General features: G+C 35.6%; 1 protein-coding gene across 1 annotated transcript; it reads right to left on the bottom strand.

Moving 5' to 3' along the window:
- Positions 1-4,368: 4,368 nt before the first annotated feature.
- DMBT1 (deleted in malignant brain tumors 1) lies at positions 4,369-105,724 on the bottom strand. Its single transcript, XM_087932481.1, has 63 exons — positions 105,609-105,724; positions 102,532-102,546; positions 100,377-100,412; positions 99,426-99,573; positions 99,092-99,273; positions 96,409-96,447; positions 95,456-95,476; positions 93,839-93,856; positions 93,298-93,366; positions 85,592-85,678; positions 81,873-82,184; positions 80,346-80,393; positions 79,018-79,329; positions 77,484-77,540; positions 76,156-76,467; positions 75,457-75,498; positions 73,890-74,034; positions 72,755-72,951; positions 71,619-71,660; positions 70,084-70,262; positions 69,196-69,584; positions 68,241-68,506; positions 55,320-55,634; positions 54,335-54,355; positions 54,127-54,171; positions 52,198-52,446; positions 50,761-51,072; positions 50,124-50,150; positions 49,716-49,760; positions 48,766-49,077; positions 45,908-45,934; positions 45,300-45,344; positions 43,576-43,887; positions 42,903-42,929; positions 42,301-42,345; positions 40,970-41,281; positions 40,297-40,323; positions 39,696-39,740; positions 38,370-38,681; positions 37,521-37,547; positions 36,837-36,881; positions 36,308-36,619; positions 35,629-35,655; positions 35,027-35,071; positions 33,698-34,009; positions 32,850-32,876; positions 30,361-30,405; positions 28,768-29,079; positions 27,774-27,800; positions 26,793-26,837; positions 24,525-24,836; positions 23,279-23,305; positions 22,572-22,616; positions 20,644-20,688; positions 20,124-20,435; positions 19,053-19,079; positions 15,407-15,557; positions 13,132-13,352; positions 11,135-11,188; positions 9,675-9,701; positions 8,521-8,696; positions 6,880-7,244; positions 4,369-4,832 (listed from the first exon to the last, which is right to left on the bottom strand). The coding sequence occupies exons 1-63, from the start codon at positions 105,655-105,657 to the stop codon at positions 4,640-4,642; spliced, it is 8,622 nt and encodes a 2,873-aa protein (XP_087788607.1). The 5' UTR covers positions 105,658-105,724; the 3' UTR covers positions 4,369-4,639.
- Positions 105,725-111,803: the final 6,079 nt, after the last annotated feature.

Here is a 111,803-nt window from a genome sequence, read left to right on the forward strand (position 1 = left end):
TAATGCTGCCTGCGTTGATCCCAATACGAAGTGCCCCACCAACGTCAACATCCAAGCCATTGCTGCCCACCAGCCCAAAGATGCAAGGGGGGGAATTAAGTCACCCCCAAAAAGACAGCCTAGCCATTTTTTCGGGGTTCAAAAAAAAATAAGACCCGGCCTTATTATATGAGAAACACGGTACATACATACATACATACATACATACATACATACATATCACCAGAGCCGTGGTTGTACAGTTGTTAGAATGCAGTATTGCAGGCTAACTCTACTAATGGCCAGCAGTTCAATTCTCACTGGCTCAAGGTTGATTCAGCCTTCCATCTTTCCAAGGTTGGTAAAATGAGCACCCAGATTGTTGGTGGCAATATGGTGATTCTGTAAACCGCTTTGAGAGGGCTGTAAAGCACAATGAAGCGGTATATAAGTCTAAGTGCTATTGTTATTGCTATTCCTGGAATGCCTGCAATGCCTGTCTCTTGAACTGGCCTATCTCAATGAGCTGATGCTACTTTAAAAAAAAAAAAATCTAGGTCTTTAATTCCCACAATGTCCTAGCTTTAACTATTCTAGCTTTATGCAATAATAAGAATAACTAACAAGAAAAACTGGGAGGAAAATTCAGCCTCAAATAGTATTATTATGGCTTGTCACACAATAGGCCAGATGATGAGACTGAATTTGGCCTTTTTATCCATCTATCCAGCCCAAGGACCTGAAATAGGTTAATGTTACTGCTTGAGGAAGTTAAAGGTGAGAAGTCCTTTGTGCTCTCTGTTCTTGCTTGTTTTCTTGCAAATGTTTTATTACACAAACTAAATAACTTATGATGTTGCCTAGTTTGGGTAATGAAACATTTGCAAGAAAACAAGCAAGCTCAGAGACAGCCAAGGACCCCACATTTCAAACCTGAACTATTAATGTTACAGGTAACATTTGACCCCCATTTCCTAATAACATTGGGCAACTGACATTAAAAACCTCTCCAATGCAGATTTTTTTTTAAAGGAAAAAAATATGAGAAAGCCACCTGTTGCATCAAGTGCTCTGCTTTTTGAACAAATAAACCAAAGGAAATGCAAAAAAAAAAACATTATCAAAGGAAATGTTGAGATTTGGAGGAAAAGATAAAACAGAATTATATTGATAGGAAAAGTTATTGTTGATTATTTATTTTTCACATTTCTGAGCCACTCATCTCCCTTAAAGAGAGATCCTGGGCGGTATACAATAAAATGTTAAGATGTAAAAGAGTATATATAAAAGTAAAAAATTTAGGAGGAGGGAAGAATCTTTGAATACTTTTAAAATTAGTTAAAATGTGAGGGGAGGGCTTTCAGGGGACTAACCATCCCCATACGAGACCCCAGAGTCACGTTTTAACTCCTTTTTCCTTCACAGATTTTTTTATTAGTTTATCAAAGCATAAAATACAGAAATACAAGGAAAAATGCAAATAAAGATAAGACAGGAGGAAAAGGGAAAGAGAGAAAAATTAGGGTATAGAGGGGGAAAAAAGCATTGACTTCAGGTTTGTTTTGGTGCTGTAGAATAAGGTAATAAACACGAAATCTCAGTTTTTTACTTCTATACGTGGGTGTCAAACTCGATCGCTTCATGTGATGTGTCACGGCATTTTTTGCCTTTGCAGAGCCAGGGTGGGCGTGGCCTGTGTGTGATGCATCTGGCCAGCTGGCCACCAGTTTTGACACCTTGCTTTTATATAATAATATATACAAGCCATTTCTATAACGCCAAACCTATCTAATGAGCAAAACCCAAAATCAAAGTTTCATTTTTTCCACTTCAAGCATAAAACCCAAAAGCAGTTTCCAATGAGAAACAAAATCAATGGGTTCTTTTCTTTAAGCAAAGCAGTCACTTTAGCTATCTCTGCTAACTCCATCAATTTTTGCAGCCATTCGTCCTTCCATTTTTGTTCATAAAATAATCTTGCTGCTGTCAGCATATATAAGGTCAGTTATGATGTTTTAGCTTCCTTTTTGAAAGGCTAGGACAATGAGGGCCTGCCTCACCTCTGTGGAATGAATATCACGCAGGGCAGGAGCAATGGCAGAGAAGGAGCTAGTCAAGAGTTCATGACTGATGGGTCTATAACGTATCTTTCTTGCCTGACTGGGTGGGAAATGCTGAGACAAGGATTCTTATAGATTTTTCCATGTACCTGGCAATGACCTAGATCCACAGGTGTGATGTTTCTCAACCTCAAACCATGCTGAGGCAGTACTTATATCTGCAAATGGGCACATGTGGGATTATTTTTTAAAAATATTCTTGATAGTGTGATACGAGACATTTTCTGATTAGCAAGTTATATGCACCTGTGTAGATAAAAGGTCTGCTCTGGAAAATTGGCATTCACCTCATTCTCTAAATGTATCCCTAATACATTCTTATGGGGGAGGTGCTCACATGGTTCAAGTGAATCTCCCTAAGCTTTAAAGGTATTCTGTTCAAGTAGCGCTCTCTGTAGTTTTCTTCCAGTAATTTGTTGTTCCATGTTTAGGGACATGGAAACAAAATTACCCCCATTGTTTTACAGACTCTATAGGATCTCATTCCCATTCTGACTTTTGCATAGCAAACCTCCCTTTCTTATTCATTTTAGTGAGAAGTTGTTTTCCATACCAATAAAAATAGCTAGCATCATCCCTCCAATCCAGTTTTGGGCTAAAGCTGAAATGAGGATTAAAATCTTCGTTTTCTTCATGTTAAGCTCCAAACGTGGAGTGACACTGGCGATTTGCAAGAAAAAGCAATCTACACCCAAGACAAAACTGTTAGAGAACTATTGTATGCAAGTTTGGCATTGGAGTATCTATATTATATACACTAAACTTCTCTTGTGATACTTAGATTATAAAACTTCTACTTAGGGCAAATTGTTAAAGAGTCTTTTCTTTGTTGAGAAGATATTGTTTAGGTTGTTTTCTTTCCCCCATTTGCAATAATAATTTCTTTTGAGCCATGCTTATTAATTTTTATATATTAATATATAATTTTTATATATTGTTAATTTTTAGCATTATTGTATTTATTTCTTATAAATGATTGGGTATAAATGAACAAAGAAATAGCAAAAGAAATATGAAATTGCAGAATGGGCTATATGTAAAAGCTATACTATATATTTGTCCGTTGTCTACTTCACAGAAGAGCAGAACTTAATAGTAGGGGATTTTTTTTACTACTTGAATTAGCATAAGAATTTGACTATGCATGAATCTCCATTAAACCAAAGCCCTTTCTAAATAACACAACATGTAGTAAAAGAGTCCAAGGATACCTTTTTTCTCAAGAGAAAAAGACCAAAAGTCTGTTCAAATATAGTCTTCTGGTAGTTGTAGTTGTGAGAGAAATAAAGAGTGCAATACTTTATACTGATACAATATAGATTAATTTGTCCTGAAGGACACAGCCAAAATTCTTCATTGGGGCAAATCAAAACAATGCACCATTATAATACAATACTATTCATAACCCAGAACATAATTGATTTTCTATTATTTATTCTGACATGGAATTAAAGTGACAGACCTGACATTTTAAGTCAAGGGTAAACTTAGCAAGTTTAAGACTTGTGGACTTCAACTCCCAGAATCCTGAACTAACATGACTGGAGGAGGAATTCTGGGATTTGAAGTCCACAAGTCTTAAAGCTGTCAAGTTTGAAGACCCTTGATTTCAGTTATTTAAACAAAATTGACAATCCATTACTGCATTATAACATCACCTACTGTTATTCTATTGTCATTTAGACAAAGGTCCCTACAGTCCATTAGTTTCAATCTGATTTTATATTTAATTATTTTCTTTAGAGCAATTTGTCCTATGATGGATTACAATCTTGGATCAGAGTAGAATGTACCATGTACATATCTGAATCATAATGATAGAGCAGAAAAGATCAATATTTAGCTATTGTAATGGGTAAAGGCTTTTCTTTTAGTTCATACTATTGAATCTGAGATTGCTGCACTCTTTTTAAAAATCTAAAATGCATTCTTTGACTCTTAACAAAATTATTTGATATGGCTTCTCTTTCTAAATTCAACAGTCCAAGTTCCATTAGTTCTCCACTTGTGATGCAAATTTAGCAAAACTTGTGCATTAAATAATATCCAAATTATTATGCATTTTATTGTTCTAAATGCTGAGTGACATTTGAGTCAATTGAATAAAACCTAGATATAGTAGCCTATAGCTTCACAGAATAGAAATATAGTCTCAGTGTATTACCAAATGATAAGAATAACATTTCACTTTGGAATAATGATGGATAAAAACCAATTACTCTGACAATTTTCCCAATGTGATTAAATACAAAAAACCAGAATGTTTCTCTTTATTTATTTTGCTAGGTTGTTAAACTAATTAAGTATGATGAAAACGTCCCCACATCAAATCAAAGTGTACCAGATGGCAGGAATGAGGACGATAGATAAAAGCACAACAGTGAGAACATTTAAACATTGAATAGTTCAATTCTGCAATGCAGTCATGTGAAAAATTGTCATTATTGAGAAAGATTTGCAGGATAAGACAAAATTGTGCATTTGATTACATTCAAGCTGCTATTCGTTTGGTAAGCATGATAAATCTAGAAAAATTAGTTTCATGCTATTCTATTGTTTTTATAGCAGCCTTGGTAGCAACGAGAGGAATAATCCTGTGCATTGCACACAAAAATCTTGCAGCGAATATATACTGTGGAATAGCTGTTGTTCAATGTGAAAGATTTAAATCTGAAGCTAATGGTTCTCCTGTTCCTTGAAGAAAAAAGTTGGTAAGTTCTATCCATTAAGCATCTGAAAGAGATGGAACACAGACATGTCATTTTTTATTAGAACTTGCACGAATACAATTTCACTGAATTAAACTAGCCATGGTAATATCATGCTTAAGAGAGAGTATTTGTTCATAGATTGCATGCATAGTTGCATAATTGCAAATCGGTTGCTAGTCAACCCATTCCAATAATAAAATACACAAGAACAATAAAAAAGGAAGATTTTAAATTTTTTTTTTTTGAAAAACCATAAATACATAGGCATCTTATAGGACAAAAGACAATATGCTGAGCGCAGAAAAAGGGTAAGAAACACGAAGCCAAAGAAACTAGGGGCCCAAGATAGTGGAATGAATCAGAAATAGGACTAATTCTGATTTGTACCAGCACTATTCAGAATATGTTTCTGTACTGTTTGGTCCTTGCAAACCATCCTTCTTTCCACTCAGCACATGCAACACTCCATAAATTTGTTCTTTGAACTTCATCCTAGTTTTGAAAATTTGATCAACTATATACATTCCTTATTTTCTCAATCATTACCCTCAAACTGTTTTGCGATTCAATCCCAGTCATTTGCTCCATATGAACAACAACCTTCACATAGAGATAATCCTTGATTTGCAACAGTTCATTTAGTGCCCATTCAAAGTTACAATGGCTCTGGAAAAAAAGTGACTTAAGACTCTTTTTCACACTTATGACCATTGCAGCATCCCCATGATGATGTGATCAAAATTCAGACACTTGGCAACTGACTCATATTGATGACGGTTGTAGTGTCCTGGGGTCATGTGATCTCATTTTGACACTTTCTTACAAGCGAAGTCAGTGGAGAATCCAAATTCACTTAACAACTGCAGTGATTCACTTAACAACTGTGGCCAGAAAGGTCATAAAATGGGGCAAAACTCACTAACAACACAAACTTTGAGCTCAATTGTCATTATAAGTCGAGGACCACCTGTATTTCTTTCATACAGGACACTTACTTTTGTATTTATCTGCTTTCATTCAGCATCCATTCATTATCTCATTTTATTTTACCTCATATTTTTTAAATCAGGGGTCTCCAACCTTGGAAACTTCAGCCTGGAGGACTTCAACTCCCAGAATTCCCCAGCCAGCTTTGCTGGAGAATTCTGCTGGCTGGGGAATTCTGGGAGTTGAAGTCCTCCAGGCTGAAAGTTGCCAAGGTTGGGGACCCCTTTTATAAATAATCCATTAATACTGTCTTCAATTTATTTTCATGTTTCCCCTGACATATCAACTCTCATTTATAAACACCCTTGCACATGGCCAGTTTATTTTATTTTGACAAGCTTTAATTTCCCACAATGCACCATACACTATACTATCCATTCACTTTTCTAAAATATTTACTTGAAAAACATAAGCATAGAGGGCACGGATAATTCACTCTCCTCTGTGTTTATTCTACTGAGATTCTTAGGTTGTTCCTAGCAAATGAATGAACTATAATATCTATCTTGTATATTTGTTTGTGTTGATCAGTTGTTTTCAATTTATTCTGCATTATTTAGCAATTATAATTATCTACTTGTCAAAATTGGGAAATTTAGGATGCATTTGATGAATCAGGAAAGGTTTTCACAGGACAGAGTTGGAAACAGGATTAGAGACTAAAGATAACTGCAGAAAGTTCAAAAGCATATTGACAAAAATAATGGGAGGTTGGGTGGTATCCAATAATAGATTGTCAAATGAACTAATCAAATCTAAGTAGAAATTACAATATTCGGTGAAGTTACATTTGGTGTTAAGAAACTGCACTTTTCAACATCATGTTTTGATCCAGTTGTGCTGGACTATAACTTATCTAACCTCTAGTTATCATGATCATTGGCTGGCTGGCTATAGTTATGGGAGCTGAAGTTTCACACATTTGGAAAACATCAGGTTGACACATTTAGAAGCATTACAGGGAAGCTTCCAGAAGAATATTCTGGAGATGCAGATAAAGTGATGACAAAATGTATCTAGATACGATAGAGAGACAAAAAACGTAATGATTATGTGAAGAAATACTAATTTGTTAGCCTTACCCTCTATTTATCATGCTATAAGTTTCAGTGTTGAAGTCGTAACGATTAGGGGATGCCACACAAGAGTCTATGAATAATATCTGATTTATATTAAAGCTGTAGAGTGTGGCTTGGATGTATACATTCTGGTTCACGTTCATAAAGTAACCCATGTTATTGATTGGCTGCTTAAAGAAAGGTGACTCATAAAATAAAAATTCCATATGAAATTTTGGCCCTTGCTTTGTCTGTTCAAATTCATCAATGTTGTGGGTGACTTCCATATTTTTTCTGGGCTCCATTTTACAGATGAATCGAAACTGAGGATTTACGCCATTCCCAGTGCTGTTGACAATATTGGTGAAAGTGCTTATCTTCCCATAATTCTGTTAAAACATCAAGCAAAATATATAAATCCGATCGTTTTTAAAACATTTGATCTTCACCCATGATTTAATAGAAAGAATTGCTGCCTGGAAGGAGCTAAAGAATTATGGTAAAGAACTTCAACGGTTTTACAATACAGTTTTGAAACATTTTCCTCCCTATAGTTCTTTTAAGGTAAAAATAGCAGAAATGAGAGTAAAAAAGCATAGTAATCTTCAAATTGTACAGCAAAGTACCTGCATAGGAGCTATAGTAAACTAAAAAGTCTTTACTCACATTTTAAAAAATGAAAAAAACTGTAAAAACTAAGGTCTTAGGAAAGACTGAAGTATCCCCCACCCTCTATCGCTTGCTTTTTTGCAAGTGCATTGACTCGTTCTTTTGAGAAAGACAGGCCAAAAAACCGCTTGTACATTTTTTTGAAAGACTGACAAATGGTGTATTATCATTTCTGCATTTATAGTACACCTGTAAGAAATATAACAGCAACCCACTTTCTTTGGCATTTTCATGCAATGATATGGCTTTCTTTCTAGGTAAAAAAATAACAAGCTTTCAAATGTAACCAGGATTTAGGAAATGCTAAAATTCATTGGCTTATATTAATATTACAGAATACATCACATCCTTTATCTCCCTAGTCACCATTAGCTATATATGGGAAGAAACCATGACAATGCCTAATATCAGGTAGCCAGAAAGTCCATCATGTCTTGGAATTGCTTTTGAATTTGTTTAAAGCAGGACTAAATGCTACATATCTTAAACTTGCCAAATTTGAAAAAAAAAACACTGCTCTAAAGCAATTCAAAGGCACATGATTAAATCCAATGCCTTGAACTTATTGGATATCAAATCTTTTTGGATCGTGTGAATAGCCATATATACATATATTCAGAAAGGGGTGCTGAATACTGTATTGCTTTTCTGCTATCAACTAGGAGGAGAAACTTTCTGATAGTGAGAACAATCAACCAATGGAACAGATTGCCCTCAGAAGTTGTGGGAGCGCCATCACTTGAATTTTCATTTAAACTGAAAAGTAGGAAGTCTCACTCATCTAAAGACTTTTATCATATCATTTAGGCTATCCACTAATTTAGATGATCAAATATTGGTTAACATCTTCAAATAAGAATTAGTTACAGCACCTCCTTAAGCACAATTTATTTGCAAGAAAAAAAATGACACTGTATTTTTGAGATTTTCAGCCTTAAACTTTCCAAAATAACAACCATTCCATTATAGTGACCAGTCACATTATCAGATACTTACCTCTCTTTTGGTTCCACAACCATCATATGGTATATAGAATGTAAATTTATCTTTTGAAATATCAGGTGTACAGGTGGTTTCGCTTATGTACAAATTACAGTCAAGGCAGCCCTTTGAAATGAGATATTGTTTCCCAATAACTGCCTTCATGTATTCCGTATAGCAAGAAAGTGTTACTGCACAGTGAGAAAGGAAATGTCATGTCAGTAAGAAGAAAATATATAAAATTGTAGCAAGGTTACCATGTAAATGCAGATATAATTGATTTACCATTAGTTAAAATAACCATACTTAATGGTACTTAAGAGTTTTCACTCTCCGTTTCCAAACTGATCAGCAATCAGTTCATGTTGTTTTACATTTATAGCTATTTATTAGTTCATTTCAAAATTGTTTGGTATAATTGCACACATTAATATCAGGGCCTTATTAGCTATAATATTCCTAGTACTGTGAAAGCCACTATGCAATTGTTCCATCTTTTATTCTTAACAAGCTTCCTATGAAAAAGTAAAAGATGGACGAAGAAGTCAGGAGTTAAAAATAAAAGGCAAGGGCATCTGAATGTTTTGTAAAGTTCAGTGAATCAGACAGGTGATTCACACAGCTGTGGCATCCTAAGTAACAAGAACTCTGGCTTTGCTTCCTCCTCCATTCCCATCAGTGATGTTTTTGCCATGATCACTTTAATCACTAACTAAATCTTTGAAATCATGTCCACCCTTCACCATGACCTTAAGCAGCAGGGAGGTGAAGGGGACACTTCTGTCCAGTACACCCACCTACCCTTGTTGACACTGATATTTGTGGTGGTTTTCAAAAACTTTCACCCTTTGTGTGGGTGGCAATTTGCTACTGAACTTTCTTTTTACAACCCTGTGGTCTCTACTTGGTAAAGTTGGGGCAAGTGGGTGGAGCTGAGCATTGACTGACCGGGTGCCCTTCCTGATGCCTATGTGAACTTCACAGGGTTTTTTAAAAAATTTGCGCCCGAGGAGAAAAACATCTCCTACTATCTAGGATTGAACTCTCAACTTTCTGAGAGGCCACTCATTTTGCTACTGAACAAAGAAATATAATTATCTGAATTCATGCTGAATGCCATAGACCCATGAAAATGTTTAATGAAGTGATTGAACAACAATAAATATTACCAGAATCTGTGGTATCATCCGGAAGAGCTATGAAAGAAAAAATAATATGATTAAGACATCTTTTACAAATTAGCTTGTAGAAGTAACTTATGGAGTGATTACTGGATCTGTGACTTAGGAACTATTCTTCAGATATAAGCCAGCTAACTCTTGGAAAATACCAGGCTTACTTGATCCTGGCTGAAGAAATCATGGCAGGTAGGAAATGTATGTTTGGCTATTATTCCAACCAGATTTTGCAATGAAAGCTAATGGTGTAACAAATGGGTTTATAACCTTACAGCCTGCTTACTGCTGGACTGAGAGAAGGAGTATGAGCAATATCATCTGAGGTATCCATATTCAGTTACCGCATTGCTAGTTCAAACATTATATAATGCGAATGAAGTAGCATTAGCTGATTCATTATGAATATTAAACAAAACAGGCATGTGTAGAGGAAGCAAGATTGCCGCTGGAAAGAAAACTGAATATATTAGAAGTCTAAGAAGTATATGGCATATGCTACATAGAAGAGAACTGGAGGTTCAAATGAGGGACATACAAAATCTTGAAATTTAAAGTCTTAGAGTTTATCTTTGCAAAAAGAAAAAAGTTTAATTGTTTTTAAAACAGCGATCCCCAAACTTTGCCAGCTGGAGAGGGAGAGAGGGGAACCAGGCTGTGTGAGCAGTAGGCTGGCATGAAGGCACACAGCTCAGACTGCATGAGCTCGACTTGTAAAAGTTGAGTTACACACTTGTGTGCACTGCTGGCCCGCCACTCGTCCAAATTGGGCTGCGTGTGTGTACGTGCACATCAGTCCCCTGCATGTGTAGCCCAGTTCCGAATAGGCCATGGCCCGGTAATCAGCTGTGGCCTGGGGGTTGGGGACCCCTGCTTTAAATGTTATCATGAAAATGACAGTTTATAGGATGTGATTTCATTTTTTGTCAACATTATGGCCAAAATAGCTTAGCTTTCTACAACCAGTCTAAGGATACTGATTATGAAAATTCAAATTTCTTTAACAATGAATGTTACTAATTTCTTAAGGTATATCTTGCAAAATCAACAATGATAAGGTTTCTTCATGGATATTCACGGTTGTTTTGTAATATACCTTTCCCGTGATTTTATTTATTCATTTAACATGGGAATGGATTTTGTACATTATGAGACAGAGAGTGAATTGTCCTCTTTGGTTTGGAGACATTCCCAAATTGGGGAAGGAACCAGAAGCAATCAGGAAAAGAAAACAGTACATAGTTAAAATACATTTTAAGGGATACTTCGTAAGTGCATCAACTTTAAAACATGTTTAAAATAAAGCTATTTTGATCCTGAGCTCTGATCTATCAACAGATACAGATTTATTTGATGTATACTAATTTATGGAACAAGGTACAAAATGCTGAACAAGCTGAACAATAATCACATGCATATATGAATGTTTTACGTATCATAGAAATATTACTTACTGGCTATAGTGGCCATTGTGGTAGTTGGTGGTGGTGGTGGTGGTGGTGGCAAGGCTGTTGAAAGAAATGTTTGCAATACTATTATTCCATATCTTAGCTTATATAGTTTTATTACCATGTTTTGCTACATTGTTCTCATCCGCAATGTAATCATTAAGCTATCCCAGAGAATGGTGAGATGCTATGTTTGAACATATATAATTTGTTGCTTTAAAATATAATGTTTTATGTGTTATAGTTTTATAAAATATAAAAGTTGAGCTGGAGGGAAAATCAAATGCAAACTGATGACTAGAGGCAAAAGCAATTGTCTTCTTCCATGACAAATCTACAGTTAAGACATATCAATGCTAAACTCCATGTAGGAGGATGAACTGCTGTGAAATTATCAAGGCTGCAGTGTTTTTTTCTCTCTCTCTCTGCAATGATCTGACTGTCAGTTGTCAATCTAGGTGCATACGTATCTGCAGAGAAAGGAAGAAAAAGGAGTTTAAATGTCCTTAGAAGTACTTGCAAGCTGTCAAGCAGGGTCCAGAAGAAAGAAGTATAAAAGAAGCCAGAGCAGTAGAGACAAGGAGGGAGTTTTCTTTTCAGTTTGGTAAGAGATGCTGTTGGAGTGAGTGGTGACATGACAACTTATGGAGCAGATGAGGCAATGGCTGCGAGAGCCCAAATTCCATTCATTTCATTTAAGCAATTCAGCTAGCTAGTCATTGAAAAAATAGCTAATGTTTGTGACAGTGGGCAACTAGAGCCTCTTCACAGGAAGTGGCCATTTTGGGCCAAAAAAGTATTGAAAATACCTTGATCATGCCCAAAGCAAGTTCTTATGACAGGGGTATCAAACTCAAGGCCCAAAGGCTGGATCCAGCCTGTGGGGTGCTCAGATCTGGCCCATGGGGATGACCTGGAAACAGCAAAGGACCAGACCACGGTGCCTCTGCCAGCGAAAATAGACCATGGTGGGGGGGCATGCATGCCCTCCCACATCCCATTTTTGTCCATGATGGTCTCCTGCAGCCCTCTGCGAGCTCCATTTTCATTGGCAGAGCGCTGTACGAGGTCATTGCAATTGAAAATGGGGCATGGGGGGGGAGCTGCACATGACCTTTCCGAGCTCCATTTTTGCTGGCAGAGGGCTATCAATACTAAAAACAAAACAAAAGGAGAAATGTTTTGCATTTCAGCATGCAAGAAGGGAATAGGAAAGAAGATAGGGAAAGAGTAAAGAAAAAGAAAAAGAAGGGAAGATGGGAAGAGAGCAAAGAAGGAAAAATAAGGGAAGATGGAAAGGAAGAAGGAAAGGAGAAGAGGAAAGGAAAAAGAAGAAAATGAAAGAAGGAAAGGAAGGAAGGACGCAAGCAAGCAAGCAGATTATAATGAGAATGTGGGAGGGTCTCAGGGAAGTCCTGCCTTAGCACCATGGCCACCCCCACCCCCAACTTTCTGAGGTCAGACACAACCCTGATGTGGCCCTCAATGAAATTGAATTTGACACCCCTGTCTTAGGATATTCTGGAATCCTTTGCCAAAATCAAATCTGGAAGTCTGAAGGGCGTGCTGTAGGTCCCACTCCTTGTGAAATGCATTCAGTTTGTATGTTGCCTGCTTCCCAACTATTGGAGCTCAGAAGAAAGCAGAACTACCAAATAATAAAAACAACATGGCAATGACCTACCACTTCCCCCCCAAAAAACCAAAGATGGAAAATTTGGGCAGCAACAAATGCTCATCCACTTTGCAGCTTTCTTTTTATTTCTACACTCTCAACAACCTTAGTTTTATATTTGTAGGTATATAGAAAACCAGTTCACCAAAGGGGCCCTTTGTATATTCAAGGGACTAAAATAGTCAATAAAATAAAATAAAAATAAATAAAATAAAATAGTCTGAGAAATATAAGGGTTCTTTTAGGACGGAAGGAAAAGAAGTGGAGCAATACCCAAGTTACTGGTAATAAATTGGACAAGAGAATGATAATTGTGAAGCAGCCTTACTTGTAATCACAGTTTTTCTTGGAGGCACTTCTCGGTAGTGTGCAAGAAAGCCTTTTTCACTTATGCTAGAATCACTTATAAATACAATTCTCATTTTATTTGTTGAGGATAAGTATCTCTTTCGTGGATTCCAACAAATTTTTCCAAACGAAGTGGATGTTGAAAATGGGCCATCAAAGATCTCCACATAATCAAGTGTGCAGAACCTGGTAATTTCCACTCTGTGGAGAAAAATATGACTATTTTTAAAAATATGTTAAAGCTATCTTTCCCAAATATTCCCACAGAATTTGTTCCATTAAAGCAGAGGTGGGCAACCAGGCATCCAACAATACCCAGAAACATCTGAATTCCTTCCTTGTCCTTCTTCCAAACCAACTACAACTGTGCTTCAGTTCTGAGGCACAAAACGTGCAAAAAGTATTTCTGTGAGCCCTAAGACAATATAGCAGAATTTCAAAAGAGTGATAAATCTAAACTTCTCAGATGGAGGAAGAAGAAAAAAAAAATGGTCCACCCACGTTATATCAATTATCTTGCCTTCTTCAAAAAGTTAAGCTCCCAGAATGGAAAAGTTGCTCACCACAATATTAAATCTAAAGAAAATATACTTTATTTTATTATTTTATTTCTAGTTGTAGGGGAACTCTAGGTGATTAACCATAACCATATGCCAATAAACAATACAACTTATTTATATTTTATAAACTTGGTTATATACATTTTAAAGTAGTAAAATAAAATGGTATTGTTTTATCTTGCATAAGTTGTCTCTAACAATTCAGTTTTTAAAAACCAAAAAATGTGAGATCAATCTTATTTCTAGTGGGAGGCTATATCATGATATATGCATCCTTCTACAATACTATAAATACAAAGCAGAGTCACTTATAAATTTTAAGCATGTACTATTATGCAAAAATGCATAATACTCCATCACATCAAATGCTAAAATTTGATTAGAGTTAGTGAGGTTATAGACAATTTGAGATCCTGTGTTTTGAAGATTAGAATTCCTGGTATAAAGAAGTACAGTTAAATTGCCATTACACTCTGCTTTCAAAAAGAGGCATCTGTCAGGTCATAAACAAACAAACAAAAAATTACTTCAAATCAGTTATTATTTTAAGAATTCTCAGCTACAACTGAAATTTTCTTGCCTAATACATACTGTAATTCCTTTGCTATTCTCCAAGGTGCCATTGGTTAATGCCTCATATATTGAGAACAAAAATAGTGAAGCAGAAATTGGACAGAAGGAAAAAAGTAATGAAGTCCTTTCCATATGTTTTAAAGTAGTAAAATAAAATCATGCTATAACATATATATGTGTGTGTGTGTGTGCACGCATGCATGTATGTATGTATATGTATATATTATTGTGATGACCTAGAGTGTCCCACAAATGTAACAAAAACGTAAATAAATGTTCTTTAATGCCTTCAACTTGGCTTCACAGTTCAATTGTTCACCGTTGGAGATTAAACTCTTTCCAAAATAACATTCCAAACAAAAGAAATACAATCCAGCTCAAAGAGCAGATAACGAAGCAATAAAAAACCAAAAACAAACCACACTGGAGAAAATTCCCCGACAGACCAGGATAATTAATTACAAACTTTAAGAAGATAACCAGGTATAGTCCATTGGAAGAATGCCAACCAAGATAAACCTCATCCAGGAATAAAGCACTCTTTGTTTCCAGCGTTTGCTAGCACGCAGGTCCAAACTCTTATGCAGTTCTCACAGCTGCATACCATGAAGAGGATCAAGGCCCTCTCCTCCTGAGTAGACCACGTCTTTCCCTTATCCTCTCCTCCCTGTGTGCCCTAGAATGGATAGGGGATGGGCGCTGGGTCCTCCTCTGCCTGCTCAGCTGGCCTCTGCCCTTCCCGAGCCTCCTCCACAACCTCTGGAGCCACCCTTCCACTTCTTGTTGGCTGTTCCTCCTCTCCCTCAGAATCAGTCTCCACCAGGGGCATGACAATTATTCTTACGTCTTTGTATTCTTGCAGTCTTAGGATACATACAGTCGATAATAATGGTATTATTAAAATCATAAATACATATTCTAGTTTATAGATCACTCTATTACAGGATAGAAGGATTGAGAAAATGCCCTGCATTCTGTGGGATAGTTCCCATAAAACTTTTCAAATATAATCTATGAAATATGTTTAGTTACAAAAGTTTGTAACTAAAGCAAGAGTTTGTGGCAGATTAATAAAAAGATTCAACAGTATTTTCATTGTTGAACTAGCAGATCCTTTATTACCTGAAATCTTCAAATCGCAGTTCTACATGACGTCTTTCCTCTACCTCTATCTCCCAAACACAGTAAGAATTCTTTGGGTAGTTTGAAGGATAGAATGGGCTTGAAAATGAACCTGAAGGACCTGTGAGTTTGCAGCCATAGAGACATTTGCCTAGAGAGAAACAAATTAATAAAGGCCCATGAAGGACTTTATTTGTATAGGATGCTTGTGTTGGTACATACATGTGTATAATTTTAATGAAATAAATATACAAAAAAATCCAGAAAACAACACTTGCTTACACATGTCAAATAAAGCCATTTATAAAAGCATTATGGGAAAAAGAAAATAACAACTTGAAAGGAAGCAGCCTATGTTCCCTGCATCTGGGTCAATAAAAACTCAAAAGAAAGAAGAAGAAAAAAGCAGAATGTTAAAACAATCGTGTGGTTTTTAAGCTACCTGAGAATGGGTATGCAAAAAAACCCCACAAGAATATGCAAAGTGAAGACATTGCTTAAATATCCCAGAGGTTGGAAATATCCTTGCCTATGTGACTCTTATTACTTCCATTTATAACAATATTTGGGATACATAAAATTTAAAACTGAAAATAGTACTACCCAATACATACTGCACATTATTGTGAAACATATTGTGAAACAGAGAAATTGTTAAGCTAGGAACTGAACTAGGAAAAACAGGATAAATTAAACATGGGATGTATTATTTTAGATTTATGAGAAGGAAACTTCTATTACGAGCCACGGTGGTGCAGTGGTTAGAGTGCAATACTGCAGCTACTTCTGCTGACTGCCTGTAATTTCGCAGTTCAAATCTCACCAGGCTCAAGGTTGACTCAGCCTTCCATCCTTTTGAGGTGGGTAAAATGATCCAAAGTGCTGAAGGCAATATGCTGACTCTATAAACTACTTAGAGAGTAAAGCGCTGTAAAGCGGTATATAAGTCTAAGTGCTATTGCTACTAATTTTGTAGCTAAGTATTCTGTATTTCAAATTTGGTGATAATTCCTTTTCAGCCTTTGACATACTAAGGTGGCAGTGTGAGTGCCAGATAATAGTAGGCTTACTATATGTTATCTTCTTTTTTTGTATTTATTATTATTATATGAACAAAAAACGATAGTGTACACAGCAAACAAGATAACTATGCTGGTTTTCATATCACAAATCATAGTCGAACACTTCCCAAGCATTTAGGACTGCATGATGTATTGGCAGATACACAAGCCTGATGATGACAGATGAGATTCTGCCAAAACACCGCTACAACTTTAAAAGCACAACTATAATGACGTGGGAAAATACGCGAACAGAGCTGAATACCATATATATATAAATTTATATATAAATTTAAATATAAATTTATTGAAGGCTTTAATACATTTAGCATAGTATCTAGATAGACCAAATAAAAATGATAGATGGAGGATATGCTGCAAAAAATAATGAAGTGGAAAAGAAATAAATACCCCATAGAATTTTCTATATTTGCATTTTTGCAGGCAATATTTTGCTTGTTTTGCTTAAGGCAAAGAAGTCATCACAGAATGTTATTCAACATTTAATTACACCTGCTCAAGTCCATTAATCAGGATACTGTCCTGGAATAATTGGATATGGTGTGGTTACTGCAGGAACAGGTCTAGTACTTGGATTCTGAGTAGTTAGTGTCTGAACTGGTAATAAATAGAGCAAATATAATTTAACATTAGGAAGGACTGAAAATAATCTTAAATGCAAAAAAAGAAGGGAGATTATTTTAGGGAGTACACCAGAAAAACTCTTAAAATAAAAAAAGCTTTGAAAAATGCATTTGCTCAAATAAAACATATTGAAGGTTCTACAATGCAACATATTAAAGACACAAAATAATATGTGCATGTATAATGTTTGCACTAAAAATGCATAGATCAAATTTATTAAAAAAATGATCCAAATGTAAATACCTTGCACTTTTGATGTATTTTTTGTGGGACCTGTAGAAATCAAAAGAAAAGAAATAGTTGAGTTTGATAAATGAAGAAAGGAAAGGAAAACAGACACAAGACTCTGATAGTTTAATGTTTCTCTACAGAGTAATTTTAATTATTCTCAGGAATATTTTGCAAGTCTATTAAAATCAGAAAGTATAGTTTATAATATCCAGTTTGGGTTTTGATTATCATTTTTGAATGCATATGACTAATTGTTCTTATTTTATCACTATTTATTTACAACGCAGACAGAGCTTTCACAGAGAAACTCTAGTATGCTAATTTTCACAGACCAGCAGGAATTTAAAAAGTAATGATTCAGTGTTCAGTGAAAATCAGCATAACACATCAGTTTCACAGAACAGGTATCACTGGCATTTTTTATGTCACTAAATAACATTATTCAGGAATTTTAGTATTCCCCAATTATTATTTTATGATATGTTCTTCTATGCAAAATGAGATCACTTCTCAAATACTCTATTTACTGTTTGTAAAGACAACGATACTTACTAAGTATAATGGGATTCTTTGTTGTAAGGGAAACTGTTTCTGTGAAAAAAAAATACAGAAAGTAAGCTCTTTCTCTGAGGGATACGGAAGCATTCATAATATTTTGCTACAAAGGATCCTATGAAATCATTTTATACTAACAACAGTGGCGATGGTTACCTGAACAAATGATACCAGCATCTTCCTTGTGGTTACAGTGATGAATTCCCCAGCCTGAATTGGAGCATTCATCTATAGATGATTCATTCCCTTTGCACTGAACATTTTCTAAGAGGATGTTGCCAGTGCCTTGACCAAAATAGGCTTCATTGGTGGCTTCTATAACTTCTCCACAGGCAAGTTGCCTGCATACAACCTTTGCATCTGGTAAGTCCCAACCATCATCACAGACCGTTCCCCAGTTCCCATTGTGAAAGATTTCAAGGCGACCCTGGCATCTGTTTTTTCCATTCATCCACCTTACAGTCAATGAGGTGGTTGTTGTTACCAATGCCCTTTCTGCAGTTGCCAAAAGAATATAAACAGCCTTTTCGCCCAATGACACGTTTCATTCACATTGTGAAGGTTCATTTTAAAAAGGCATATCAGTGTTTCCTGATTTTTTTTGTCAGATAACATTCTTACTTTGTGTATCGATGGGCATGCATGTGCGTGTGTACAGTACAACTCTAGATATTGTGACCAGTGCTCCCCTTTAGATGAATGGGGTTGAATGGATTTGGATCATTTACAAATTATTTTGTATATTTGAGAAATACCTTTCTGGTTTCTTTTCCCGGAATATCCGAGATGAAAAACTTGTTACTCTTTTACATCATCATGTAAACAAAAATGAACATTTAGAGGGCTCTACCTCTTTTTGAATTGAGTTGTCTTGGTTAAATTAAAATCAATGGCCTGGTCTTTGGTTAGAAGCTGTGCCAGTTTATGAGAATAACTTTGGGAGGCAGAAGGAAGAGCCAAAGCAAGAAAACATCTGATAAGAGAATCAAAGTCCAAAAAAGGAATGAGTGAAGAGAAAGCACCTCAGAAGGGTCCATGCTGAATTCTGTACAGGTTTTGGAAAGAAAGTTGGATGAATAGTTTGCTAGTTCTATTTCCCTTTAAATTGTTATACAATGTTGTAAGTAAAAATAGTAATTTAAGAAAATACATACTAGGTGCTGATGTGGTGACAACAGGACCTAAAAATAGAAGAAATAATTTCTATGAATGGAGATAATATAATAATGATGATGGATTAATTATGGGTTATATTATATTGCCAATGTTATCATTTTTTTCTTGTATATTTTTGTATTCTTCTTTAATTTGATATAAAGAAGTAAAAGTGTCCCTCTTGTGAAATGTAATAAATAAATCTATAATAAACTTCTTCCTGCCTTTCCCATTGACTTTATTGGAAGCTGGCTATGAAGATTACAAATGGCAATCACCTAACTGCAGGATGCTGTGATTGTGGTAAATGCTTACTAGTTGCCAAGGGCCCAAATCATGATCACAGGGATTCTGCAAAAACCATACCTTTAAGGACCTGTCAAAAGTCTCATTTTCAGTGCTATTATAATTTGGTTGGTAAGCAAGCACTACCCATAAACAAATCTACTCAAGATGGTCAAGGCCATGTAGCATTCTGAACAAAAAATAAATTAGCAGACATTTACTTCTTAAAATAAACATAAAGCTCTAGCCACATTGTAACTATGTTCCTTTGATGAAATTTGATTTCTATAGCTTTGCATCATTGAATTTTTCAGAGACATTTCAGAAGACTATGTGACCTCTGAATGTAAAAGCTATATGGGTAAACAGGCAAAAAGCATTTGGCTTACAATAATAGCAGTAGCACTTAAACATATATGTTTCACAGTGCTTTACAGCCTTCTCTAAGCAGTTTACAGAGTCAGCATATTGCCCCCAACAATAGGGGTCTCATTTTACCGACTTTGGAAGGATGGAAGGCTGAGTCAACCTTGAGCAAGTGAGAATTGATCTGCTGAACTGCTGGCAGCTGGCAGCTAGCTGGAAGCAGAAGTAGCCTGCAGTACTGCATTCTAACCACTGCACCACAACGGCTCTTGATCCTTCCATATTGTTGTTGAATCAACTAAGTAGTTGATTCTACTTAGCCAGAGATTGTTATTCCATTGTCTACCAGGTCTAACTTTAAATGAATTTACTGAAATATACTGTAATATCTTTATTAAAAATTAAGCAGCTCAAATTACCTGAGCAAATGACCCCAGCATCTTCCTTGTGGCGACAGTTATGAATGCCCCAAGGGTTATGGGAGCATTCTTCAAGAGAGTATTCATTTCCTTGGCACTTCAGCTCATCCAGGAAGATGCTGCCAGTTCCTTCCCCAAACGCAGCATTAGGTAGAGCTTGGACAGCCTCTCCACAGGCAAGCTGCTTACACACAACTTGTGCGTCATTCATGTCCCAGCCATCATCACAAATTGTTCCCCAGCTTCCTTTGTAAAAGACCTCAATGCGACCACGACATTTGTCTTCTCCATTCACCAGTCTCAGAGATTTTTCTTCAAAGGAAAACAAATACAGATTGTACTTATGCATCAAATATCTAATTTCTAGAATTCTTTATTTCTAAAGAGTGAGGAATCAACTCTGCAGTTCTGTTTTGGAACCCTTGGTTGGCAGCATCCCTTGCGATCAGCTGGAAGTGCTGTAGGTTTATTGTTACAATATTTATTATTATTACAATCCACTTAACCATATAATAAATACCTCTTATTCCCTGCGTAGTCAGATCCATGGAGGTTGTAGAAAGATCTGAAAAAAACAGAAATTTATAGTTACACGATTCAGGAATTTTGCTGAATATTGTTGCTACCATAGATGTATAAAGATAAAAATAATGTTGGGAAAAAAACAGCTATTTTCTTGGTTTTCCACTTCCTCTCTATCCATTCTCTCTTCCTACATATATTAATTAGTTTTCAAACATCAGATCAGAGGTTCTATAATGCAACATATATAATGCACATATTAAATATGTGCATGTATGTTTATACTAAAATACAGAGATTGAGTTAATTTTAAAAATGATCCAAATCAGAGGTGTATTCAGCAGGTTCTGACCAGTTCTAGAGAACCGACAGTGGAAATTTTGAGTAGTTCGGAGAACCAGCCAATACCAGGTCTGGAGATTTTACAGTATCCTTCTCCAGGCACGCCCACCAAGCCATGCCCACACAACCGGTAGTAAAAAATTTTGAATCCCATCACTGATCCAAATGTAAAATACTTAGCACTTCTGATGCACTTTTTGTGGGAGCTACAGAAACCAAAAGGAAAAAAAAAGTTTAATTTGATACATGAAGAAAAAAAAAGGAAAACAGACACAAGAATCTGATAGTTTAATGTTTCTCTACAGAATAATTTTAATTATTCTCAGGAATATTTTGTAAGTCTTTCTATTAAAATCAGAAAGAATAGTTTATGTAATATTTATTTACAGCATTGACAGTGCTTTCACAGTGAAACTAGTATGCTTAATTCCCCAGTTCCCATTGTAAAAAAAAATTAAGGCGACCCTGGCATCTGTTTTTCCCATTCATCAACCTTATAGTCAATGAGTTTGTCATTACCAATGCACTTTCTGCAATTGTTAAAAGAACACAGTCATCATTTTTTCCCAATTGCATTGACTTTTGAGGGTTCATTTTAAAAAGGCATTTCAGTATTCCCAACCTGGGTTTTTTGGGGGGGTCAGATAAATGCCTTTGTGTATCTGTGGGCATGCATGTGTATTTGTGTGTACAACTAGATATTGTGACCTGTGATCCCCTTTAGATGAATGGGGCTTAATGGATTTAAGAAGATATGTGTTTAGGGCTGGCCACAGTTGCTGCCTAATCTACAAATCTTTGGTCATTCTCTTGGATCATTCACAATTTTTTTGTGTATATGAGAGGTAACTTTGAACTTTATTTCATTTCAATAAACTTTGGTCCAGTTGCTATGACCTCTTAGATAAATCGAGAGGAATCACCTCTGCTATTCTGTTTTACCAATGTAACATATTAATATAATACATTAATGTTAGTCAATTTTATTCAAGTCTGATTAATTTTCTGTGAGGATAGAAGTGGTTCCATGGTATGGTGGAAAATCACATGATCTCTTTGGATATTTCAGTTCTATAACTGAATTCAGTTAATATAATTGGATTTATATGTGCTTTGCAGAATTCCAACCGCCTTCATCTCACCATACCATAAAATGGGTGTGAGATTAGAAAGAAGGAGGTATAAAGTGGCTCATTGATATGACATTTCTTTTTTCACCAACATCATCAAGTATATGACTTGGTAATGTTGATGACCATGAGTTTGATGGTTCAAACACTGGATTGACCTACAGATGAAGCACACCCCTCCTTTTATCTTAAAATCATGTGAATAAGGTAAAGAGGAAATGATTGGGTCAAAGTTACCCCACGAGTTCTCATGGTGGGCCTGAACTGGGATCTCCCCAGATCTAGTTGACATCTTCACGTGTATACTATTTCCAATGTGGTACAATAAACAATTTGCAACCAGTATTTAAGCAACCATTGTGAACAACTGGAAATGATATAGGTTTATTGTTTCAATATTCATTGCATTCTTCATTATAAGAATGCAAATCCACTTCAGGCATATAATAAATACCTCTTGTTTCCATTGTAGTCGTATCTGTGGGAGTTGTAGAAAGGTCTGACAAAAACAGAAATTGTATAGTTATATGACTCAGAGACTGAAGAAGTTCTTATCTATCATAGCTGTATAAGTTCTTATCTATCATAGCTGTATAGTGATAAAAATAATGCTGAAAAAAACCAGTATTCTCTTGGTTTTCCACTTTCTCTCCATCTGTTCTTCCTACATATATTTGTTTTCTAATTCAATTCTTGTTCATTCTCTTTGATCAAACCACTTCATGATACTGCTTTTCTACTAGTTAACCTAATTAATTTGGATTCCAATTATTAACCATACTAGCAGTAGTGTTTAAACACAATTTTAAGTACTCCATAAATACTTATTTACTTATTTATTTATTATGTTATCTCACAAAACATTTCATAATTCAATGCTTTCGCTTTATTTAAATCAAGAACATACGGTAATCTTTTTTCTTACATTCACTTTCTTTGAATGATTTGTTGAAAGACAAAAGTCCCATCTTTGCACCACATACATAGCATAATACTCATTTTATTTCACAAATTGTGCTTTCATTGAAAAGAAAGAAAAGAAAGTTAGATGAATTTTATTTCTCTCTGTTTCTGGTAAAGACTTTAGTGGTTCTATTTCCCCTTAAATTATGGGGTAAAATTTGATTTTAAGTAATAATAGGAATTTAAGCAAATACCTACCAGGTGGTGGTTTGGTGACAGCAGGACCTGAAAATAGAAGAAATAACTTATGTTGATGATTTAGGGGAATAGAGTATATCGCCATTGTTGTTATTATTTCTTTTATATATTTTTTACTCTTCTTTAGTTTGATACAATAAAGTAAAATAAAAAAGAGCATAGCAAAACTGGCTGAAAGTATCAGAACTGATGCCTGTTGCTTTTTAGTATTGAGATTATGGCTAGTCCTCTTTTACTGGCTGCAATTAAATTTGCCAACTCCATCATAAGTTCTGTGGTTGTTTGTTAAGCACGTTAATTCAATTTACTTAAAGATAATATTATAACTTATAACTTACTGAAACATACATAACAAGAGCCAATCTTTAAAGCCTTGTACCATAATAATTTTTTTTTCTACAGATACACATTATCAATGAAGATTGATAGAAAACTTTACACATAATAGTGATTAGGATCCACTGCGATCCCATATGGACCATATAGTTCAGGAGTGTCAAACTCATATCGTCATGGTTGTGTCACGTGATGTATCGGAACTTTTTTCCACTTTGCTAAAATAGATGTGGGCGAGACCAGCCCATCATGCATCTGGCCCACGGGCCGGGAGTTTGACAGTCCTATCTAGTTAAATTATGACATACTTTGCTTTCTGATAACAATCTTCTATCAGGGAGAAGCCATGTTATATTGATATCTGATTGTTTAATTATTCTTTCAGTGTGTTTCATAATGTATTGATTTATTTAGCTTATGATACAATTAACCAGGAGACCACAATGTTAGTGCGTAATAGTTATTTGGCTGCTAAAGAGGGCAAGTATGTTTAGTTCGCACTCATGTGCAATCCATGATACGCCACAGAGGACAACTAGGTTTGCATGAAGAAAGAAAAATGGCAACTTATGGCATCATCTGAAGTCTTCTCTCAAACAATTTTGCCTCGCAATTTGGCATTGCATCCAGGCAGGTCCATCTCTGGTCTGGGTCTGACTGTCTACACAAAAAGCTGCCATGTTTCCCACTGAAGTAGTACCTATTTATCTAGTAACACGTAGCATGTTTTTTAACTGCTAGGTGGGCAGAAGCTGAGGCAAGTGATGGGAGCTCACTCTGCCACATGGTGCTAGGACTTGAACCATGAGAGCAGAGACCATGTCCAGCATTTTTAAGCCATTGCACTTATTGGATAATGTAAACCACATAAAAGCATCACATCACTTGAAAATTGAGCAGTTCACATTACCTGAGCAAATGACTCCAGCATCTTCCTTGTGGCGACAGTTATGAACGCCCCAAGGTTTATGGGAGCATTCTTTAAGAGAGGATTCGTTCCCGTTACACTTGACCTGATCCAGTAAGATGCTGCCAGTTCCTTCCCCAAATGCAGCATTAGATAGAGCTTGGACAGCCTCTCCACAGGCAAGCTGCTTACACACAACTTGTGCGTCATTCATGTCCCAGCCATCATCACAAATTGTTCCCCAGCGTCCATTGTAAAAGACCTCAATGCGACCACGACATTTGTCTTCTCCATCCACCAGTCTCAGAGATTTTTCTTCAAAGGAAAACATATACAAATTAGACATTTACCTCAACTATCTAATTTCTATAATTCTTTATTTCTAAATAGGGAGGAACAATCTTGCTGTTCTATTTTGCCATTATAACACATTAGTATCAGACTATCAGAATGGAAATGATTCCATAGTATGGTTTGAAACCATATGCTTTTTCTCTATAGTTCAGTTCTATCCTATGACTATCTGAACCTCTATGAAAGCAGCATAATAATTCTGGTAGTTAAACACATGACTTTGGAATATATGACTACCCATGAATACCTATTATTTCATATATGATACAATAAAGCATCCATTTGGTAAGCATCATGTAAGCACTCCTTGGGATAAGCTAGTTCGATGTTACAATATTTATTTGATTGTTTGGTTGTTCAGTCGTTCATTCATTCATTGGGATGTGCCTTGGGAAAAGGAGTTGAACCAGCACAATAATGTGGCACTCAGCACCATCCCCATAGCCACTCCAAAATGCTACCATGGGTGATTATATTGAAATCCCCAGAGAGATCAAGAAGCATAAGAATGGATGCACTACGCCCATCCTGCTTTCACTAGAGATTTTCCACAAGCATAATCAATGACATTTCCATCCCACAACCTAGTCTGAGACTGACTGAAAGGGATCCAGATAATACGTTTTATCCAGGACTCTCTGAAGCTGCAAGGCAACCACTTGTTCCATCACCTTCCCTAGAAAATGGATGTGGGACACTGGGTGAAAGATGTCAAGGGAACGTGGGTCCAGTGATGATTTCTTGAGGAGGAGGCACATCATGGCCTCCTTGAACAATGCAGGAATACTTTCTCCTGCATCAATGCATGAATTACCAATTGCACCTGCAGGTCACAATCCTGGGGACTTTCACCAACCAGGAGGAGCAGGGATCTAATAAGCAGGTACTTGTTTTAACAGCCCCAAGGATTTTCTCTACTTCCTCAGTTCCAACAGGGTTAAACCATTCTCAGATAATCTACCTAATCCATTCCTCAGGCATCTCAAACAGACTTGCTCCACACTTGGATTCAAACTGAGAATGAAACTGAGCAATTTTATCTATCAGGTGTTCAAATTCCTCTGCATGGCTGTGCAAATGATCATCTGAGCCCCCCTTCCCACGGGACCAGGTGACCTTGAACTCTCTGCCAATGCAATAAGACTAGAGAAACAGTGACATTTCACCACTTTTAGCACCAGAAAGTAGGCCTTAATTGTGGCTCTTACCTGTATTGGGTGGACTTCGTTCTTTACTCCAGTAGTGTTCTAGCTGTCTGTTGAACCTTTTTAGTACCCTCATCTCCTCCATAAATCACGGGAGTTTTGGGACCGATGGGCCTCTAGAGGGCACATGAATGTGATCCTGTCCAGAGCCTCGGCCACTTTCAGATTCCAAGTTGTAGCCAAGGCTTCCATAGGACTGTGCAGCAGAACTCCCAGAATATCCTTCTAAAGTCCTTCTAAAACCCAAGTGGGACCATTAGTTGCCAAGGGCAACTTGAATAGGTCCTGCCTCTCTGTGGACAGGACAGCATTGGAAAATCTCACAGCCACCAGGGTGTGGTCTGAACATGTCATGGCAATAATGACTGATTCCCCACCATGATGTTGCCACTGCTCCAACAGGAAAATCATATCCAATGTGACTTCTATCCTGAGTTGGACCTTGGATGAACTAGGATAAGCCCAGGGCCGCCAAGGTGGCCATGAACTCCTGGGATGCCTCTGAAGCCAAGCTCATGGATGGCAGATTGAAGTCCTCTTGGACCATAAACATGGCGAATTCCCGTGCAAGCCTCAAGATGGCTTCCAGCAATTCATACAGGGAGGTTGATATCAACAAAGAGGCTGCTACACCAGCTCCCAACTGATCTCATATGTCCAATTGTTATTATTCTTATAAAGATACAAATCTATTTCAGTATATATTAAATACCTCTAATTTTCTGTGTAGTCAAGTCTGTGGAGGTTGTAGAAAGCTCTGACAAAAAAAAGGAAAATTTATAATTATTTCAGAAACTTTGCCAGAACTTCTTTCTAACATAGGTATATGAAGATAAAAATAATGTTGGGGGAAAACAGTCATCCTCTTTCACCAAACCACTTCACAGCCAAATTAATTTGGCTCCCAGTCATTCAGGACCCTATCACTACTGGTTAAAAGGTAAAAGTAAAGGTTGCCCTCACACATATGTGCTAGTCATTTCCGGCTCTAGGGGTCGGTGTTTATCTCCGTTACAAAGCCAAAGAGCCAGCACTATTAGAAGACGTCTCTATGGTCATGTGGCCAGGATGACTACATGCTGAAGGCGCATGGAACGTTGTTACCTTCCCACCAAAGTGGTCTCTATTTTTCTACTTGCATTTTTACATGCTTTCAAACTGCTAGGTTGGGAGAAGCTGGGACAAATAATGGGAGCTCATTCCATTACACGGTGCTAGGGATTCGGATTGCTGAACTGCCAACCTTTCTGATCAACAAGCTTAACCACTGTATCCCCCACTACTGGTTAAGCACTACTGGTTAAGCACAAACAACTTCCTTCCTTTCCTTCCCTTCCTCCCTCCCCTCCTCTCTCTCTCCCTCTCTGTCATCTCACTATCCAGAGCAACATATTCCATAATTCAATTTTATTTTACACCTTATTTAAATCAACAACAAAGGCTAGTCATTCTTTCTTAAATCCTTACATTATTCAATGACTTGTTGAAAAGCAAAAACTCCAGTTTTCATAGTACACGCCTAGCTTAAAGACTAATTTATTTCATGAACTGTCCTTTCAGTGAACAGAAAGAAAATAAAGTTGGATGAATTTTATTTTTGTTTGCTGGTAAACACTTTACTTGTTCTATTTCTCCTTAAATTATGATGCAAGATTTGGTTTAAGTAACCATAGAGATTTAAGCAAATACCTACCAGGTGGAGGTGTGGTGACAGCAGGACCTGAAAATAGAAGAAATAACTGGTCTGAGTGAAGACCATAGCATACTGATGTTGATGAACAAAAGTACTATAGGCCATTCTTACTGGGCCATATGGAATGGCCATTTGAAACCTGACCTGGACTTGGCAAAGTAGCATTTCCCCCTGTCTCTGCATCACCTCTTTCACTCACCACAGCATAATGAGGCAAAGTTTTTGCTTTGCAATTCCAAATATTGCCTGGGTGAAAAAGCACATTTTAAACCGAAGCTGGAGAAACAGGACTCTGCTGACATGGTGAACAGACAATGAAGGGTTAAGACTTAAAAAGGCAATGCGAAGACAAGGGAAAATGCTGCTTTGCTGAGTCCAGATCGGGTCACTCCATGTGGCCCCCATAAGAATGGCCTGCAGTACTTCCCTTCCCACACCTCCTTAGTTCTGCAGCTCTACTGAAGTAAGCAAGGGATTGTGAGGGATAGAGATTGCTTTGGGGAACAGAAGAGTCAGAAGCAGATCATGGGGGTATTTCAAAGGGTGGTGGAAGCCCTAGGAGGCCCAATGCAGGCATCCCTGAAGCTCCTCGTGCACATTTAAAGACCCCTGCAATCAGTCCTGCATTCATTTAATGTATGCATTGGGGTGATCAACAATGAGGGCTCTTTCACTTAATGACTTTCAATTAATATCATCCCGCCTTATGATCGAACTGGGCAGGCTCTATTATGGTAGGTCAAGGACTACTTGTACATTATCAATGAAGATTCTCTGAAAATTTTATGCATAACAGCAATTAGGATTCTTTGCGATTCCATTCAAGATCTCCTACTTAGACGGTATCATACTTTGGCTTTCTAATGATAATATTCTACCTGGCAACAGTCACGTTAGATTGACACCTGATTGTTAAATTATTCTTTGAGTACATTTTTATAATACAAACCAAGTCAAACATCACAACACTTGAAAACTGAGCAGTTCAGGTTACCTGAGCAAATAACTCCAGCGTCTTCCTTGTGGCGACAGTCATGAACGCCCCAAGGTTTATGGGAGCAGTCTTCAAGAGAGGATTCATTCCCTTGGCACTGGATTTGATCCAGAAAGATGCTGCCAGTTCCTTCCCCAAATGCAGCATTAGGGAGGGCTTGGACGGCCTCTCCACAGGCAAGTTGCTTACACACAACTTGTGCGTCATTCATGTCCCAGCCATCATCACAAATTGTTCCCCAGCTTCCTTTGTAAAAGACCTCAATGCGACCACGACATTTGTCTTCTCCATTCACCAGCCTCAGAGATTTTTCTGCAAAGGAAAACAAATGCAGATGGGACTTTCATCTCAGCTTTCTAATTTCTAGAATTTTTGTACTAAATAGTGTTAGATTGCGGGAAAGATACTCGAGACCAGTGTGACTTTTCAGCTCTTTATTCAATGTATAGACCTGTGTAGGACCTCGGAGCCGCGGCAGCCCTTCAATGACGGCTCTTTGAATCTCCCACGATCGGCCCGGCCAATTGCGGTTGATTCATAGTGAGCCAATCACAGTCATTTAGTGAACCAATCACTGTGCAGTATTTCTGAACCAATCAGACAAGGGTATTACAAGTATGCTAATACAGAACAAATAGAGAGGAATCATCTGTACTGTTCTGTTTTGTACACCTTGTGATCAGCTGGAAGTGCTGTAGGCTTATTCATACATAGTTTATTACTATTATAAGAATGCAAATCCATTTCAGCATATGATACATGCCTCTTACTTGATGTGTAGTCAGATCTGTGGAGGTTGTAGAAAACTCTGACAAAAACAATTAATTTTATAGTTATAAGTTTCAGAAACCTGGCCAGAATTTCTTTGCTATCATAGGTGTTTAGAGATAAAAATAATGCTGGGGAAAAAAGCAGCCATGCTCTTGGTTTTAAATGTCCTCTCAGTCAATTTTCTTTTCCTACGTAGATTTGTTTACAAATTCAATCCTTGTTCATTCTCTTTGACCAAACCATTTTATAGCCTAATTAATTTGGCTCCCAATTGTTCAGGACCCAACCCCTATTGGTTAACCAAAAACAATTTTTAAGTATCATAGTCACCAATTTATTCAGTCAGTCAGTCAATCAGTCAGTCCGTTATCTTGTTATCATATCATATTTTAACAAACATTATCAAGCACATCATGAGTTTGAGAGTTCAAACAATGGATTGAGTTACATATTGGTCCATGGCAGAGAGAGTAAAAAAAATCTTGTTAGATTTATAGACCATCTGCAAGACTTCACAAGAATTTGAATGAAGAACTCCCCCCCCCAAACCTTTATTTTATCTTCATGTGAATCTTGTTAATTAGGTTAAGCTGAGGGAATGATTGCGGCTTAAAGTTATCCCATGAGTTCTCATGGTAGACCTGAATTTGAATCTCTACAATCTAGTCCACATCTTTACATGAACTATTATTTCAGATGTGGACTCATTTGGAACCAGCATGTAAGAAGTCATTATAATCACCTGGAAGTACTGTTGGCTTATTCTTACAATATTTATTATCATTATAAGAATGCAAGTCCACTTCAGCATATAATAAATACCTCTTGTTTTCTGTGTAGTCAGATCTGCGGAGGTTGTAGAAAGTTCTGACAAATACAGAAATTGTATAGTTATATGTTTCAGAAACTTGCCAAAACTTCTTTGCTAACATAGATGTATAGAGATAAAAATAATATTGGGAAAAACCCAGCCATCCTTTATAAAATCACTTTATAGCCTAATTAATTTGGCTTCCAATCAGTCAGGACCCAATCCCTACTGATTAACCCAAAACAATTCTTAAGTGCCCTGTAGTCATCAAATCATTTATTTATTCATCTCACTTTCCAGAGAAATATATTCTATAATTCAATGATTTCACTATCTTTTACACCTTATTTGAATCAAACAACATTTAATAGTCATTCTCCGTTATATTCATACATTAGTTGCTAAAAAGAAAAACTTCAGTCTTCATAGCACATGCCTAGCATAAACACTAATTTTATTTCACAAATTGTTCTTCTAGTGAAAAGAAAGAACAGAAAGTGGTAATATCTTATTTATCACTTTGCTGCTGAAGACTTTACTGGCTCTATTTCCCCTGAAATTATGATGCAAGATTGGATTTTACCTAATCAAAGAAATTTAAGAGAACACTTACCAGGTGGTGGTGTGGTAACAGTAGGACCTGAAAATCAAAGAAATAACTTTGGTCTTGGTAAAGATGACAACAGGGTGATGTTGAAGAATTAGGAGGTTGTACTGTATTGCCATTATCATTATCATCATTACTTCTTTTATATTTTTACTTTTCTTTAGCTTGATATAAAATAAAAAAGTGTATTGTAAACCTAGCTTAAAATATTGGAATTAATGCCTGTTGCCTTTTATTATTGAGACTACATGTACTATAGTCCTCAAGTACTGATTGCAATTGAATCTTCCAACTCCATCATTAAGTCATGTGGTAAGCATGTTAAGCCCCTTGAACAAATGTCCTTAAAGATAATGTAATAACCTATTGAAACTTGCATAGTTTAACAAATCAATAAGTAAATCTTTGTGTTTTCAATAATAAATACGCCTTCTCTACTGCAACATATTATCAATGAGGACTGAAAGCTTTATACATAATGGCAATTAAGATATTTTTCAATCCCATTTAAGACCTGCTAGTAAGATGGTGCCTTGCTTTGGCTGTATGTTGATAGCATTCGACCTGGCAATAGTCACTTTGCATTGACACCTGAGTTTTAAATTATTCTTTGACTATGTTTCATAATATAAACCAAGTAAAATATCACATCACTTGAAAATTGAGCAGTTCAGGTTACCTGAGCAGATAACTCCGGCATCTTCCTTGTGGCGACAGTCATGAACGCCCCAAGGTTTATGGGAGCATTCTTCAAGAGAGGATTCGTTCCCTTTACACTTGATCTGATCCAGGAAGATGCTGCCAGTTCCTTCCCCAAAGCGCAGCATTAGGGAGGGCTTGGACGGCCTCTCCACAGGCAAGTTGCTTACACACAACTTGTGCGTCATTCATGTCCCAGCCATCATCGCAAATTGTTCCCAGTTGCCATTGTAAAAGACCTCAATGCGACCACGACATTTGTCTTCTCCATTCACCAGTCGCAGAGATTTTTCTTCAAAGGAAAACAAATGCAGGTGGGACTTTCATCTCAGCTTTCTAATTTCTAGAATTTTTAACTAGTAAATAGAGAGGAATCACCTCTGCTGTTCTGTTTTGCACCACTTGGGTGAAAAGAAAACTTGTGATCAGCTGGAAGTATTGTAGATTTATTGTTACAGTATTTATTACTATTATAAGAATACAAATACATTTTAGCATATAATAAATACCTCTTATTTCCTGTGTAGTCAGATCTGTGGAGGTTGTAGAGACGTCTGACAAAAACAATAAATTTTATATGTTTCAAAAACTTTGCCAGAATTTATTTGCTAATCATAGGTGTATAGAGATAAAAATAATGCTGAAAATAACCAGTCACTCTTGGGTTTAGACTTCCTCTCAATCTACTTGCTCTTCCCACATACATATTTGTTTACAAATTCAATTCTTGTTCATTCTCTTTCACTAAACTACTTTATAGCCTAATTGATTTGGCTCTTAATCTTTCAGGACACAATCTCTACTGGTTAGCCATTTTTTTTTAAATAGTCACAAAATCATTCATTCATTCTTTCATTTGTTCATTCTGTCATCTTTCTATTGAGAGCAAAATATTCCATAATTCAATGATTTCACTTTATTCTACAAATTATTTAAATTGAACAACAAATGATAGTCATTCTTTCATAGATCCATACATTTTTCAATGATCTGCTGCAAAACAAAACTCTAGGCTTTACAGTACATGCCTAGCATAAAGACTGCTTTTATTTCACAAACAGTGAAAGAAAGAGAAGAAAGTTAAATTAATCTTATTTCTTTCTTTGCTGCTAAAGAGTTTACTGGCTATTTCCCCTGAAATCATGATGCAAGATTTGGTTTTAAGTAACCACAGAAATTTCAGAAAATACCTACCAGGTGGTAGTGTGGTGACAGCAGGACCTGAAAATTGAAGAAATAACTTTGGTCTGCGTGAAGATGACAACATGATGATGTTGATGAATTAGGACATTACACAACATGCCATTATTATCACCGTTCTTTCTTTCACATTTTAATTCTTCTTTAGTTTAATATAATAAAGAAAAGTAATATAGGATATTGCAAACCTGGCTTAAAGTATTGGAACTGATGCTTGTTGCCTTTTATTATTAAGTCTACACGTTGTCCTCACTTAGTGACTGCAACTGAATCTCCCAACTCTATAATTAATTCCTATACATGTTAAGCATCTCAAACAAATTTACATAAACATAATGTAATAACTTACAGAAACCTGCATAAAAAACAAATTCTTAAATCTTCGTATGTTCAATAATAAAAAATACTGAAATATTTAAAAATACTGAATGAAGATTGTCTGGAAGTTTTAGACATAATAGAAAGTAGGATCCTTTGTGATCCCATTTAAGACCACCTAGTTGAATGATAACATACTTTGGCTTTCTAATATATCGTTTTTCCTGGGAAGAGTCACATTGCATTCACCTCTGATTTTCATATTATTCTTTTACTGTGTTTGGGTAAAATAAACCAAGCAAAACAATTGAAAATTGAGCAGTTTAGATTACTTGAGCAAATGACAAAAGTTAAGACTAGTTAGATGGTGACATACTGAACCTTGGCTTTCTGAGGAGAATATAGTACCTGGCAATAGTCACATTGCATTGACACCTGAGTTTTAAATTATCCGTTTACTGTGTTTGAATGATATAAACCAAGTAAAACATCACAACACTTGAAAACTGAGGAGTTCAGATTACCTGAACAAATAACCCCAGCATCTTCCTTGTGGCGACAGTCATGAACACCCCAAGGTTTATGGGAGCAGTCTTCAAGAGAGGATTCATTCCCTTGGCACTGGATTTGATCCAGGAAGATGCTTCCAGTTCCTTCCCCAAACGCAGCATTAGGTAGGGCTTGGACAGCCTCTCCACAGGCAAGTTGCTTACACACAACTTGTGCGTCATTCATGTCCCAGCCATCATCGCAAATTGTTCCCCAGCTGCCATTGTAAAAGACTTCAATGCGACCACGACATTTGTCTTCTCCATTCACCAGTCTCAGAGAGTTTTCTTGAAAAGAAAACAAATGTAGATTGGACTTTTGTGTTCGATATCTAATTTCTAGAATTTTTATACTAAATAGAGAGGAATCATCTGTACTGTTCTGTTTTGTACCCTTGTGATCAGCTGGAAGTGCTGTAGGCTTATTCATACATAGTTTATAAGAATGCAAATCCATTTCAGCATATGATACATGCCTCTTACTTGATGTGTAGTCAGATCTGTGGAGGTTGTAGAAAACTCTGACAAAAACAATTAATTTTATAGTTATAAGTTTCAGAAACCTGGCCAGAATTTCTTTGCTATCATAGGTGTTTAGAGATAAAAATAAAGCTGGGGAAAAAGCAGCCATGCTCTTGGTTTTAAATGTCCTCTCAGTCAATTTTCTTTTCCTACGTAGATTTGTTTACAAATTCAATCCTTGTTCATTCTCTTTGACCAAACCATTTTATAGCCTAATTAATTTGGCTCCCAATTGTTCAGGACCCAACCCCTATTGGTTAACCAAAAGCAATTTTTAAGTATCATAGTCACCAATTTATTCAGTCAGTCAGTCAATCAGTCAGTCTGTTATCTTGTTATCATATCATGTTTTAACAAACATTATCAAGCACATCATGAGTTTGAGAGTTCAAACAATGGATTGAGTTACATATTGGTCCATGGCAGAGAGAGTAAAAAAATCTTGTTAGATTTATAGACCATCTGCAAGACTTCACAAGAATTTGAATGAAGAACTCCCCCCCCCAAACCTTTATTTTATCTTCATGTGAATCTTGTTAATTAGGTTAAGCTGAGGGAATGATTGCGGCTTAAAGTTATCCCACGAGTTCTCATGGTAGACCTGAATTTGGATCTCCACAAATCTAGTCCACATTTTTACATGAACTATTATTTCAGATGTGGACTCATTTGGAACCAGCATGTAAGAAATCATTATAATCACCTGGAAGTACTGTTGGCTTATTCTTACAATATTTATTATCATTATAAGAATGCAAGTCCACTTCAGCATATAATAAATACCTCTTGTTTTCTGTGTAGTCAGATCTGCGGAGGTTGTAGAAAGTTCTGACAAATACAGAAATTGTATAGTTATATGTTTCAGAAACTTGCCAAAACTTCTTTGCTAACATAGATGTATAGAGATAAAAATAATATTGGGAAAAACCCAGCCATCCTTTATAAAATCACTTTATAGCCTAATTAATTTGGCTTCCAATCAGTCAGGACCCAATCCCTACTGATTAACCCAAAACAATTCTTAAGTGCCCTGTAGTCATCAAATCATTTATTTATTCATCTCACTTTCCAGAGGAATATATTCTATAATTCAATGATTTCACTATCTTTTACACCTTATTTGAATCAAACAACATTTAATAGTCATTCTCCGTTATATTCATACATTAGTTGCTGAAAAGAAAAACTTCAGTCTTCATAGCACATGCCTAGCATAAACACTAATTTTATTTCACAAATTGTTCTTCCAGTGAAAAGAAAGAACAGAAAGTGGTAATATCTTATATATCTCTTTGCTGCTGAAGACTTTACTGGCTCTATTTCCCCTGAAATTATGATGCAAGATTGGATTTTACCTAATCAAAGAAATTTAAGAGAACACTTACCAGGTGGTGGTGTGGTAACAGTAGGACCTGAAAATCAAAGAAATAACTTTGGTCTTGGTAAAGATGACAACAGGGTGATGTTGAAGAATTAGGAGGTTGTACTGTATTGCCATTATCATTATCATTATCATCATTACTTCTTTTATATTTTTACTTTTCTTTAGCTTGATATAAAATAAAAAAGTGTATTGTAAACCTAGCTTAAAATATTGGAATTAATGCCTGTTGCCTTTTATTATTGAGACTACATGTACTATAGTCCTCACGTACTGATTGCAATTGAATCTTCCAACTCCATCATTAAGTCATGTGGTAAGCATGTTAAGCCCCTTGAACAAATGTCCTTAAAGATAATGTAATAACCTATTGAAACTTGCATAGTTTAACAAATCAATAAGTAAATCTTTGTGTTTTCAATAATAAATACGCCTTCTCTACTGCAACATATTATCAATGAGGACTGAAAGCTTTATACATAATGGCAATTAAGATATTTTTCAATCCCATTTAAGACCTGCTAGTAAGATGGTGCCTTGCTTTGGCTGTATGTTGATAGCATTCGACCTGGCAATAGTCACTTTGCATTGACACCTGAGTTTTAAATTATTCTTTGACTATGTTTCATAATATAAACCAAGTAAAATATCACATCACTTGAAAATTGAGCAGTTCAGGTTACCTGAGCAGATAACTCCGGCATCTTCCTTGTGGCGACAGTCATGAACGCCCCAAGGTTTATGGGAGCATTCTTCAAGAGAGGATTCGTTCCCTTTACACTTGATCTGATCCAGGAAGATGCTGCCAGTTCCTTCCCCAAACGCAGCATTAGGGAGGGCTTGGACGGCCTCTCCACAGGCAAGTTGCTTACACACAACTTGTGCGTCATTCATGTCCCAGCCATCATCGCAAATTGTTCCCCAGTTGCCATTGTAAAAGACCTCAATGCGACCACGACATTTGTCTTCTCCATTCACCAGTCGCAGAGATTTTTCTTCAAAGGAAAACAAATGCAGGTGGGACTTTCATCTCAGCTTTCTAATTTCTAGAATTTTTAACTAGTAAATAGAGAGGAATCACCTCTGCTGTTCTGTTTTGCACCACTTGGGTGAAAAGAAAACTTGTGATCAGCTGGAAGTATTGTAGATTTATTGTTACAGTATTTATTACTATTATAAGAATACAAATACATTTTAGCATATAATAAATACCTCTTATTTCCTGTGTAGTCAGATCTGTGGAGGTTGTAGAGACGTCTGACAAAAACAATAAATTTTATATGTTTCAAAAACTTTGCCAGAATTTATTTGCTAATCATAGGTGTATAGAGATAAAAATAATGCTGAAAATAACCAGTCACTCTTGGGTTTAGACTTCCTCTCAATCTACTTGCTCTTCCCACATACATATTTGTTTACAAATTCAATTCTTGTTCATTCTCTTTCACTAAACTACTTTATAGCCTAATTGATTTGGCTCTTAATCTTTCAGGACACAATCTCTACTGGTTAGCCATTTTTTTTTAAATAGTCACAAAATCATTCATTCATTCTTTCATTTGTTCATTCTGTCATCTTTCTATTGAGAGCAAAATATTCCATAATTCAATGATTTCACTTTATTCTACAAATTATTTAAATTGAACAACAAATGATAGTCATTCTTTCATAGATCCATACATTTTTCAATGATCTGCTGCAAAACAAAACTCTAGGCTTTACAGTACATGCCTAGCATAAAGACTGCTTTTATTTCACAAACAGTGAAAGAAAGAGAAGAAAGTTAAATTAATCTTATTTCTTTCTTTGCTGCTAAAGAGTTTACTGGCTATTTCCCTGAAATCATGATGCAAGATTTGGTTTTAAGTAACCACAGAAATTTCAGAAAATACCTACCAGGTGGTAGTGTGGTGACAGCAGGACCTGAAAATTGAAGAAATAACTTTGGTCTGCGTGAAGATGACAACATGATGATGTTGATGAATTAGGACATTACACAACATGCCATTATTATCACCGTTCTTTCTTTCACATTTTAATTCTTCTTTAGTTTAATATAATAAAGAAAAGTAATATAGGATATTGCAAACCTGGCTTAAAGTATTGGAACTGATGCTTGTTGCCTTTTATTATTAAGTCTACACGTTGTCCTCACTTAGTGACTGCAACTGAATCTCCCAACTCTATAATTAATTCCTATACATGTTAAGCATCTCAAACAAATTTACATAAACATAATGTAATAACTTACAGAAACCTGCATAAAAAACAAATTCTTAAATCTTCGTATGTTCAATAATAAAAAATACTGAAATATTTAAAAAATACTGAATGAAGATTGTCTGGAAGTTTTAGACATAATAGAAAGTAGGATCCTTTGTGATCCCATTTAAGACCACCTAGTTGAATGATAACATACTTTGGCTTTCTAATATATCGTTTTTCCTGGGAAGAGTCACATTGCATTCACCTCTGATTTTCATATTATTCTTTTACTGTGTTTGGGTAAAATAAACCAAGCAAAACAATTGAAAATTGAGCAGTTTAGATTACTTGAGCAAATGACAAAAGTTAAGACTAGTTAGATGGTGACATACTGAACCTTGGCTTTCTGAGGAGAATATAGTACCTGGCAATAGTCACATTGCATTGACACCTGAGTTTTAAATTATCCGTTTACTGTGTTTGAATGATATAAACCAAGTAAAACATCACAACACTTGAAAACTGAGGAGTTCAGATTACCTGAACAAATAACCCCAGCATCTTCCTTGTGGCGACAGTCATGAACACCCCAAGGTTTATGGGAGCAGTCTTCAAGAGAGGATTCATTCCCTTGGCACTGGATTTGATCCAGGAAGATGCTTCCAGTTCCTTCCCCAAACGCAGCATTAGGTAGGGCTTGGACAGCCTCTCCACAGGCAAGTTGCTTACACACAACTTGTGCGTCATTCATGTCCCAGCCATCATCGCAAATTGTTCCCCAGCTGCCATTGTAAAAGACTTCAATGCGACCACGACATTTGTCTTCTCCATTCACCAGTCTCAGAGAGTTTTCTTGAAAAGAAAACAAATGTAGATGGACTTTTGTGTTCGATATCTAATTTCTAGAATTTTTATACTAAATAGAGAGGAATCATCTGTACTGTTCTGTTTTGTACCCCTTGTGATCAGCTGGAAGTGCTGTAGGCTTATTCATACATAGTTTATAAGAATGCAAATCCATTTCAGCATATGATACATGCCTCTTACTTGATGTGTAGTCAGATCTGTGGAGGTTGTAGAAAACTCTGACAAAAACAATTAATTTTATAGTTATAAGTTTCAGAAACCTGGCCAGAATTTCTTTGCTATCATAGGTGTTTAGAGATAAAAATAAAGCTGGGGAAAAAAGCAGCCATGCTCTTGGTTTTAAATGTCCTCTCAGTCAATTTTCTTTTCCTACGTAGATTTGTTTACAAATTCAATCCTTGTTCATTCTCTTTGACCAAACCATTTTATAGCCTAATTAATTTGGCTCCCAATTGTTCAGGACCCAACCCCTATTGGTTAACCAAAAGCAATTTTTAAGTATCATAGTCACCAATTTATTCAGTCAGTCAGTCAATCAGTCAGTCTGTTATCTTGTTATCATATCATGTTTTAACAAACATTATCAAGCACATCATGAGTTTGAGAGTTCAAACAATGGATTGAGTTACATATTGGTCCATGGCAGAGAGAGTAAAAAAATCTTGTTAGATTTATAGACCATCTGCAAGACTTCACAAGAATTTGAATGAAGAACTCCCCCAAACCTTTATTTTATCTTCATGTGAATCTTGTTAATTAGGTTAAGCTGAGGGAATGATTGCGGCTTAAAGTTATCCCACGAGTTCTCATGGTAGACCTGAATTTGGATCTCCACAAATCTAGTCCACATTTTTACATGAACTATTATTTCAGATGTGGACTCATTTGGAACCAGCATGTAAGAAATCATTATAATCACCTGGAAGTACTGTTGGCTTATTCTTACAATATTTATTATCATTATAAGAATGCAAGTCCACTTCAGCATATAATAAATACCTCTTGTTTTCTGTGTAGTCAGATCTGCGGAGGTTGTAGAAAGTTCTGACAAATACAGAAATTGTATAGTTATATGTTTCAGAAACTTGCCAAAACTTCTTTGCTAACATAGATGTATAGAGATAAAAATAATATTGGGAAAAACCCAGCCATCCTTTATAAAATCACTTTATAGCCTAATTAATTTGGCTTCCAATCAGTCAGGACCCAATCCCTACTGATTAACCCAAAACAATTCTTAAGTGCCCTGTAGTCATCAAATCATTTATTTATTCATCTCACTTTCCAGAGAAATATATTCTATAATTCAATGATTTCACTATCTTTTACACCTTATTTGAATCAAACAACATTTAATAGTCATTCTCCGTTATATTCATACATTAGTTGCTAAAAAGAAAAACTTCAGTCTTCATAGCACATGCCTAGCATAAACACTAATTTTATTTCACAAATTGTTCTTCTAGTGAAAAGAAAGAACAGAAAGTGGTAATATCTTATTTATCACTTTGCTGCTGAAGACTTTACTGGCTCTATTTCCCTGAAATTATGATGCAAGATTGGATTTTACCTAATCAAAGAAATTTAAGAGAACACTTACCAGGTGGTGGTGTGGTAACAGTAGGACCTGAAAATCAAAGAAATAACTTTGGTCTTGGTAAAGATGACAACAGGGTGATGTTGAAGAATTAGGAGGTTATACTGTATTGCCATTATCATTATCATCATTACTTCTTTTATATTTTTACTTTTCTTTAGCTTGATATAAAATAAAAATGTGTATTGTAAACCTAGCTTAAAATATTGGAATTAATGCCTGTTGCCTTTTATTATTGAGACTACATGTACTATAGTCCTCACGTACTGATTGCAATTGAATCTTCCAACTCCATCATTAAGTCATGTGGTAAGCATGTTAAGCCCCTTGAACAAATGTCCTTAAAGATAATGTAATAACCTATTGAAACTTGCATAGTTTAACAAATCAATAAGTAAATCTTTGTGTTTTCAATAATAAATACGCCTTCTCTACTGCAACATATTATCAATGAGGACTGAAAGCTTTATACATAATGGCAATTAAGATATTTTTCAATCCCATTTAAGACCTGCTAGTAAGATGGTGCCTTGCTTTGGCTGTATGTTGATAGCATTCGACCTGGCAATAGTCACTTTGCATTGACACCTGAGTTTTAAATTATTCTTTGACTATGTTTCATAATATAAACCAAGTAAAATATCACATCACTTGAAAATTGAGCAGTTCAGGTTACCTGAGCAAATAACTCCGGCATCTTCCTTGTGGCGACAGTCATGAACGCCCCAAGGTTTATGGGAGCATTCTTCAAGAGAGGATTCGTTCCCTTTACACTTGATCTGATCCAGGAAGATGCTGCCAGTTCCTTCCCCAAACGCAGCATTAGTGAGGGCTTGGACGGCCTCTCCACAGGCAAGTTGCTTACACACAACTTGTGCGTCATTCATGTCCCAGCCATCATCGCAAATTGTTCCCCAGCTGCCATTGTAAAAGACTTCAATGCGACCACGACATTTGTCTTCTCCATTCACCAGTCTCAGAGAGTTTTCTTGAAAAGAAAACAAATGTAGATTGGACTTTTGTGTTCGATATCTAATTTCTAGAATTTTTATACTAAATAGAGAGGAATCATCTGTACTGTTCTGTTTTGTACCCCTTGTGATCAGCTGGAAGTGCTGTAGGCTTATTCATACATAGTTTATAAGAATGCAAATCCATTTCAGCATATGATACATGCCTCTTACTTGATGTGTAGTCAGATCTGTGGAGGTTGTAGAAAACTCTGACAAAAACAATTAATTTTATAGTTATAAGTTTCAGAAACCTGGCCAGAATTTCTTTGCTATCATAGGTGTTTAGAGATAAAAATAAAGCTGGGGAAAAAAGCAGCCATGCTCTTGGTTTTAAATGTCCTCTCAGTCAATTTTCTTTTCCTACGTAGATTTGTTTACAAATTCAATCCTTGTTCATTCTCTTTGACCAAACCATTTTATAGCCTAATTAATTTGGCTCCCAATTGTTCAGGACCCAACCCCTATTGGTTAACCAAAAGCAATTTTTAAGTATCATAGTCACCAATTTATTCAGTCAGTCAGTCAATCAGTCAGTCTGTTATCTTGTTATCATATCATGTTTTAACAAACATTATCAAGCACATCATGAGTTTGAGAGTTCAAACAATGGATTGAGTTACATATTGGTCCATGGCAGAGAGAGTAAAAAAAATCTTGTTAGATTTATAGACCATCTGCAAGACTTCACAAGAATTTGAATGAAGAACTCCCCCCCCAAACCTTTATTTTATCTTCATGTGAATCTTGTTAATTAGGTTAAGCTGAGGGAATGATTGCGGCTTAAAGTTATCCCACGAGTTCTCATGGTAGACCTGAATTTGGATCTCCACAAATCTAGTCCACATTTTTACATGAACTATTATTTCAGATGTGGACTCATTTGGAACCAGCATGTAAGAAATCATTATAATCACCTGGAAGTACTGTTGGCTTATTCTTACAATATTTATTATCATTATAAGAATGCAAGTCCACTTCAGCATATAATAAATACCTCTTGTTTTCTGTGTAGTCAGATCTGCGGAGGTTGTAGAAAGTTCTGACAAATACAGAAATTGTATAGTTATATGTTTCAGAAACTTGCCAAAACTTCTTTGCTAACATAGATGTATAGAGATAAAAATAATATTGGGAAAAACCCAGCCATCCTTTATAAAATCACTTTATAGCCTAATTAATTTGGCTTCCAATCAGTCAGGACCCAATCCCTACTGATTAACCCAAAACAATTCTTAAGTGCCCTGTAGTCATCAAATCATTTATTTATTCATCTCACTTTCCAGAGAAATATATTCTATAATTCAATGATTTCACTATCTTTTACACCTTATTTGAATCAAACAACATTTAATAGTCATTCTCCGTTATATTCATACATTAGTTGCTAAAAAGAAAAACTTCAGTCTTCATAGCACATGCCTAGCATAAACACTAATTTTATTTCACAAATTGTTCTTCTAGTGAAAAGAAAGAACAGAAAGTGGTAATATCTTATTTATCACTTTGCTGCTGAAGACTTTACTGGCTCTATTTCCCCTGAAATTATGATGCAAGATTGGATTTTACCTAATCAAAGAAATTTAAGAGAACACTTACCAGGTGGTGGTGTGGTAACAGTAGGACCTGAAAATCAAAGAAATAACTTTGGTCTTGGTAAAGATGACAACAGGGTGATGTTGAAGAATTAGGAGGTTATACTGTATTGCCATTATCATTATCATCATTACTTCTTTTATATTTTTACTTTTCTTTAGCTTGATATAAAATAAAAATGTGTATTGTAAACCTAGCTTAAAATATTGGAATTAATGCCTGTTGCCTTTTATTATTGAGACTACATGTACTATAGTCCTCACGTACTGATTGCAATTGAATCTTCCAACTCCATCATTAAGTCATGTGGTAAGCATGTTAAGCCCCTTGAACAAATGTCCTTAAAGATAATGTAATAACCTATTGAAACTTGCATAGTTTAACAAATCAATAAGTAAATCTTTGTGTTTTCAATAATAAATACGCCTTCTCTACTGCAACATATTATCAATGAGGACTGAAAGCTTTATACATAATGGCAATTAAGATATTTTTCAATCCCATTTAAGACCTGCTAGTAAGATGGTGCCTTGCTTTGGCTGTATGTTGATAGCATTCGACCTGGCAATAGTCACTTTGCATTGACACCTGAGTTTTAAATTATTCTTTGACTATGTTTCATAATATAAACCAAGTAAAATATCACATCACTTGAAAATTGAGCAGTTCAGGTTACCTGAGCAAATAACTCCGGCATCTTCCTTGTGGCGACAGTCATGAACGCCCCAAGGTTTATGGGAGCATTCTTCAAGAGAGGATTCGTTCCCTTTACACTTGATCTGATCCAGGAAGATGCTGCCAGTTCCTTCCCCAAACGCAGCATTAGTGAGGGCTTGGACGGCCTCTCCACAGGCAAGTTGCTTACACACAACTTGTGCGTCATTCATGTCCCAGCCATCATCGCAAATTGTTCCCCAGCTGCCATTGTAAAAGACCTCAATACGACCACGACATTTGTCTTCTCCATTCACCAGTCGCAGAGATTTTTCTTCAAAGGGAAATATATATAAATTGGACATTCACCTCAGATATCTAATTTGTATAATTCTTTATCACTAAACAGAGATGAATCAACTTTGTTGTTCTATTTTGTTCAAAGAATACATTAACATTAGTCAATTTTATTCAAGTCAGATTATTGTTTGATTTAGTCTTGGTCTAACAGAAGAAAATAATTCCGTAGTAAGGGATGAAATAATATGTTCTCTCTATAAGTTCAATTCTATCCCTTCGCAGTTCCAACCAGCATGACCACAGGATTCTCCTTTGTGTAAAGTATTAGAACTGATATTAACTCATAACTTATTCTTGGAATACTGTGAAATCAGGGTAATAATTTTAATTTAATTTAATATGAAGCTACGTTATTGTTTTAATACATGATTCAGGACAATAGGATGATTATGTTTTTTAGAACGTATAGTATATAGATAGTACATATTCATATACTTGGACCTAGATTAAGTAAAATTATTTCCCATTTATTTCTGTAAGATCCTAGTTAAATCATGCGTTACTTTCCCAACTGATTTTAGTGAGCTTTAATTTTAGGAAAAATACTATGCATTTACTCATTCACAGAATTTTGCATAGATCTCAACAACAAAGTCAATCTTTATTCTAAGCAGAAACCAGCATAAAATAACTTCAGTCAGAATTGCAGACACTTCAGTAATAATAATGAAAACCATGAAATATAAAAATTAGCTGGGAGAGTACCAATTAATTGCACATGCTTGATTTAGTGAAATATAGGGTACTTTCAAAGAATATGCTATTTAATACAAAATCCTCTCCATATTTTATTGAAATATGGTTCTGTATGTGCTGAAGCATTCAGGATCACCTGTTTTGCAGACTTCCAACAACCTTCATTTCCCATACTCTAAAATGGTTGCATGTTTAGAAAATAGGACATATACTGGTATTTTTTTATGCCTGACGTGACATTCATATTTTAACAAACATTTCAAATACATCATGAACTTTAGAATTCAAACAATGGATTTACTTACATATTAATTGGTCCATGGCAGATAGAGTAAAAAAAATCTTGTTAGATTTATAGACCATCTGCAAGACTTCACAAGAACTTGAATGAAGAGTTTCCCCCCCCCCCTTTATTTTATCTTCATGTGAATCTTGTTAATTAGGTTAAGCTGAGGGAATGATTGCGGCTTAAAGTTACCCCATGAGTTCTCAGGTGGACCTGAATCTGGATCTCCACAGATCTAGTCCACATCTTCACACGAACTGCTATTTCAGAAATGGTACAACAAAGGAACCATTTTGAACTAGCATGTAAGCAATCATCTGGAAGTGCTGTTGGTTTACAATAATTATTCCAATATTTATTGTTGTTATTATTATTATGCAAATCCACTGGCATATAATAAATACCTCTTATTTTCTGTGTAGTCAATTCTGCGGAGGTTGTAGAAAGTTCTGACAAATACAGAAATTGTATAGTTATATGTTTCAGAAACTTGCCAGAACTTCTTTGCTAACATAGGTATATAGATATAAAAATAATATTGGGAAAAAACCCAGCCATCCTTTATAGAATTACTTTATAGCCTAATTAATTTGGTTCCCAATCAATCAGGATCCAATCCCTACTGGTTAACCAAAAACAATTTTTAAATTCTCAGATCAGTCAGTCAGTCAGTCATTCAATCAGCTCACTTTCCAGAATAATGTATTCCATAATTTATTTTATTATACACCTTATTTAAATCAAATAACAAATGGCAGCTACTTTAAAAAAAAAAATCTATACATTATTCAACGACTTGCTGAAAAGTAAAACTCCAGTCTTCATAGTACATGCCTATTTTAAAGACTAATTTTATTTCACGAAGTCTGCTTTCAGTGAACAGAAAGAAAGGAAAGTTAAATGAATTTTATTTCTCTCTCTTCTGCAAAATATTTTACTGGATCTATTTCCCCTGAAATTATGATGCAAGATTTGGTTTTAAATACCCATAGAAATTTCAGAAAATACCTACCAGGTGATGGTGTGGTGACAGCAGGACCTGAAAATCGAAGAAACAACTTTGGTCTGGATGAAGATGACAACATACTTATGTTGATGAATTAGGAGGTTGCATTAATGATAATTATTATCATTATTTCTTTTATATGTTTCACTCTTCTTTAGTTTGATATAATAAAATAAAAACTAGCACTCCAAACTTAAAGTATTGGAAATAATACTTCTTGTCCTTTACATTGAGATTATAGGTAGTCTTTATTTACTGATTGAGTTTGTTAATTGAGTCTGCCAACTCAATTAACATTATTAAGTGCTGTGGTTATTAAGTATATTAAGTACTTTAATCAAATTTACTTAAAAATAATGTATTAATTTATCATAACCTGTATAACAAGAACAAATTATCCAATCCTTGTAAGTTCAATAATAAATGCACTTTTTTTCCCACTGAAACACGTTATCAATGAAGATTGTCTGAAAGCTTTACACCGAATAGCGAATAGGAGCCTTTGCAATCCCATTCAAGATTTACTGATTAGAAAACTTCCGACTGATGTTGCAGCACTATCGGACGTGAAGAGCAGATCTCCATGCTCCCATGGCAAGTTTTCCCTGTTGGAGAGCTCCAAAAGAAGCTAAAGCCACCCTATCGGGGTGGTGAAGAAAAGTGGGGCTCCCTGCAGTTCGGGGAGCAGCAACTCTCCTGCTGGACTCAGGGTTTTTTCCCTCTCCTCAATGAGAAGAGGCAGCCATCGTGGCTGCCATGAAACTAGGACAGCCAAGGCAACAAAGAAATGTGTAGGAGCCATGCAGATGAACAGTGATTGGAGCTGGGTGAGAAGGTTCCTTTTTATTTAGACCCTAATTTTAAAGAAAAAAAGAAAGAAAAAAATCCAGGAAAAGAGACTCTTAGAACTATTTTTTAAAGCAGTGAACTACCATAGAGAGAAAAATCCTAGACCTGAAAGAAAGGAACTAAGGGGAGAAAAGCTAAAGACCTTTTAAAACATAGAAAACTTTAAAATTGGGCAGGCATTATTTTGGAAAGGCATTATAAAATGCTGGACTATCTATTTGAATCTACTTGAATAGTTGCTTCCCTAAATTGAACTAAATTTGGATTAATTAAATCTATAAGATTTGAAACAAAGTTGAAACCTAAGCTGAGGGCACCATCTACTGGTGAATGGAATATACCAGACCCCTACAAGTTTAGAAAAACCTTTTGATGAGAGAAATAAACAACATTCATCTGGAAGACTGTGTTGACACTTACTGTTCTATAGCTAGTTACTTTATGATTACTGGAGACTCTATTATGAGAATAAGGAAAACTTTTAAATAAAACAAAGTGATTTTTGACTTATGGAAGGTTCTTGGACTACTTAAATGGAATTGATTAATAAACCTGAGATGTAAAGGACTATGATTATTGAACTTTCTGAGGAGTAACATTGGACTTGAGTAAGAGTGGGACTTATTAAATTAAGACATGATGCTCCATCAGGGGAAAAGGAGTGAGATTTCAAGAGAAATGGCATTGATATTTCAAACCATTAGAGATGTGATGGCGAACCTATAGCACTTGTGCCAGAGGTGGCATGCAGAGCCCCCTCTCTGGGCACACAAGCTGTCGCACCAGCTCAGCTCTACTGTGCATGCACGTGTGTTCCTCCCACTAGCCAGCTGGTCTTCAAGTCTCTGCTGTGCATGAGGGGCGGGTTGCGCGCAGGGGTCATGCATGTGCAGCGGGCAGGGTGCACATGCAGGGGGAGTGCATGCATTCACAGGGGTGGGGTGCATGTGGGGGTCTTGAATGCATGCATGGAGAGCATGAGGGGGTCATGCACACATGTGCAGGGCCCTAGGGGTCACACATGCATCCACAGGGCGCATGTGTGGGGCCACAGCATAAATGCATGTTGCATTTTGGGGATGCACGTGCAACGCTTTGGGCGCTTGGTGTTGAAAAGATTAGCCATCACCGCATTAAGGGCACCATGGAAAAGAATCAGAGAAAGATAAAGTATCTAATGCAAGGCATATATGGGAAAATAGAAAATATGCTACAACTGATTATGAATGTTCAAAGAGTCCAGGAAAGAGAGGAGATAGCTGAAAGAACCGGAAGAAAAGACTATATTTATGGCCTGATTAGAAATTTGAATAGAGATAGAAATAAGAATATTCACCTTTATATGAAGCAATAGTTAGATGGAAAGATTGGAGCTTGTAAAAGGATATTATAAGGTATGTTTAAATAATAGGAAGACTGGTATTTGGATAGTGTATTGTGACTTTGAACAACTAAATAATGAAGGGCTATGACTTATATAAACATGTATATCAATATTAGCATTAGCAATGATGACCTGATTAGAAGTTTGAATAGAGGTAGAAGTAAGAAATAGCGGGAATATTAGCAGATATTTTTTATATAAGTAATAATTTGGTGGAAAAGATTAGAGGGAGAAATATGGTATTACCATGTATCTTATAACATCATTGGCATTAAAATGGAATATTGAAATATTGAATAACTACTTAAAAAAACCCATGTATATTAAGACTTGGATAATACAACTTTAATATAACAACTATTATAATTATCATTATTGATGTTTGTATCAAAAAGAATTATACCATTGTTCATGTATTGATATTGATGTATATTTAAAAATAAAATTCTAATAAAACATTAAAAAGCAACTTCCTGTTAGAGGGTACTATATATTAGCTTTCTGATCATAATATTCTGCCAGGAACAGACATGTTACATTGATACCTGATTTTTATATTATTCTTTTAGGTATTTTTTGCATAAAATAAAGCAAGTAAAACATCACAACACTTGATGCAGTTTAAAAGTACCTGAGCAAATAACACCAGCATCTTCCTTGTGGCGACAGTCATGAACGCCCCAAGGTTTATGGGAGCATTCTTCAAGAGCGGATTCATTCCCTTGGCACTTGATCTGATCCAGGAAGATGCTGCCAGTTCCTTCCCCAAACGCAGCATTAGGGAGAGCTTGGACGGCCTCTCCACAGGCAAGTTGCTTACACACAACTTGTGCGTCATTCATGTCCCAGCCATCATCACAAATTGTTCCCCAGCGTCCATTATAAAAGACCTCAATGCGACCACGACATTTGTCTTCTCCATCCACCAGTCTCAGAGATTTTTCTTCAAAGGAAAACGTGTAAATTATACTTTTGCCTCAGAAATCTAATTTTTAAATTCTTCATCACTAAACAGAGATGAATCATCTTTGTTGTTCTATTTTGTCCAAAGAATACATTAATGTTAGTCAATTTTATTCAAGTCAGATTATTGTTTGATTTAGTCTTGGTCTAACAGAAGAAAATAATTCTGTAGTAACGTACGAAACAATATGTTCTCTCTGTAAGTTCAATTCTATCCCTTGGCAGCTTTCCATTGTAAAAGACCTCAATACAACCACATTTGTCTTCTCTGTTCACCAGTCTCATAGATTTGTTATTGAAATGAAAACATATGTAGATTGGACTCATCCAGTGGTGGGATTCGAATAATTTAATAACTGGTTCTCTGCCCTAATAATTTCTTCTAACAACCAGTTCGCTAAACTGCAGAAAGTTAACAACCAGTTCTTCCAAAGTGGTGCAAACTGGCTGAATCCCACCACTGGACTTATCTAATTTTTAGAATTCTTTATTACTAAATAGAGATGAATAACTTCTGCTGCTCTACTTTGCCCCTCCCATGATCATGGAAGTGCTGTAGGTTTATTGTTATAATAGTTTTACTGTTATGAGAATGACAATTCAGCATATAATAAATACCTCTTATTCCCTGAGTAGTCAGCTTATCAGAGGGTGTTGAAAGGTCTGACAAAAACAAAAAAAATTATAGTTATATGACTCTGAAACTTTTATAGAAGTTCTTTTTTATCATGGATGTGTAGAGATAAAAAAAAATAATGGTGGGAAAACAACAACAACTATTCTCTTGGTTTTAAACTCAATCCATGTGCTCTTCCTACAAATATTGGTTTACAAATTCAATTGTTGCACATTCTCTTTGACCAAACCACCTTATAGCCTAATTAATTTGGCTTCCAATAATTCAGAATCCAATCACTACTGGTTAACCACAAGCAATAGTAATCAATTTAGTTATTTACATACCATTGCCTCCTAAATTAGGACCCAAGATTTTAAGTAACAATAGAAATTTAAACAAATACCTACCAGGTGGTGATGTGGTGGTAGCAGGACCTGAAAATTGAAGAAATAACTTTGGTCTGGTTGAAGAAGACAACATACTGATGTTGATGAATTTGGGAGATATAGTATATTTTCCATTGTTATTATTTCTTTTATATTTGTTACTGTTCAGTTCAACACAATAAAGTAAAATAAAAAAGGGTATAGCAAGTCTGACTAAAAGTATTGGTAATGATGCCTATTGCCTTTTAATATTGAGACTAATATAGTCCTCATTTAGTGATTGCAGTTGAATCTGTCATCTCCTGTGGCTGTTAAATGTTTTAAGAACCTTAAACAAATTTACTTAAAGATAATATAATAACTTATTGAAACCTGAATAATAAGATCCAGTCCTTAAACATTGTATGTTTGATAATAAATGCATTTTTGTATTAAATGAAAATTGTCTGAAAGCTTTACACATAATAGCAATTATGATCCATTGAGATACAATTTTAGACCACCTAGTTGAATGAAGACAAACTTCAGTTTCTAAGCATAAAAGTCTACCTGGCAAGTCACATTACACTGACACCTGAGTTTTAAATTATTCTTTGACTATGTTTTCATAATATAAGCCAAGTAAAACATCACAACACTTGATGCAGTTTAAAATTACCTGAGCAAATGACCCCAGCATCTTCCTTGTGACGACAGTCATGAACGCCCCAAGGTTTATGGGAGCATTCTTCAAGAGAGGATTCGTTCCCTTTACACTTGATCTGATCCAGGAAGATGCTGCCAGTTCCTTCTCCAAACGCAGCATTAGGGAGGGCTTGGACGGCCTCTCCACAGGCAAGTTGCTTACACACAACTTGTGCGTCATTCATGTCCCAGCCATCATCACAAATTGTTCCCCAGCGTCCATTATAAAAGACCTCAATGCGACCACGACATTTGTCTTCTCCATTCACCAGTCTCAGAGATTTTTCTTCAAAGGAAAACAAGTGCATTTTGGATTTTTGCCTACACTATCTAATTTCAAGAATTCTTTATTACTAAATAGAGAGGAATCACCTCTGGTGTTCTGTTGTGCACTCCTTGGGTGGAAAGCACCTCTGAAGGTGCTATAGGTTTATTGTTACAATGTTTATTATTATTATTATAAGAATGTAAATCCATTTCCACGTATAATAAATACTGTATTTTTTGGACTATAAAACGCTCCAGATTATAAGACGTACATTAGCTTTAGAGGAGGAAAACAAGAATTTTTTTTTTTTTGCCTCCCAGCATCCATCCAGTTTTCATCTGGCTACCATCCTTGCAGCAAACAGCAAACAGCCTGATCAGCTTCAGCACATATCACAGCCCCAGCACGTGGCTCATCACGGCTCCATTCCGTTGCGCCCATCACTGGTCAACTGACCTGAGCTGGCTGCTGCCGCCAGGGAACGTTGCAGCCGTTGCTGCCATGCAGCTGATTGGTGATTGGATTTGCCTCCTGGAATACAGCCGATCAGTTGTTCTAAGTAGGAGGGATAGCCACAGCCCATTCACCACCCTGGCCTGTTTGCCACCCATTTGCCATCTCTACTGTTCTCCGCTGCCTAGAACAGCTGATCGGTAACACACCAACCCCCCTTTCAATATTCGCTCTATAAGACGCACAGACATTTCCACTCACTTTGGGGAGGGGGAGTACATCTTCTAGTTCAAAAAATACAGTACCTTTTATTTCTTGCATAGTCAAATATGCAGAGGGTGCAGAAAGGTCTAACAAAAAGAGAATTTTTATAGTTATATGTTTTAGAAACTTGGCCAGATCTTGTTTGCTATCATAGATGTATAGAGATAAAAATCATGCTTTGAAAAAAACCCAAAGCATACTCTTCTTCTCAATCCATGTGCTCTTCCTACATATATTCGTTTTCAAATTCAAAGCTTGTTCATTTTCTTTGACCAAACCACTTTATCATATTGCTTTTGTAATTGCTAGCTTAATTAATTTGGCTCCCAATCATTCAAGTCACTATCACTATTTTACGTATAGACCACAGTCAACAAATGTTTTCTTTATCAAATTTATATGCTATCTCACTATTCAGAGCAATACCTGGATTACTAATGGTAGTACCAATCACGGAAGTAGGAGAAGATGTTTTCAACTCTTCTACAGTTCCCTGGGAAGAGGCTGCCAAGCCTGGCGTGACTGTTTCTTCCTTCTGGGTTATTGAATGGGTAGTCTTAGATGAAGTTGTAGTTCCATATGACATTTCTGTGGTTCTCATAGTAGGTGTTATTTCTTTCTCAGTTGTTGGCTGGGTGGTTTCAAAAGGTGTTTCAGTTGGGAAATATGTGGAATCTACCAAGAAATAGGAATCAAAATAATTTTGTGTTACATAATAATAAGCTTCAGAAGAATCAATTTCCAGGCTATACCTATTCATGAGTGAGTTTTTTTGATGCTAGCCTGCCATACCACTCTTATCTGATGTAAAACCAAAAGCACTGAGAACTTGAACAATTTACTTATTTATTTAGTTTATAGTGCCATCCATCTCACCTAAGTGACTCTAGGAGGTCTACAAAAATAAAAAATAACAATTAGAAATAAAAACAAAATAAAAGCCATTGGAACCATTTTTGAAATCCTGGAAAATAATACGTTTATTCACAGCACCATTGAAAATGCGATATTATTTGTGTGAGGCAATCTGAATATCCAAAAGAATATTATATTTTTTCTTTTCTTTCTTCTTTAAAAATTCAAACCATTATTTATGCTGTTTTCTTTTCAGAAGCAAAAAGTCTCATTATTAGATATCCACCTGTGATCTCAATAAGGATTTGTTTTATTTCACTAAATAAATTTCAGTTTGGGTAACCAACTTGCCATGTGTACAATTTAAGTACAACAGGAAATAAAGTAAAAGAAAAAAAGGGCTCAGTATAATCAGCCATTTTTAAAGATCATGCTTGTGCAAGTGATAATGGCCACAGTTTTAATAGAACTGTATCTGTTGACACCTTCAGCTTTTTAACTGTTTTTATTTTTTCAATCCTTTTAAAATATCTTCTTAAGATTCAAGGGAACTCAATTAATATAAAAACCACAACATTAACGCTATTCAGCAAATAGTTACATAAGAGTTTTTTCAAACTCTTGTCTCTGGGTGCTTATGCAATGAAAGAACAGATCAGTTTTATTATGCTGGGTTGAATACAGAAGACAGTTGAATTTTGCCCAACAGACTGTGTATATTATTTAGAAATTGGAACCCAGAAATGCTTCAGGTGAAAGCCCAAGATGAATAATAAATATGATTTCACATTGTTTATTGGCTTAATTTAAATTCAATTAGCGCAAGCATTTTGCAAGTATTGAATAATGTTCTCCTTATGTCACATTAAGAATTGCAAAGAGCCCAAGCTCACAGCCAAATTTTTAGGAAACTGCATGTGACCTTGATCTTGTTTTCCTCATCCAAAACCCACATGATAATCTGAAGCAACAGAATATATCTGGACAAAATTGGAAGTTGGGTGCAGACTCACACGGTTTCCAAATGGTCTCTCACGATCCTGTTATATAGTTCTGCTTTCTGAATAGCAGTTAACAAATTTAACAGTGGTATATTGGGAACAAAACTATTATTTTTCCTAAAAGTTAAAAACAAACCTTGTTTATGCCAAAAACACCCCTAAAGCAATGGAGCAAACTCCTGGTAAAGATTGCTGACAGACCTACCTTTCCTCACCTCACCTACCCTCACCCACGTTTGGTATCTTTATACTCCTTATGCAATAGTGGATAAGTTGCTGGCCTAAAAGCCAGGAGACCGAGTTCGAGTCTCGCTTTAGGCATGAAAGCTGACTGGATGACCTGGGCACCCTTTCTCAGGTCAGCTCAGCTGAGGGGTGGGGTTGTGGGAAAGATCGAAAAAGAAAGGAGTATTGGGTATGTTTGCCACCATGAATTATTTGTAAAATAATAAAGGTGGGATGAAAATCTAATAAATGAATAATGTTTTGAGATGCTTACCTTTAGATGTAGCAAATGGAGTTGGGGTTGATATTTTTGTAGTGCCTGTCATCAGAAAAAAAAAAACATTTCAGAGAAGCCACATTTTCAATCTGTAAACTATAGAATCAATGAACAAAATCAAGACTATGACTCCCCAGAATGGTTATGGATTTAAGAAAGATCAACCCGCTCTCATTTTTAACCAAGTGTAAATAAAGAGACTTACCTGTTGGTAGTAATTCAGCATCTTTTAACAAAGAAGCAGAAAATGTTGATAATGTTATTCAATTTTATTGCTGCATAAATTACAATATTGTCACATTTGATTTTTATGAAAATCTAGACATTCAGTTAAAAGAAATCATTTGCATTTTCATCTCTCACTGATGCTTATAATGGTTATGATCCAATCGGATTAACCAAAACTGCAAGTAGCTTCATAATTTATGCTCTATAAAAGGACTATAAAATTACTAATCAATACAGGATGATGGCATAATATGTTCTTTATTCTTTTGCTTAAGCCACTACATTCCAATTTGTAAATAACAAATAACTTGTAATTAATGGTCAATTAGAAAGACTATAATAGCCCATTTGGAGATGTCATGGATTGTTTCATCTTGATTAGATATTTGTTTCCTTGCCATTTATAAACTTTTGGTTTAGGAAACAATTGCATATATATTACTTAACAGGCATTGATCAAATAGAGACCAGCACTTAACTCACATGGTTGATCTCAGAAAAACTAAACAGGGCTTGACTTATTTAATATTTGTATGCAAGGCCATAGAGTTTTAGGTTAGGCTGGGAAATTTTAAAATATATGGCCCACAGAAAACAATAGTAAAGTCCTTCATCAGGCCAATATGTTAATTTAGTTATACAAGAAGCTGAGTTTAATCTGAGGGAGCTGTTACCTTTTCTTATAGAACACAGTTTTCTTAGCTAATAAGAATAAGAATGACGATTCACTAATTTCATTAGTGCTGCATTTCAGATAAACCCTATGTATACTGTAGTCCTGTTTCTTCAGCTTTTGAATTGGTACTAACTGATTCAGATTACTTGACCACATGAAATTAGTCTGTACATTGACTAAATGTTTTACTATTAGTCATTCTCCTATTAACTTTTTAGTTGAGATATCTGGCTTAGCTTCATTTCTAAAGATCTACATCATATATAAATATTCAGAGAGATGTTACCTGAGCAAATGACACCGACATCCTCATTGTGTCCACAATCGTGATTGAACCACCCAGCATGAACACAATCCCAGATGGTGGGCTCATTGCCTGTGCATTTTACATCATCCAGACTGATGTTTCCTGATCCTTGGCCAAAGTACGCCCATCCTACCACCTTAGTTGCATTTCCACATGCAAGTTGATTACACGCTACATGTGCATTTATTGGATTAAAGTAGTCATCACAAACCGTCCCCCAAATTCCTCTATAATAAACCTCTAATCTTCCGACACATCGGTTCCATCCATTTACTAAGCGTAGTTCTTGTGTCCCTTTCAAAAACAAAAATGATATTATTGTAAGCAGTTGTGTAAAATAAAATTAGATCAGCATAATACTGTTCTGAATTTTTTAAAAAACATAACTTTACAATATAATCTGCAAAATAATAACTTTAGGTCAACATGGTAGATGATGGATTCATTGTATTTATAATGCCATAATTCCTGAGTGAATTCATTTTATTCATAGAAGGCACCAAAAAGGGTACTCTGGGAACAGTTTTGAGAGCACTTCTTGAGGAATGATTGCTAGCACCACCAAAAGACAAGTTACGCAGCTATTTCATAATTCTCATGAAAACCATCTTTGGATTAGCACAAAAGTATTAAAATATGTACACACTTGGCTTGCCCTTTTTGTACAAGATGTCTACATTGATACTTTTGCTTCTGTGCATCCAAATTCATAGAATCAAGAGGTAACATTAATCCAAGGATAGCTGATTCATGCTTTATAATATTGCTGAGTGTTTTCTGAATACTGTGAGCAGCAACAATTTATCAGTTTACTGAGGTTTAACAACTACCTATCTTCTCAGATCCAAGAAAATATATAATATAGACTATAGAACTAATATATAATATAATATAATATAATATAATATAATATAATATAATATAATATAATATAATATAATTAATATAACATAACATAACATAACATAACATAACATAACAATATCCACAATACCTGATTCTTGTAGAAGTGCAGCATGTATTAGCAGCATCCAACGGAAGAGTTTCTGGGGGCCCATATTTCAAGTTGTGTTTTGCTCTTCTAAAGAAACAGGAAACTTGAGAATTTATAAATGTTCTAATCCAAACAGGAAAAAAATTAGTATGCAATTAGATCTTCTATCTTCCTCTCCTAAGTCTGTATCAAGGAAGTTAATAATATTTTCATTTCACAATATTTAGTCCAGGAAACACAGAGTTATTACTTAGAAGAAGTGAGGAAGAAGCGAAGTTTCCAATATTCATGGAAAAGCTTGGTAATCACATACAAAAACAACTAATGCAATTGCTCCAGGAAATGTTCGTTTTTAAAGTTAATGGCAAAGTTTATGCATATCCAAGCTATCCAATTATACACTGCTCAAAAAAATAAAGGGAACACAAAAATAAGACATCCTAGATCTGAATGAATGAAATATTCTTATTAAATACTTTGTTCATTACATAGTTGAATGTGCTGACAACAAAATCACACAAAAATTATCAATGGAAATCGAATTTAGCAACCCATGGAGGTCTGGATTTGGAGTTACATTCAAAATTTAAGTGGAAAAAACCACTACAGGCTGATCCAACTTTGATGTAATATCCTTAAAACAAATCAAAATGAGGCTCAGTAGTGTGTATGGCCTCCACGTGCCTTTATGACCTTCCTACAATGCCTGGGCATGCTCCTGATGAGGTGGCGGATGGTCTCCTGAGGGATCTCCTCCCACACCTGGACTAAAGCATCCCCCAACTCCTGGACAGTCTGTGATGCAATGTAGCGTTGGTGGATGGAGTGAGACATGATGTCCCAAATGTGCTCAATTGGATGCAGGTCTGGGGAACAAGCGGGCCAGTCCATAGCATCAATGCCTTCATCTTGCAGAAACTGCTGACACACTCCAGCCACATGAGGTCTAGCACTGTCTTGCATTAGGAGGAACCCAGGGCCAACCACATCAGCATATGGTCTCACAAGGAGTCTGAGGATCTCATCTCGGTACCTAATGGCAGTCAGGCTACCTCTGGTGAGCACATGGAGGACTGTGCAGCCCCCTAAAAAAATGCCACCCCACACCATTACTGACCCACTGCCAAACCGGTCATGCTGGAGGCTGTTGCAGGCAGCAGAACATTCTCCACGCCGTCTCCAGACCCTGTCACATCTGTCACATGTGCTCAGTGTGAACCTGCTTTCATCTGTGAAGAGCACAGGGCGCCAGTGGCGAATTTGCCAATCTTGGTGTTCTCTGGCAAATGCCAAACGTCCTGCACAGTTTTGGGCTGTAAGCACAACCCCCACCTGTGGATGTTGGGCCCTCATACCACCCTCATGGAGTCTGTTTCTGACCATTTGAGCAGCCACATGCACATTTATGGCCCGCTGGAGGTCATTCTGCAGGGCTCTGGCAGTGCTCCTCCTGTCCCTCCTTGCACAAAAGCGGAGGTAGCGGTCCTGATGCAAGGTTGTTGCCCTCCTACGGCCTTCTCCATGTCTCCTGATGTACTGGCCTGTCTCCTGGTAGTGCCTCTATGCTCTGGACACTACGCTGACAGACACAGCAAACCTTCTTGCCACAACTCACATTGATGTGCCATCCTGGATGAGCTGCACTACCTGAGCCACTTGTGTGGGTTGTAGACTCCGTTTCATGCTACCACTAGAGTGAAAGCACTGCCAGTATTCAAGTGACCAAACCATCAGCCAGAAAGCATAGGAACTGAGGAGTGGTCTGTGGTCACCATCTGCAGAACCAGTCCTTTATTGGGGATGTCTTGCAACTGCCTCCGCTTTCCACCTGTTGTCCATTCCATTTGCACAACAGCATGTGAAATTGATTGTCAATCAGTGTTGCTACCTAAGTGGACAGTTTGATTTCACAGAAGTGTGATTGACTTGGAGTTACATTGTGATATTGTGCTTTATGATCCTGTCACTTTAGCAATGGAAATTCTGGTCCCAATTACTATCATTAAATGAATACTAGTTATAATGCATTTGAAAAAGCATACTATTTTCTCTGCTGTTGACCTGAGTATCTACAGTACGTCTCCTCTTTAAGAGGAATTACAATGAACTATGATTGTTTAAATATTTTCTTCAGAAAGGCAACCAAAAAATGTGTAATTTGTGGTTTTGCTTTTTGTGGTTTGTGTTTTTTCTCTAAGGATAAAGCCAGATGCAACTGTCAAATTCTTTAGAATTGTATATATTATAATTTTCATATGTTTCTAACCTCGAAGCAATAGGAAAAAAAAACAAATTTTGCTGCAGGTCACTGAACTCCAAAAGGCTTCAGTATTCACATGTAATCTACAGCAGGGGTCGCCAACCTTTTGGACCTCCTGGACCACCAAACTCATAATTTTAAATCCCGCAGACCACTAATATGAATTTTTGACTGACGGTGGCTTGCTGATGTTTTCCCAGGGTCTCTGCAGAAAGCAGCAGAGACCCTGGGGAAATCCCCCCAAAAGTCTGTAGGAAAATTCCCCACCCTGTTTTCCTACCGATCAATCATTTTTTATTTGAGATCGCAGGCTACTGTCTCCAGCTCCATTCTCAAAGGGAGAGAGAGACTTTTGGCTTCATGCAAGGGAAGCAGCAGAAGTCTTTGCTGGTGCAGCCTCTTGGAGCAGGATGCCTTGCAGCATACCAAGGACTCATTTCTGGCGGAGTTTGGGGGAGAGAAAGAAAGACTTTTGCTGCTTTCGTTGCATGCATGCAGCCAAAAGCAGAAGAAAGAAGCGGAAAGAAGCAGCCCAGTGGCCAGGCCAGGCACATGGAGTGAGTAGGGCAAGTTCACCCCCTCTGGCCTTTCCCCCCTCCCCTCACTACCTCGTGTTGTTCACAATGCAAGTGACACAAGCCTTGTGTTTCCATGGGCCATGTGGGTGGCACAGCCTTGTGTTCCCACACAGCCTGGGTAATTGCTTTGGGGGTGCTTTGGAGGTAACATTTCTCTGTGGACCCCCTAAATTTTCTCGCGGACCACCAGTGTCCATTTTTCAGCAGACCACATTTCAAATGTATTAATCAATTCAATTAATTATAGAAACTGATATTAATCTTTCTATTACAATCCTCATAATTCATTTTAATTGTATTCTTCATTTTATTAAGTATGATTAATATTCTTATCCTAAGTTCCCATTTTCATATTTATTCCAGTTGTATCTATATATGATTTAACAGTAATCCTTAAATATCAAATAAAAAAGAAATATCAGTTCCATTCTTTTCAATTTTAAAATCTATATTCTTTTATATCATAATGCATTACCTTGCAGAATCCCCTTTCCTACTCTTTATCTACCCATTATCTCTAGTTCTCCTAACTGTATAATTTCTTTTCATTTTTGTTTGCTTTCTACATCCCCTTATTTTCTGGTCCTTTCTCTTATTCCCCCTTTTTTCCTTTATTTTTTCCCTGCATTTCTTCCTCAGTTTTTATCCCCTCCCTCTCTTGAGCTTCCTTCTGTAATTCCGTTTTCTGCTGTTTCCTTTTTCTTTGTTTGATTTTCCAAACAATTTCCTCTTTAGTTATCCCCTCAAATCTCCAAATTTTCATTTTCATTCTCCCCCACCCCCCTGTTTCAATGTTCATTGTTCCATTTGTTCATTAAGGCTGGCTTCTTCTTTGTTTAACATCTCCCCTTCTGGTTCTTTTTGTTCTTCAGTGTCAGAATTTCTAATTTTTGTAATATAATACTGCACATTTCTGTTCTTTAATGTATCATTTCCTTTATGCTTCTTAATTCAAATTTTATTTCCACACCAAGTCCTGCCATTTTTGTGCGCTTCCTTTAATTTTTAATTTTCCCTTTCTTTAATGTTTATGTCCAATCCAATTGTCTAGTAATTTATTTCAACCAACGTCTTTGATATTTATTTCCAACAATCAATGTCCATAAATCTTTATTTCCAGGTTTCTTCTGTTGATTCCTCTTTCAATTTTTTCCAAAGTCACCAAATAATCCCAGTGTAATTTCTTCACACTTCTTTTTTATCTTTATAATATTCTGTTTTTTTTCACTTTTCAGGGTTTCTGTATTATTATAACAAAGTTCCTCTTGTTTTATATCAAATTCCAGTTTAAAAAGGACCAAGCACTTTTCAAAGAGTCACTGAAATTTTTCCTTTACCATTAGGTGGTACTCTCTGTTATGTCCAAGTTCCACCCTTTCTTTTCACTTTCTTTCCCTTTTTAGGCTTTTAGATTCCAATAATTCAATAATTCCAATTTTTAACTATTATTTCTCTTTCAGCATTTAGTTATGCCTGTTTAGTACCAAAATCATATATTTATCCAGTTTAATTTCCAATTCTTTTATAATGAATTTTTTTTCTACTAACTTCCTCTTTCAATTTAGTTCTTTTCAAAGTTCTAAGCCACTTTCACCTGTTTCAAATTTTCTTCTCTCTCTCTCTCTGGTTGCCAATTTTACAATTTTTCCTAACGATTTCTTTATTTCTTAATTCCGGGGTACCCTAATGTCCATAAATTACTCCTGGTTCACACTTCATTCATGACTTCTCTGCTCCAGCACAGTCTTATTTTCCTGGACTGCCTCCTGTCTTCATGGTGGCCATTTTTGACCACTGCTGCAGCTCATCTTTGGAGGGGGTTTTCCTTGTCGAGGAGAGGAGATGCGGCTCCCCTCAACCCTCCAATGGATTCCCCTTTCTTCACCCCCCCCCCCCTTCCAGGTTGGTTCCGGTCCCTCCAATGAGGGAGCACGGAGCAAAACTGCGCACAATCACATATTTTGCTCTGACACAACAGGAAGACACTGGAAGTCCAAGCCAGAGGCAGCTTGAAGAATGCTACAGGTAGTCCTTGACTTACAACAGTTCCTTTAGTGACCATTCAAAGTTAGAACAGCAGTGAAAAAAAGTGACGTATGACCATTTTTCACACTGAAGACCAGCATCCCCATGGTCACATGATCAAAATTGAGATACTTGGCAAGTGATTCATATTTATGACAGTTGCAGTGTCCTGGAGTCATGTTACTTTTGGCTGCCTTCTGAAAGCAAAGTCAATGGGGAACTCAGATTAACAACCGTGTAACTAACTTAACAACTGTAGTGATTCACTTAACAACAAGAAAAGTCATAAAACAAAGCAAGAAAGGTTGTAAAATGAGGCAAATTTACTTAACAAAAGTTTAACTTAGCAACAGAAATTTTGGGCTCAATTGTGGTGCTAAGTCGAAGACTACCTGTAGTTAGGCATTTGCTAAAAGTTAACACTAACTTCATGGTATATAATCAAATCAAAATAAACCTCACTGTAAGACTGATCATCTGCTTAGAATACACACATACGACAATTTCTTAGGATGGTGGAGTTCTATTTACTAAGCTTCCATATGCACTATTGTTATGCATGGAATAACTTTCTGATAAAAAGATCAGAGAAGAACTAGATATGAAATTCCACGAGTAGAATTTATCTTGCATTCCTCAAATCACACGGCCAAATTAAAAAGGTGTCATCCATCCAGTAAGCAGTTCCCTTTATGAAAAGTTAGTGGCACACTTAGAGAAAATTGAATTACCTTTGGAATGTGGGAAGTGAAGATCTTTCAGTTTTCGGCCCTACTGTTCTTAGAAATTCTATAGCAGCCATTTATTTTAAAACTTTTTTCTTTTGATTAATTTTTATGCAAGGACGAGTTTCTTCAATTGGGGGATCAAAGTCAGACCTACCTTTCATGTGAACTGAGGTCTTGATAAAATTCACCTTTCTCTTCTATATTACGTTTGATTGGAAAGAGGTTTGATTCTTTATTGCACAACTTAAAATGAAGGTCAGCAATAGTCAGGGTGGTTTTCCATGGGTTGATGAACTACAATTCCCAGCAGCCCTTTCAATGAGCTTCCCAGAACCTTCTGGGAATTGTCATTCAGTGACATCTAAAGGGCCATCCATATTTTGGCCCTAGAACTGGTTCATTCAGTCATAATATACACAGAAAAGTGCTGTTCACTAGGAACAGATACACCTATTTTGAAAACCATACTCCCATCATACTATTCTGAATTTCATTTGCAACATGTCCTCATGGTTTCTTTAGATCAAAATAAACAAAACACTGAGCTGATATACATTCCCAGATGTTTTGAGTTTGAGAATTAAGATCTAAATCCTCTTCATTTCTTTCTTTTTTGCTGTAACTCTTTTGCAAACAAATATACAGAAAATGATGTGCTATTTTTGAATAATTGTGGTGTCAACTTAACGAATAGCAACCATAACAAATAGCAAATTTTGTTTTCTTCCACAGGTAGTAAATTTTGTAAAAGAACAAATGAATGGTTAGTCACTAATCTGAAATATATGATTTTAAAGGGCAAAAATAGAAAAATGTACTCCGAGGGTGACCTTTGTGGATTTGGCATGCTTATGAAGTTGTTTATTATAACAATACCTAGTTTTAAAAACTCAATCTAACTTCTAAGTAAAACAAAGAGCCTATGTAAAAGTTGAAGGCCATGTGTATATCTCTGACAGGTAGAATGAGACTTTTGGGAACTTATTGTTCTTTTCTTAAATGCTTCTTTCTTTCCGCATTTCAATTACTATAAATACACTTAATGCTTCTGAAGAGGTATTTCCTTTTCTCTTTCTGTTTGGATCATCATCACAAGCTGAACAAATTAAATATATATGACAAGCTGAATGATCACCCTGTGTAACCCTAATTAACTAGCAGCATAAACTATGCAATATTTAAATCATTGTAGCTAACAAAGAACACACTTTTTAAATCTCAGTAATATTCTATTAGTTCTAACCAATTAGTTTATGTCAGAAAAATAATTTGGGGTTCCAACTCAATCTGGAGTTATGCAAGAATAAAAATGAGATCCAGACAGCTGTGAGGAAAGGAGAAATATTTATTCCTAAAAGCAAACAGTTTGCCTTTAGAGGCAGCTGCAGAGAAACGGGGTACAGCAGCAGACTTATATAGGGGGAATTTGTCCAGGGTGTGGAAGTGTCTATGTGCTGATTCGAAAGTGACCCTTGCAGTGTGTGTGTGTGTGTGTGTGTGTGTGTGTGTGTGTGTGTGTGTATGTATTTTTGTAAACATGCAGTTCCGATGGGAGACCTAATTTAATTAACTCTGTTTGTTTTTGCAGTTTTCCTTTGCTATGAGGATTAAGTCTGGGTAACTAATCTGGAAGTTTGAGGAAATTTGGGTGAAGGATGTTTCCCTTTTTGCTATTTTTTACTTGATTAATTTAATTTCAGCTTGACTGTCAATTATCTAGTGGAGATGCTGAATCTCAGAACACTGTGGATTCAATTAATGTTTAAAGGGAGATAGAAAGAACAAAATATATTTTTATATAAAATTTCTCACATTAAGTAGCAGAGAAGTGACCAACTTAACTCTATATTTCTTGTGTCTGGTCAGATAAATATACTTCTAGTCTTATTCAATTTATAGTCTACTGACAAAGGGCTATAGATTAGATATTAGATGTAGATATCCCAAAGACATTTGATTGCCTATTATAGAAAACAGGATGTATCATAGAAAGCAGGTGTTTGGCCTAATCAGAAATGTTCTTCATTATAAAAATGTTCTTTATACAGAAATTTCCTATCTGTTGCCATTTTCTCAAATCCAGCGTTGTATGCATTTGCTCTTAAGCCTTGGTCTTGTCATCCAGAATTAGCCCCTCTGTTGATTTCTTCAACATTCCTGTTCTTAGCTACTGCCTGATCTGTTTGATATCTACTTTGCCTGGTAGATTTTTTTTAATGTACTGACTGTAAACATTTGTCTTGCCATGTCTCTTTCTTGTAGGCAAGCATAGTCTCTCCAGTACTCGGTAATCCTTGATGGAACACTAGCTTCACTGTGTCTATTTTACATTCCTAGTATATAGGAAAACCTAAATATATATCATGTCAGGATTCACACTTTTCAAATACAGCAAACTTATTTTAAAAAAGATCTTTTAGAGACAGATGGTTGGTCTATATATTTAATAAACAAATAAACTTGCTGTCAACTATTATTTTAAAAGCTGTTTAACACACAGGGAGAGTGCAGGATTACAGGAGAAGGTCAGTAGAAAATCCTCTGCACGTACGCAAAGCACGCCCACCAAGCTGCACCCACAGAACCAGTGGTAAAAAATTTTTTGAATACCACCACTGTTGCTAACCAGTGCCAGGGTGCAGTTTTCCTTCTGGTGGTTCCTTGATTAGGATTTAGTTTTGTGCTTGATTGTTTATGTGATGTTAATTCCTAATTATATGGGTTTTATTTGCTATAGAGGATGTGTTCTGGACTCTTTGCTTGGTTCCTTTCTTCCTTCCTTCCTTCTTTCTTTCTTTCTTTCTTTCTTTCTTTCTTTCTTTCTTTCTTTCTTTCTTTCTTTCTTTCTTTCTTTCTTTCTTTCTTTCTTTCTTTCTATTTCTTATATCTCTTTTGAATATTGCAAATATTGCAAATATATTGCAGTATATCTCTATGTGTCTCTATGTGTCTATTGATAGTTGACTTCAGGACTTCCAGGACTTCCAGGACTTCCCTAGCAACTTTGGATTTAGTTTGGTCTCATGTTCATTACTTTGATAATATGCAGTATGTTTTTCTTGCTGAAGAAAAGTGTTTTTAATTGATAAATAATAGCTACTTAGAGCCACTTACCTTGTGTAACATACTTCTCTAGCCAATTCAAGTAATTTCGGGGGGGCGGGGATTACTTATATTATAACATCTGATGGAATGATTTGGTTTGAAACTAGGGATGTAAATTTCCTAGAATTAGCTGACATTGCAGACATTAATTTTAAAACTTGTTAAAATACAAATTATGCCCCCCCCCAAAAATAATCTTCTAAATTCCAACATTGACATCTACTGGAACTTAAAACTCAAGATAAATACATCTTGGTAACATTTTTTGTTATTCTCTTGTAGCAACAAAAAACTGAATAAAACCGGGCACTTAAATTCTGTTCTTCTACTTTCCCGATGTGCCTGCAGGGCCGGTGCTTTGAACATGGATGGATGGATGCTCGAATGCTCCCCTGCCACCTCTTAGCGTTCCCCAAGGGGACTGGCACAGGGGCGCTAAGAGGTGGCAGGGGGGCATTCGAGGAGCCAGCTCTGGAGCATACAACAGTCAATGGGTGACCCTGCGAGGCCGGCACCTCGAATGCCCCCCTGCCACCTCTTAGCGCTCCCCTGCCAGCTCCCTTGCCTCTTAGCGCTCCCTAAGGTATCCCACTGCCCCCCAGGGGGCGGTACCACCCACTTTGGGAACCACTGCTCTATATGCTTTGTTAATACCAGTATAATATGAAATTTCTATCTTTTTTCCTTTTTACCACTTTCTATAATATAGTTATTATGAATAATGCAAAAATGTACACATTTTGATCATAAACCCTATGATGTAGTATATACATTTATGAAGATAACCATAATTAGGATATGATACCCATCTGAAATTTGGATCAGTTTCCTTTTTCAACCTCCCCTGGCATCTCCTTTCAGGTTTTCTCCCAACCTGTTGAGTAGCCTGATTTGCAATGTTGATTTGAACCAAGATAAAAGCTTGACTGAACTAAACTAACAGCTTGACTACTTCAAATAGGTTTGGAAATTCTGAAAGACTGTGAAATTGTGGTGAAATGTTCTTTTTTTTTTATAAGGGAAGTATTACTAATAAAATCTGACAGAAAATCTGACAGAATATTTATTTTCCCCACCCATTTCATATGACCATCTGTGTGTAAATGAATGTATGCGTGTACATATCTAAATAGTGTTGTGTGTTGCTGTACATCAGCTTCAGAAAATAACATACTTCTAACTGAATAATTCTAACTAAACGAAACAAGGAGACTGATAGCATTAAAAGTTGGACAGGAGTGCAGAAACAGAGCTATTCCTCAGGTTGCAGTCTTTGTCATCAAATCAACCTACCAGTTGTCTAATGATTCTGTTACTGAATGTTGGGTATGCTTAATTTATCATTTAATTAGGTGAAAGAGCCATCTTGGCATATTTAATGAAATTTTATTTGAGTGGGTGAGCTTGTATATAATTGGCTAGACTTAGCTCTGCCTATTTGATGCGGTATCAGCCCAGACTGGAGGAATTGAGAAGAATGGTTGTGGTTTATTAGTCTTATCTGGAGACTCTTCTGCTTCATTGAGGGATCTGAGTTTGCATTTCTTAAGTTAGGTTACAACAGCAGCATGAAGACTTGTTGTTAAACTGACCAGCCCATTGCCCAATATCTTTTTTGTGCACATAATAGCATTTTATTATTTTAAAGATGTGAATATTCTTAGGTTTCCCAAAATAAGGGTTCTTCTGGTTTTTACAGCTTGGTGAAAATATTTTTATTTTAAATTATTTTAATTTCTTATAAAATTTAACATATGTTGTATCTTTCTCTGGGACTGTTTCATGAAATAAAAATGGGAAAGAAATTTTCAAATAAAAATAAATATAGTAATTCATAGGTTCGATTTTTCTACAGAAGTAGTTTTCCTTGTACCAAAATGAGCCTTGGTAGCTCAGTGGTTAGAATGCAGTACTGCAGGCTACTTCTGCTGACTGTCGGGTGCCTGCAATTTGGCAGTTCAAATCTCACCAAGCTCAAGGTTGACTCAACCTTCCATCCTTCTGAGGTTGGTAAAATGAGGACCCAGATTGTTCGGGGCAATATGCTGACTCTGTAACCACTTAGAGAGTGCTGTAAAGCACTGTAAAGCAGTATATAAGTCTAAGTGTTATTGCTAAAATAATAAGCTCACTCTTAGTTTGCAAAGTTAGCAGTTTTATTGCAATGCATTGGAAGAAAAATACAATTTCCAATAATTTGAAATTAATTTAGCGACAACGTTTTTGTATTCATATATACAGCATGGAATCCTAAAACTTTTCATTTTTGTAGCTCATTCATCTTTAGGGGTTCTTCAAAAATTATCCTTTTTCTCATTAGTTTAGCAGTCCCCATGTTGGTCTATATTGACCCCTTTAGTCTTAAACAAATTATTCAATTTATTAAAAGTCTGACCAAGTCTTAATATATCATGTAACTTCTCAGACAGCAGATGCTACCTAAGTACCATTGGTGTGGGAGAAAGAATAATAATCCCCAATCATTCTCAGAAATAGTTGAAGTAATTTGCTTTTCAAAGCAAGAAGGGATGCTACAATAACGTGGTTTATTTATACAATTTAGATATTAAATACAGCTAGTATGTTCCTTCCTGTATGAAATACAGGTACACATTTTTCTGTGTAGGTTGACTGTTAAAATTGGTATATCTTCTATGTCAGACTTTAATAAAATAAGAACGACAAAACATACAAAGAACGTTTTAAAAATTGTTTTCTAGTGTCAGATAGTAACTTTGTTTAGATACAACTAATGGTTTTAATAAGAGTATATTATTGATGGACTCTCAAATATTTTCATAAGGCTAACAATCATCATGAAGAACACAAACCTCAAGTGGACTTTGGCATTTTTGTATAAAGTGCTTAACAAAATTAAACAGTCTGTTTATATCATGATGTACTGTGTCAGCAAATTGCATAGCCATTTAGGAAAATACCTTGTCTATGTAAAATGCTGTTCACTAATTTTCCTTTCCCTCATCCCCTAATATTGCCTGATGAAGAGCTCTGAAGATCTTAAAAAGTTGTTTTGATATTTAATATCACTTTTAGTGCTTGTATAAAGAATAGTATTCAGCTGTGGATTTGAAACATTTTCTCCATGGAGTAACATGGGTATGATTACTTTTTTTTAAGGTATCTATCTAGCTTTCATCATTTTAACCAGAAAACATAGTTAAATTGCAGGGAAGCGGGGAAATCCCTATTTTTGAACTTCATTTTCATCCTTCAGAAGTTTGAGTGGTCCCACAACAACATTAACCTTCTCCTGAGATTCATCCACGCTTCTCTTGCTTCTCCTTAAACATCCCTGGTGGCATCGAGATGAACGATCACCTGCTCTACACACTACCAATTTACATTGTATGTAAACTGAATTGTGCTTGTTAAGGAACTTAAAGGAGTTGAACTGGAAACGAACTATATTGTTTGCTGGAGAGGACAGGCTTCTATAAGTAAAGTCTCGTGGGCATCTGAAAAATAAAAGGAAATATTGTTGTATCAGGTATGCCTAGAAGTTTACTTCAAATATTTCATTACAGTGTAATGATGTATGTAATTCCTAAATTTCTGCAGTAGATTGACTCTGATGATTATGAGATACAGTAAAGAAAATTGGTAAAGCAAATAATATTGGAATATCAAAATGATAAATAAAACCCAAATTTGGGGCTTGTAAAAGTGCTTCAAGATATGTACTTGGGAGGAAAGTAATATGTTGCTAGTACAGAGGACTGTATAGTAAGAACAAGGCAATGGCTCTGCAGTAATAGCTATTTTTGTACAAAGTATGTGAAATTGACCATAATGAAAACAAAGTTTGGTCATTAGTATACATTTTGTGACCTATCCATTCAGCCCAAAATATACTTTTATTCACCTTAGTTTTGTATATGTGATTTAATTACTTGATATTAACATTTAATTTAATAATTTGATATTAATATTTGATAATTTAACTGAAATATTAACACAACATAGTACTGTTTTGTTGGAAAATGAGTCATTATAGTTTGCAGATAAACCCTGTAGTTCTTTCCATTCTGTCTTAAGAAATATGACATAAGCAGAAAATATAATTCAGAATCTATGTGTCTGACACAACAGCAATTTCTTTGTGGCAACTTGGATTATGGTTCTTACGTATTTAATACACACTTACCCATTTCGGATTAAGTCATAGGTCAAGGTTCTAAAATCATTACTATCTGGAGATGCAATACATGTGTCTAAGAAGAGTACAATATTTGTATCAGCAGTGTGCAGAGTAGCTTGGAGATATAAATTCTGGTTGAGTGAAACGTAGTAAGGTGATCCCACAATTTTATGGGTGAAGGATAATGATGAATAGAATGCCAGAGACACATTGTAATGGCCAATACGCCTTTCAGTAAGGTCAATAGCATTTTGGGCAATAAACATTGTTTGTACAATAGTGTTCTGCCTCATTTCACACAAAACATGAAATTGAAAGTTTTTCTTTCTTGTAATAATATAATCGGAGTTGAGTGTCTTGATTACATTGTAATAAGTTATTGTGTCATTCTTCACCTAAAAAAGCACAGAAAAAAAGAAAAAGTAATCAAAGAGAAAAGAAAAATTAATCAACAGTATTGACATAAAAATACTCATTAAACACCACCATTTTAAAGACTACTATTATTTCAGAATTATAGTAACAAAAGTTATGTTAACAAAAATCATGTTACCTATTACAAAATATTAGAGCAGCCACAACCCTGGCTTTTCCTCAACTTAGATGATAAAATGAGGAATCAGTCTCAAAGACATCAATTTTTTTTCTTCTTTCCAAAATTCCCTTTTTAATTTTAATTGTAATATTAGGTCCAATTAAGGTATTTCAAGTTAAGCAGAACCTCTCAGACTCAATATCCAAAATTAACTTTAAACTTACATTTCATATTGTTGTTAAACATAATGTTCGTTCAATTTAAAACCCAAGCTAGAGTAAATTTTCTTATAAAAATAGTTAAGACAAGAAGAGAGAAAAAACAGATAATTATTAGTTTTAACAACAATTAATTCTCACCCTTATATCTGTGTTACAGCCATAGAATGGTATAATAAAGTAGACATAGTCGGTTGAAATTTGAGATTTACATGATCTATCCAGGGAGTTCAGGTAAACTTGTGATGCATTATAGCCGATTGAATTGAGATAGCTTATGCTAATCCGTGCACGCATGAATCCATCAGAACATGAAAGTCCTAAATAATAACACAGAGAAATGTTAAGCAAATGCAAATACATCTAAGTATTACTATTATTTTAATTCTTGAATCTTGAATCTAAACTAATTAAGGAATATCTCTTCTACTTAGCCAGAAAAGGAAACTTTCACTTTCCCTGAGAGTAGAAGCATCAAAATAATCAAAACATAGAAAAGTGATTTTATCAAAAATAGTTATGAAATTACTTCATATTTTCTGTGGAAAGAGAGGGAGGGAGAGGGAGGGGGAGGAAGGGAGGAAGGGCGGGAGGGAGAGAGAGAGAGAGAGAGAGAGAGAGAGAGAGAGAGAGAGAGAGAGAGATCTCGATCCACAGGCCAGAAATGCAAACCACCCAATCATCAACCAATTTGCAGAGTACTTAATGTCAGTAAGTTGATCATTGTGTTCTGAGAAGTACACCCATGGACCTTTGGACTAAAAAAAAGGAAAATCACAAGCCTTAACACAACTAATTGGTTTTAGTGAAACTTGTATTATTTTACCTAGAATGTCAAATTCCACTTCTCTCTGGAAACTAAACAATTCATTTTATAAATGCTCATGTTCTATATAATCAAAATAATGTTAGATGAGTCGTATCTGAATTCACTTTTTTGTGTATTGGTTTGAACATAATATACTACTAAGCTCAGTATTGTATTGTAACAATATAGTTTCAGTCAAAACTAAGGAATAAACTGTTTTATCATGCCACAACTTCATCCCTACTATCTTTTCATAATTGTATCAAAGGATAAATGTCATGCTTAAGCCTTCCTCAATTTGTTGTCCCAATATACTAGCTTGGAGAAGACAGTATGAGATGATCAGTTATGTACAAATGATTCCAGGACGCTTCAAATTCTTACAAATATATTTTACAACTGAAATTCAAAAAATGAAGAGCTATAGTTCTTGCATCTGTAATGCAAACTGGGAAACTGAAAATATAGCAAAGGTGAGTGTCTTCATTGTACAGGTGGTTTAACAGTTCAATTTACAATAGCCAACATACTTTTTTCTAACATCACAATGACAATGAGAATATTTTTCTTTCTTATTGGTTTAGGATTTTGGTCCTAGATAATTTGACTTCACAAATTTACATGTAACCAAGAAATTCTATAAATCTGGATGAAGAATCAGAGCACACACTGTGGACAAATTGAATCCTTACCACTCAAACACATTAAAGTACTATATGTGAAATGTATTTCTGACATGTCAAATTCATTATATGAGACATATATTATGGTATTATAGATAATGTTACCTGTGATCTCTAGTGACGGTTTAACACTTTACAGTGCATCAACTAAACAATAATGGAGAAAAAAAAGAATAATATCTTACTTGTATCTTTAGAAGTAGAAGCTGGTGTAGTAGGCCTCAGTTCTGTGAACACAATAAAATGATTTCATTAAACATGATGATTATTGCTTCCATCCAATCTGCATACTACTAAAACTCTTTGGTCTGTTTGTTTGTAACCTTAAATTGGGTGAAATTGGAAAGTGTAGGGCAACAGTTATTGAACCAAGAAAACTCAAATGGGCTAACTTACAGAATGCTAGGAGTTATGACTCTTGTCGAAATGAAATTTGGGGATGTTGTGGCCACTTCAGCATGCTGCACCTTCCAACTATTCTTCCCAGAAACCCATAGGTTGCATAGCACAGGGGAAAACAGTGGGTTGTATCCCCACCCTCTTTCCCATCTCCCTCTGGCCCCTGCATCAGTCATCCGGTGGCAAGCAGAGATTGGCTACTTTGGAACCAAATCTGAAATCTCATAACAGTGATGGGTAACATGGGAAGGACAAAGGTTGAGTGACCGATGCCTATGAACATGCCTGATCGGATTACATATGGTGAGGCTTCTACTGAAATATAATAAGTATAGCTGTCGAACAAACTAGTACAACCAAACTGGATTATACCAGTACTGAATACTTCTTTTAAGATTTTCAGGTTTACTTTTGAAATTCTGACTTGAACATAAGATCTCATCCCATTTATCTATTTTTGAATTTTAAAAAAGGCATTTCTCCAAGCACTTTAAATACATTATATGACACAACTTGAGAAAATCTGTTCCATTGTACCACCTCAATTGTGGAATCTTTCAGTACAACTGGCACACTGCCATTAGTTTGGCTCCATTTTAAAACATTGTTGATTTTCCTAGTTTAAATATTAAATTAGCAATAAGGAGTGTTCTGCTTTGTTGCATCTGATGCCTCTTCCAATTAATTATATTGTTATATCGTGTTCTTATTTTGTTTCATTTATTTAACATTATTCAATTTCAGAAAATTCAAAGATGATAAAGATTATTTTGTTCATGAAGGTAGGCTGCTAAAATATTCATGTGAACCAATGGCCCTACACAGTATAAAACTAAATAGAAGTTAGTTTAAAATAATATTAAATCCCTAAATTACATCATTAACAGGATACAGGTAAAATGAATTACATAAATATCCTTACCTTGTGGAATAGAGTAGTAATAAGCAGAGAACCCATTTCCTGCATCACCTGAATCTCTATGCAGCACTATTGTCATTATGTTGGAAGTTGATGAATAGGTATAGTTGAGATAGGCACTAGAACAAGTTCTTCCAAGTGGATATGAACTATATTGGAGTCCATCATAAACCTCAACATATTCTTTATCACAGTCCAAGCTGTACAGAAATAGATAAAGATTTTACTCCTTATCTCTTACCATGCCATCATTTTTTAAATTCCATTCAATCACTGATTCTCTGTGACTGCCTGGACCCTGTGGTTTTCTTGCCAAACTTTTTCAAAACTGATTTTTTTTTTCATTTCCTAGGACTGAGAGAAAATGACTGAGGTGGCTTAAGGTGGCTTTATGCCAAAGGCAGGACTAGAACTCACCATCTCCCAGTTTTTAGCTTGATGCCTTAACCACTACAAGTAGTCCTCCACTTACAACCATTCATTTAGCCACCATTCAAAGTTACAATGGCACTGAAAAATGTGACTCATGACTGGTCCTTGGATTTGAAAACATTGCACTTGACAACCGGCATGTATTTATGACAGTCACAAAGTCATGTGATTGCCATGTGCGACTGTCCCAGCCAGCTTCCAACAAGCAAAGTCAATGGGTGAAGCTGGATTCACTTAATGACCATGTGATTCACCTATTGCAATGACTCACTTAACAACTGTGGCAAAAAAGTTTATAAAATTGGGTATATCTCACTTAACAACTGCCTTGCTTAACAACAGAAATTCTGGTCCCAATTGTGATTGTAAAACAAGGACTACCTGAACACCAAATTGTGTAAAATTATTTAATAAATAAATAATCACATTAAGCCAAAAAGGAATACTTAGAGTTTCTTTTAAGGGGCATATTTTGAATTGTAAAGACATTATTTCAGTTGAACTATGTTGAATTCAATTAAACGTTGAATTGATTGCTTAGTTTTAGTCATCCCAAATGTATATCATGCATGCTAACCCAGTCTGGTTCACTCTGGAATAATAATTGTTGATGATGTACACCAATAATATATTAGCAGTCTACAAACCCAAAAACACATTTATTAAGTAGATAGAAGGAAAAAGTTAAAAGAATCTTTCAACTTACTTTATAGAAGAGAACTTTAAATTTATGCGATTCAAGTGCCTAACTTGAATTTTCCAGACACAGGTCATATTGCTGTGGTTTCCAGGATAATAAGGTCCAGAGAAGGATCCATAACCATTTGTCAGTTGGCCTCCACATTGATTTGCTAGACAACACAAAGCCAAATATTGTGCATGTAAGACGCATGAACCTTTGTAGATTTTAAAAACTATTTCCCATCCTACTGTTAATTTTGTTTTGTTATAGGAAATAAGATCAAGAATTACTTTCTTGCTGGTGTTTCAGAAAAAGGTTAAAATCTCTGAGAATTTGGAAGAATACAACATAGGCAATATCATCAATATATTATTTTACTTTTAAAATTAATTAATTAGGATAATCTACAAGGAGCCTCTGTGGCACAGTGATTAGAGTGCAGTACTGCAAGCGACTTCTGCAGCCAGCTGCCTACAATTTGGCAGTTCAAATTCCACCAGGCCCCAGGTTGACTCAGGCTTCCATCCTTCTGAAGTGGGTAAAATGAGGACCCAGATTGTTGGGGGCAATAATGCTGACTCTGTAAACCACTTAGAGAGAGCTGGAAAGCACTATAAAACAGTATATAAGTCTAAGTGCTATTGCTATAATTGATAAGAGAAGTGCAGTGCAGTGTTTCATGATTTTTGTAAAAAAAGAAATAACATACACACATACATAATTACTATATATGTATATCTATATGCTGACTCGTAAACTACTTAGAGAGGGCTGTAAAGCATGTAAAGCGGTCTAAGTGCTAAACACACACATATATACATACAGAGAGAGAGACACACACATACACAGACACATACATATACATATATATATATCATACACATATATTAAGTATATATATAAATATATAAAGCAAAGTAGCTGAAAAAAAAAGTCCTATATAGTCTGATTTGGGGAAAACTATCCATAATTGGGCAAAACCTATTTAACAAATGTCTCACTTAACAACAGAAATTTGGAGCTCAATTTTAGTTGTAAATCAAGCACTATGCATGAAAATGACAGTTACATAGACGAAAGCATCCTTTCAGTTTTTGAAACTTCAAAAGGAAGGAAGAGGGGTGAAAGGTAACACTAATTCCTCCCTAATTCAGTATAAGTATAATAAGAGAGAGAAGGAGAGACATACTCATCAGGCTTTCAATAATCTGTTTATATAGTGTATAGCACAACAGTCCCAGTTGGTTTCTTAATCTGCTTCATCCTTTAGGGCTGATATCAGGCCTGACTGAGCTTTGCTCTCTTTCCTTCCTTCAGATGCTATCTGAAGAAAGTTAAGAGGAAGTCAGTCTGAGCCTCTTCCTCAGGCTTTTTCTGTTTCTGTGGCTTAAAGGGCAGTTTTCTTTAGGTAACATTCATTGCCTCTGCCTTGTTTCTCTGCGTCAATAGGTGGTTCATTCCAATTATTAATAGAAATTGAGTGAAATAGATTGTCTGTTATTATAAAACATATGTGCAACATGAATAAAACAGAGAATGTCAATAGCCACTTCTCTGAATTGACAAATGAGGATTTCAGACGCACACTTACTAGGGATGGTCTCTGTCACCGGAGGAGCAGGTGTAGAAGAACCTGTTAAGAAAACAAATTTAATCAAGCAACATATAAATACAGGGGACTAATATTGGGGACAAACAGAGAACATTATACCTGCTAAATGAAATTAGACTTATTTATCTGCAAAATTTTATTAGAGTTTCCACAACTCCTGCAAGCAGGTCTTTCATTAAATGTTGATTAATAAAGGAAAGAGAGCCCTGTGGCGCTGAAGATCTTCCGAATGAAGTTGGATAGACCTTTGTTCTAGGCCTGAGGTGCCCATGAGCCTTCTTTGGATACGGTGATTCATTTGGCCAACTGTCAAGCCTTTTAATAGCAGCATTTGGGCACATACACTGTGTCTCATCCCAAAACTAATGTTTATTTATAAAAAAGATAAAAATGGTTTTGCATGATGATCTTTGATAAAAAAAATATTTAGTTCTTGTTCATTATAACAAGCCTAAGGATTACAACTTGTGGCTTAATATTCTGTTTGAGGAACATGCCTATTATAGATGTCAAACGATGTGTTTAACCTAGGTGCTGCTTTTTTCCCTTTCTTTGAAGATATGTATAACATTTTTGAAAAAATATATAATATTAAACCTGTTCCATTAAAAGGAAATATGTAAACACATTGCACTTCCTTTCCTGTTATGCCATTTTATTTCAGACTATGGAAGGTACCTGAGCAAGAAACACCAGCATCTTCTCCATGGTTGCAATTATGACGATACCATCCTGCATGAGAACATTCCTCCAATCTGTTTTCATTCCCTCTACAATTCACATTATCCATAGTTATGTTTCCTGAGCCTTGACCAAAGTAAGCTCTTCCATATGCTTTGATAGCGCTTCCACAACCGAGCTGCTTGCACACGACAGTTGCGTCCTTTAGGTCCCAGGAATCATCACAGACGGTCCCCCACAATCCACCATGTAAGATTTCAACACGTCCCTCACAGTTATTTTTTCCATTGGCCAGTCTTACAGATTCCCCTGAGAAAAATTAGACAGAATCTATGTATGTGAATGGGAAACTGGAAAAAATGAGGCATCTGAGACTTCAAAGACACAGAGAAATTTTGAAATTTTGCATAGGATGGGATTAGTTAAGAATCAGTTAAGATACTTTTACGTTGTCAAAGCTCTACTTTTAAATTATATTCTGATGGTTGAATGGGAAGGCAAAGATCTCTTTTTCGCTAATTAATTCAATATACATATCTACCAATCTCACATTTGTCACTCTGGGCAGCTAAAAGACATTAATCCAAAATAAGACCAAATAAAATAATAACCACAAACATAAAACCACAAAATTACAGGTATAAAACCATTAACAACTGGATTAAAAACATGATGAAAATAATCATCATGAGGTTATAATTCATGCTTCACTCTCAGCACAGACATTTAGCAGGCTCCATGTCCAAGCAACATGACAAATTGAGAGACTTCTGTAAGGCCAGTAAGGTTGGGACCAATTTAACCTCGGGGGAGGGGAAGGGATAATATTCCAAAGAATGGGTGCCATGCACTGCATGACCAGACCTCATCAAGTGATAACTCCTTTATAGAGGAGACCCCTCCAAATGTGCCTTTTCTGCAAGACCACATGGGGCAGGTAGATAAAGGGGGCGGTGTTCCCTTAAATAACCTGGACCCGTGCCTATTAAGACTTTATAGGTCATGAACAACTCCTTGAACTGGAACCTGGAAAAAGTTCTGGCAACCAATGCAGCTCTTGGAGCAGTCATTTAATCTCTACTCTTTGAGAAGGTCCTATAACTGCCTTTGGCGCCACATTTGCACCTCTTTACTTATTTGTTTGTTTATTATATTTCTATGGTCTTCCATGTGAGCACAACTCTTAGTGAGTCACAAGAATCCATTCTTTCCCCTTTAGTGTGGAAGCAGCAAAAGTTAGAGATCAATTGTTTGGAGATCAATTGGCGATATGTCCTGTTCTTATTTCAGAGTCTTTAATTTCAAGATTAAAGATACAAACTTACAAGGTGGTATTTCTGGTCCTGTAGTAGCTGTAGTAGCTGTAGTAGCTGTAGTATGACCTACAAAAAAAGAATACAAGTCATGAAATCTGCAAATAGTGAGATAATAACATTGAAGACCAACATAAAAAAATTCTATATACATGTACAATTTGCCTTGTTACCCGACATAACATTGGAGTAGGAAGTCTTGAATCGGGAACTGCTTTACAGTATTTATTTCAACATTGCTGACTAATGCTATTTCCTACCAGTGATTTACAGAATCTTGCCATTGTAATTATTTATTGATGCATGATCATAATAGCAACCTCATTAAACTGGGCCTAAATCAGAGCCTTGGGGTACTCCACTGCATAATTCCCTCCAGGTAGATGCAGTTCCATTGAGGACTATTTGTTGAGTGCGGTTGGTCAGCCTGTTATGAATCCATCTGGTGGTGTTGTCTAACCCACATTTTTTAAAATCTTATCAAGTAGTAGATTGTAGTCTACTTTGTCAAACGCCTTGCTGAATTCTAAGTAAACTTTATCCACAGTATTCCTCTGGTGCACTAATTTTGTTACCTTGTCAAAGAATGCAATAAGATTTGTCTGGCATGATCTATTTTTGACAAACCCATGTTAACTTTTGGTTTTGACTTTCTTTGTCTCTAGGTGTTCACTGATTCGTTGCTTGATAATCTTTTCCAGAATCTTCCCAGGTATTGAGGTCAGGCTGATAGGTCTGTAGTTTCCTGGATTTACTTTTTTTCTTTTTGGGAGATGGGAATTACATCATCTCTTTTCCAGTCCTCTGGTAGTACCCGGTGCTCTAGGATCTTTGGAAGATATAGTTCAGTAGTTCTGAGATCACATCTGCCATTTCCTTCAGAACCTTGGGGTGTAATCCATCTGGCCCCAGTGATTTAAACTTGACTAGAATGGACAGGTGCTCACTTACCGTTTTCTTGTCTATTTTAGCTTGTTTTTGATAGGTTGGACTGTTTTTCCCTTTGTGTAAAAACGCATGCAAAAAACAAGTTAACTAGTTCTGCTTTCTCTCCGTTGCTTGTCACTTTCTTGCCACTTTCTCCCAATAGTGGGCCAATCATTTCCTTGACTTTTTCTTGTTTTTTACATGTTGAAAGAAGCTTTTGTTGTTGTTGTTATTTTTGACTTTTGTCATAAGTCTTAGTTCTTTTTTAGCCTTATCTTTCCTCACTTCAACTTTGCAAGCTTGGACTATTTGTTGATATTCTGCCTTAGTTATTTGCCCCTCCTTCCGCTTTTTATACATGCCCTTTTTGTCTTTCAAAAAAAGAAGATAAAATCAGTCTTTGACAGAAAGTATTCTGGTTTTTGTTATTATAACATCCTAATGCTACAACTTGTGACTTTATACTCAGTTTGAGGAACCTGCTCAGTCTATTTGTCAAAGTTAGATGCTGCTTTTCCTTTGTTTGAAAATATGTATAACATTACACCTATCTCATTATGAGAAAAACATGTAAACATCTTTCCTGTTATGCCATTTTATTTCAGACTATGGAAGGTACCTGAGCAAGAAACACCAGCATCTTCTCCATGGTTGCAATTATGACGATACCATCCTCTATGAGAACATTCCTCCAATCTGTTTTCATTCCCTCTACAATTCACATCATCCATAGTTATGTTTCCTGAGCCTTGACCAAAGTAAGCTCTTCCATATGCTTTGATAGCGCTTCCACAACCGAGCTGCTTGCACACGACAGTTGCGTCCTTTAGGTCCCAGGAATCATCACAGACAGTCCCCCACAATCCACCATGTAAGATTTCAACACGTCCCTCACAGTTATTTTTTCCATTGGCCAGTCTTACAGATTCCCCTGAGAAAAATTAGACAGAATCTATGTATGTGAATGGGAAACTGGAAAAAATGAGGCATCTGAGACTTCAAAGACACAGAGAAATTTTGAAATTTTGCATAGGATGGGATTAGCTAAGAATCAGTTAAGATACTTTTACGTTGTCAAAGCTCTACTTTTAAATTATATTCTGATGGTTGAATGGGAAGGCAAAGATATCTTTTTCACTAATTAATTCAATATACATATCTACCAATCTCACATTTGTCACTCTGGGCAGCTCAAAGACATTAATCCAAAATAAGACCAAATAAAATAATAACCACAAACATAAAACCACAAAATTACAGGTATAAAACCATTAACAACTGGATTAAAAACATGATGAAAATAATCGTCATGAGAATATAATTCATGCTTCACTCTCAGCACAGACATTTAGCAGGCTCCATGTCCAAGCAACATGACAAATTGAGAGACTTCTGTAAGGCCAGTAAGGTTGGGACCAATTTAACCTCGGGGGAGGGGAAGGGATAATATTCCAAAGAATGGGTGCCATGCACTGCATGACCAGACCTCATCAAGTGATAACTCCTTTATAGAGGAGACCCCTCCAAATGTGCCTTTTCTGCAAGACCACATGGGGCAGGTAGATAAAGGGGGCGGTGTTCCCTTAAATAACCTGGATCCGTGCCTATTAAGACTTTATAGGTTATGAACAACTCCTTGAACTGGAACCTGGAAAAAGTTCTGGCAACCAATGCAGCTCTTGGAGCAGTCATTTAATCTCTACTCTTTGAGAAGGTCCTATAACTGCCTTTGGCGCCACATTTGCACCTCTTTACTTATTTGTTTGTTTATTATATTTCTATGGTCTTCCATATAAGCACAACTCTTAGTGAGTCACAAGAATCCATTCTTTCCCCTTTAGTGTGGAAGCACTAAAAGTTAGAGATCAATTGTTTGGAGATCAATTGGCGATATGTCCTGTTCTTATTTCAGAGTCTTTAATTTCAAGATTAAAGATACAAACTTACTAGGTGGTATTTCTGGTCCTGTAGTAGCTGTAGTAGCTGTAGTATGACCTACAAAAAAAGAAAACAAGTCATGAAATCTGCAAATAGTGAGATAATAACATTGAAGACCAACATAAAAAAATTCTATATACATGTACAATTTGCCTTGTTACCCGACATAACATTGGAGTAGGAAGTCTTGAATCGGGAACTGCTTTACAGTATTTATTTCAACATTGCTGACTAATGCTATTTCCTACCAGTGATTTACAGAATCTCGCCATTGTAATTATTTATTGATGCATGATCATAATAGCAACCTCATTAAACTGGGCCTAAATCAGAGCCTTGGGGTACTCCACTGCATAATTCCCTCCAGGTAGATGCAGTTCCATTGAGGACTATTTGTTGAGTGCGGTTGGTGAATCCATCTGGTGGTGATATTGTCTAACCCAAATTTTTTTAAATCTTATCAAGTAGTAGATTATAGTCTACTTTGTCAAATGCCTTGCTGAATTCCAAGTAAACTTTATCCATACTATTCCTCTGGTGCACTAATTTTGTTACCTTGTCAAAGAATGCAATAAGATTTGTCTGGCATGATCTATTTTTGACAAACCCATGTTAACTTTTGGTTTTGACTTTCTTTGTCTCTAGGTGTTCACTGATTCGTTGCTTGATAATCTTTTCCAGAATCTTCCCAGGTATTGAGGTCAGGCTGATAGGTCTGTAGTTTCCTGGATTTACTTTTTTTCTTTTTGGGAGATGGGAATTACATCATCTCTTTTCCAGTCCTCTGGTAGTACCCGGTGCTCTAGGATCTTTGGAAGATATAGTTCAGTAGTTCTGAGATCACATCTGCCATTTCCTTCAGAACCTTGGGGTGTAATCCATCTGGCCCCAGTGATTTAAACTCGACTAGAATGGACAGGTGCTCGCTTACCGTTTTCTTGTCTATTTTAGCTTGTTTTTGATAGGTTAGACTGTTTTTCCCTTTGTGTAAAAACGCATGCAAAAAACAAGTTAACTAGTTCTGCTTTCTCTCCATTGCTTGTCACCTTCTTGCCACTTTCTCCCAATAGTGGGCCAATCATTTCCTTGACTTTTTCTTGTTTTTTACATGTTGAAAGAAGCTTTTGTTGTTGTTGTTATTTTTGACTTTTGTCATAAGTCTTAGTTCTTTTTGAGCCTTATCTTTCCTCACTTCATCTTTGCAGGCATGGACTATTTGTTGATATTCTGCCTTAGTTATTTGCCCCTCCTTCCGCTTTTTATACTTGTCCTTTTTGTCTTTCAAAAAAAGAAGATAAATTCAGTCTTTGACAAAACGTATTCTGATTTTTGTTATTATAACATCCTAATGCTACAACTTGTGACTTTGTACTCAGTTTGAGGAACCTGCTCAGTCTATTTGTCAAAGTTAGATGCTGCTTTTCCTTTTTTTGAAAATGCGTATAACATTACACCTATCTCATTATGAGAAAAACATGTAAACATATTGCACTTTCTTTCCTGTTATGCCGTTTTATTTCAGACTATGGAAGGTACCTGAGCAAGAAACACCAGCATCTTCTCCATGGTTGCAATTATGACGATACCATCCTCTATGAGAACATTCCTCCAATCTGTTTTCATTCCCTCTACAATTTACATCATCCATAGTTATGTTTCCTGAGCCTTGACCAAAGTAAGCGCTTCCATATGCTTTGATAGCGCTTCCACAACCGAGCTGCTTGCACACGACAGTTGCGTCCTTTAGGTCCCAGGAATCATCACAGACGGTCCCCCACAATCCATCACGTAAGATTTCAACACGTCCCTCACAGGTATTATTTCCATTGACCAGTCTTACAGATTTACCTGAGAAAGATGAGTCAGAATCCATTTTTTGAATGTGAAACTGGAAAGTGAGTCATTTGATACTCCAAAGAGAAGCAACAATTTTCAATATTTTGACAATTTATTAACATTAGTTCAATGCTTTTATATAAACTTCTGTTATTAAAAACATAAAATATCTTACTTCATGGTATTCAACTTTGGAATTTTTATGCAGACTTACCAGACAGCTTTTCTGATTGTGAAATAGCATCATGTGAAGCAGTTACATCAAAGAAAACAAATAAGGCATAAAATCTATAATTACAGTAATTATAGTATAGCATAATTACTTCCAATATTGGGGTAACAGTACTACAGCTGATCATTAACAATTATGTATAATTAGTGAAATTTTCTTTCCTCATAGTATAATGCTAAAGGGGTAAAATATCCAGAGAAAATATCTTGTTCCATATTATATTTATGTGGACATTTCTAACAATATTTCTGTACTATTATTTGTAGAATTAATATGAGCCCATAACCTTTTAAAAAAAATTTTTTTTATTTGGGTTTTCACAAAAACAAAATACAAATAAAACATCTTTTTTGAAAATAGCATGGTCCCAGGTTATCACTTCTTCATACAGACACAAAACTCAATTTCATGCTCATTTTTATATTCTATTCCATATCTTATTACCATTTTATATTTTCTACATAGTTTTTCCCCTCTTGTAATTTTCTCAACTTTGTTTTGATTATCTCAATTCAAATCATTATATTTATACTTTTGTCTGTCCTGTTACAATTTCACATTATCTTTTCCTATTAAACAAATTTTTCCCTATAGTTACCAATTAGAGTATGACACCTTTATATCCTTTAATTTTATGCATTAAGCTTCAATGTATAGCTTTAAGATTATAGCATTCAATATAATACATAACTTCCAATCGAATTCTGCTTGGTACATTCTTAAAATAGACACTATATTCTTAAAAGAAAACATATTATATATATATATATATATATATATATATTCTTAAGTTTTACGCAGGTACTTACATGTATGGCATTCAGCTTTGTTCGGGTATTTTCCCACGTGGTGAGGAAAATACCAGAACAAGCTGAATATATATATATATATATATATATATATATATATATATATATATATATATATATATATATATATATATACACACACACACACATACACATACATATACACATATACATATACATATAAAATACATTCCATTCCAATTCAATTCTTTCATTAATATGCATTAAAATCTTAACATCTTTAACATTTCTTTTCAGTTGAATATCATACTTCCTTGGGAACACTTATAAACTTTCCATAGTTAATTCTTCCCCCCCACCCACCATATTTCTCCCTTATATTTTTATAAATCATTACTAATAATTAAAAATGTTCCCTTTTAATTTTCTCAATCATTTTAATTCATTTATTTATTAACAAACATCCCACTGCATTACAATAAATATTTTATCCATCATCATATTTTCTAAAGTTATTTCTATTTGTAATATAACAAAGCTATCTTATGTACCTTTGCAGAATCCCTTTTACAATTAAATTTGCACCCATTATCTCTAAACAAACGTATGGTTACAATCCTTATATCTTTTCCCTGTTTCTCCATTTCTTGTTTCTTTCTTTTACAACTTCTTTTCCTTGCCTTCTTCCCCCTCTTCTTCTCCCTCTCCTTTTTTACCCCCTCATCTCTCTACTTCTAACTCTTTCGTCTGTAATCCTTTCTTCTGTTGCTTTCTAATATTATACTTATCTTTCAAATTGTTCTTCTTTTTGGTTGTTTTTTCTAATCTTAAACCTTTCACTCTCTTTCCCCCCTTTTCTTTTTTACCCCCACTTAAAATTATTTGATCATTTAAGATGGCTTCTTCTTTGTCCCAATCTTCTTGTTCTGCAAGCATTTCTTGTTGCTTCTCATAGTTCCAGATCTCCATTTCTAAGAATTGAAACATGAAGCCAGAGGAACTTCTCCCTTCTTATGCATCTTCTTTCCAGTTTTTAAGTTCCATTTTCAGTTCTTCTAAGAGTGATACTATTTTAAAAACTTTTAAACAAACACTCAGTTTATTTTTAGTCATCTAGATGCAAAAACCCCAAATCACCAAGTAATCCAAATAATCCAAGGCTGTTTCTACTTGCTTCTTTTTTCCACTTTCTCTTCCTGGGATTCTGTTATTTTGTTACCAAGTTTCCATTATAATGTATCTTTGAGGAATCTTGTTAAAATTTCACTGTAAGTTCCTTTTAATTACAGTTCCATTCCTTAATTCCAGGCAGTCTCCTCCATTTTTCCAGATCCTGCCCTTCTATTTTTTTTTCTCCTTTCCAGCTTTTAAAAACTTTTAAATGTCCAGAAATCTTTATTTATCCCTTTGACTTTTATTTTCAGCTTAGATGCCTATTAATGTCAAAGTGGATTTTTTTTTCAGTTTCTTGCTTAAGTCTCTTAGCTGTCAGTATAAGGAAAGGAAGAAAAAAAACCTAATCCTTTCTCTTCTCTCTCTCCTTCGCAGCTTCAAAATCTTCTTTGGGGACAATGTTGTTAAGTTTAAATTCCAGGGTACCTTATTTGTTGCTTTTGCTGTTTGACCCAATCAACCAAAACTTTCTCTTTTTATCTTCCTCCTGCACATTCTTTTCTGGTCAAGTTCTTCTTTCTGGTGGCCATTTCTGACCACTGCTACAACCGCCTTCGGGAAAGGGAGTAATGGCCAGCTGGGGAGGAGAGATGTGGCTCTCCTCAACCCTGCAGGCAGTCTTCCCCCTCTTCACCACCTCTATGGGGTGGCTTAGCCCGGAAACCAGCTGGCTCGGGGCGTTCCAGCAGCAAGCACGGATCGAAGCCTCAGAGAGACAAGGTTTCGGTCTGTCGCCGAAGAAGCTCAAACCGGAAGTCAGCCCATAACCTTTTTAAATTAATCATAAAGTCTATTTTCTTTACTGATATATCTTCATATTTGTGACTGAAATATGATCGTGTACTAAGTTTATATAGATATAAGCCCTTCAGTGTTATACTGTGGGAAAGGAAGATTTTACTAATTATATACACATATATTCTGTGTGTGTGTGTGTGTGTGTGTGTGTATTCAAAAGTAATTAAAGAAGGTTCATGGCAAGTATATAGTTTTCTATCTTGAAGAATGAATAGTTTAGGTGCATCTATTTTAAGATATCCTTATGTATATAACATTCTTATTTGAACAAGAAGTGAATATGATGGTTTATGATTATCTTATAATTTGACAATAAATTATTGCTGAAAAAGTATGGGAAGATTTAAAAAATGTAATAAGTGATGTGAATATAACAATTACTAGACTACGTTTTTAATCACTCATAAGTGCATGATTATAGAAAATAAAAGTGTGAATTTTCCTACCAGGGGCTCCTTCTGATGGGATGGTTGTTTTGATAGTTGTTTCGATAGCAGGTGGAGCTGGAGTAGATGGAGCTGGAGTAGATGGAGCTAAAAATGCACAAAAAAATTCAGAACATATTTGTGAGATAATAACAATGAATCTAGGCACAAAATAAATTGTATACAGTAAGTGAAACTGCCATACTCCCCAGCATGAGACTGCAGGTGATATCTTTAGTAGTAAAGGGCTTATATATGATCACTTACTAAAAAAGGATTTTGCATGCTAGACATTTATAGTGTTTATAACACAAAACAGCAGCTGACATGACTTAATGAAGTCTTTTTTTTCCACAGTGATATATCCTCAAACAATTGGACTTCCTGAAAATTGCCAAAAGACCAGCCTGGTGGGATTTCCTGTGGACCAAGACTTCTTCAACTACTAACAATGGAACCATGTTCCCTTCATTTATATGACTCTCCTAGGTTAGGGATAGTCTTAGAATCACCCCACAAGATCTTCCATACAACAGTGCTCTGCAAGAAGCCTCAGGTGCAGCTGGGGCCAGGACTGCAATCACTTTGCTGTTTAAACAGCAGCCATTTTGGGTTTTACCTTTTTAAACAGATAATAAGTAGTGCATATTTTCAAGAAAAAAAGTCTGGGACTTTTTCTTCATGGATACTAACAAGGTTGAGAATCCCTTAAGAAAAAGAGAAGTGGAGATGGGAGGAGCTTGCGCCGTGGCGATACGGTCTGCAATCGAGCTCCTCGATTGCAGCCGATATCTCCGCCACTGGCCGGTCCAACGGACCTACGCTGTCCCGTAGGGACAGCCATCGTGAAGAGCATATCCTGAGGATTCCGGGGATACCGCAAAATCCCTGGAGAGCCGGGTGAAGCTCTTCTTGCCAGCGGCGGAGAGGCAGCCCCATGCTGCTGAGGCCGGGCGACTCCAGACGGAAAGAGTTTGAGAAAGAGTTTGTCGGTTGGGTGAGAACTTCTTTTTTTTATTTAATTTTTTGAATTTGGAAAGTTTACTCTAATTATCTGAAGAAACCTGTGTGATTTTTGTTTTGTTTTTTGACAAAATTGATTTAGCGGCGTTTTTTTAGGGAAACGTCAAAGAGAGAATCCATTTTTTTTCTTTTCTTTGCTTCCGGACTCTATTGTTATTTATTGGATAACTGGACTGTTTTCTTTTTTCTATATATTCATATGTTTTATTCTTCTTCTGGACTTTTTATTTTTATTTTTTCTGGGCTAGAGGCTTCTCTTGATTTTGTTTGATTTTTCGGTTTTTGTTTTGTGTATTGCAAGCCGGCTTTCCCTTAAGAGAGGAGGGGGGAAAGTGAGAACTATGATACTTTGTAACACTGCCACCTAGAGGCTCGGAAATATTTAAAAAAAAGAAAAATAGACTCTTCTTCTCAAGGACATCCCCTGATAAGATAGAGGAAAGCACTTTGTGGAATATTATTACAGGTGTCTTTCTGGATATACATGGCTCAGCTTTGAAGCTTGTGGGAAAGAGAAGGGAGTTATAATTAGAGCCTTGGATAATTAAATAGAGTGCAGTGTTGTTGGTTTTTTTGAGTTCTGCCAACCCCTTCACTAACATCAAGGTCCTGACTTTTAAGCTTGATTTATTTGCAAAGGAAGCCTCTGAATTTCTTTTTTCTACTTATATTTTACTTTGATTTAACTGATTTTATTTTTTCTTTTGCCTATTTGGATCCTGTTTTCTCTTTTTTTCCTTTTTTTTTTTTTTAATGTACATTAGCGGACTATTTCTTTTTCCTTTTTTTTAATTGAGGTTTTTTCTTTTTCTTTTTTTTTTTTTCTGGCTGGACTAAGGTGTGGAATCTGAAGAAACTTATTTTTCTTGGTTTTTGTCTTGTTTTTGTTTTTTCTTTTTCTTCTTCCCTTCTTCCTTTTTGGCTTTGTCTTGTTTATTATTATTATTGGGTTTTTATTTTTACTGTTACTTTTTTTATGGTTTTTTTTTTTCTTTTTTTATTGGACTAAGGTCAGGAAGAATTTGAAGAATTTTTTTTTTTTTTTTTCTTTTTTCTCTCACTTTTGGCTTTTTTATTGTTGGCCTTTTTACCTTGGATTAAAATTTCATATTTTTTTCTTTTTTTGTGGATTAAAATTTGAAAAAACTTGAAGAGTTGGAACCACTTAAAATGAGTAAGAAATTTATATCTTCGGTGCCTCTATGTCTGCTTCTGCCTCCCACCATCTGGACAGCGTTCAATTCAGACATTGTTAAAGCAAGATAAAGAGAAAGAAAAAGAACAAGAAAGAGTATCCTTCCAGATGATTGTGCAAGGAATTCAAGATCTTAAGGTAAAAATGGATACTATTGAACAAAGAACAGGTAGGATGGAACAGATGATGGAAAAATATGAAGAGAGACTCCAAAATGTTGAAGAGGGAGGCAAACAAAGAGAGGAGAAAATTGGAAATATCGACAATAGATTAACAGCAATTGAACAAGAAAAAAGTGAGATGTTGAAGTGGGAGTTGGATAGATCAGAATTTTATCTTAGATTCCAAAATATAGAAGAAGAAAAAGGACAAGATTTGGTTGCGATAATGGTAGGAATCTTGGCGGAGGCGCTCGAGATAACAGAAGAGAAGATGATGGATGGAATTGATGAGATATATCGAGTTTTTACAAGATATGCGCGATGAGAAATAACCTACCCAGAGAAGTTCATATTAGATTTATTAAAAATCTTTGAAGACACAAATATTGCAAGTAGCAAGAGAGAAGCCACTGAAATACAAAAGTAAAGAAATTTTGGTTTTAAAACAAATACCTAGAAGAGTGAGAGAGATGAGAAGAGAATACCGATTCCTGACTAAAAGGTTATTGGAAAAAGAGGTGTCTTACAGGTGGTTGATTCCAGAAGGATTGATGTTTACGTGGCAGGAACAGAGACATAGAATTGATTCAATTGAGAAAGCAGAACTGTTTTGCGCAGAGGTTTTTGGAGGCAGAGAAGGAGGAGTAGGAAAGGAGGTCCCATTAATTGAATCTCAAGAGGAACAAATGGAGGTTGGAAAAGAAGAAGGTGCAGTAGGTGGACAAGTGGATATTAAAGATCAACGTGAGGCAAGACCCACGAGAGTGGTTAAATCTAAATATAAAACATAATTATGGAAGAAAAAAAATTGATTACAATGAATATAAATGGACTGAACTCAGCTGCTAAGAGAAGGAAGATTTTCCATAAATTAATGAAATTAAGGTTCGACATAATTTGTTTACAAGAAGTTCATATTAAAAAGCAACATGAACAATTGTTATTACAACCAAAATTAGGGAAATTGTTTACCTCTTTGACACAATCCAAGAAAAGAGGGGTGGTTTTATATATTAAAGAGGCCATTCCAGCAAAAATGATTTATACAGATGATGATGGGAGAATATTAATGGTAGAAATAATGGACAATAATAGAAAGATGCTTTTGATTGCAATTTATGCACCGAATGATAAACAGGAAGAATTCTATAGAAAATTACATACTAAGACTGCCGAACTTGACTATGCTAATGTAATTATGATGGGAGACTTTAATGGAATTGTGGATAATAGACTTGACTATATTGCAACAACAGTAAAGCATAACAGGAAATCTCTTCCTAAATCCTTTTTTAAAATGATAGATGAATTAACTTTAAAAGACATATGGAGAGAAAGAAATGATAAATCTAAGCAATTTACGTTCTATTCAAATAGGCATCTATCATGGTCCAGACTGGATATGATTTGGATCTCAACAGATTTAATGTCTAGTATTCAAGAAGTAAATATTGAAACAAGTACTTGGGCTGACCATAACCCATTGACAATTGAATGGAAGGGACAAAGGAAAAGATCGAGATGGACATTAAATAATTCTATTTTAAAGGATAAGGAATTTATACAATGGATGGAGAAAGAATTGGCCTTCTTCTTTAAAGAGAACAGAAAAGAAGACACCTCAATACAGAATGTTTGGGACACAATGAAGGCCTATGTTAGAGGCTTGATAATAGACTATACAAGAAAAAAAAGAACAACAGGAAAAGGCGAACTCTTAAAGCCTTGGATGATGAATATAAGGGACTTGAAAAAGAATTACAGAAAATGCCACACAGAAAAGATGTTAAAATGAAACTGGATATAACTAAACATAAAATGGATTTAATAGAGAAAGAAGAACTGGCACAGAAAATTAGGAATGCTAAACAGAATTATTTTGAGGATGCAAATAAGCCAGGTAGATGGCTAGCATACAAATTGAGAAAGGAGAAAGAGTCGAGGAAAATACCGCAGTTAATAGACGACCAAGGTAAAATTTGTTATGGCAGCAAAGAAAAAAAAGAGATTATTTATGATTTTTATAAGCATTTGTATAAGAAAGAAGACATTGATGAGGAGAAAGTTAAACAATACCTACAGAATGCAAATCTACCTAAGATACCTAAAGAGATTGAAGAAATGCTAGAAAGTAATATAACAATGATGGAGTTAAGTCAAGCACTTAAGAAACAAAATAATGGAAAGGCACCAGGTCCAGACGGGTTTCCTGTAGAATTTTATAAAATCTTTCAAGAATCACTGTGTATTCCACTGTTAGAAGTTATGAATGAAGTTATGTTAAAAAAGATGATACCTAAAACATGGTCAGAGGCTTACATTACACTTATTCCAAAAGAGGAGGCGGACCTACTGCAAATCAAGAATTATAGACCGATTTCTTTACTAAATGCAGATTATAAAATTTTTGCTTCAATATTAGCAGAAAGACTTAAAAAGTATTTGAATAACTTTATCCACCCAGACCAAAATGGGTTTTTTGCCAAAGCGACAAATCAGAGACAATATGAGAGTAATTCTGGACACCCTGGAATACTATGAGGCACATCCTGAAAAGCAAATGGCTTTGATATTTTTAGATGCTCAAAAGGCATTTGATAACGTGAATTGGAGATTTATGTTACTTTTAATGGAACAGATGGGCTTTGCTAGAAGATTTATTCAGGCAATAGAAGCAATTTATAATGAACAAACAGCTAAGGTAATGATGGAGGGAGAATTTACAGATCCTATTAATATAAGAAAAGGCACAAGACAAGGTTGTCCTCTTTCTCCCTTGATATTTGTATTGACTTTGGAAGTGTTGAATAGAAATATCAGAGAAGATAAAACTATAAAAGGAATGAAAATTAAAAAGGAAGAATTTAAACTACAAGCCTTTGCAGATGACCTAGTCTTTATCTTGGAAGACCCTATAGAAACAGCCTCGAAACTGTTGGAAAAGATAGAGGTCTATGGGGAGGTGGCTGGTTTGAAAATAAATAGAGATAAAACAAAGATTTTGTCAAAGAATATGTTGCTGAAACAAAGGGAAGAGTTGGCAGAACTGTTAAAAATTCAAGTTACAAACAAGGTTAAGTATCTGGGGATATATTTGACATCAAGATGTAGTACATTGAAGGAGAATAATTATATTAAACTTAAACAACAGATAGCTCAAGACTTGAAAAAATGGGAGAACTTACAATTGTCATTAATAGGAAGGATTTCAACAATTAAGATGAACATTTTACCCAGAGTCTTATTTTTGTTTCAAACAATACCAATTAGGCTTGGAAAAGAATATTTTGAGGATTTAAATAAAATTGTTTTGAAGTATATATGGCAAGGTAAGAAAGCAAGAATAAAGTTAAAGCTTTTACAGGATGCTAGATTTAGAGGAGGGTTTGGACTGCCTAATTGGGAGTTGTACTACCAAGCTGCAAACTTGACGTGGGTTAAAGAATGGATAACATTAAGGAAAACCAGATTGTTGACATTAGAAGGTCATGATTTGTTGTTGGGCTGGCATGCTTTTTTATGGTACAAGGGAACTAAAACACAGGGTATTTTAGAAGGCATTATATACGGGAGTCTCTGTGGTTGAATTGGGAGAAGATAAAAAACAGTGTTATTTGAAAATTCCAGTTTGGTTATCGACGATAGAAGCGTTTTCTTATCCTATAATCTATAAAAAGGAACAAACAGTTAACTATGGGGAATTATTAGATGAAAAGGGTGAACTTAAATCGATGCAAAAATTGGAAGAACAAGGTATACGGATGAATTGGTTTTCATATTTGCAAATATATTCAAAGTACTATGAGGATTCCAAAGCAGAGGATTTTATGATAAGCAAACTGACTTGGATAAGATTTTGATGGGTACTGATGAAAAGGTGATTAAAAAATTGTATGGTTATTTATTGCAAATTAAGCTTGAGGAAGAACAAGTTAAAGAAACTATGATTGCGTGGGGGAGGAATTTTGGATATGGGATTGATTTAGAGAAATGGCAGAAATTATGGTCATAAAATTATAAAATGACAATGTCTACAGCCTATAAAGAAAACTTGTATAAGATGTTTTACAGGTGGCATTTTCCCCGACAAGGATAGCAAGAATGTTTAAGAACAAATCCGAAAAATGCTGGAAATGTCATCAGAAACCTGGTTCATACTATCACATGTGGTGGACTTGTGAGGATGCTAGAAAATATTGGACTAAAATCCACATGTGGCTGGAAAAATGACAAAGAAGCATATAGACTTGAAACCGGAGTTTTTCTATTGGGAATACTACCAGATACTTATAGTAAAGAGTTGAAATATTTGATTGTAAATGTATTGACTGCTGCTAGGATTGTATTTGCAAAAAATTGGAAAAATGAGAAAATTCCATTGCAAGAAGAAGTTGTAAAGAAAATTTTGGAATGTGCTGAGATGAGTAGATTGACTTTTGAAATTAGAGAGCAAGAAGATAAACAATTTTATCTAGTTTGGGATCTTTTCTATCAATGGTTGAATGATGAAATATTAAAATATAAAAGTTAGATAATAAGGAATAATAATGACTTTATTTTCCCTTTCCTTTTATTGGTTTTTGATACTATATTTATATAATAGTTTTCTTTGTTTCTTTCTTTTTCATATTTGGGATAGAATTGGTATGATTATAAGATTTGTTTTAGAATAAAATATTTAAAATATAGTTATCTCATATAGGCATGACCGAATAAAAGTTTAGTCAAATTTTTTTTTTTTTCTTTAATAGAGATACTAGGATTTATAAATTTGTATTGATAAGAGTATTATATAAAGTAACTGTAATTGTGACTATGAGGTGAATGCACAAAACCGATGGACCAACCGACTTACGGTGTGTACAAAAATATGGGGGAGCTGATACTTTTATGTTTTGTTGTTGTGTTTTTTATGTTAAAAAAATAATAAAAATTTATATAAAAAAAAAAAAAAAGAAAAAGAGAAGTTTATAATTGTTTGATAGTTATTCCAGAGAAGAAAAAGATTTTATTCTATGAGAACACGCCCTAGTTAACCTCCCTTAGTTTTCTGTTATTTTCACTTTCCTTTATATTTTATATTCTGATAAACTAATACAATTGGAATTAAAGTTATTTGTTTCACAGATTTCTGATGTTGATTTTCTAGTGAATAGACTCTTTTTCAGTTGAGAATTACTTCTATGAGTGGCTCCAACACTTCCACTAAATCCCCAGATGTTTCTTTCATTGACCCTTGTCACATGAAGTGCAATAAGTAAGTGATATGAATATAACAATTACTAGACTACATTTTTGATCACTCATCAGTACATGATTATAGAAAATAAAAATGTGAATTTTCTTACCCTGGGTTTCTGATAGGGTAGTTGTTTCGATAGTTCTTTCGATAGTAATTGGAGCTGGAGTAGATGGAGCTAAAAATGCACCAAAAAAAGCGTATTTGTGAGGTAATAGCACTGAAGCCAGTCAAAGAACTAAATGCATTAATCTGTCTGACTCCCCAGCTTAACACTGCTGGGATATCTTTGGTAATAAACTGCTTATATATGATCAGTTACCAATCAAGGAGGTTTGCATACTAGACATTTACAATATTTATAATACAAAACAGCCACTGTCATGACTTAATGAAGTCTTTTTTTCCTGAATGATATATCCTCAATCAATGATGGTTAGATCAGTCTTTGAGTTGATAGCCACAGCCATAAAACTGTAAATAAAATAGTTTCACTGAACTTCTAGATGTAGAAAGATCAATGCAGTACAAGCTAATTCTTATTTTTTAAAGAAAAAAATCAAATTGGAAGTTATGATACCTATCATCAATGCTTAACAGTTTATTAGAAAGTTAGGCTTGGAATGGAAAAAAAAAAGTTGGCTACTCACAATTCTCTTCCATGGTACCTGTTCATAAAGAAAGGAATTTAAATGTCACTCCTATTGATTTTATCATTCTCCCATTTATCCATATTCATATATTTCTCCCATATATTCATATATTTCAGTGAGTAATTTATAAAAACTAGAATAACTATCTCCTTATCAGTTTTAGAATCATCCTCATCATCTATTTACAGTCAGAAAACAGCTCTCTGTTGATAATACATATAACTACAGAGAGCACCAGAAAGTTAACAAACAAATCGTATTTTTTTCTGATTGAATTAACTGTTCCTACACACACACACACACACACACACACACACACACACACACACACTTTTAAAGTCTGTTTTAAAGGGAAACCTTGACTATTTCTTCCTAAAAAGCAATGTCTATTTTACTGTATATTTCTAGAAATTTCTGGTGACAAGTGTGCCCCCAGGAGACCTTTCTCATATTCTGACCTATTGATGGAATTTGACATTCATTAACTAGGCCAATATCAAATAGCCAATCAACAGATCGTTTAGAATGGGCAGCACGATAAGACGTGTGGCTATTTCTTCCACAAGGAAAAGGCATTTTCAATATTGCAATCGTTTATGTCTTCCTTAACATGCATGGCAAAACAAAGTTCTCCATTTGCTACTCAGAGATTGCAATAGTTGATGGAAAAATGGTGTGAATAATTTTCTGACGAATCAATATCATTAAAAAGTTGGAGGAAGAGGGTCAGGTCTTTTGGAAGATCAAGATCAGTATTAAAGATACACCACTTCATTTTTAATAATCAAATCAGATCAAATATTGCAGTGAGCAAGGACAGTATCTAAGACCATATAATGTTGTTCCTTCAGGATGATTGAAAACTATGCAGAAGGGTCATAGGGATTATAGGTCCATTATTGATGCTTGATTAGAACCAGGATTTAAAACAGCACTGCCTTATGCATAGCACGAGACAAACTGCTTCAGATTCTAGATATAACAGAGAATTAAAATATCTGTAGAGTATTTATATTTTCTTAGCTATCAGAAGATGAGCTGCTTTGGTATAAAGAGAAGTAGAAAATGAGAAATGAGTGTGACACACATTTGCCACTTGGTTGCTTCCAGGAAAATGCCAAACCAACAAGGGGTATCTTCACACAGAAGCAAGGTTTGATGCCCCTTCAAATCCAGCCAAACCTTCACATAATAAGAAAACGAAATGTAATTCATATCCAACAAACAATAAAGAAAAGTAAAATGAAGACTTAGCCTTCCATCCTTCAGTAAAATGAAGATCCAGATTTTGGGGACCAATATGTAAATAATGATGACTTTGTAAACCTCCCAGAGAGTGCTGTAAAGCACTAAGGAGTAGTATATAAGTCTAAGTGCTATTATTATTGTGAAAGGGAAAAATACTTTCTGATTACTGAATATTGCATTAACATTCTGTGTTTAATATCCAACTAACTGTTTCTGATTTTGAGGAGAGGAAGACTTTTTCCTGCAAAAAAAATATTTATTCTATGAGGGTGTTTTTACCAGCTATTTAAATAACAAAAAGTATCATTTATACAGAGTAGTAGCATAATTAATTTTAAGACATGAAAAGCGGGTTATGGAACTTACCACTTGTTTCTTCAGGATGAGCTATTTAGAAAATAAAATTAAATAAAATTATATGTAAATGATATCATTTGTATTAATTGTCAATACTATTATAACAAGTCATTAAAATATGGTATGATTGCAACTAAAATGTGATAGCGAACTGAATTTTCTCAAAAACATCATGAGGGTCAGTGTGAAGTCAGAATGGAAGGAAAGAGAGAAGAATAAAATAGGCAGAAATATGTTAACTTACATTTCCCAATTTAGAACATTCCCACAAAATAAGAGAAATCCAATGCCTGACATTTTCCATATGTGATTTTGTTTTGGGACTAATGAAGGAGTGGTCCTGAAATAGCCATTTCAGTACACGTATCCGCACAATAATGTGCATCTGAATAATTGGCAGTTAAAACTCATTTACACTTTAAGTAAAATGGCAGGCTTTCCTAACATGGATTTCTCCAAATGGAATGGGGCTGAAGTTCTCAGAAGCAAGATAAACTATCTATAGAGCTCAAAGTTCTGTAATATTGTTCAAGTCTCTGGACTAAGGGTCATTCTTGAACGTCTGTTCTATTTTAATATAACCCTCTTGAATTGTATAAATTGTTCTTAATTCCTGTACAAAAAGTAAACAATGATAATTTATGATTCATCACACAGTCAGCCTGAATTTGGCATTTTTGTCCATCTTCTGAATCCTTTCCAAGGACTTGGCATAGGCAGATGTGGATGTTTGATACTGTTGCAGGATATCAGCTCTTCTGAGTAAAGCCGCCTTTTGTAGTTGACTAATGGTGAATTTGTCATCACTGATGGTGTTCAAATGGCACTACACTTCCTTTCTTTTGCCATAGTTAATCTATTACTTATTATTTAATTGATTATTTAGTTTAGTTTACTTATTATTTACAAACAATAATTTTGAAACTTCTTGGAAAAATTATAGATTGAAAGTACAAACTTACTGGTAAAGTCAGCTCTTGGCAATGGAGTTGTGAAATCCTCTGATAAGAAAAATAATCTATTAGTCTTTGCTCAATATCCTTAGTAGTTATGAGTTATTTGTAAAAATAATGAAGGTGGGATACAAATATGTAAATAAAGCTCAGTTGTTTGCTCTGTTTTTCAATTGCTTTTCTATCAATAGCCATAGAAGATCCTTCCAATTTGTTGTTTTCTCAGTTCTCAACCTTACCAACTTTAAAATATATGGACTTCAGCATGCTGGCTAGGGAATTCTGGGACTTAAAAGTTGCCAAGGTGAAAAACACAGCTCGAAAGGACAGAACCATTATACTATACTGAATAAAATAATTTCAAAATGGCCAGAATTAGCATAGATAAATTGTGAAAATATTCCTGTCCATTTGGAATAAGAGCTTTATAAGCTTATAAAGAAACAAAGGAAGCCACTTTCAGTTTAGGGATTTATAAGATTCCTTTGATGAGACACATGTGATTCTACATAATGAAGAGATGAGGCTGATGTTGATGAAGGTAAAAATAACAATTAAAAAAATAATAAATACACAAATAAAAAGAAAACAAACAAACAAACAACAACCCCCCCCTCCTCAAATGGCATACTCCACTAGGTCTTTTTCTGCCATCAGTTTTCTATGTTTCTGCAGCATATCTGCAGGCATCTGCAGATAGAGATTGTTTCATAAGCAATCTCACAAAATTACTGTTGTGTATCCAGCCATTCATAAAACCAGAAAACAAATTAGGGGAGAATGCTCTTTGTCATTGCTATGTTCCACTATCTTACAGTTTCAGGTTGCATTTTCTGGGTTGGCGAATAAAGCATTCAACTGCAATTATGTTTTGTGTGTTTTAAGGACTAATTAGCCCAAGTATTCTTCTCAGAAATAACAGTAATTTTGGATTTCAGATCCAATTTTGAATGCTTTGTTTGTGGTATTGGGCCATGCAAAGTATTTTAAAAAGTCCCGGTGGTAATATATATTAGACTGAACCAGCAGAAAGCTGTACAGAGACATGCAACATTTATTTTGGATTCACCAATAAGATGAAGTGATATGGCATACACATTTGTGCTGAAACAGCTGGGGACATTTTTCAGAGCAGCCTGTGTGAACTTTGCAAATGGTCCATTTGTTTTAATATTCTTAGTAATAATAACACAAAATTGTTACTGTTAAACCCATCTTGCAAAATACATCTAGTAAATGTGTGACATAACCTCCTTTGTGAAAGAAATTTTCTGTGCACCATCTTCAACTGAAGGCCAAAGAGGTTAACATGTCCAGAAGTTCACAATGGAATAGATTAAGAACTCTGGGGTTGAAGGAGGCTCAGGGCTGCACGTTCTTATTCTAGAAAGTTCTACAAGTCTATTTTTCCTTGCCAATATTTGAGAGTTCAAAAAGTACGGTAGAAGAAGCCAGAATATTCTCTTGTTGCTTGCACACTTCCTTCTCTTCCTGACCTCAGAGATAGCACAGTCCTGATGACATGCTATCAAGGGAGGAAGGAGTATTGCTAAAATGCCCTTTCCCAAATCTTCTTCTAAGTCCTAACTGGAAGGAAGCAAAAGTGGAAAAGAAATTACTCTGTATTTGAAAATTAATTATGGCATTAATTCTGGCAACATCTTTGACTATTTATAGTTTTGAAAAATGATCAGCCTTCCCAAACTGAGATAAGGTGATTGTTGTGTAATTTCTTTCCATGGGATTTAATCCTGGATTGAAGCTTATCTCAAAGGAAAAACAAATCTAAATCTGAAATCACAAATTGCTAGAGTTCTGATTTCTGAGATTAGGCAGAGAAAGACAGACATGTATAATAAAGTAAAATGTGAGCAAAAAATGCCCCTTGGTAGGAAAACATAGCAGCAAGTGTGGTCAATGTCTGGAACACTCTACCTGACTCTGTGGTTTCTTCCCCAACCCCCAAAACTTTAACCTTAGACTGTCTACTATTGACCTCATGCCTTTCCTAAGAGGTCTGTAGGGAGTGTGCATAAGCGCACCAACGTGCCTACCGCCCCTGTCCTATTGTTTCTTTTATTTTTCTTATATGTACCCATTTCATGTATTCATAACTATGTTTATTCTTAATTAAAAAATAAAATTAAAATAAAATAACAGAATAGTGGAGTTGGAAAGGACCTTGAAGGTCTTCTAATCCAACTTCCAGCTCAGGCAGGAAAGCCTTTACTGTTTCAGACAAATTGTTATCTAATCTCTTCTTAAAAGCCTCCAGTGCTGGAGAATCCACAACTTCTAGATGCAAGTCATTCCACTAGATAATTGTTCTCACTGTCAAGAAATTTTTCCTTAGTTCTAGGTTGCTTCTCTCCTTGATTAGTTTCCATTCTTCTTGCTTCTTGTCCTGGCTTCAAGTGCTTTGGAGAAAAGGTTGACTCCCTGTTCTTGTGCTTACCCGTTAGATATCAGAACACTGCTATCATGTCATCCCTAGTCCTTCTTTCATTAAACAGGATCAGTAGCATGCTTACCAGAGGTGGTATTCCGCAGGTTCTGACTAGTTCTGGAGAACCGGGAGCAGAAATTTTGAGTAGTTCAGAGAACCAGCAAATACCACCTCTGACAGTATCACCTGCCACACCCACCATGCCCACAGAACCGGTAGTAAAAAAAATTGAATTCCACTGCTTACCTCCTACATCATAAAATGCAATGAAGCCTTGACCTTCTATATTGGAATGTCTGTATAGTACCACGGTCAGCTGGCCTGAATACGAGAAAAGTGTCTTTTCTCCTTCACATATTTTCCCAAGTAGAGTTGACCTCTCTGGCTCTCCCTGATAGACAGCAATATATTCAGTAGCACAGTCTAAGCTGAAGAGGAAAAAGTACACAATAGTAATCATGGATTGGAAAACAGAGCATCATTGGGGAAAAAACACTCTGGTTTCCCCTTTCATGCAAGAAGGCCAACAAAATGGCAAGGATTGAAATGACTGAATGATATTTGAAATGAAAATGCTTACTTTATATAATTAAGGGTTATTCTTATTGGATGATGCTCAGGGGAGTTAATTCTCCAGACACACTTTTCACTTCTATTGCCTCCAGGATAATAAGGGCCAAAAAATGAGCCTGTAGCATCTGAAAACGTGCTGCCACATTCAGCTACCGCTATAAAAAACAAACAAAAAACAAAAACAATAAAAATGTCATATTTCATCATATATATTAAATTATATAATACCTATTGTACAACTCTATAAATATTATCGTGAAACTTTATACATTAGCTTACTTTAAGAATTGTGAATTTAATATTAATTGATTAATACTTTGGTTTCTGTATATATTTAATGGAATATATCATATCTAAAACCTCTTAGCAAAAACACAACTACCAGCTATACTATCTTCTGAAGCTGTTCCTAAAAACACAGTTTTTTAATCACATTTTTTATTTTTTTTAATCTTATTGTTTCTTGTGCCTTACAATTTTGGTCACTTTGGTCTCATGATAATCAGCACAAGCAGAAAGTTGACATAGACCAAAATTATTATATGAAATGAAATGATTAGCGCACAGCTATAAGAAGTAAAAGTCTGCCTTTTCCTGGGCATGTTTTATTTTCTATGAAGACAACGCATTAGGCATCATTGTATTAATCAAAGATCTTGCATGTCTTATAATATTGGCTATATTTGAGTCTCCCATTTTGAAATACAGAATTCATGCTATTGGCAGCACAGTAAAAGACTGGGGAAATAAAAATGTCTGGAAGCAAGGAAATTCAAGGCATTCTGCTTTAGTGCCTAATGAATTAAAAATGTGCAAATAAAGCTCATATATACCTTGTGGGTATTTGCATGTCAATTGCTTAATGGGAAATTATTGTCCTAAAAACTGTTCTACAAGGTTGGCCAAGGTTAGTCAAAACTAATTTTTCTGAATTATAGTACGTAGATGATCTACTTACCTGTCGAGAAAAGATCACTTGGCATGGGGGTTACTCCTTTAAAAAGAAGGTGAAAAAAAGGGGAGGGGAGACAAAGATGAATTATTTTGCTGTTACCTCAAATTTGGTGGAAATTGTGTTTTGGATTAGTTTGATCATATTTATGGTGTTTGTGTGTTTGTGACCTTTAGGAAGTCAACCATTAAAGGGGCAGCATAAATTTCTCTTCACTAAAACTCTCCTTGCTGGTCTATCATCAGCAGAGAACTGAAAGCTTTGAAGACTTACACAAATACATTTTCCAGGCAACTTTAGTCACAGACACGTTCACCCCAGTAACTTCCAAATTGGGCTCTATTGTAACAAGTTCTACATGGGGTTGCCCCTGAAGAGCATCTGGAATTTTCAGATGGTGCAGAATGCAGCAGCGGTGAGCAGTTATGTGTGCTCCTAAAATCACACATATCACACCTCTGCTCCATGAGCTGCATGGTTGCTAGTTCAACCATGTTCAGTTTTAAACATTAAAGTTCTTCATGTCATAGTACTGGTTATCCGAGGGACCAGCTCTTCTGCTCGTTGCATTAGATCTAGAAGAAATTGCATACTTCGGATCCTGTCTGTTAGGGACATGAGACTTCTCAGCCATGGAACATGCTTAATAAAACATTCTCCTCCTGAAGTGAGGTTAGCTCCATCCTTTTTTATGTTACATAAGTATTTCAAGACCTGATTTTGTTATTAGGTCCCAGGGAACTACGGATATCTTAAGATTGCCATAATATACCTAAAATAAATAAATAAAATAAATTTGAAGTGGAATCTTCGTAACTCATGGGGGGGAAAATACAACATTATTCATCCCCATGCATTGTACTCAGATGTCTGGTTTGTAATTAATTATGCTTATGGAGAAAATAAGATAAAAATTTTTGATGTGCAGCTTTTGGTTATTTGAGAAAAATCTAACTCTTGCACCAGGAGAATTAGAATAGACAGAATAGATTTTCTACACCTTTTAAAATGTTTACTCCTTGCAGTGCAGTGAATACCTTTACTTTATTGACTAATAGTCAAATACATTTTTTATAAAAAAAAATAGAACAATACAATGCTGATCAAGTTAAGGACAGAAGAAGTCTAAGACTCTTATAGAAAACCCTTCTGTTAGATGATGATCAGGGCCATCACTTCCTTGATGGCAAACACAATCAAACAATCTTTACTTTACTATTCTCCTGGAAATTTCAGGTGAGAGATTTGCATATGTACTTAAGAAGAAGTACATATGATCAATCTAGTGGTGGGATTCAAAATATTTTACTACCAGTTCTGTGGGCATGGCTTGGTGGGCATGGCAGGGGAAGGATATTGTAAAATCTCCATACCCACCCCACTCCTAGGGGAAGGTTACTCAAAATCCCATTCCCTCTCCACCCCACTAACTTGATTTTCAGCTCTGTTCTCCTGTGCAGGGCAACAAAAGAAGACCTAGCCAATCAGCTGGTACTTGGGAGGCAGAGAATAAATGGGGGTGAGGCCAGTCAAAGGTGGTATTTGCCGGTTCTCCGAACTACTCAAAATTCCCTCTACCGGTTCTCCAGAACTGGTCAGAACCTGGTGAATACCACCTCTGGATCAACCCAGGCAGGAGAGAAGTGGGAGTACAGGTTCTGTGCACCAAGTACAGGTTCTGTGCACCAAAGGAGATAATGGATTAGGACGTATGTTGCCGATTCCATAATTGACAACAAATGCAGAGGAGATATTATTAAATCTTCCCTTTTTCCCCTTTCTTCATCCTAAACTAAAATATCCCCATTGTAGCTGATATAACCAGCACTTGATTTTGCAACCTTTTTAGCCTGGGTTACAAGCTCATGAATCTGATGCAATTAGAAAGTAGAAGGCAGGAGGAAAAGAACTGAATATTTGATTTTCGTAATCTGTTTAATATGAAACAATTGTTTTCCCATTTATTCTGGCAGCATCTGAATGAGAATGATTCATTCCCAACTATTTAATCTGGTCATATTTCTCAATGCTAAGGGGAAATAATGAAAAGTGTATATATTTTGCAATGTCCTTTCTTCTGTACCTACTTCACAAGGTTCATATCTTTAAAGAAAAAAATGTGGCATTGAATCAATTCCATTAGTAGAAGAACAACACTTACCAGATACTGTAGATGCTGCAGAAAGAAAAGAAAAAAAAACTTATTTAATATAGCAAACACATTGCTACAAATTTCAAAATCCTGCCGCAGTCCCTTTCTTCTATACCTACTTCACAAGGTTCATATCTTTAAAGAAAAATTGTGGCATTGAACCAATTCCATTAATAGAAGAACAACACTTACCAGATACTGTAGATGCTGGGGAAAAATATTTAATATAAGTAAAAACATTACTACATTTTTGGAGCTCTTGTCCCAGTATTATAAACCTATCATTTCTGTCATCCAACCATAACATTTTCCCTTTATGCAATTCCTGTCCTTTATTTAGCTATTTATTCTTCTGATTTTCATCCAGCCAAAATCCAAAGTGAGGCTCGTATAATCTGAAAAAATATTAATGGAAATCTAAGTGATGCTTATAAATATTGGGAAATAAATATTGGGTATTCTTAATCACTTGTGTACTGTAAGTCAATCTCTTGACTGCATAGATATTCTTCCCAGATCAATGAGTAATTGATTCAACCCAGCCTTTAAACTGGAAAACAAAATGGCATTTAGTAGGAGCTATGAAATTGACTGACTGTGTATGTGTGTGGAATTTAGACTAATCTACTTTACTTCTACATGTAGAACTATCTACTTTATTTGAGCTATGGGAATCAACTTCTGTTCACTTTCTGATCTCCCTGGCACAGTACCTGTAATATAAACTTTTATGAAAATATAGAAATGATTATATTCATTCAAGAAATATATATACGAAACCTTACACTATTGCTTTCTTCACTGTGTAAATACAATTCTCAAACTCACATATTGAGAATGATAGCTGAACATTTCCAAATTAAACATTTGGTTGATTATAACGTGAGCTTTATTTGATACCAAATATGGCATGTATCAATCCACTTTGAATCTTGGTAATGGCTATTAATTAATTATCATTTTTTTGACTTTATATCCTATAAATATAGATATCATGTTTTGCATGTGATAACTATTGTAATTTATCAGCATCTATTGTTGGAGGAATTATAAACCTATCCTGCAAATAGTAATAAATGAGTGAGTTTTTCCAATTAGGACTGTAAACCTATTGTGAATGATAATAAATGAAAGAGTCCTTCCAGTTAGGAATGACACAGAATTTAGGTAAAACAAACTTCTCCTATCTAGTATAATTCTGATTGGCTAGAAATGATTGGAATGTTCACTCAAAGACATTTAGATGGATCCTGAGTTAAAGAAGCTTATGGCATCTCAATTTACAATAAAATCAGAATTGGTAAATAACCATGAAAAAGCAGTACACCTATTTCTAAAATGTATACCATTTGTGTTCTATTAACTCAATTTGTTTTTTTATATATTTAATCATTCTTACAATATATCTTGAGTAAAATAAAAAGAATATAGAATTTCTCATAATTAACTTTAATTACCAATTCTAAAATGGGGCCAAATCATTCTAAGAGATTTTTATTCCTGGCTTCATTATCTTTACACAGCAATTCTTAACCATATTTCACCTGGTCTATTGAATGGGCACCCAAAGTGCATTCATCCAGCCCCAAGTAGCTGCATGGAGGTGCATTCTTCACATTGGGCAATTGTAGAAAAAAATAGAAAAAATTGTATTTACAGTGCTACAATGAGGACTGGCTGGCATGATAAAATGTGGCATTTAAACATAAATGCATTTTTATTTCACATGTTGGCTATTTGTATGGCAGAGGGACATCTTATCAGCATCTTCTGGCATAAGTTAAGAAGACCTTTCAAGTGCTGACCAATGTTTTTTTTTAACATCGTATCCCATTCCAGCTACACCTTAGCTCCTAGTTTTGCTATCATGTTCAAGTTTGTGACTTTGTGGGCCTTTTAGGATAATAATTTAGATCAAATTATATTTCATTATAATTATCATTTATGGAAGGAAGGAAGGAAGGAAGGAAGGAAGGAAGGAAGGAAGGAAGGAAGGAAGGAAGGAAGGAAGGAAGGAAGGAAGGAAGGAAGGAAGGAAGGTCTAATCAACATTGGACTGAGAAATTAGTACTACATTGGCTGAATCAATCATTGGTTTCCTTGATCTTTAGTTAGAAATTTTTTATTCCATCACCTGTTGTAAGAAGAAATCAGAATGTAGCTGTGCAGAAATCAATAAATATACTTGCAACAATCTGTGCTTAAATCTGCTACTAGCTTAGGAAAGCCCCTAGCCTTATAATGACTTTTTCATTACATAAAACTGGAAAAGCTGCCCTGATTGTATCTTATACTGATGATATATTGCACAGAAATGTTCTTTTGGGGAAAATATGATGGATTGAGCAGTCTGTGTCTCATGCTGATAGAATCACAAAATTGAGACAATATTCAAAACAAACAAGTTAGTCAGGTCTGTCTTGTCCTGCTTTCAGCGAAATTCACAAGTTAATTCCATTCAAGTGCCTTGATTCAATTTCTGCTGTTTAGTTACTTCTAAGTAAGCAAAGTTCTGCTTTAATTATTACTAACCTTAGCTAAATATCTAGTCTACCCATAACCTGTAGTCGACAAATTTTATAGTCTGACTGGTGAAATAGATTTCAATAAATCATAACTGTCCCAGAAAGTAGCACCACTTAGGAGACCTTTGCTGATTTTGGAGACTACTTAATAGGAACCTAGTCTAGAACTGATATAGGGATTACCTGTTAATCCCATGGCTTTTAGCTAGATTAGGAAGGGGAAAAAAAATCTCTGAAGGAAATACCCACAATGTTCCCAAGAAAACTGCAGCAGAACTACATTCTAGTCATTGTATTAAAATATTGAGCAGTTCAAATAGTTTGTTTTTCAGTTCTTGATTATTATTTAGCTCATTTCCAGCCTTGTATATGGAGAAAATCAGGAGTGCTTGGTACTCTCTGAGCACTGATGATGTTGCCTGGTTTGGGTAATGAAGCATCTGCAAGAAAGCAACCAAGCTCAGTAAGCACCAGAAACCCTTCATTTCAACCCTGAGCTAAAAATATTATCCTTTGTTGGTACCAAGTATCTCTTTGCCCACATCGAACCCAGCATATTACCTGTGGCTGAAAGTAGCAGCACCCAAAGAAAGATCAGTGTGTGATCCATCTCGTGGGAAGATTCCAGAAGAATTTAAGCCAGTAATCCTGTGGCAGGGATCACCTGTGAATATATACAGTGCAGAATCTGAAACTTGATCTGCATTTTTTTTCAACAGCTCAGATGAAAAGGAAGTGATCTTGAAAATACTTCAAGATGCCAAACAATATTTGTTAAACTGTGCCAACATTATAGATGCATATAAGTGGCATTTTCCTTATCTATTAATTTCTACACTTGCTTAATACTCCATACTGTTTATTGTGCAAACAGTCTTGAAAATGAAGCCCAGATTGGTCATCCTATTTCCTCTTTTTTTTTGGTAAGAGATATTTTCCAGGAAGAAAGCAGGCAAAAATCTATGGATTTGAGGTGGTATCAAATGAAATGCAGCTGTACACCATAAATCCTCCTAACTACTATGCATAGATGGGAACATTCTCCATATCAAAGAGGATTATAAAATTGTGGCATGTTTGGAAGTAACCACATCTTAAGAGGACATTTTTCCTTCAGCTGCACCATAGAATAGAAACTCCTGACATTACTTCAGTGCGCTCAACAGGGAAATTGGTTTTCACTCTTTAAAGTCCAAAATAATCCAGTCTGTATTGCAAGCCATTTTTTAAAATATTTTAAGGACTTTCAGATTTATTTTGTGAAAATGCATGAGAATTTACAAAGATTCTCCTAGACTCACCTTAAGTAGATCATTTTCATTTTTACCTCATCAAGGCTGCATTCCGTGTAACCCCTGCTTAGGCATTAGAACCTGACAGGATTTATTGAATTATACACTCCAAGGGGCAGAGGAATGCACATTCTGCCCCCATCCCTGTCCTATCTCAGAAGTAGCAATAGAATTAGGTATTTTGGCTGCTAGCAAAATCAGGGTTATAATCCAGTTAAACACTCTCAGGAATTTGAAGAGAAATTGAACCCAAGGTAGTTTGCACAAATGTTTTGTGAGAATCAAAGCACCTGGCTATTAAGCAAAATAAAGTGGTCAGTCTGAGTCACAAACCGAAAAAGATGTCAAGCTAGGAAAGACCCTCCATCAGCCAATACCATCCCAATCAGTTTCTTAAAACTGTTCTTTCAATGTATCTGCAACAAGATTTGCTCCCCCATAAACATTGTATTGAGAAAGTCCACAGAGTATCTGATTATGAAAGCAGAGTCTCATTGGGCATAGCTTTGATGAGACATCCAACACAAAGGAAGTAGCTCTGCTGTGGTTCTAGAAGCAATGCATGGTGAAAAACAGCAAATTCTTCTTTGGGTTTAAGTGGGATTTTTGGGTGTGTGCCTTCCTGGCTATAAGTATTCTTATTCAGTTAGTCTGAGAGTTTAGAGACAAGGCTTCAGTGAGTGAGTAAGTGAGTAAATGAGTGAATAAATAAATACAGTAAACTAATAAAGTTTACCAAACATGATCAAATACTGTTGTATAGACTGATCCAACATTCGCTGTTGGCAATTGAGCATTCATAAAACCAGAGGTCCTAGGATATGATCTAACCCTAGTCACAACAAATATGGAAGTTTATTCATGAACATATACTTATATTACTATGTTTCTGGTTTAAACACTCAAATGCCTATGCTGCCTGAGTTTAACAATTTTTCACAGAAACCTTGTACCTCATTGCAATCTGACCCTGAACCTTCATTTGCAGAGTTCCCAAAACAGGCTTTATACATGATACTTCAGGCATCTTTCAATGTAGACTCTTCCGGGGATCTATGAGAGTCACCAGAAGTTTTAAGTGCCTCCAAGATGGGAAATCACCACAGCAAATATGGAATTGAGTGGAACCCATACTAAGCTGGGTGACTGTTGCCCAGTTTTAAATATCCTATTCAGGCTGACAAGGATATGTATACAATCCCATAGATAGAACTTTTATTACTTGTTTTTTAAAAGTGTATCATTTGATCTTTCCCCATATTTGATCTTGTCTAAGAGAGCAGACTATGAAAAATTAGTAATCAGTACCAATAACATAAATCAAATATTTATTTCGGTCTTTGTTCCTTTTATCAATCCATTTTTAAAATAAATTTATAAATTTTATAAAAAACTCAAATGATGAACATAGCTAGTATACTTTCCCCCTCCTATTTTTCTCACAAGAGTCCTGTAGGATGAGAACAATTGATTGGCCCAAAATCACCAAAATCTGTCAGAATCTGATTCAGAGGAAGAGGCCAAGGAGCTGACAAGGAGTGGGAGTGTGGCTCTGTTGGCTGTGGAAGAAACTGAGGAAGGCAAAGGCTGGCTGGGCAGAGCAGGGGAGAGGTAGAGCAAGGGAGAGGGAATTTGGAGGAAGACTCAGGCCCACCCCTCTTCATCCTAGGGCACGCAGGGAGTAATGGAGAAGGGAGAAACATGAGTTGCATGGCTTATGGGGGAGGAAAGGGCCCTGATTCCCTTCTTTAGCTGCAGCTGGGAACACAGTGTTTAAAAAGGGAAGCAAGTTGTTGGGAGCAAATTGTGAATTATCTGGTATTGTTGAGACTTATCTGGGTTCCTGGCAACTTCCCAACTGTGTGTGTTTTGCTGGGCTTTTAAGTCTGCAATTCCTTCTCCTGCCCTGTCAAGTTAATTATTGCAGCATGGTTTATATGGATTTTTATTTACAGTTTATATGTACTTTGTTTTCAGACTGAATTTCCTCCACTTAAATAATGTTCTTGGGAGAGTTTTTTCTCCAGATGAAGGTAACCTGGACATTGGGAGGAAAAGTTGGAGGTACTAAAGGGACACTTCTTGCTTATTTGACTGTGTTGTCTTTGTGCCATGCCCCGGGTCATCACACCACCTGACTTTCATGTCTAAGGTAGAACTAGAACTCACAGTTCTGTCTTTAGCCTGGTATCTTAACCACTGGATCAAACAGGCTCTAATGTTTGGAAATCAAGTAAGTTGTTACCTAACAATTCAAAACAAATAAGGTTGTATCGTTACAAACCACAGAACTTTCTCAGAACATAATATGTTCCACATTAATTCTGGTTAACTGTGATTATCAGTCCTGAATTCACTTTGAAATTAAATTAAGGGGGAGGGAGGAAATCAGCCATAGGCTATGGTATAACAACATTTGAAGCCACTTTATTTTTAAATATTTCATTTTAGTGTTTTGGTAGAAAAAAAACTAAAGAAGATATCTAGGAAAGTACACCCTTTACAGAACAGTAACCCTGCCAATCATCAGAGTATATTAGACTATTTAAAGAGATGGTATTCAGCCAATTCTGACTGGTTCTGGCATACTGGTAGTGGAAATTTTGACTAGTTTGGAGAGCCACCAAATACTGGTTGACCCCCCTCACCCCTGCCTTCACCTCTCCTATATTCCCTTGTTTTTTAGCTCAACTGATTCGCACAGCAGAGTGGATTGCCACACCTCAGCTGAGCTAAAAAGCAGCTCAGCTTACCAGCATTCACAAAGGTCTTTGAGACCTTTGCACAGAGGTGATAGGGATAGGTGATAGGTATAGATGATAAGTAATAGGTGATAGAGCTAGATAGATAGAAGATAGATAGATGATATATAGATTTATAATTATAAATTATGATTTATGATTTATCACTTTGTTGCTTGTATGTATACTGAGAATTTATGCACCAGAGACAAATTTCTTGTGTGTCCAATCACACTTGACCAATAAAGAATATTCTATACTGTTCTGTTCTGTTCTGTTCTGTTCTATTCTGTTCTGTTCTGTTCCATTCCGTTCCATTCTGCTCTGCTCTGCTCTGCTCTGCTCTGCTCTACATTTCCCTTGTATCTCATTTAGGCTGAACTAGCAGGGGTAAAGAAAGGACTGTGAAGCAATATCCAAGTAGCCTAGCAAATTGTGCTGGACTACTGTGGATAAGTTTTTATTCCTAGTTTTAGAAAATGTATTATAAGTAAAGTCTTACATCACCTCTTACTTTCTTTTCTAGCATGCTGCACTTGGCACAACATTAAAAAGTGGCAACTGTCTTGTCTTTGATATAGTTTTGTTGCACTGTATACTTGTTTTCTGAGTGCTCACAAAAGGTAGGCAAAGCTATTTGGCAAGTTTTGGCTTTTCTGGTATAAATCCATTCTTTGCTTGCAGGAATAGTTGTGATTTCCTGGAAACTCTTTTGTGTAAGTTCATTGATCCATCTTATCTTGAGATACAACACTACAAAGTTAGAAAGCCACAGAGAAAGAAAGACGTTGACATAGAGACAGTGGCATTCAGATGAATTCCTCCTCAATTCTTAAAAGCACTTCGAGTCATTGTCCATAAGAGTTAATAAAGCACTTATTCTTATGAGAATTAAATCTACTCGAACAGTCAGAGTTAAGATGAATTCTCAGTTGTTTTGACAGGAATGGTAATATTGCATTAGCAAATATACATAGCAGGCCACATTAAATAAATTAAGAGCTGAAAAAATGATTCTTAATTTATATGGCCATCCAAGCCTAAACTATGTAGAGAACTCATCATTTTGAAAGCAGAACTTTCTAAGAACACTAAATTGTTCAATATCCTCCTTCTCCCTTAGAAATCATTGGTCCAACTATTCCAGGAATTGTTACGTGTTTTCCAGAAGTAGTTCTTCCAGATAAGGATGGAGATTGTGGTGTTCTACATGCAACATTTTGAAATGTACTGTTTCATGGACCGAGCATACAGAACACTGCAAATCACTCCTATTCTAGAAATATAACTTCTAAAAATCTTTCAGAGTAATTTCAGAATAATGAGATCAGCATATTCCAGAATAAACATAAGATGTTCTGATTTTCCCTGAAATGTTCCAGTTCAGGAATGAATGTTACACATAGTACAAATAGTCTTAAAACAATTTTAATGTCTTAAATAATTTGGAAGAAATAAATTAATTAACGAACTAGTAGCTGCTCATATCCAAGAACATTTTCCATCCATGGAAATGAAGTAGCAATGTTTATATCACCTACAAAAACCTCCAAAGAAGAATTAAAGCTTTTGAGTCCTTATAGCAATTTAAACACAGCTATATGGTGTGATATGCAGCGTCAGAGTTGTCTCTGCTGCGTCTGAAGTCTGATTGTGTGGGGGTAATTCAATCCCAGCTTCATTGAACTAAAGTTTATTCTCAAAGATTTGCAGATCCTATAATCCCAGCCATGCTTATGGATGTTTGTGCATATTCTCCAAGTATTCATCCATTCATCAAATGGCTATAAGGCAGAGAAAACTATAATAAGGAAGAGGTAGCAATAATACAATTATTTGAAGCCAAGTACTAAGTAAGGCAAAGATGGAAGACATACTTATGTGACATGGAAAAGATAAGGTGGCACAGAAAGCTAAGAATGGAAAATTGTATGATTACTTAATGAATAAATAAGGAAGAGGTTTACAGGCAATTCAAGGATAAGTCAAGGCTTTGGCACTTCAAGTACCAAAGAAGAAATGATAAATCACTCAACCAATTTTGTTAATCTAAAACAAACTAATCTTTATCAGCAATAGTGTCTGCAAATAATATTTACAAGGAAGTTCATTAGTTTATCTTCATCCACATGAATGTGAGCATAGTAAGGGTCAGTTATGGTAAAACATGTTAATTCACACAAACAACCAAAGAATGCCAATCTCTGATCATTTTAAGCAACTTAAACATATATTCTAGATATGTTGATGAAGATTCTCAGTCATGCAGGTAGAGTTGTCTATAAATTGATTCATGACAACTGGACTTCTTTTCCTGTTGGTTCAAAAAATTTGCTACTTATCTAAATAGTGTCAATAAAGCTGAAGAAGCTACTTAGATATGCAGCAAAATGTTTTGAACCAACAAGAAACATCCAATTGTCATGAATTAACTTCCAGATATCCTATAGATAGTTCTGCGTAATTCTCTAAGTATATTGATCCTTTGCTATTCAGCATATTGTTGTCAATATGCATAACATGTTTTTAATAGGTGGTTGAGTGAAATGTAGGAAACCACTTAAGTAATAAGCAATCAACTGAGAACTAACTTTAAAGGTATCGAAATGAAAACAGACACCTACTTCTTGAAACAGGACTTCACTATAGGTGCAATTCCTATGACTTCACTCTTAAAGCTGTCATTAAAAAATAGGGAAGGATGATGCCTGAGCCTTTATTCT

Source organism: Pseudonaja textilis, chromosome 4 (genome assembly GCF_049901715.1).
Source record: "Pseudonaja textilis isolate UNSWEBS1 chromosome 4, rPseTex1.2, whole genome shotgun sequence".
Taxonomy (NCBI): Eukaryota; Metazoa; Chordata; class Lepidosauria; order Squamata; family Elapidae; genus Pseudonaja; species Pseudonaja textilis.

Coding starts and splice junctions, on each gene's coding strand:
- DMBT1 (XM_087932481.1), bottom strand. CDS start 105,657: ATGGATCACACACTGATCTTTCTTTGGGTGCTGCTACTTTCAGCCACA. Junction 96,448..99,091: donor TGCATTTTATGATGTAGGAG/GTAAGCAGTGGA, acceptor TTTTCTTATCAG/AGGATTTCACAACTCCATTG. Junction 26,838..27,773: donor TGTCACCACACCTCCACCTG/GTAGGTATTTGC, acceptor TTTTTTTGTCAG/AGCTTTCTACAACCTCCACA.